We start from the raw sequence: 116,034 nt of genomic DNA, 5'->3' as shown, positions 1-116,034 counted from the left end.
CTGAGAAATGTGTCCGTGAGTAAGGAGTACACCTGTGCTCCTGCTCGGTGACCTGGGAAATGTGTCAGCGAGTAATGAGTACACGTGTGCTCCTGCTCGGTGACCTGGGAAATGTGTCAGCTGGTAAGGAGTACACCTGTGCTTCTGCTGGGTGACCTGAGAAATGTGTCAGTGAGTAATGAGTACACCTGTGTTCCTGCTAGGTGACCTGGGAAATGTGTCAGTGAGTAATGCGTACACCTGTGCTTCTGCTGGGTGACCTTGGAAATGTGTCAGTGAGTAATGAGTACACCTGTGCTGCATGCTGGGTAACCTTGGAAATGTGTCAGTGAGTAATGAGTACACCTGTGCCCCCTGCTGGGTTACCTGGGAAATGTGTCAGTGAGTAATGAGTACACATGTGCCCCCTGCTGGGTGACCTGGGAATGTGTCAGTGAGTAATGAGTACACCTGTGCTCCTGCTGGGTTACCTGGGAAATGTCAGTGAGTAATGAGTACTCCTGTGCTCCTGCTGGGTGACCTGGAAAATGTGTCAGTGAGTAATGAATACACCTGTGCTCCTGCTGGGTGACCTGGGAAATGTCTCAGTGAGTAATGAGTACACCTGTGCACCAGCTGGGTGACTTGGGAATGTGTCAGTGAGTAATGAGTACACCTGTGCACCCGCTGTGTGACCTGGGAAATGTGGCAGCGAGTAATGAGTACACCTGTGCTCCTGCTGGGTGACCTGGGAAATGTGTCAGTGAGTAATGAGTACATCTGTGCACCAGCTGGGTGACCTGGGAATGTGTCAGTGAGTAATGAGTACACCTGTGCACCCACTGTGTGACCTGGGAAATGTGGCAGCGAGTAATGAGTACACCTGTGCTTCTGCTGGGTGACCTGGGAAATGTGTCAGTGAGTAAGGAGGTCACCTGTGCTCATGCTGGGTGACCTGGGAAATGTCTCGGTGAGTAATGACTACACCTGTGCTCCTGCTGGGTGACCTGGGAAATGTGTCAGCGAGTAATGAGTACACCTGCTGGGTGACCTGGAAAATGTCTCAGTGAGTAATGAGTACACGTGTACCTGCTGGGTGACCTGGGAATGTGTCAGTGAGTAATGAATATACCTGTGCATCTGCTGGGTGACCAGGGAAATGTGACCTGGGAAATGTGTTAGTGAGTAATGAGTACACCTGTGCACCTGCTGGGTGACCTGGCAAATGTCAGTGAGTAATGAGTACACCTGTGCTCCTGCAAGGTGACCCTGAAAACATGAACTGTTTGGGGTCCCAGGGACGCAGTTTGAGAGCCAGTGGTTCAGCTTAACTGCAGCTAATAAAGACCCACTTTTGCAGCTCCTTAAAATACTGTAGTGCTTAGCACATAGACTAAAGTACAGATCATTCCTAGTTAACCCAACTCCTGAATGGAGAACAAGTAACTCCACAAGGTGGAAAAAAAGACGAAGGGAGATATATTATTGTCCTTTTACCTTCTTTAGGTACAGGGAGGTGCCCATCACAGATAACCAAATGGAAATGTGGAGGTAAGGAGGGTGGTGCCAAGAGACCCATAAAAACAAAGAATAAGAAAAATAAGAATTTACTTACCCATAATTCTATTTCTCATAGTCCGTAGTGGATGCTGGGGACTCCGTAAGGACCATGGGGAATAGCGGCTCCGCAGGAGACTGGGCACATCTAAAGAAAGCTTTAGGACTAACTGGTGTGCACTGGCTCCTCCCCCTATGACCCTCCTCCAAGCCTCAGTTAGGATACTGTGCCCGGACGAGCGTACACAATAAGGAAGGATTTTGAATCCCGGGTAAGACTCATACCAGCCACACCAATCACACCGTATAACCTGTGATCTGAACCCAGTTAACAGCATGATAACAGAGGAGCCTCTGAAAGATGGCTCACAACAATAATAACCCGATTTTTGTAACAATAACTATGTACAAGTATTGCAGACAATCCGCACTTGGGATGGGCGCCCAGCATCCACTACGGACTATGAGAAATAGAATTATCGGTAAGTAAATTATTATTTTCTCTAACGTCCTAAGTGGATGCTGGGGACTCCGTAAGGACCATGGGGATTATACCAAAGCTCGCAAACGGGCGGGAGAGTGCGGATGACTCTGCAGCACCAAATGAGAGAACTCCAGGTCCTCCTCAGCCAGGATATCAATTTTGTAGAATTTTACAAACGTATTTACTCCTGACCAAGTAGCTGCTCGGCAAAGTTGTAAAGCCGAGACCCCTCGGGCAGCCGCCCAAGATGAGCCCACCTTCCTTGTGGAGTGGGCATTTACAGATTTTTGGCTGTGGCAGGCCTGCCACAAAATGCGCAAGCTGAATTGTACTACAAATCCAACGAGCAATAGTCTGCTTAGAAGCAGGGGCACCCAGCTTGTTGGGTGCACACAGGATAAACAGCGAGTCAGATTTCCTGACTCCAGCCGTCCTGGAAACATATATTTTCAGGGCACTGACAACGTCTAGCAACTTGGAGGCCTCCAAGTCCCTAGTAGCCGCAGGCACCACCAATAGGTTGGTTCAGGTGAGACGCTGAAACCACCTTGGGGAGAAACTGAGGACGAGTCCTCAATTCCGCCCTGTCCGAATGGAAAATCAGATAAGGGCTTTTTCAGGATAAAGCCGCCAATTCTGACACGCGCCTGGCCCAGGCCAGGGCCAACAGCATGACCACTTTCCATGTGAGATATTTTAACTCCACAGATTTAAGTGGTTCAAACCAATGTGACTTTTGGAACCCAAAACTACATTGAGATCCCAAAGTGCCACTGGAGGCACAAAAGGAGGCTGTATATGCAGTACCCCTTTTACAAACGTCTGAACTTCAGGGACTGAAGCTAGTTCGTTTTGGAAGAAAATTGACAGGGCCGAAATTTGAACCTTAATGGACCCCAATTTCAGGCCCATAGACACTTCCTTTGCAGGAAATGTAGGAATCGACCCAGTTGAATTTCCTCCGTCGGGCCTTACTGGCCTCGCACCACGCAACATATTTTCGCCAATTGCGGTGATAATGTTTTTGCGGTTACATCCTTCCTGGCTTTGATCAGGATAGGGATGACTTCATCCGGAATGCCTTTTTTCCTTCAGGATCCGGCGTTCAACCGCCATGCCGTCAAACGCAGCAGCGGTAAGTCTTGGAACAGACAGGGTCCTTGCTGGAGCAGGTCCCTTCTTAGAGGTAGAGGCCACGGATCCTCCGTGAGCATCTCTTGAAGTTCCGGTTACCAAGTCCTTCTTGGCCAATCCGGAGCCACGAATATAGTGCTTTCTCCTCTCCATCTTATCAATCTCAGTACCTTGGGTATGAGAGGCAGAGGAGGGAACACATACACTGACTGGTACACCCACGGTGTTACCAGAGCGTCTACAACTATTGCCTGAGGGTCTCTTGACCTGGCGCAATACCTGTCGAGTTTTTTAATCATGTGGACGACTTCTGGGTGAATTCCCCACTCTCCCGGGTGGAGGTCGTGCTGAGGAAGTCTGCTTCCCAGTTGTCCACTCCCGGAATGAATACTGCTGACAGTGCTATCACATGATTTTCCGCCCAGCGAAGAATCCCTGCAGCTTCTGCCATTGCCCTCCTGCTTCTTGTGCCACCCTGTCTGTTTACGTGGGTGACTGCCATGATGTTGTCCGACTGGATCAATACCGGCTGACCTTGAGCAGAGGTCTTGCTAAGCTTAGAGCATTGTAAATGGCCCTTAGCTTCAGGATATTTATGTGAAGTGATGTATCCAGGCTTGACCCTAAGCCCTGGATATTCCTTCCCTGTGTGACTGCTCCCCAGCCTCGCAGGCTGGCATCCGTGGTCACCAGGACCCAGTCCTGAATGCCGAATCTGCGGCCCTCTAGAAGATGAGCACTCTGCAACCACCACAGGATGGATACCCTTGTCCTTGGTGACAGGGTTATCCGCTGATGCATCTGAAAATGCGACCCGGACCATTTGTCCAGTAGGTTCCACTGGAAAGTTCTTGCGTGGAATCTAACGAATGGGATTGCTTCGTAGGAAGCCACCATTTTTACCCAGAACCCTTGTGCATTGATGCACTGAGACTTGGTTCGATTTTAGGAGGTTCCTGACTAGCTCGGATAACTCCCTGGCTTTCTCTTCCGGGAGAAACACCTTTTTTCTGGACTGTGTCCAGGAACATCCCTAGGAAACAGAAGACAAGTCGTCGGAACCAGCTGCGATTTTGGAATATTGAGAATCCAATCGTGCTGCCGCAACACTACCTGAGATAGTGCTACACCGACTTCCAACTGTTCCCTGGATCTTACCCTTATCAGGGAATCGTCCAAGTAAGGGATAACTAAAATTCCCTTCCTTCGAAGGGATATCATTTCGGCCATTACCTTGGTAAAGACCCGGGGTGTCGTGGACCATCCCTACGGCAGCGTCTGAACTGATAGTGACAGTTCTGTACCATAACCTGAGGTACCCTTGGTGAGAAGGGTAAATTTTGACATGAAGGTAAGCATCCTTGATGTCCCGAGACATCATGTAGTACCCTTCTTCCAGGTTCGCAATCACTGCTCTGAGTGACTCAATCTTGAATTTGAACCTCTGTATGTAAGTGTTCAAAGATTTTAGATTTTAAATTTAGAATCGGTCTCACCGAGCCGTCTGGCTTCGGTACCACAATAGTGTGGAATAATACCCCGTTCCCTGTTGCAGGAGGGGTACCTTAATTATCACCTGCTGGGAATACAGCTTGTGAATGGCTTCCAAAACTGCCTCCCTGTCAGAGGGAGACGTCGGTAAAGCCGACTTTTGGAAACGGCGAGGGGGAGACGTCTCGAATTTCAATATGTACCCTTGAGATATTACCTGAAGGATCCAGGGGTCTACTTGCGAGTGAGCCCACTGCGCACTGAAATTCATTGAGAACGGGCCCCCACCGTGCCTGAGCTTGTAAGGCCCTAGCGTCATACTGAGGGCTTTGCAGAGGCGGGAAAGGATTTCTGTTCCTGGGAACTGGGTAATCTCTTCAGCCTTTTTCCTCTCCCTCTGTCACGAGCAGAAAAGAGGAACCTTTTGTCCGCTTGCCAACAAAGGACTGCGCCTGATAATACGGCGTCTTATTTTGAGAGGCGACCTGGGGTACAAACGTGGATTTCCCAGTTGTTGCCGTGGCCACCAGGTCTAAAAGACCGACCCCAAATGTCCCCTTTCAAAGGCAATACTTCCAAATGCCGTTTGGAATTCGCATCACCTGACCATTTTACTGGTAGAATTGGACAACGCACTTATACTTGATGCCAGTCGGCAATTATTCTGCTGTGCATCCTGCATATATAGAAATGCATCTTTTAAATGCTCTATAGGCAATAATATACTATCCTTATCTAGGATATCAATATTTCCAGTCAGGGAATCCGACCATGCCAACCCAGCACTGCACCTCCAGGCTGAGGCGATTGCTGGTCGCAGTATAACACCAGTATGTGTGTGAATACATTTTTTGGATACCCTCCTGCTTTCTATCAGCAGGATCCTTAAGGGCGGCCATCTCATGAGAGGGTAGAGCCCTTGTTCTTACAAGCGTGTGAGCGCCTTATCCCCCCTAGGGGGTGTTTCCCAACGCACCCTAACCTCTGGCGGGAAAGGGTATACAGCCAATACTTTTTAAGAAATTATCAATTGTTATCGGGGGGAAACCCACGCATCATCACACACCTCATTTTATTTCTCAGATTCAGGAAAACTACAGGTAGTTTTTCCCTCACCGAACATAATACCCCTTTTTGGTGGTACTCGTATTATCAGAAATGTATAAAACATTTTCCATTGTCTCAATCATGTAACGTGTGGCCCTACTGGAAATCACGGTTGTCTCTTCACCGTCGACACAGGAGTCAGTATCCGTGTCGGCGTCTGTATCTGCCATCTGAGGTAACGGGCGCTTTAGAGCCCCTGACGGCCTATGAGACGTCTGGACAGGCACAAGCTGAGTAGCCGGCTGTCTCATGTCAACCACTGTTTTTTTATACAGAGCTGACACTGTCACGTAATTTTCAACAGTACATCCACTCAGGTGTTGACCCCCTAGGTGGTGACATCACTGTTACAGACACTCTGCTCCGTCTCCACATAATTTTTCTCCTCATACATGTCGACACAAACGTACCGACACACAGCACACACACAGGGAATGCTCTGATAGAGGACAGGACCCCACTAGCCCTTTGGGGAGACAGAGGGAGAGTATGCCAGCACACACCAAAGCGCTATATATATATATATATACAGGGATAACCTTATATAAGTGTTTTTCCCCTTATAGCTGCTGTATGTTCTAATACTGCGCCTAATTAGTGCCCCCCTCTCTTTTTTTAACCCTTTCTGTAGTGTAGTGACTGCAGGGAAGAGCCAGGGAGCTTCCCTCCAACTGAGCTGTGAGGGAAAATGGCGCCAGTGTGCTGAGGAGATAGGCTCCGCCCCCTTTTCGGCGGCCTTATCACCCGTTTTTCTGTATATTCTGGCAGGGGTTAAATGCATCCATATAGCCCAGGAGCTATATGTGATGTATTTTTTGCCATGTAAGGTATTTTTATCATGTTTTTATTGCGTCTCAGGGCGCCCCCCCCAGCGCCCTGCACCCTCAGTGACCGGAGTATGAAGTGTGCTGAGAGCAATGGCGCACAGCTGCAGTGCTGTGCGCTACCTTATTGAAGACAGGAACGTCTTCTGCCGCCGATTTTTCCGGACCTCTTCGCTCTTCTGGCTCTGTAAGGGGGCCGGCGGCGCGGCTCCGGGACCCATCCAGGCTGGGCCTGTGATCGTCCCTCTGGAGCTAATGTCCAGTAGCCAAGAAGCCCAATCCACTCTGCACGCAGGTGAGTTCGCTTCTTCTCCCCTTAGTCCCTCGATGCAGTGAGCCTGTTGCCAGCAGGTCTCACTGAAAATAATAAACCTAAACTAAAACTTTCACTAAGAAGCTCAGGAGAGCCCCTAGTGTGCACCCTTCTCGTCGGGCACAGAAATCTAACTGAGGCTTGGAGGAGGGTCATAGGGGGAGGAGCCAGTGCACACCAGATAGTCCTAAAGCTTTCTTTAGATGTGCCCAGTCTCCTGCGGAGCCGCTATTCCCCATGGTCCTTACGGAGTCCCCAGCATCCACTTAGGACGTTAGAGAAACATTGATGATTATGGAGAAGGAGAAACTATTTTTCATTTAAGCTCAGAAATGCTTTTAAATTAAGAAACTTCTCTATTGGAAAAGCGTCAGAATTGTTCTCCGGGTTCTTACAGCTTCAGAAATGTAAGCAAAGAATTCTGGAACATGCGGACATCATCAGAAACCCCGTCTCTGACACAGTGAAGATGAAGACGTTACCATTTGACACGTGACACTACCGTGCCCACCACGGCGGCAACTGTCCTAAATTATTGAGAGATGTTGGCATCAAAATGGTCCATCTAGGAATTCTAGATGAAGACCTGAGATAAGAACTACTATGCAGAGAGAGCAAATGGACGTACAAGATGGGAGGGGGCCGAGTCCGATAGGAAAGAATAGATATATACATTGTGGACTATTTCTGTACTACTTTGTGTCCCGTCACAATGGGATATTTTTCCTAATGTTATTAATGGTAAAGCACGTATACATAGGTTATCTGAATACATTTTATCTTTTCACTGTTACTATGGTATTTTTGTGTTGTTATTGGATTTATCAGATCCTCTAGACAATATTTTGTAATAATAATTCCCATTTTATTCCTGATAATTGTTAGAATAAGGATGGGGAACTACAGTACCCAGAACGGCACAATACCAAAGGTATCGCTCGATATAAAAGACAGTATATTGAGGGTAATTCCAAGTTGATCGCAGCAGGAATTCTGTTAGCAATTCGGCAAAACCATGTGCACTGCAGGGGAGGCAGATATAACATGTGCAGAGAGAGTTAGATTTGGGTGTGGTGTGTTCAATCTGCAATCTAATTTGCAGTGTAAAAATAAAGCAGCCAGTATTTACCCTGCACAGAAATAAAATAACCCACCCAAATCTAACTCTCTCTGCAAATGTTATATCTGCCTCCCCTGCAGTGCACATGGTTTTGTCCAACTGCTAAAAAATTTCCTGCTGCGATCAACTTGGAATTACCCCCATTGTTAGAAGAGCACAGTGATCACTTCTGCATCTTGTACCTGCTGATCACTGATACTCCCAGTTATAGCTCACTGTACCTATATAAGGGAGGTACTGACAGATCACCTTATAATGCTTTTATGTAATAAGATATTAATATATGTGCCCCCCCCTCCTCACCATACATACATATCAGCAGGGAAATAGTTCTGTATATAAATACCCACATTATAGCTGCCCCCACATTTACTTTATGCCCCACACTCTGTAACCTGTCACTGTAGCGGTGTGTCCTTCTCACGTACATTATTATTATGAGTATAGTATTTCTCTTACGTCCTAGAGAATGCTGGGGTCCACATTAGTACCATGGGATATAGACGGGTCCACTAGGAGCCATTGGCACTTTAAGAGTTTAATAGTGTGGGCTGGCTCCTCCCTCTATGCCCCTCCTACCAGACTCAGTTTAGAAAATGCGCCCGGAGGAGCCGGTCACAGCTAGGGGAGCTCCATAGGAGTTTTTCTAGTTTTCTTATTTAAATTAGAGTCAGGCACAAGCAGGCTGCTGGCAACAGCCTCCCTGCTTCGTGGGTCTCGGGGGGGGGGGGGGGGGGGGAGTAGTGTCCGCCCTGAGAGTTTAATGGCCACTATCTCCGCTGACAGGACACTGAGCTCCTGAGGGTGATGATCGTTATCCGCCCCAGGCGACCGCTCACTCCCGCAGCATGCCGCCACCCCCTAACAGAGCCAGAAGATTCCGGTGGCGAGTGAGTCACCGGCGCCGCAGGGAGCCGGTGTGAAGATGGTGGCAACAAGGTGGGAGCGCAGTACTGACTGCGTTCCGGAGGATCAGCTGTACACAGTGCGGCGCTATGAGGGGCGCCCTGAGCCAGCACCTATACCCTACACTGGTCACTCAGGCTGTCAGGGACCTCGGTAACGCTGCTAGCACCATACCTCAGGCCAGTATAAAGATGTAAAAGCGGTTAGCAGCGCCATGTTTCAGGGGGCGGAGCTTCTCAGAGCGGACCCAGCAGCGTTCAGCGCCATTTTCCTCCCTGCAGATCCAGCCACAGAGACGCTGACAGGGAGAGCTGACCCTCCACACGACTCCAGCTATCCTGTGCGGTACCAAGGGGTTGTAGAAAAGGGGGGGGGGGGGCTGTAAATTCCTGTGTAGTCTACTAAGAGTACACAGCGCCAGGTATTTTGTTATATCTCCCTTATTAAGCGCTGTGTGTGTGCTGGCTCCAAGCTCTGTTTCTCTGAAAGTTTTTGAGGAAGTAACTGTGTCTGACATTTTCCTGTGTGAGTGTGGTGTATGTTTCTCACATAACCATGTCCAGGGACTCTGTGTCTTATGCTGCAGGGGATATTTCTTCCCCAGAAGAATCCATTCCATATACCCAGGAATGTAATGCATTGTCTCAGATTCCTATTAATGAGCCAGAATGGCTGACTTCTATTAAGGGAATGATCTCTCAGATCTCTGGCTCATACTGAGATGGAAACTCGGGTTTTAAAGAATTCTATGGAAGTTTGGTCAGGTTCTGTTCCTATTCCTTCTCAATCCCCTTGTATATTCCCAAAGAAACGTGCACTTGCCCAGATTATGCAAGATGACACGGATACCGACTCTGACATGGCAGACAGTGATGGGGATGTGCTGAGGGGGGCGGCATCCCTGGCTAAGGGGGTGCAGCTCATGATTGAGGCCATTAGAGATGTGTTAAACATTACTGACACACCACCTCAGCAGGTTGAGGAGGCTTACTTCACAGACAATAAGAAAGCCTTGCTAACCTTCCCTGCGTCTAAAGAATTAAATGCTTTATTTGAAAAATCCTTGGAAACCCCGGAGAAAAAAATTCCAGATCTCCAAGAGGGTTCTAGTTACTTTTCCCTTCCCTGTAGAGTATAGAAAAAGATGGGAAAACCCACCGATAGTTGACGCCTCTGTCTCCAGACTGTCAAAAAAGGTGGTTTTACCTGTCCCTGGATCTACTGCGTTAAAAAAAACGGCTGATCATAAGATTGACACTACGCTCAAATCCATATACACTGCTTCAGGGGTGGCATTAAGGCCTACTATTGCCTGTGCATGGATCTCAAAAGCTATAGTAAAGTGGTCAGGCACGTTACTAGGGGACTTAGATTCTATGGACAGAAGTGACATTGAATTGTTTTTACGTAACATACAGGATTCTGCGGGGTTCATGGTGGAATCCATGAAGGACCTGGGTACGCTGAATGCACGGATATCTTCCATGTCTGTCTCAGTCCTTTCGTTCTGCTAAGACAAAAAAGTCCAAGCCCCCTACCACTTTCTTCAGAGGTGGGCGTGCAAATTCCAAAATGCCTGCACCTGTAGGCTCCCAGGACCAGAAGCCAGCTTCTGGTTCCTCAAAGTCCTCAGCATGACGGTGGACCGCACAGCCTGGAGGACGGTCTGATGGGTGCGAGGCTCAGACGTTTCAGCCACGTCTGGGTGTCGTCCGGCCTGGACCCCTGGATACAGGATATTGTATCCCAGGCGTACAGACCTGAGTTTCAAGAACTCCCGCCTCACCGATTCTTCAAATCAGGCTTATCAGCGTTACTGCCAGACAGGGCTGTCCTAGAGGAAGCCATTCTAAAATTGGAAAGGTCAGCAGTCATCGTTACAGTTCCGACCACCGCTTATGCAAAACAAGGGTTACTATTCAAATCTTTTCGTGGTACCGAAACTGGATGGTTCGGTCAGACCGATTTTGAACTTGAAATCGTTAAACCCTTATCTGAGGGAGTTCAAGTTCAAAATGGAGTCTCTGAGAGCGGTGATCTCAGGTCTAGAGGAGGGGGCGTTTCTGGTATCCCTGGATATCAGGGATGCGTACCTCCACATTCCATCTGGCCGCCGCCCCAGGCTAATCTCAGGTTAGACAGTCACTATCAGTTTCAGGCACTGCCATTCGGTCTCTTCACGGCACCGAGGGTGTTCACCAAGGGTGATGGCAGAGATGATGGTTCTCCTCCGCAGACAGGGAGTAAACATAATTCCGTATCTGGACGATCTGCTGATACAGGCGTCGACCAGAGAGACCTTGCTGCAGTCCATTGCTCTCACAACTTGTCTGCTATGGGAACATGTTGGATCCTGAACCTTCCAAAGTCTCATTTGGAGCCGACAAGGAGATTGTCTTTCCTGGGGATGATCCTCAACACGGAAGTGCAGAGGGTGTTTCTACCAGAGGAGAAAGCGTTGGTGATTCAAACAATGGTCCGGGATGTCCTGAAGCCAGCCCAGGTATTGGTTCATCAGTGCATTCGCCTTCTGGGGAAGATGGTTGCCTCCTACGAGGCTCTACAGTACGGAAGATTTCATGCTCGATCCTTCCAACTGGATCTCCTAGACAAGTGGTCGGGATCTCATCTACATATGCACCTGAGGATACATCTGTCACTGAAAGAAAGGATTTCAGTCCTCTGGTGGCTGCAAATGTCTCACCTTCTGGAGGGCTGCAGGTTCGGGATTCAGGACTGGATCCTTCTAACCACGGATGCAAGTCTCCGGTGCTGGGGCACAGTCACTCAAGGGGAAACCTCCAAGGAAGGTGGTCAAGTCTGGATGCCGGCCTACCGATAAACATTCTGGAACTGAGAGCCATCTACAACGGTCTTCTCCAAGCGTCCCATCTTCTGAGAAACTGGGCCATTCAAGTGCAGTTGGACAATGTGACGACAGTGGCTTAAGAGCAGAGCTGCAATGTCAGAGGTAACAAGAATCATCCTCTGGGCAGAAAAACACGTGTTGGCGCTGTCAGCAATTTTCATTCCGGGAGTGGACAACTGGGAAGTGGACTTCCTCAGCAGACAGGATCTCCATCCAGGAGAGTGGGGCCTCCATCCAGAGGTGTTCACGGAAGTGACACATCTTTGGGGGGTTCCTCAGATAGACATGATGGCCTCCCGCCTCAACAATAAGCTTCGGAGGTATTGTTCCAGGTCGAGAGACCTGCAAGCAGTGACGGTGGACGCTCTGGTGTCTCCGTGGGTGTTCCAGACGGTGAACGTGTTTCCTCCACTTCCACTCATTCCGATTCTAAAGCTCATAAGGAGAACAGGAGTTCAGGCAATCCCATTGCTCTGGACTAGCCAAGTAGGGCTTGGTACGCAAATCTTCTGGGTCTACTGCTGGAAGATCCGAGGCGTCTTCCTCTTCGGGAGGACCTGTCACAACAGGGGCCTTTTGCTTATCAAGACTTACCGCGGCTACGTTTATCGGCATGGAGATTGAACGCCAGATATTAGCTCCAAAAGGCATTCCGAACAAGTTTATTCCTACCCTGATACAGGTTAGGAAAGGTGTAACGTCTAAACATTACCATCGCATTTGGAAAAAGTATGTATCTTGGTGTGAATCCAAGAAGTTGCCTACGGTGGAGTTTCAACTGGGACGGTTTCTCCTCTTCCTGCAAGTAGGTGTGGATATGGGCCTGAGCTTGGGATCCGTAAAGGTCCAGGTTTCGGCCTTATACATTTTCTTCCAGAAACAGCTAGCTTCCCTCCCTGAGGTTCAGACTTTTTTGAAAGGGGTTTTGCACAGCCAGCCTCCCTTTGTGTCGCCTACGGCATCCTGGGATCTTAACGTGGTGTTACAGTTTCTCCAAACGGATTGGTTCGAGCCTCTACAAGAGGTTGAAGTCAAGTTTCACATGGAAGGCTGTCACTTTGTTGGCCTTAGCTTCTGCTCAACGTGTGTTGGAGTTGGGGGCTTGGTCTTGTAAAAGCCCCTATTTGATATTCCATGAAGATAGAGCTGAGCTCCGGACACGTCAGCAGTTCCTTCCAAAGGTTGTGTCAGCTTTTCACATCAACCAACCTATTGTGCCAGTTGCTACTGACTCCTCAATTCCGTCAAAGTCTTGGATGTTGTGGGGGCTTTGATTATCTATGTGAAGAGGACTGCTCGTCACAGAAAATCGGACTCTCTGTTTGTCCTGTATAATCCCAAGAAAAATGGGTGTCCTGCTTCTAAGCAGACGATCTCTCGCTGGATCAGGGTCACTATCCAGCATGCATATTCTACGGCAGAATTGCCGTGTCCAAAATCTTTTAAGGCCCACTCTACTCGTAAGGTGGGTTCTTCCTGGGCGGCTGCACAGGGGGGTCTCGGCTTTACAACTTTGCCAAGCAGCTACTTGGTCGGGGTCGAACACATTTGCTAAGTTCTACAAGTTTGATACTTTGGCCTCTAAGGACATAAGTTTGGTCAATCAGTTCTGCAGGAGCCTGCACGCTCTCCCGCCCGTTCTGGGTGCTATGGTACATCCCCATGGTACTAACGTGGACCCCAGCATCCTCTAGGACGTAAGAGAAAATAGGATTTTAATTACCTACCGGTAAATCCTTTTCTCGTAGTCCGTAGAGGATGCTGGGCACCCGCCCAGCGCTTCATTATCCTGCAGTGGTTACTTGGTTCTGTACTGATTGTTTCTTAGTTAAGTACTGCGTTCTTACTTGATTCAGTAATGTTTCAGCTGTTGATGATTTTTCAAGCTGGTTAGCTTGGTTTGCCTTGTTTGTGTGAGCTGGTGTGAGTCTCGTCACTATCTGTGTAATTCCTTCTCTCGAAGTATGTCGTCTCCTCGGGCACAGTTTCTAGACTGAGTCTGGTAGGAGGGGCATAGAGGGAGGAGCCAGCCCACACTATTACACTCTTAAAGTGCCTGTGGCTCCTAGTAGACCCATCTATACCCCTATGGTACTAATGTGGACCCCAGCATCCTCTACGGAGTACGAGAAAAGGATTTACTGGTAGATAATTAAAATCCTATTATTATGCTGTGAAAAACCAGATATGACAATATATATAAATTACGATAATACACATACTACTCAATCGAGTCCACTGATCTATTCCATTATTATAACACACTACTATACTATGAGCAATCCCCACCAAAATACTAACCTCTTTACTGACCACTACGCTGACAGGTGTCCTCTATTCATATACAGAAATCCTGGACTTTTCCTTATTAGTCAAAATTGCTGTCCATCAAATGTGAATAGACTTTCCTCCAATGAAAATGCTAACAGCACTTCCAGTTGGTGTATACCAACCTCAGTCAGTCCCGATTTGCTGGTGTTACTGTCCTTCAAACAATCTGGCTAGCGATTTGCCAGTTACTCCTTTAATACAGAGCTTGCAACGTCTGTATTATAGTAATACAACACCACAGGCTGCTTCCCCTGCATTATAGTAATGTGACACCACAGGCTGCTTCCCCTGCATTATAGAAACGTGACACCACAAGCTGCTTCCCCTGCATTATAGTAACGTGACACCACAGGCTGCTTCCCCTGCATTGTAATAATGTGACACCACAGCCGCTCCCCCTGCATTATAGTAACGTGACACCACAGGCTGCTTCCCCTGCATTATGGTAAGGTGACACCACAGGCCGCTTCCCCTGCGGCACGGTAAGGTGACACCGCAGGCCGCTCCCCCTGAGGTACAGTGAGGTGACACCATAGGCCGCTCCCCCTGTGGAACAGTGAGGTGAAACCACAGGCCCCTCCCCCTGCGGTACAGTAAGGTGACACCACAGGCCGCTCCCCCTGCGGTACAGTGAGGTGACACCACAGCCTGATCCCCCTGCGGTACAGTAAGGTGACACCACAGGCCACTCCCCCTACAGTACAGTAAATGACACCACAGGCTGCTTCTCCTGCGGTACAGTAAGGTGACACCACAGGCTGATCCCCCTGCAGTACAGTAAGGTGACCCCACAGGCCGCTCCCCCTGCGGTACAGTAAGGTGACACCACAGGCCGCTCCCCCTACGGTACAGTAAGGTGACACCACAGGCTGCTCCCCCTGTGGTACAATGAGGTGACACCACAGGCCGCTCCCCCTGCGGTACAGTGAGGTGACACCACAGGCCACTTCTCCTGCAGTACAGTGAGGAGACACCACAGGCCGCTCCCCCTGCGGTACAGCATACCTCCCAACATGACCCTCTCCAGGAGGGACACAATGCTCTGCTCCTGCACTTCCCTCTTAATCTATGCTTGCCATCGCCTGTGCTGAAACACCTTTCTTATCCATTAATCTGTTCAACACAGGAGCCGGCAGTCATACATTAAGAGGGAAGTCCAGAAACAGAGCATTCTGTCCCTCCTGGAGAGGGTCATGTTGGGAGGTATGGTACATTGAGGTGACACCACAGGCTGCTCCCCCTGCGGTACAGTGAGGTGACACCACAGGCTGCAGTATAAGCCATAGCTGATATATAATAACACAGGACACTGCCCGGGGGGGGGGACATATTGGGGACAGAGCAGCACATTAGTACCTGTTACTAATACAGTCAGGACATTATTATATATCCCTCATTAGTCACATGACAGCCAGTGTTACTATGGGGAGGGGCGGGGCCTCCTCAGCGTCTCTGTAGCCATGGTTACTGTCCCTGCTGCTCTGCTGCAGGGACACGCCCACCCCGCAGCTGTCCCCTCCCGCTCACCGCACATCAGCCAATCGAATCTCACAGCTGTCTCACCGGCTCCTCCCACCCACTCTCACTATGTCCACAGTTACCGCCCCATCCCGTTCTGTGCTGTGATTGAGCAGCCAATCAGACGGCAGAAAATTCTCTGGACGTCATGTAGATAGCGGCAGTTGCATCACACAGGTCATCACTAGAGTAACCAACTGTACCTATACTTTGTCAGTGTCCTCATATGTGCGGCGGCCATTTTCCTTTAGTCTATAATACATGAGCTGTTGTCATGTCCTCTAGGAGTGACACGACGTGGGGGGGGGGGGGGGTGGAGTTAGGGAGTCCTCAGCCGTCATTTTGGAGATCATCATTAATACAAGAGGTAACTTATTCTATATGATGATATTATTATTATATTTTTATATGGTAGAGGGGACCGTACAGTGATATATGAGGGGAATAACACAGCCCCCGGCACACACTGATATGTGGTATTATTATATAGGGGAGAGGGGACCGTACAGTGATATATGAGGGGGAATAACACAGCCCCCGGCACACACTGATATGTGGTATTATTATTATATAGGGGAGAGGGGACCGTACAGTGATATATGAGGGGAGGTAACACAGCCCCCGGCACACACTGATATGTGGTATTATTATATAGGGGAGAGGGGACCGTACAGTGATATATGAGGGGGAATAACACAGCCTCCGGCACACACTGATATGTGGTATTATTATATAGGGGAGAGGGGACCGTACAGTGATATATGAGGGGGAATAACACAGCCCCCGGCACACACTGATATGTGGTATTATTATATAGGGGAGAGGGGACTGTACAGTGATATATGAGGGGGAATAACACAGCCCCCGGCACACACTGATATGTGGTATTATTATTATATAGGGGAGAGGGGGCCGTACAGTGATATATGAGGGGAATAACACAGCCCCCGGCACACACTGATATGTGGTATTATTATATAGGGGAGAGGGGACCGTACAGTGATATATGAGGGGGAATAACACAGCCCCCGGCACACACTGATATGTGGTATTATTATATAGGGGAGAGGGGACTGTACAGTGATATATGAGGGGGAATAACACAGCCCCCGGCACACACTGATATGTGGTATTATTATTATATAGGGGAGAGGGGGCCGTACAGTGATATATGAGGGGAATAACACAGCCCCCGGCACACACTGATATGTGGTATTATTATATAGGGGAGAGGGGACCGTACAGTGATATATGAGGGGGAATAACACAGCCCCCGGCACACACTGATATGTGGTATTATTATTATATAGGGGAGAGGGGACCGTACAGTGATATATGAGGGGAATAACACAGCTCCCGGCACACACTGATATGTGGTATTATTATATAGGGGAGAGGGGACCGTACAGTGATATATGAGGGGGAATAACACAGCCCCCGGCACACACTGATATGTGGTATTATTATTATATAGGGGAGAGGGGGCCGTACAGTGATATATGAGGGGAATAACACAGCCCCCGGCACACACTGATATGTGGTATTATTATATAGGGGAGAGGGGACCGTACAGTGATATATGAGGGGGAATAACACAGCCCCCGGCACACACTGATATGTGGTATTATTATTATATAGGGGAGAGGGGACCGTACAGTGATATATGAGGGGAATAACACAGCTCCCGGCACACACTGATATGTGGTATTATTATATAGGGGAGAGGGGACCGTACAGTGATATATGAGGAGGAATAACACAGGTCCCGGCACACAGTGATATGTGGTATTATTATTATATAGGGGAGAGGGGGCCGTACAGTGATATATGAGGGGAATAACACAGCTCCCGGCACACAATGATATGTGGTATTATTATACAGGGGAGAGGGGACCGTACAGTGATATATGAGGGGGAATAACACAGCCCCCGGCACACACTATGTGGTATTATTATATAGGTGAGAGGGGACTGTACAGTGATATTTGAGGGGGAATAACACAGCCCCCGGCACACACTGATATGTGGTATTATTATTATATAAGGGAGAGGGGACCGTACAGTGATATATGAGGGGAATAACACAGCTCCCTGCACACACTGATATGTGGTATTATTATTATATAAGGGAGAGGGGACCGTACAGTGATATATGAGGGGAATAACACAGCTCCCTGCACACACTGATATGTGGTATTATTATAATTATTATATAAGGGAGAGGGGACGGTACAGTGATATATGAGGGGGAATAACACAGCTCCCGGCACACACTGATATGTGGTATTATTATTATATAGGGGAGAAGAGACCGTACAGTGATATATGAGGGGGAATAACACAGCTCCCGGCACACACTGATATGTGGTATTATTATATAGGGGAGAGGGGACCGTACAGTGATATATGAGGGGGAATAACACAGTCCCCGGCACACACTGATATGTGGTATTATTATATAGGGGAGAGGGGACCGTATAGTCATACATATAGGGTAATAACACAGCACTCTGCACACTGATTTGTGGTATTGTTATTATAAAGGAGAGGGGGACTATACAGTGATATATGTGGGGAATAACACAACTCCAGGCACACAGTGATATATAGTATTATTATTTTTATTATTATATAGGGGAGAGGGGACAATGATGATATATGTAGTTAAATAACACAGCTCCCGGCACACACTATGTGATGGTATTATTATTTTTAGGGGGAAGGTGACCGTATAGGGGAATAACATAGCCCCTGGCACACGCTGATATGAGATATTATTATTAAATGGGTGGCAGTGGAACGTACAGTGACACATGAAGGGAATAACAGGGGTTGTACAATGATATCTGGAGGAAATAACGGCCCAAGCACATACCTACTGTATAAGTGTTAGTATTGATAAAGCTAACTATTTATCTTATTACATTCACTATAAAATGGGTAAGAGACTCAGTACGCAATTGGCGTATGGGGTACCGTAAGGGTACGCACTTAGCGTAGCAGACGCTTAGCCGTGGTCGAGACGCACATGCGACACGCTCGCTCACAACTTAACGCGTGGTGTCGAGCACGCTATAGGCGGCCGACTACCGTAATGCTACGCTACTAGCGTAGCGTACGCTCGTGACCACGAGGAGAACACGAGCGGCGCAGACGCTCACGGGATGACACTCAGTAAACCTTGTATGCAACACAGTGAAAGATTGAGTTTGTACTGTAAACCTTGGTTTTGTAATGTGAGCACAATGCAATGCTAATTAACCTCTATTGTATGAAAGCCTCTTGAGCGATTGAGACACTCTGAATACTCTCAGCAATGTAATAAACACACAATACCTTGCTAAGGTTCCAACACCTTTACTAACAATATCTAGCTATGTAAAAGTTAAAACAGTTAACAGTTCATACACTACAGGCTAACATCAATATCTAAGCAGGCTAACTACACATAAATATACAATATCGTCACAATCTTATACAATAACAGAGAGAGAGAATATGGCAAATACAAAGAGATTTAGAATGGTCACAGAGAATAACTTACACACACTGGGGAATGATCGCTGCGCAGCTTCTGGTACCAGCTCCAAGTTAGTCAAGATGAAAACCGTTGTGTGGAGAGAGAGAGAATAAGCTGGCCAGGCTGGCTGTCCTTATATACACTGCATACAGTACACTACAAAGGGACCTATAATCTCATTGTTCATTGGACACAGGAATCTGTCTTCATATTACAACAAAAGGTCATAGGTTTGTTTGAACAGGTGGGCTGTGACTACCCCAGACTGCTCAGGTGGGAGGGAAACTCAGGATTTCCAACACATGGACAATGAATAAATGTCCAGAAACTACTAATAGACATAACTATATGCAGGAGCGATTAATCTTTACCTAACCAGCACCGGATTGTTTCTAATAAAATGTTCTTTAGTTAGGTACCAAACACCACTGCTCAAATCCTATCCGACCCTTCATATCATGCAAAGAGGAATACCTCTGTCCAGGGACCAGTCACAATAAACAAACTTACAGTTATTATTAAGGGGAACATTATCTATAAAACATACTATTTTGATTTACTATGTAACGATTGAGTCGCCCGCTAGACGCACACAAACTCTACCGTAAGTGCGCATACCACGCGCCAATGCGCACGGCCGTGGAGGTGCCGTCACGCAGCTGCGAATATGCGCACGCACGGGAGAGAATGTGCACGTGCAGCGGGCAAGCGTAGGAGGTGAATATATGGCAACGTGTAGCATGATATTTTTCCGACTTTGACAGTCCACCCTTTGGCAGTCAACAATAACTGCCACTTCCTAAAACAATTCAAAAAGAAAAATATATGTCATAATGTAAATACAATTTTATGATTGGGTAAAGGGAGGAGAGGAGCAGGTGGGAAAAAGGTATGACCTAGTGAGATAGTAGAAGCATGTGTGTATGAATCCATGTTTGAGGGGTCATGTATCATCGTGCCGTACGTGTTTTAAATCAAGCTTCGAGGTATTGCGAAGTATACATTTGAATTCCTTCTTATCCCGTATTACTGGTCTGTGGATGGGCTGTCAAACTTTACCGAGCTCTTTTCGGCTTTTGGTTGCAACAAATGGGGAAGCACATTTAGTTGATGATACATGAATGGGGGGATATGTGAGTGCTGATATCTGTATCTATATTCACTATCGACTATGTGTGTCATTACCTGAAGGTTGTAGAGGTGAAGATAAGAAGCAATTTTCTCTGACGTCCTAGTGGATGCTGGGAACTCCGTAAGGACCATGGGGTATAGCGGCTCCGCAGGAGACTGGGCACAAAAGTAAAGCTTTAGGACTACCTGGTGTGCACTGGCTCCTCCCCCTATGACCCTCCTCCAAGCCTCAGTTAGATTTTTGCGCCCGGCCGAGAAGGGTGCACACTAGGGGCTCTCCTGAGCTTCTTAGTGAAAGTTTAGTTTTAGGTTTTTTATTTTCAGTGAGACCTGCTGGCAACAGGCTCACTGCATCGAGGGACTAAGGGGAGAAGAAGCGAACCTACCTAAGTGGTGGTAGCTTGGGCTTCTTAGGCTACTGGACACCATTAGCTCCAGAGGGACCGAACACAGGCCCAGCCTCGGAGCTCGGTCCCAGAGCCGCGCCGCCGGCCCCCTTACAGAGCCAGAAGCAAGAAGAGGTCCGGAAAAATCGGCGGCAGAAGACATCAGTCTTCAACAAGGTAGCGCACAGCACTGCAGCTGTGCGCCATTGTTACTCAGGCACACTTCACACTTCGGTCACTGAGGGTGCAGGGCGCTAGGGGGGGGCGCCCTGAGCAGCAATGTAAACACCTTGGCTGGCATAAATACACCACATATAACCCCCAGGGCTATATGGATGTATTTTAACCCCTGCCAGAACTCACCAAAAAGCGGGAGAAAAGGCCGCCGAGAAGGGGGCGGAGCCTACCTCCTCAGCACACGGGCGCCATTTTCCATCACAGCTCCGCTGGAAGGACGTCTCCCTAACTCTTCCTGCAGTCCTGCACTACAGAAAAGGGTAAAAAAGAGAGGGGGGCACTAATTTGGCGCAGTTTTAATACTAACAGCAGCTATAAAGGGAAAAGCACATTTTATAGTGGTATTCCTGTCTATATATAGCGCTCTGGTGTGTGCTGGCATACTCTCCCTCTGTCTCCCCAAAGGGCTAGTGGGGTCCTGTCCTCTATCAGAGCATTCCCTGTGTGTGTGCGGTGTGTCGGTACGATTGTGTCGACATGTTTGAGGAGGAAATTGCCTATTATAGAGTTGTCACCCCCTAGGGAGTCGACACCTGAGTGGATGAGCTTATGGAAGGAATTGCGTGACAGTGTCAGCTCTTTACGACAGACAGTTGACGACATGAGACAGCCGGCTACTCAGCTTGTGCCTGTCCAGGGGTCTCAAACGCCATCAGGGGCTTTAAAACGCCCGTTACCTCAAATGGTAGACACAGACACGGATACTGACTCCAGTGTCGATGATGAGGAGACAAACGTGACTTCCACTAGGGCCACACGTTACATGATTGAAGCAATGAAAAATGTATTGCATATCTCTGATAATACAAGTACCACTAAAAAGGGTATTATGTTTGGTGAGAAAAAACTGCCTGTAGTTTTTCCTGTATCCGAGGAATTAAATGAAGTGTGTGATGAGGCGTGGGTTTCCCCCGATAAAAAACTGATAATTCCTAAAAGGTTATTGGCATCGTACCCTTTCCCGCCAGAGGATAGGGCACGTTGGGTAACACCCCCTAGGGTGGATAAAGCGCTCACACGCTTGTCTAAACAGGTAGCACTACCCTCTCCTGATACGGCCGCCCTAAAGGAACCTGCCGATAGAAAGCTGGAGAGTATCCTAAAATGTATATACACTCACACGGGTGTTATACTGCGACCAGCAATCGCCTCAGCCTGGATGTGCAGTGCGGGCCTGGCGTGGTCGGATTCCCTGACTGAAAATATTGATACCCTAGATAGGGACAGTATATTACTGACTATAGAGCATTTGAAGGATGCATTTCTATATATATGTGATGCACAGAGGGATATTTGCCGACTGGCATCAAGAGTTAGCGCGCTGTCCATTTCTGCAAGAAGAGGTTTATGGACGCGGCAGTGGTCAGGTGATGCGGATTCTAAAAGGCACATGGAAGTATTGCCTTATAAGGGGGAGGAGTTATTTGGGGTAGGTCTATCAGACCTGGTAGCCACGGCAACTGCTGGAAAATCCACATTTTTACTCCAGGTAGCTTCTCAACCTAAGAAGACGCCGTATTATCAGGCGCAGTCCTTTCGGCCCCATAAGGGCAAGCGGGCAAAAGGCGCCTCATTTATTCCCCGTGGCAGAGGGAGAGGAAAAAGGCTGCAACAAACAGCCAGTTCCCAGGAACAAAAGCCCTCTCCCGCCTCCGCAAAGTCCTCAGCATGACGCTGGGGCTTTACAAGCGGACTCAGGCACGGTGGGGGCCCGTCTCAAGAAGTTCAGTGCGCAGTGGGCCCACTCGCAAGTGGACCCCTGGATCCTTCAGGTGGTATCTCAGGGGTACAAATTGGAATTCGAGACGTCTCCCCCTCGCCGTTTTCTAAAGTCTGCTTTACCGACGTCTCCCTCAGACAGGGAGGCAGTATTGGGAGCCATTCACAAGCTATATTCCCAGCAGGTGATAATCAAGGTACCCCTCCTCCAACAGGGAAAGGGGTACTATTCCACACTATTTGTGGTACCGAAGCCGGACGGCTCGGTGAGACCAATTTTAAACCTAAAATCCTTGAACACTTACATACAAAGGTTCAAATTCAAGATGGAGTCACTCAGAGCAGTGATTGCAAACCTGGAAGAAGGGGACTATATGGTGTCTCTGGACATCAAAGATGCTTACCTACATGTCCCAATTTACCCTTCTCACCAAGGGTACCTCAGGTTTGTGGTACAGAACTGTCACTATCAGTTTCAGACGCTGCCGTTTGGATTGTCCACGGCACCCCGGGTCTTTACCAAGGTAATGGCCGAAATGATGATACTCCTTCGAAGGAAGGGAGTTTTAGTTATCCCTTACTTGGACGATCTCCTGATAAGGGCAAGATCCAGGGAACAGTTGGAAGTCGGAGTAGCACTATCTCAGATAGTGCTGCGCCAGCACGGTTGGATTCTCAATATTCCAAAATCGCAGCTGATCCCGACGACACGACTTCTATTCCTAGGGATGATCCTGGACACAGTCCAGAAAAAGGTGTTTCTCCCGGAGGAGAAAGCCAGGGAGTTATCCGAACTAGTCAGAAATCTCCTAAAACCAGGCCAAGTCTCAGTGCATCAATGCACAAGAGTCCTGGGAAAGATGGTGGCTTCTTACGAAGCAATCCCATTCGGCAGATTCCACGCAAGAACCTTCCAGTGGGATCTGCTAGACAAATGGTCCGGGTCGCATCTTCAGATGCATCAGTGGATAATCTTGTCACCAAGGACAAGGGTGTCTCTCCTGTGGTGGTTGCAGAGTGCTCATCTTCTAGAGGGCCGCAGATTCGGCATTCAGGACTGGGTCCTGGTGACCACGGATGCCAGCCTGAGAGGCTGGGGAGCAGTCACACAGGGAAGAAATTTCCAGGGCTTGTGGTCAAGCCTAGAGACATCACTTCACATAAATATCCTGGAGCTAAGGGCCATCTACAATGCTCTAAGCCGAGCAAGACCTCTGCTTCAAGGTCAGCCGGTGCTGATCCAGTCAGACAACATCACGTCAGTCGCCCACGTAAACAGACAGGGCAGCACAAGAAGCAGGAGGGCAATGGCAGAAGTTGCAAGGATTCTTCGCTGGGCGGAAAATCATGTGATAGCACTGTCAGCAGTGTTCATTCCGGGAGTGGACAACTGGGAAGCAGACTTCCTCAGCAGACACGACCTCCACCCGGGAGAGTGGGGACTTCACCCAGAAGTCTTCCACATGATTGTGAACCGTTGGGAAAAACCAAAGGTGGACATGATGGCGTCCCGCCTCAACAAGAAACTAGACAGGTATTGCGCCAGGTCAAGGGACCCTCAGGCAATAGCTGTGGACGCTCTGGTAACGCCGTGGGTGTACCAGTCAGTGTATGTGTTCCCTCCTCTGCCTCTCATACCCAAGGTACTGAGAATCATAAGAAGGAGAGGAGTAAGGACTATACTCGTGGCTCCGGATTGGCCAAGAAGGACTTGGTACCCGGAACTTCAAGAGATGCTCACAGAGGACCCGTGGCCTCTACCTCTAAGAAAGGACCTGCTCCAGCAGGGACCCTGTCTGTTCCAAGACTTACCGCGGCTGCGTTTGACGGCATGGCGGTTGAACGCCGGATCCTGAAGGAAAAAGGCATTCCGGATGAAGTCATCCCTACCCTGATCAAAGCCAGGAAGGATGTAACCGTACAGCATTATCACCGTATTTGGCGTAAATATGTTGCGTGGTGCGAGGCCAGGAAGGCCCCTACAGAGGAATTTCAACTGGGTCGTTTCCTGCATTTCCTGCAAACAGGACTGTCTATGGGCCTAAAATTAGGGTCCATTAAGGTTCAAATTTCGGCCCTGTCGATTTTCTTCCAGAAAGAACTGGCTTCAGTTCCTGAAGTTCAGACGTTTGTCAAGGGGGTACTGCATATACAGCCTCCTTTTGTGCCTCCATTGGCACCTTGGGATCTCAATGTAGTTTTGGGGTTCCTAAAATCACATTGGTTTGAACCACTCACCACTGTGGACTTAAAATATCTCACATGGAAAGTGGTAATGCTGTTGGCCCTGGCTTCAGCCAGGCGTGTCTCAGAATTAGCGGCTTTATCCTATAAAAGCCCTTACCTAATTTTTCATACGGACAGGGCAGAATTGAGGACGAGTCCTCAATTTCTCCCTAAGGTGGTTTCAGCGTTTCACTTGAACCAGCCTATTGTGGTACCTGCGGCTACTAGGGACTTGGAGGACTCCAAGTTGCTGGACGTAGTCAGGGCCCTGAAAATATATGTTTCCAGGACGGCTGGAGTCAGAAAATCTGACTCGCTGTTTATCCTGTATGCACCCAACAAGCTGGGTGCTCCTGCTTCTAAGCAGACTATTGCTCGTTGGATTTGTAGTACAATTCAGCTTGCACATTCTGTGGCAGGCCTGCCACAGCCAAAATCTGTAAAAGCCCATTCCACAAGGAAGGTGGGCTCATCTTGGGCGGCTGCCCGAGGGGTCTCGGCTTTACAACTTTGCCGAGCAGCTACTTGGTCAGGGGCAAACACGTTTGCTAAATTCTACAAATTTGATACCCTGGCTGAGGAGGACCTGGAGTTCTCTCATTCGGTGCTGCAGAGTCATCCGCACTCTCCCGCCCGTTTGGGAGCTTTGGTATAATCCCCATGGTCCTTACGGAGTTCCCAGCATCCACTAGGACGTCAGAGAAAATAAGAATTTACTTACCGATAATTCTATTTCTCGTAGTCCGTAGTGGATGCTGGGCGCCCATCCCAAGTGCGGATTGTCTGCAATACTTGTACATAGTTATTGTTACAAAAATCGGGTTATTATTGTTGTGAGCCATCTTTTCAGAGGCTCCTCTGTTATCATGCTGTTAACTGGGTTCAGATCACAGGTTGTACGGTGTGATTGGTGTGGCTGGTATGAGTCTTACCCGGGATTCAAAATCCTTCCTTATTGTGTACGCTCGTCCGGGCACAGTATCCTAACTGAGGCTTGGAGGAGGGTCATAGGGGGAGGAGCCAGTGCACACCAGGTAGTCCTAAAGCTTTACTTTTGTGCCCAGTCTCCTGCGGAGCCGCTATACCCCATGGTCCTTACGGAGTTCCCAGCATCCACTACGGACTACGAGAAATAGAATAATCGGTAAGTAAATTCTTATTATTATACATGCATTCGTAAACTATGTGAGTTTAATATGCATTTGCCAATTGAAGTCTTGTCTGATGTCTTGTCTTGATGTACATGTTGTCTGATGTCTCTCGGTGCTTTTGCTATAAATAACGAGCAAAAGTTGTTCCATTGTCCATAAAGTTACAGTCACTAAAATATTTGGGCTATCGTAAAAATTTAAAGTCACTAGGGATATTGGGGGTCTGTGGTATAGTCCATCAATGGTCTGTATAAAAGAGGTTGTCAAATTCTTCTTCCAAGCGGATGTCTTTGTACCTTGGAGGAAAACAAAGGAGAAACGGGTGAAAGAAACGGACCGTGGAATCGCATTTTCATCACAACATTGTCTCTATCGTTGGGTCATAAATCAAATTTGTTGTTGTTATTATAGTGTCTTCGCTCCTTAAACTCATCACTCTGGTACTACCTTTACACTTCGTTAAAATCCGAACGCATCTAAATATCAGGCCAACAAATATGACGGCACCCAGAATACACAAGAGAAATTTCCCTACATCCATGATAATACCTTGGGCCCATTCTCCTAAGCCCGAGAACCAATTTCGTGGGTTCAACCATGACACCCAACCGGTCAGCTCATTGTCCACAGCGGCGAGAGTGAGATTATGTCTCCTTTGGAACTCCCACTTCAATTGCAAAATGTCATCCATCTTTTGGTCTATGACCTCGACTGGATCCTCTGTGCTGTTTGTAATGTACGTGCAGCACTTTATTCCATATTGAGTTGCTAGGGTAACACAATACCCGCCTGTCACAGCTGTGAGGTACTTGAGAATCATCCTATGCTGAACCAGTTCTGTTTTGTAGGCTTGTAACTCCCTCCCTGTATACCTGAATGTGTCGTCATACATTTCGGTGATATTGTCTAATAAATTTGCAAGCGCAGATATATATCTATAATTTAACACTCCTCTGGCGGTACGAGTGACATCTAACGCGAGTAGGACTTGAATCCCGGTAGATTCATGGATCAGGTCAGAGGCCGGATGCTCTGTTCTTTCTACAAGGTGCCGTTTAACGATGTGCTCGTAATGAGTGTGAGTATAAGGAGCTTGGGCACTGCGGTGAATATCTTTCATTTTGTTATGGGATACAGTCATTACCTCAGGCAGTACTTTTCCAATATAACATAATCCCTCTGGGTTTGGGGCAAGCCACTTATACGCCTTCCTCCCGCATATGAAAGATGCATCATTGGGGAGAACATATGGGACGGAGTATGACATTACCATGTTACAAATTTTCCATGTGAAATCTCCTAACCCTAATTCTCCCATCTGTTTAGTACACGTATCTGTTTGTACGATATGTGCACAGTATCCTGGTGATACTTCTCCAACTCGCATGGTCCTACTTCCTAAAGTGTACCTATACCGGAAAAATTTCCTATGGTCGGCTATCTGGCGTATAAGTTCTGTGTCTATGGGCATTCTGTCGGCTCTGTGTGAAAATGTCATGGTTTGGTTACTCCATGAAACTTCCCAATTTCCCGGCTTTCGGGGATTGGAAATGTTAAAGCACACTAAGGATCTATCCACATGATATTGGTGGAGCTTCAAACTAGGAGGACTAGAGATATTAAACTTCCTGTCCACCGGCCTCCCACCACTTAGCTCAAGTACCTCTCCTACAGTTAAAGGGAATGGTACTAGTCCTGATTTGCTATGGCCTTGAGGTACTTGAGAGCATACCCAACAGTCTGTCTGATTTAACACTTTACCCACTAAGGAGTGATAGTCACTCAATGGATGCCGGTCCATATGGATATTAAAACTGGATTGACATTTCTTGATGCACCCATCCTCAACTATACTGTCACAGTGTCTACAGATGCAGTTCTCTTCTGCTAACAATCCTTCACAATTCCTTCTATTGTCAATGCTATCAGATCGTTTTCTGATACTCGCCTTTACTCTGTGATTATGTTGCTATTGGAAATTTACGCCTCCGTCTCAGTCATCAGAAACCCATTCCGGATCCTTTCTCGACCTCACTGGTACTCTCACCGAAACAGACTGCTCTGGTCAACATCATGGTCAACAGGAAAACACGGACTGCAGTCTCTTGGGGCGAGTCCATCTTACAGGAGGAGAAAGAGAAATTTGTAATGGGGGCACAAAAAAATACTTTGAGGGGAAAGAAAAAATGTTATGATGCTTTTGTCCTCTAGTCGTGTTGTTCTTCTTGCTCTGCTGTCATCTCAAAGGTGCTGTCTCTCAGTCTTCCAAACGAATCATTCTGGTGATACAATATTCCTTCCAAATCTGCGATCTTTCTGTAAGGAGCAAAAATCTTGCATTACCATTTGTCTAACTGATGTGTGACATACCATCTTTAAAGCATGAGAACATGAGAGAGAAGAGGAAAAAAACAAACGAGAGAGAGAACAATTCATATATATGTTACATAAAACAACAAACAAAAAAAAACATTGTCAGATCTTCCGTTCACCATCAGGCTGTCACACCAACACATCCATTGGTATCTTTGAGCAGTCTCCCCCACCAGTATTTCCACACTCCACCCTTTTTGTGCCTGGCCAGGACACACCGATGTCGGTAGGTCACACTGGGGTTAGGTAGACTTCTGCAAAGACCAAGTAGCTATGTGATGTTTGAGTTCTGCCGATGAAGGTCAGAGATGGGGAAAAAAACATTTACAAATCAATTACAACGTTTACCCGGCCGTTCCTGTGTCTACAAGGAACTGACCTCCCAATTTCATTAACTGTAACCTCAGGCTTACTATGAGTCCTAATGATCACCTTTCCCGACTACATATTACAGGTGCGGCCCAAACTTCTTCCTATATGATCCCTGATTACAATTTCGTGTGTCATAACTCTGCTCGTGTTCTTGTCTAGGGGGTCTGACTTTATGTGGGCTGTTACAGTTGCTGGCATAATGCCCTTCTCTTTTACAAAGATAACAAACCCTTGGCTTCCTCCATGTGCCAGTGGCCTGGGGTTTCGGTCGATTTGATGCCTCCTCTAGTGCTTGGATGCTCATCACCATCAACCGCTCTCCCTGTGCTTCCCTGGTTCTTTGGATATTACGGTCATGCTCGATAGCGGACTCTCTTAATGCAGCCACCGAGATACCTCTCCAGTGAGGTAGAGAGGTTTGTACCCTGATTCTTAGTGTGTCTTTTAAGCCGTCCATTAATACGGACACAGCTACTTCTCTATGATTCACATTTGTTTTAATGTCTTCTATCCCTGTATACCTAGCCATGTCCTGCAATGCCCGATGGAAATAATCAGCAGCTGTTTCTCCCTCTTTTTGTTTGATGGAGAAAATTTTGTTCCATTTGACAACAGCAGGAAAATACACTCCCAACAGCAGATTGATTCTTTTTACATTATCTTGATTGTACTCATCCGTAAGGGGTACCTCTTCATCTAGTTTACAGTCAGCGATAAATTTCACTGAGTCGACATTGGGGGGTAAACATGCCCTCAGCAATACCCGCTAATCTTTGTTATTGGGCTCCACAGTATTTCCTAGCTCTCTAATGTACTTCTGGCTTGCAACTAGATCTTTCCTAGGATCAGGGAATTCAGACACCATTGATCTTAATTCCGTTCGAAAAAGGGGCAGTGCATGGCGATGTTTCTGACAGGAGTGACTCCTGAAGTGTCAGTTTTCCCATTTGGTACTGCAATTACCCTGACAGGATTAAGTCCAATAACGTCATTCTGAGTTGGTTCTACAATATGAGGTACATTTGTTTGTGCGTGATATATAACACCATACGTACCTGTGGACACGACCTCACCTGACCCTCCGTTAGGGGGTTTGATTACTGCCTTTACCGATTTGGTCGCGTCCACCTGGATGTCTTGTATGATGGCTGCTGGGAAAGGTGCCGACATCGTGCTGGGCTCACTTTCTTGTTTGTGATCCTGAGGGAAGTTTAACATGGGGTGCAACTTGCACGGGTTAACAGTGGTACATTTAACAGTTTTACTTTTATCATTGTTACATTTGTTACTTTTATCATTGTTACATTTATTACAATTATTCTTCTCATCAATAATACAGTTGCTAAGTGCATGTTTATCAAACACCAGTGTGCCACTCTCTGTAACCACCTTCTCTCCTGTTGCCATATTTTTCTTACCACAGTGAGAGTCAGCTGTGTAAGCTAATCCTCCTTGTATTTCACCTTCCTGTTGCCATATCTCTAAACAATCATAATGTCTAATTCGTTGCTTCCCGGATTTTATGAGACAGATCCTTCGCCTTAAATTATGCAATACCTCTGAGTCAAAACTACCTATCCCAGGAAATGGTGCTTTATCCCCCACAGTCATTCGTGTCCATTCGTCACAAAAGGTCTAAGTGTGGGGACCATACTTCCCCCACATTACTAACCGAGCAGACCCTCGGGGTCTGCAAGCCTCTTCAGTCTGAACCCTGACTGCTAAACGTCCCTGTGTTGTGCACTTGGCTTCCATTGTGGACCTTTTTAACACAGAAAAACTTCCTAAAATGCACCAAACACAGAAGTCTACGGTGGAAGTTTTCCAAGCTCTTCCACCAGCTTCTTCTGCTCCGAGTACAACGAATCCGCCCCTTTTAGCAGACCCACGTAATCGTTGCAGGCCCTACCAGCGAAAATTCCTTACCTTTATATTTTTTTTACACAAATCACGCTTGCATGTGCTCCCTACAACACGCATGAGGACAATTTAAATATACGACCTCATATCACGTTGCGTTATTGGTCACACATACAACCGTGCGGTCCAATCGTACCACTTATAGACACTTGTTGCCTATAAATGGTAGGATCGTTGGAGTCTCCCTACTGTGCTCCAAAACAGCCAGAGCGTAATACCACGAAAACTTTATCACACTCCGTCGCACGTTTTCACCTAGACAGTGCTCATCACGTATTCACCTAGACCGTGATTCACCAAGACTTACTTCACCAAGATTTACTTCACCAAGATTTACTTCACCAAGATTTCACCAAGACTTCACCAAGAGGAGTTCAATACACTCATACCGTTTTCAACCCACTATCATTCTATAGTTTTCTGATCAGAAAAATCATTTCCCGTAATCTGATAGCTCTCCCCAGAGGCATTACAGTAAAGTAAGGTATTTAAACTAAATTTTGGAAACTGAAATCAATTTGTGCTATTATGGCGTTGCTTCCTTATTGCTTACTTAAAACAATACTATCGTGTGATTTGTATCATGTGGGCGTACCCAGACGCTCCGTTGCGTAATATACGCTCCGTGCGTCGGCCCTTGCGTCGCGTACGCTAGTCTCACCCTTTTGTTAGAGACACGCGTACGCCGGCCAGATATGTCCACAGAAATACAATTAACACGTTTATATCAATGTAAATGATCTTTAACTGTAATCATCTACCGAGCACCACACAGGTCTTTCCTTGTATCTTTAGGCAAAGCTGTGTGCGTGTTTTACAAATTACTCCTTAACGTATTATTTTTACTTTTAACTTCCTATAGCAACAAATCTTTCTCAGCACGTTATCAATTATGAAATGGCAACCAGGAGAATGAAAATGTGAAAATACACAAATGAAAATGCAATTCTAAATTTATCTAATAACATACATTGATGTAAGCACGCACATATAGGCCCTCATTCCGAGTTGATCGGTCGGTATTTTTCATCGCATCGCAATGAAAATCCGCTTAGTACGCATGCGCAATATTCGCACTGCGACTGCGCCAAGTAATTTAACAATGAAGATAGTATTTTTACTCACGGCTTTTTCATCGCTCCGGCGATCGTAATGTGATTGACAGGAAATGGGTGTTACTGGGCGGAAACACGGCGTTTTATGGGCGTGTGGTTGAAAACGCTACCGTTTCCGGAAAAAACGCAGGAGTGGCTGGAGAAACGGAGGAGTGGCTGGGCGAACGCTGGGTGTGTTTGTGACGTCAAACCAGGAACGACAAGCACTGAACTGATCGCACAGGCAGAGTAAGGTTGAAGTTACTCAGAAACTGCTAAGTAGTTTGTAATCGCAATATTGCGAATACATCGGTCGCAATTTTAAGAAGCTAAGATACACTCCCAGTAGGCGTAGGCTTAGCGTGTGTAACTCTGCTAAATTCGCCTTGCGACCGATCAACTCGGAATGAGGGCCATAGATATTACATATATGTACTAATCACTATTACATATATGAGACCCTATTCAGTGCTTCTAATTTGCATATGAATGTGCTTTTTAACTCTCTGAAGGCGATTTCTTTCACTGCTGGGAGAGAGAAAAAAAAAAACCAAAACCCAATTATACAGGTTAATTTGCATTTCAATGGCCCATCTTACAAGTAGCAGAGTTAAACAGGCTCTTGAATGGAGACAGTGACAAAAAAACAAAACAAAAAAAAACACTACTTTGTTTTATTTGTGTATTTCCTAAATCAAATATTTATTTTATTATTAACTTTTATTAAACTCTATCTGAACCACTCATGATTGACCATGACATGGACTAAACAAATGCATTAAAAAAACTCATTAAATGATGATTTCTTTTTGACAATGGATGGCTGATTATTTCCTGAGTCAACTGAAAATCAGCCGCTTAGGGAAAAAATTGTTTTGACCTTCCCAAAATGGCCGCTGCTCCTCCCCCTTCCACTTCCATGAGGGTTACACAAAATGGGGGACAGACCATGCGGCTCCTTTTGTCACAAAGAAAATCATCATGCCAGCCCCTGAAGTTATTTTTAAGCCTGGGTAAAAACTATCACGCTATGCAGAGCGATTAAAAATACTTTTAAACCTATTTAAACAGACAAGCCATCCAATCTGCGTGTGCAGTTGGCACCAAATAGAAATAAAAACCAGATTTACAAAGACAATAGCTTAATGTTCCTACCTTCCTCGGATTCCACCAGCATCCCTACAAGCCAAAAGAATCAGACGCAGACTCTCATCTGATCAGCACTACAAGATACTACCTTTGCTCCCTTTGCTGATCGATAAAGTCTGCGCATTTTCGCCTGACTGAGGATATGAGATGGACCGGACTTGCCCCCAATTGATAAAGCTAACTATTTATCTTATTACATTCACTATAAAATGGGTAAGAGACTCAGTACGCAATTGGCGTATGGGGTACCGTAAGGGTACGCACTTAGTGTAGCAGACGCTTAGCCGTGGTCGAGACGCACATGCGACACGCTCGCTCACAACTTAACGCGTGGTGTCGAGCACGCTATAGGCGGCCGACTACCGTAATGCTACGCTACTAGCGTAGCGTACGCTCATGACCACGAGGAGAACACGAGCGGCGCAGACGCTCACGGGATGACACTCAGTAAACTTTGTATGCAACACAGTGAAAGATTGAGTTTGTACTGTAAACCTTGGTTTTGTAATGTGAGCACAATGCAATGCTAATTAACCTCTATTGTATGAAAGCCTCTTGAGCGATTGAGACACTCTGAATACTCTCAGCAATGTAATAAACACACAATACCTTGCTAAGGTTCCAACACCTTTACTAACAATATCTAGCTATGTAAAAGTTAAAACAGTTAACAGTTCATACACTACAGGCTAACATCAATATCTAAGCAGGCTAACTACACATAAATATACAATATCGTCACAATCTTATACAATAACAGAGAGAGAGAATATGGCAAATACAAAGAGATTTAGAATGGTCACAGAGAATAACTTACACACACTGGGGAATGATCGCTGCGCAGCTTCTGGTACCAGCTCCAAGTTAGTAAAGATGAAAACCGTTGTGTGGAGAGAGAGAGAATAAGCTGGCTAGGCTGGCTGTCCTTATATACACTGCATACAGTACACTACAAAGGGACCTATAATCTCATTGTTCATTGGACACAGGAATCTGTCTTCATATTACAACAAAAGGTCATAGGTTTGTTTGAACAGGTGGGCTGTGACTACCCCAGACTGCTCAGGTGGGAGGGAAACTCAGGATTTCCAACACATGGACAATGAATAAATGTCCAGAAACTACTAATAGACATAACTATATGCAGGAGCGATTAATCTTTACCTAACCAGCACCGGATTGTTTCTAATAAAATGTTCTTTAGTTAGGTACCAAACACCACTGCTCAAATCCTATCTGACCCTTCATATCATGCAAAGAGGAATACCTCTGTCCAGGGACCAGTCACAATAAACAAACTTACAGTTATTATTAAGGGGAACATTATCTATAAAACATACTATTTGGATTTACTATGTAACGATTGAGTCGCCCGCTAGACGCACACAAACTCTACCGTAAGTGCGCATTCCACGCGCCAATGCGCACGGCCGTGGAGGCGCCGTCACGCAGCTGCGAATATGCGCACGCACGGGAGAGAATGTGCAGCGGGCAAGCGCAGGAGGTGAATATATGGCAACGTGTAGCATGATATTTTTCAGACTTTGACAGTATTCATGGATAGGAGAATTTGCAGCGATATATGAGGAATAATGCATTATTATAATGGGGCAGCAGCCTGTGTTGTCATGTTAATATTTTTATACAGGGAAAGTAAAGTTATTAGGCTTTTATATGATTTATTATCCATTTTTCAATAAAACAAATTTTTTACTGCTCATGAGTCCTCTTTCATCTGAATATATGTAGGTAGACAAAACATATTAAAACATACAAAGTACACGCAGAGACCTCTCATTAGGTCTGAAGGTTGTAATTCAAATAAAAGTGAAGGAAATTAAACTATGAGGTGTTTCTAGGTATGTTGCCTCTTTAATGTGTTGGAGTTAACCTTTTAAGATTGAGAATGTTAGTTGTGGTTTTCTCCTGCCTTAAATGATTGTTAGGAGAGGAGTATGTGAAGGCTTAGCTGATGCTAGGCAGATTTAGTACCTCTCTGATCTGGTTCACCCTTCCTCTGTCTCTGTTGTGTGTGTGAATTTTACTGCATTGGTTCTGCTCCTGTTACAATTGTGGTGGAGATGACTGTTTTCTTGTTATAACAATTGCCGAAAGAAATGTAACTATTATAATGAGCTGCCAGTGAAACGGATAACGGACAATAGCAAATGGCGGTCAAATATTGTCTCTCTATGATGAAATATGGAGGAGCTGGGATAGGACGTGTATGAAGGATACATACAGATCATGTAACAAAGGGCTGCACTACATGAGCATAGTCTGATTACATCCTGTATTGGTTATTCTTTCTTTCATTCTCTTTTCTTTCCTCTCTCTGTTTGACCTCTTCCATCCTGTATACTTTCCAAATCCCCCCCCCCCTCCCATTCCCAAGTTTATACAACACAGTACAGGGAGTAAATAATAACGCTGCTCATATTAATCATGAAATTAGAGCATAAAGAGTGTAATAATAAATGTGTAGTTGCGCACATAATGGGGGCTACCTGTTGCCCGGAACATTTCTTAAGTGACATTATAGAGACCACATACAGCTGCCTATTCCAGCAATGCGATTGGTGCTGCTGCTCTTCGTACTTTGATTTTGGAACATCTATCATCTCCCTTTTGACTGGCTCCTCCCACATTCTCTCACCACATACTGACTCCTGGCATAGCCGATCAGAATATAGCACTGGGAGCCCCGGATGGAGAGAGGGGACACGGCAATGAGTGATGCATGAAGGGAGCTCCTCAGAAATGTTTCAGCCCATATACAGCCATGGTCAAAAGTTTTGAGAATGACACAAATATTTAATTTCTCATACGTCCTAGAGGATGCTGGGGACACTTCATAGACCATGGGGTATAGATGGGATCCGCAGGAGGCATGGGCACTCTAAGACTTTTACTGGGTGTGAACTGGCTCCTCCCTCTATGCCCCTCCTCCAGACCTCAGTTAGATTCTGTGCCCAGAGAGACTGGACACTAACAGGGGAGCTCTCCTGAGTTTCTCTGAAAAAGACTTAGTTAGGTTTTTTATTTTCAGGGAGCACTGCTGGCAACAGGCTCCCTGCTTCGTGGGATAAGGGGAGAGAAGCAGACCTACTTCTATTGAGTTCAAAGGCTCTGCTTCTTAGGCTCCTGGACACCATTAGCTCCAGAGGGTCTGATCGCTAGCTGTGCTAGATGCTCGTTCCCGGAGCCGCGCCGTCAACCCCCTTTCAGAGCCAGAAGAAAGAAGCCGGGTGAGTATATAGAAGTGAAGAAGACTTCAGAGACGGCAGACGCTGACTGAGGTAACGCGCGGTGGTCGCGCTGTGGGCCATGCTCTCACACACACAGCGGCACTGTTGGGTGCAGGGGGGCGCCCTGGGCAGCAGGAAACCTCAGATCTGGCACTGGCAAATACATATGGGTGCCTGGGCACATATTATACCCCCACCAGTATAAATATATTTTCAAAGGAAGCGGGACTGAAGCGCGCCATTAAGGGGGCATGGCTTAGCCCTCATAGGTCTAACCAGCGCCATTTTCTCTCCACAGAGCTGCAGAGACGCTGAGCCTTCCTCTCCACTGTAACAAGTAACAGGGGCAGAACTGGGGGGGCACAGTTTATTTGGTGCTTATTATTTCTGATAAGAAAAGCGCTGACATCTCTGGGGCTGTGTATTGCACACTTCAGAACAAAGTTAGACGCTGGGGTGTGAGCTGGCAAACTCCTTTTGTGTCTCCCTGACAGGCTTAGTGTGGGTCTGTTCCCTATAGCCCAGTGTGTTTGGTGGTGTCGGTGCACGTGTGTCGGCATGTCTGAGGCTGAATGCTCTTCCCAGGAGGAAGTAGGTGTGGAGACAGTACAGGCTGTGGGAGTGACCCCGTCGGCACCGCCGACTCCTGATTGGGTGAATATGTAGAGTGTTTTGAATGCTAATGTGGCTTTGTTAAATAAGAGGTTTGATAAATCTGAGTCCCAGCACCGAGCATGGAGAAGGTCCATGGAGGATGCATTGTCACAAACCCCTTCGGGGTCACACAAACGTTCATTTGTCCAGTTAGTGGACACGGATACTGATTCCTGTGTCGACTATAATGATACCAGATTGAATCCTAAACTGGCTAAGAATATTCAGTACATGATTGTGCGATAAAGGACGTGTTGACTATCACGGAGGACCCTGAGGTTCCTGATACGAGGGTCTGCATGTATAAGGGTAAGAAACCTGAGGTAACGTTCCCTCCCTCTCATGAACTGAATACTCTTTTTGAAAAGGCTTGGGAAAATCCTGACAAAAAGTTTTTAATTCCCAAGAGAATTCTGTTGACATATCCATTTCCCTCGGGGGACAGGAAAATGTGGGAGTCAACCCCCTCTGTGGACAAGGCCTTATCCCGACTGTCCAAAAAGGTGGCTCTTCCGAGTCCGGACACGGCAGCCCTGAAGGATCCTGCGGATCGTCGACAGGAAAGCACATTGAAATCGATCTATGTCGCTACGGGTACGCTGCTCAGACCTACCGTGGCGTCGGCATGGGTGAGTAGCGCTATTGAAAAGTGGGCGGATAATTTATCCGCTGAAATTGATACCCTGGACAGGGATAGCATTCTCGTAACTTTAAGTTACATAAGGGACGCTGCAGGGTATCTGAAAGACGCTGCAAGGGATATTGGCATTTTGGGATCAAAGGCTAATGCCATCGAAGTCTCGGCTAGGAGGGCATTGTGGATCCGTCAATGGAATGCTGATGCTGATTCAAAGAAAAATATGGAGACTCTACTGTATAAAGGTGGTGTCTTGTTTGGTGATGGCCTCGCGGACCTGGTATCTACGGCTACTGCGGGTAAGTCATCATTTCTACCTTATGTCCCTGCACAGCAGAAGAAAATGCCTCACTATCAGATGCAGTCCTTTCGGCCCAATAAGTACAAAAGAGGGTGAGGGGGCTCCTTCCTTGCTACTAGAGGCAGGGGAAGGGGAAAAAGATCACCTGCGGTGGAAGGTTCCCAAGAGCAGAAGCCCTCCACGGCTGCTGCAAAATCCTCCGCATGATGCTGGGGCTCCTCTACAGGAGTCCGCTCCAGTGGGGGCACGTCTCAAACTCTTCAGTCAGGTCTGGGTTCGCTTGGGCCTGGATCCTTGGGTATTAGACATTGTAACCCAAGGTTACAGGCTGGAGTTTCAAGACGTGCCCCCTCAACGATTTTTCAAGTCGGCCTTGCCAGTTTCTCTCCCGGAAAGGGAGGTGGTATGCACGGCCATACAAAAGCTGTGTCTACATCAGGTCATTGTCACAGTACCACCGTCACAACAAGGAAACGGCTTTTATTCAAGCCTGTTCGTGGTACCGAAACCGGATGGCTCGGTCAGACCGATTCTGAACTTAAAATCTCTCAATCTCTATCTGAAGAGATTCAAATTCAAAATGGAATTTCTTCGGGCAGTGATCTCCAGTCTGGAGGGAGGAGATTATATGGTGTCAGTAAACATAAAGGACGTGTACTTACACGTCCCCATTTACCCTCCGCATCAGGTGTACTTGAAGTTTGCGGTTCAGGATTGTCATTACCAATTTCAGACGTTGCCGTTTGGGCTTTCCACAGCTCCAAGGATCTTCACAAAGGTGATGGCGGAAATGATGGTCCTCTTGCGCAAGCAAGGAGTCACAATTATCCCGTACTTGGGCAAACTCCTGATAAAGGCGAGATCAAGGGAGAAATTACTAGAACACGTCATGCTCTCCCTGAAGATTCTACAGCAACATGGTTGGCTCCTAATTTTGCCAAAATCACAGTTGGTTCCGATAACGCGGCTGTCGTTCCTGGCCATGATTCTGGACACAGAGTTACAGAGTTTTTTTGCCGGTGGAAAAAACTCTGGAAATCCAGAACATGGTAAAAGGGATTCTGAAACCGGCGAGGGTGTCGATTCATCAGTGCACTCGGTTGCTGGGAAAGATGGTGGCGGCCTACGAGGCCGTTCCGTTTGGCAGGTTTCATGCCAGGGTGTTTCAGTGGGACCTGCTGGACAAGTGGTCCGGGTCTCACCTGCTCATGCACCGGAAAATAGTCCTGTCTTCCAGGACCAGAATCTCTCTCCTGTGGTGGCTGCACAGTCCTCACCTTCTCGAGGGACGCAGGTTCGGGATCCAGGATTGGGTCCTGGTAACCACGGATGCAAGCCTCCGGGGATGGGGAGCAGTCACACAGGGGGAAAATTTCCAGGGAAAATGGTCAAGTCAGGAGGCTTGTCTGCACATAAACATTCTGGAATTAAGGGCCATTTACAACGGCCTTCGACAAGCGGAAAATCTTCTTCAAGATCTGCCCGTCTTGATTCAGTTGGACAACATAACAGCAGTGGTGTACATAAGCCGCCATGGCGGAACAAAAACCAGAGCGGCAATGGCAGAGACCACAAAAGTTCTCCGCTGGGCGGAAAGACATGTAAGCGCTCTGGCGGCGGTCTTCATTCCTGGAGTGGACAACTGGGAAGCAGACTTCCTCAGCAGACACGATCTCCATCCAGGGGAGTGGGGTCTTCATCAAGAGGTCTTGCAGACGTGACAAGTCACTGAGGAATTCCTCATGTAGACATGATGACGTCTCGCCTCAACAAGAAACTTCGGAGGTATTGTTCCAGGTCAAGGGACCCTCAAGAAATTGCGGTGGACGCCCTGGTGACACTGTGGGTGTTTCCGTCGCTTCCACTCATCCCGAAGGTGATAAGGATCGTAAGAAGAACAAGAGTTCCGGCGATACTCATTGTCCCAGACTGGCCGAAGAGGGCCTGGTATCCGGATCTTCAGGAGTTGCTCATAGGAGATCCATGGCCTCTTCCTCTATGAGAGGACCTGTTATAGCAAGGTCCGTGCTTGTTCCAGGACTTACCGCGGCTGCGTTTGACGGCATGGCGGTTGAACGCCGTATTCTAGCCCGGAAGGGGATTCCCAGTGAAGTTATCCCCACTCTACTTCAGGCTAGAAAAGAAGTAACGGCAAAGCATTACCACCGTATTTGGAGAAAATATGTGTCTTGGTGTGAATCCAAGAAGGCCCCTACGGAGGAATTTCAGCTGGGGCGTTTTCTCCATTTTCTACAAGCTGGTGTGGATGCGGGCCTTAAGCTAGGCTCCATTAAGGTACAAATTTCGGCCTTATTGATATTCTTTCAAAAGGAATTGGCTTCCCTCCCTGAGGTTCAGACTTTCGTGAAGGGGGTGCCTTGGATCTGTAATACGATTCAACAGGCTCATTCTACGGCTGGATTGCCGTTACCGGAATCGGTTAAGGCCCATTCTACCAGGAAGGTGGGCTCATCTTGGGCGTCTGCCCGTGGGGTCTCGGCATTACAGCTTTGCCGAGCGCCTACTTGGTCGGGTTCAAACACTTTTGCAAAGTTCTACAAGTTTGATACCCTGGCTGATGAGGACCTCTTGTTTGGTCAATCGGTGCTGCAGAGTCATCCGCACTCTCCCGCCCGATCTGAAGCTTTGGTATAAACCCCATGGTCTATGAAGTGTCCCCAGCATCCTCTAGGACGTATGAGAAAATAGGATTTTAATACCTACCGGTAAATCCTTTTCTCTTAGTCCGTAGAGGATGCTGGGCGCTTGTCCCTGTGCGGACTCTGTCTGCAGTAGTGGTTGTAGATTTTGGTTGTGTTACACAATGGTTGTGTTTAGTTATAATCAGCCTGTTGCTGGTTTTTTGTTCATGCTGTTGACTGGGTTTGCTTACAAATGCCATGTTGTATGGCGTGTTTGTGGTGTGAGCTGGTGTGTATCTCACCCTTAGTTTTAAAATAATATAAATCCTTTTCCTCGAAATGTCCGTCTCCCTGGGCACAGTTCCTATAACTGAGGTCTGGAGGAGGGATATAGAGGGAGGAGCCAGTTCACACCCAGTAAAAGTCTTAGAGTGCCCATGTCTCCTGCGGATCCCGTCTATACTCCATGGTCTATGAAGTGTCCCCAGCATCCTCTACGGACTAAGAGAAAAGGATTTACCGGTAGGTATTAAAATCCTATTTTTCACAAAGTCTGCTGCCTCAGTTTTTATGATTCTCCAGAATGTCATGAAGTGTGACCAGATGAATTGCAATTAATTGCAAAGTCCCTCTTTGCCATGACAATGAACGTAATCCCAAAAACAACACTTCCACTGCATTTCAGCCCTGCCACAAAAAGGACCAGCTGACCTCATGTCAGTGATTCTCTCGTTAACACAGGTGAGAGTGTTGACGAGGACAAGGCTGGAGATCACTCTGTCATGCTGATTGCGTTAGAATAACAGACTGGAAGCTTTAAAAGGAGGGTGGTGCTTGAAATCTTAGGTCTTCCTCTGTTAACCATGGTCACCTACATGGAAACGCGTGCAGTCATCATTGCTTTGCACAAAAGGGGCAAGGATATTGCTGCTAGTAAGATTGCACCTAACTCAACCATTTGTCAGATCATCAAGAACTTTAAGGAGAGAGGTTCAGTAGTTGTGAAGAAGGCTTCAGGGCACCCAAGAACGTCCAGCAAACACCAGGACTATCTCCAAAAGGTGATTCAGCTGCTGGATGGGGGCACCACCAGTGCAGAGCTTGCTCAGGAATGGCAGCAGGCAGGTGTGAGTGCATCTGCACGCACTGTGAGGGGAAGACTTTTGGAGAATGGCCTGGTGTTAAGGACAGCAAAGAAGCCACTTCTCTTCAGGAAAAACATCAGGGACAGACTGATATTCTGTAAAAAAATGACAGGGATTGGACTGCTGAGGACTGGGTTAAAGTCATTTTCTCTGATGAATCCTCTTTCAGATTGTTTGGGGAACCTGGAAAAACGCTTGTCTGGAGAATGAAAGGTGAGCGCTACCATCAGTCCTGTGTCTTGCCAACAGTAAAGCATCCTGAGACCAATCATTTGTGGGACTGCTTCTCAGCCAAGGGAGTGGGCTCAATCACATTTTTTCCTAAGAACACAGCCATGAATAAAGAATGGAACCAAAACATCCTCCAAGAGCAACTTCTCCCAACCAACCAAGGTCAGTTTGGTGAGGAACAATGCCTTCTCCAGCATGATGGAACACCTGTCCATAAGGCAAAAGTGATAACTAAGTGGCTCGGGGAACAAAACATTGAAATTGTGGGTCCATGGCCAGGAAACTCCCCAGACCTTAATCCCATTGAGAACTTGTGGTCAATCCTCAAGAGGTGGATGTACAAACAAAAACCCACAAATTCTGACATGTCCAAGCATCGATCAGGCAAGAATGGGCAGCCATCAGTCAGTATGTAGCCCAGACGTTGATTGACAGCACGCCAGGGCGAATTGCAGAGGTCAAATATTCACTCTTTGCAAAACTTAATGTAATTGTCAAGAAAAGCCTTTGACACTTATGAAATGCTTGTAATGTAACTTCAGCATACCATAGTAACATCTGACAAAAAGGTCTAAAAGCACTGAAGCAGCAAACTTTGTGAAAACCAAAACTTGTGTCATTCTCAAAACTTTTGGCCACTGCTGTAGATAGTTACTTGGAGGGAGATTTATCAGAGCACAGTACAGCTGACCTTACATTACTATAGAGATGTCATCTCCGCCAGACAGACCCTACGTCCGTATGTCATTAAAGTGAGAAGGTGTATACTTAAAATATATATTATTTCTGCTAGGACAGAAGTGACCCAGTGTTGGTGATGTGTATACGTCCACTGTAGTGCTTTCACTTACACAGTGTGAGAGGCTGCAACTTTGTATATAATGTTATATACCAGGCTTTGGTTCCTTGTACTAATATAAATGGTCACATGTGATGTTATGTTAATTAATTTAAATAGATTTATTCCTATATAATTACAGGGTGGATCCAGAGTCTGTTTTTAGACATTACGTGATTGTGAAACACCTGTATAAACCACTGAGTCACTGAGGATGGAGAAAGACAGGAGTCACACGACAGAGAGGATACTAAATCTCACCCTGGAGATCATCTACCTGCTGACTGGGGAGGTGAGGGGGTCTTGCAGTGTCACAGTGACATCACACATATCTATAGTAATAATACAGGGACATGACTGGGGAGGTGAGGGGATCTGGGAGCGTCACAGTGACATCACTTATATCTATAGTAATAATACAGGGAAAAGACGGGTGGTGAGGGGATCTGGGAGCGTCACAGTGACATTACTTATATCTATAGTAATAATACAGGGACATGACTGGGGAGGTGAGAGGATCTGGAAGCGTCACGGTGACATCACATATATCTATAGCAATAATACAGGGACATGACTGGGGAGGTGAGAGGATCTGGAAGCGTCACAGTGACATCACATATATCTATAGTAATAATACAGAGACATGACTGGGGAGGTAAGGGGATCTGGGAGCATCACAGTGACGCCACTTATATCTATAGTAATAATACAGGGACATGACTGGGGAGGTGAGGGGATCTGGAAGCGTCACAGTAACATCACTTATATCTATATTAATAATACAGGGACATGACTGGGGAGGTGAGAGGATCTGTGAGATGGCATCCCTTATATCTATAGTTATAATACAGGGACATGACTGGGGAAGTGAGGGGATCTGGGAGTGTCACAGTGACATCACATATCTATAGTAATAATACAGGGACATGACTGGGGAGGTGAGGGAATCTGGAAGTGCCACAGTGACATCACATATGCTGTACCTATAGTAATACTACAGGGACTTGACTTGGGAGGTGAGAGGATCTGGGAGTGTCACAGTGACATCACTTATATCCATAGTAATAATACAGGGACATGACTGGGGAGGTGAGGTGATCTGGGAGCGCCACAGTGACGTCACTTATATCTATAGTAATATTACAGAGACATGACTGGGGAGGTGAGGAGATCTGGGAGTATCACAGTGACATCACTTATATCTATAGTAATATTACAGAGACATGACTGGGGAGGTGAGGGGATCTGGGAGGCTTCATCCATTTAGACATATTCGGGATAATCCATAAGAGGTTTGTGTGTTAGTAATGTACATGTGGATATAGCTGGTAATATGAGGTGTGACCAGCAGCCTCTGTGGATCCTTTACAGAAACAATAGTACCACAGTGTTACAGCCTACCTCTACTGCGGCTCCACTATCCTCAGTGGGCGGTTGTTCTCTGTCCTCTGGTTTTCCTCTAGCTCCCACTACATCATCATCTTACTGTCTGCACTACTCTGTCCAAGGCAGGCGATTCATCTGTGGGTGCCGACCATATACAGTGGACACTAAGTGCTGGACCCACTGAGGATGGTGGGAGACGTGCTATATACACTCCACTATCCTGTATACTATCTTGTATCATGTAAGATTGGGGTTGTCCTCATAAATTACACTGTTTTTCTCATACGTCCTAGAGGATGCTGGGGACTCCAAAAGGACCATGGGGTATAGACGGATCCGCAGGAGTTTGGGCACACTATAAAGACTTAAACTGGGTGTGAACTGGCTCCTCCCTCTATGCCCCTCCTCCAGACCCCAGTTAGACTTTGTGCCCAGGAGTGATGGGTCACACACTAGGGGAGCTCTCCTGAGTTTCTCTGAAAGACTTTATTGTTAGGTTTTTTATTTTCAGGAAGACGTGCTGGCTACAGGCTCCCTGCATCGTGGGAGTGAGGGGGGAGAAGCAGGACCTACTTCTGTGAGTTTCAAGGCTCTGCTTCTTAGGCTACTGGACACCATTAGCTCCAGAGGGTTCGATCACTTGGTGCGCCTAGCTGCTTGTTCCCGGAGCCACGCCGTCACCCCCCTCACAGAAGCCAGAAGAAAGAAGCCGGGAGAGTATGTGAAGAACAGAAGACTTCAGTGACGGCAGAAGACTTCAGTAACGGAGGTAACAGATCGTGCTACACTCCACACACCAACGCACTCTCAGGGTGCTGGGGGGGAGCGCCCTGGGCAGCAGGTTACTGGGTTTTCCTTAGGGACTGACATAAAAGTGGATCGGTGCCTGGACACTGTAGATCCTAACCCTGTCAGCATATAGCACATCCCCCCCCCCCCCCCCCCCGCAGCCAGCTTCCCCGGGTTCGGGGCGCCCTGGCCAGCTTATTACTGTGGCCATTTTATCTTATAACTGGTGCTGCCGGGGCTCCGGGTCCCGGTCCCCCGGCAGCTCATTGTGGCGCATTGCGCGCCGTTTCCTTGCGCGCCGCCGGCTCTCCCGGGTGCAGGGCACTGGGGAGGGGAGCGCCCTGGGCAACTTATTTTACAGTAAAACGTCCGGCGGGGCCGAGGCGCTGTGCCCCGGACCCCGCCAGCATGTTCCCGCGCGCTACGCCCCAGCTTCCTCCGACGCCGGCTCCAGGGGTGCAGGGCGCCAAGACGGAGGGGAGCGCCTTGGGCTGCAGACTAGTCCCCGGCGCCGCGCGCGATACTGCTAGGCATAAAGGCGGTCGTGCGCCGCATCGGTGCTCCCACACACCAATGGTTTACTTGGGTGCAGGGTGCAAGGGGGCGCCCTGAGCGTGAATGTTTAAGGATATATAGATATATATATTTCTCTGACGTCCTAAGTGGATGCTGGGGACTCCGTCAGGACCATGGGGAATAGCGGCTCCGCAGGAGACAGGGCACAAAAGTAAAAGCTTTAGGATCAGGTGGTGTGCACTGGCTCCTCCCCCTATGACCCTCCTCCAAGCCTCAGTTAGGTTTTTGTGCCCGGCCGAGAAGGGTGCAATCTAGGTGGCTCTCCTAAAGAGCTGCTTAGAGTAAAAGTTTTGTTAGGTTTTTTATTTTCAGTGAGTCCTGCTGGCAACAGGCTCACTGCAACGAGGGACTTAGGGGAGAAGAAGTGAACTCACCTGCGTGCAGGATGGATTGGCTTCTTAGGCTACTGGACACTAGCTCCAGAGGGACGATCACAGGTACAGCCTGGATGGGTCACCGGAGCCGCGCCGCCGACCCCCTTGCAGATGCTGAAGAGAGAAGAGGTCCAGAAATCGGCGGCTGAAGACTTCCCAGTCTTCTTAAGGTAGCGCACAGCACGGCAGCTGTGCGCCATTGCTCTCAGCACACTTCACACCAACGGTCACTGAGGGTGCAGGGCGCTGGGGGGGGCGCCCTGGGCAGCAATGAAAGTACCTATGCTGGCTAAAAATACATCACATATAGCCTCTGGGGCTATATGGATGTATTTAACCCCTGCCAGGTTGTCAGAAAAACGGGAGAAGAAGCCCGCCGAAAAGGGGGCGGGGCCTATTCTCCTCAGCACACAGCGCCATTTTCCTACACAGCTCCGCTGCTAGGAAGGCTCCCAGGCTCTCCCCTGCACTGCACTACAGAAACAGGGTTAAAACAGAGAGGGGGGGCACTTATTTGGCGATATTATTATATATTAAGATGCTATAAGGGAAAACACTTATATAAGGTTGTCCCTGTATAATTATAGCGTTTTGGTGTGTGCTGGCAAACTCTCCCTCTGTCTCCCCAAAGGGCTAGTGGGGTCCTGTCCTCTATCAGAGCATTCCCTGTGTGTGTGCTGTGTGTCGGTACGTGTGTGTCGACATGTATGAGGACGATGTTGGTGAGGAGGCGGAGCAATTGCCTGTAATGGTGATGTCACTCTCTAGGGAGTCGACACCGGAATGGATGGCTTATTTAGGGAATTACGTGATAATGTCAACACGCTGCAAGGTCGGTTGACGACATGAGACGGCCGGCAAACCAATTAGTACCTGTCCAGGCGTCTCAAACACCGTCAGGGGCTTTAAAACGCCCATTTACCTCAGTCGGTCGACACAGACACGGACACTGACTCCAGTGTCGACGGTGAAGAAACAAACGTATTTTCCATTAGGGCCACACGTTACATGTTAAGGGCAATGAAGGAGGTGTTACATATTTCTGATACTACAAGTACCACAAAAAAGGGTATTATGTGGGGTGTGAAAAAACTACCTGTAGTTTTTCCTGAATCAGATAAATTAAATGAAGTGTGTGATGATGCGTGGGTTTCCCCCGATAGAAAATTATTGGCGTTATACCCTTTCCCGCCAGAAGTTAGGGCGCGTTGGGAAACACCCCTTAGGGTGGATAAGGCGCTCACACGCTTATCAAAACAAGTGGCGTTACCGTCTCCAGATACGGCCGCCCTCAAGGAGCCAGCTGATAGGAGGCTGGAAAATATCCTAAAAAGTATATACACACATACTGGTGTTATACTGCGACCAGCGATCGCCTCAGCCTGGATGTGCAGCGCTGGGGTGGCTTGGTCGGATTCCCTGACTGAAAATATTGATACCCTTGACAGGGACAGTATTTTATTGACTATAGAGCATTTAAAGGATGCATTTCTATATATGCGAGATGCACAGAGGGATATTTGCACTCTGGCATCAAGAGTAAGTGCGATGTCCATATCTGCCAGAAGATGTTTATGGACACGACAGTGGTCAGGTGATGCAGATTCCAAACGGCACATGGAAGTATTGCCGTATAAAGGGGAGGAGTTATTTGGGGTCGGTCCATCGGACCTGGTGGCCACGGCAACAGCTGGAAAATCCACCTTTTTTACCCCAAGTCACATCTCAGCAGAAAAAGACACCGTCTTTTCAGCCTCAGTCCTTTCGTCCCCATAAGGGCAAGCGGGCAAAAGGCCAGTCATATCTGCCCAGGGGTAGAGGAAAGGGAAGAAGACTGCAGCAGGCAGCCCCTTCCCAGGAACAGAAGCCCTCCACCGCTTCTGCCAAGTCCTCAGCATGACGCTGGGGCCGTACAAGCGGACTCAGGTGCGGTGGGGGGTCGTCTCAAGAGTTTCAGCGCGCAGTGGGCTCACTCGCAAGTGGACCCCTGGATCCTACAAGTAGTATCCCAGGGGTACAGATTGGAAATTCGAGACGTCTCCCCCTCGCAGGTTCCTGAAGTCTGCTTTACCATCGTCTCCCTCCGACAGGGAGGCAGTATTGGAAACAATTCACAAGCTGTATTCCCAGCAGGTGATAATCAAAGTACCCCTCCTACAACAAGGAAAGGGGTATTATTCCACACTATATTGTGGTACTGAAGCCAGACGGCTCGGTGAGACCTATTCTAAATCTGAAATCTTTGAACACTTACATACAAAGGTTCAAATCAAGATGGAGTCACTCAGAGCAGTGATAGCGAACCAGGAAGAAGGGGACTATATGGTGTCCCTGGACATCAAGGATGCTTACCTCCATGTCCCAATTTGCCCTTCTCACCAAGGGTACCTCAGGTTCGTGGTACAGAACTGTCACTATCAGTTTCAGACGCTGCCGTTTGGATTGTCCACGGCACCCCGGGTCTTTACCAAGGTAATGGCCGAAATGATGATTCTTCTTCAAAGAAAAGGCGTCTTAATTATCCCTTACTTGGACGATCTCCTGATAAGGGCAAGGTCCAGAGAACAGTTGGAGGTCGGAGTAGCACTATCTCAAGTAGTTCTACGACAGCACGGGTGGATTCTAAATATTCCAAAATCGCAGCTGTTTCCGACGACACGTCTGCTGTTCCTAGGGATGATTCTGGACACAGTCCAGAAAAAGGTGTTTCTCCCGGAGGAGAAAGCCAGGGAGTTATCCGAGCTAGTCAGAAACCTCCTAAAACCAGGCCAAGTGTCAGTGCATCAATGCACAAGAGTCCTGGGAAAAATGGTGGCTTCTTACGAAGCGATTCCATTCGGCAGATTTCACGCAAGAATTTTTCAGTGGGATCTGCTGGACAAATGGTCCGGATCGCATCTTCAGATGCATCAGCGGATAATCCTGTCTCCAAGGACAAGGGTGTCTCTTCTGTGGTGGCTGCAGAGTGCTCCTCTACTAGAGGGCAGCACATTCGGCATTCAGGACTGGGTTCTGGTGACCACGGATGCCAGCCTGAGAGGCTGGGGAGCAGTCACACAGGAAAGAAATTTCCAAGGAGTGTGGTCAAGACTGGAGACTTCTCTTCACATAAATATACTGGAGCTAAGGGCAATTTACAATGCTCTGAGCCTAGGAAGACCTCTGCTTCAAAGTCAACCGGTGCTGATCCAGTCGGACAACATCACGGCAGTCGCCCACGTAAACAGACAGGGCGGCACAAGAAGCAGGAGGGCAATGGCAGCAAGGATTCTTCGCTGGGCGAAAAATCATGTGATAACACTGTCAGCGGTGTTCATTCCGGGAGTGGACAACTGGGAAGCAGACTTCCTCAGCAGGAACGACCTCCACCCGGGAGAGTGGGGACTTCATCTGGAAGTCTTCCACATGATTGTGAACCGTTGGGAAAGACCAAAGGTGGACATGATGGCGTCCCGTCTGAACACGTACCAGTCGGTGTATGTGTTCCCTCCTCTGCCTCTCATACCCAAGGTACTGAGAATTATAAGACGGAGAGGAGTAAGAACTATACTCGTGGCTCCGGATTGGCCAAGAAGGACTTGGTACCCGGAACTTCAAGAGATACTAAGAAGGGACTTGCTTCAGCAAGGATCATGTCTGTTCCAAGACTTACCGCGGCTGCGTTTGACGGCATGGCGGTTGAACGCCGGATCCTAAGGGAAAAAGGCATTCCGGAAGAGGTCATCCCTACCCTGGTCAGAGCCAGGAAGGAGGTGACCGCACAACATTATCACCGCATTTGGCGAAAATATGTTGCATGGTGTGAGGCCAGGAAGGCCCCCACGGAGGAATTTCAACTCGGTCGATTCCTGCATTTCCTACAAACAGGAGTGTCTATGGGCCTCAAATTGGGGTCCATTAAGGTTCAAATTTCGGCCCTGTCGATTTTCTTCCAGAAAGAATTGGCTTCAGTTCCTGAAGTCCAGAAGTTTGTCAAGGGAGTACTGCATATACAACCCCCTTTTGTGCCTCCAGTGGCACTGTGGGATCTCAACGTAGTTCTGGGATTCCTCAAATCACATTGGTTTAAACCGCTCAAATCTGTGGATTTGAAATATCTCACATGGAAAGTGACCATGCTGTTGGCCCTGGCCACGGCCAGGCGAGTGTCAGAATTGGCGGCTTTGTCTCACAAAAGCCCATATCTGATTGTCCATTCGGACAGGGCAGAGCTGCGGACTCGTCCCCAGTTTCTCCCTAAGGTGGTGTCAGCGTTTCACCTGAACCAGCTTATTGTGGTACTTGCGGCTACTAGGGACTTGGAGGACTCCAAGTTGCTAGATGTTGTCAGGGCCCTGAAAATATAGGTTTCCAGGACGGCTGGAGTCAGGAAAACTGACTTGCTGTTATCCTGTATGCACCCAACAAACTGGGTGCTCTTGCTTCTAAGCAGACGATTGCTAGTTGGATGTGTAGTACAATTCAGCTTGCACATTCTGTGACAGGCCTGCCACAGCCAAAATATGTAAATGCCCATTCCACAAGGAAGGTGGGCTCATCTTGGGCGGCTGCCCGAGGGGTCTCGGCTTTACAACTTTGCCGAGCTGCTACTTGGTCAGGGGCAAACACGTTTGAAAAATTCTACAAATTTGATACCCTGGCTGAGGAGGACCTGGAGTTCTCTCATTCGGTGCTGCAGAGTCATCCGCACTCTCCCGCCCGTTTGGGAGCTTTGGTATAATCCCCATGGTCCTGACGGAGTCCCCAGCGTCAACTTAGGATGTCAGAGAAAATAAGAATTTACTTACCGATAATTCTATTTCTCGTAGTCCGTAGTGGATGCTGGGCGCCCATCCCAAGTGCGGATTGTCTGCAATACTTGTACATAGTTATTGTTACAAAAATCGGGTTATTATTGTTGTGAGCCATCTTTTCAGAGGCTCCGCTGTTATCATGCTGTTAACTGGGTTCAGATCACAGGTTGTACAGTGTGATTGGTGTGGCTGGTATGAGTCTTACCCGGGATTCAAAATCCTTCCTTATTGTGTACGCTCGTCCGGGCACAGTATCCTAACTGAGGCTTGGAGGAGGGTCATAGGGGGAGGAGCCAGTGCACACCACCTGATCCTAAAGCTTTTACTTTTGTGCCCTGTCTCCTGCGGAGCCGCTATTCCCCATGGTCCTGACGGAGTCCCCAGCATCCACTACGGACTACGAGAAATAGAATTATCGGTAAGTAAATTCTTATTATGTATAATTATAGTGAATGTACACTATATAAGGACCCAGTATATGATGGTTTCACTTATGGGGTGAAAAAACGCTGGGAGGTGGTGGAGCTTAGTCCTCGGAACGAGTCAGCGCCATTTTCCTCACATTCCCCCCAGTACTTACTGTGTAGTAAGATGGAGGGGGGGGGGGGCACAGTGGTTATACTGCTATATGGTTGTCATATAGCATGATGTTGGATATGGGTTGCATAATCCTGGTTGCACTACATACATTCACTGTTCCTGTTAGTCTACCCACTATTGGTTAGTCGACATATGTCGACGGTGTGGGGGTTTAGCTACGAGCGGTTGTGAAAAAATCTGGTGGCTGCGCCGGCACATGGTGGTGCTTGATTCGGTGAATTAAGTGTTACCAAGTTGGTTTTTTGTGTGCTTAAAACAGTGAACACAGGAGGGAAGTCACAATGGTTTGTGATGCCCTGTCGGCATCAACGGTATTTCCTGGGTGAAAGAATTAGCAGGCTGTTATTGCCTTGTACCTATATATATTTATGAATATATGTATTCGGGTGTTGGGGGGGGGGGGGGGGAGTCTTATCAAAATTGTATTTTATGATTCCCTCAGACCTCTCGGGGTTCCCAGTTATTATTATTATTATTATTATTATTATTAATAATTTTTGCCCGCTTACTATCCCTTGCTGTCGACATTTACTAAGTTTCTGTCGACCATAACGTTACAGGTAATTCCACATCGGGTACATGTCAGTACATGGTCATACACATTCCCAACACATTACTGTCTCTAGGGACCTGGCTGGTCGGGACAATCTACTTGCATATAGGTGACGTCTACATGTTTATATAGGTAGATATGGGTTTATATATGCATGTTTTGGATATATGTGTTATATCGTGTGTGGCAGGATGTTTATCAATGAATGCTGAAATAACGGTATTCTTATCCTGTCCTGACCGCTCTGTTGATTAAGCTCTAGATTGGCCGTGACGAGTTGGTTTTCGATCCTCTCGAGGAGTCCGAATATTATTCTCTTCACAACGCGGAGAGAAAATTATTACCGTCAACTCCTGGTCGACGCAGAGCCCGGTCGCAAAAGATCATACACAGGCAGCTAAGTGAAATTTTATTTCTATTTTTGTCCTTATTTGCACTGTATACTTTTGAGAAAGTGTGGTAATCGGGTGGGCATCAGACAATATTGCCCTACCCAGAGTGGGTAACCTTGCCTATGTTTGTTCTAAATTATAACATTACAGCAGGCTGCCAGGTGACAGCAGGAGGTGTGACCGGTAAATTGCGGAGGATGTACCAGGGAAAGCTGGATGGAGGTGTACAGCTGTGGGTGTGGCCTCTGTTCGGTAATTCTCGGCGGATTCCTCTGGTAAGCCTAATTTCGTGAATTAGCCTACTTCACGACGGTTGGTGATGCATTCTTTTATGCGGTGCAGTCATTGGTAACAGGTTCGATACCATTCTTGTTTTTCCTTTTCTGTGCAGACAGTGAAAGGCGAAAAGGTAAGTGTTCTGCAGCCTTGTTAGGTTCGCAGAAGTGGAGGTTGTTTTCTTTTTTTTTCTACTACTTCAACCACTGGTCGCTGAGTCGATATTGGGTGTTCCCACTCCGGTGACCACTTGTCTGATGAGTTTCAGTTGGTCCAGAATTAGACTAGGACCTGTGAGTTAGCCATAGAATATAAAGGAGGACATTCTGGGTTCCAGTTGTTTTTCCTTACTGTTTTTCTAATAGTTTTGCCGCTCCCCTCTGGGAGGGGAGGTAATACGCGACGCCATGCAGTGGTGCATCAGGTTCAGGACAGTCTCTGGCTGTCCCTGTATTAAGGTGCAAATCATTGGGTCTCTCTGACTGTTTTTGACACAGGGATTGGCTGTTGTTCCCAATGACGCAGATGTTGAAATTGGGGTTCAGAGTAGGTGCTGACCGGTTTTGGTTCAGTGTTTTTTCCTGTGGAAAGAGGTCTGAGGATCCAGAGTCGGATCGGTTTTGGGGTGACACCTCATCAATTTCTTCCGTCATAAAGCAGTTGGCTGCGGCCTAAGAGGTTTTTTCCGGTGAGCAGATCTATTACCAGATGGGTTTTTAGCGGACCAGTTGGGAACGTGGTCAGGAGTTTATCTGCGAATGCTCAGGAATATAATCCTAACCGCCAGGACATCGCTCCTGTGGTGTCTGGCCGGTTCTCTTCTTCTAAAGGAATGAAGGTTCGGGGTCCAGCTTTAGACCCTGGTAGCCGTGCATGCAGCTCCCCGATGCTGGGGAGCAGTCCTTTGCAAGGGACGAATTTCCAGAGCCTATAGTCAAGTTAAAAAGCTGGTCTGCTGTAAGCTTTCTGGAATTGAGAGCTATTTTTCGACGAACGTTTTCTTCGAGGGCTGCCCGTGTTAGTTCTGCCGTACGACTTGTCAGCAGCGGCGTAGGTAGGCCGCTAGGGCGGAACATGGGGCAAGTGGTATTGGCAGAAGTTGCACAGTTTGCGGTTGAAGGGGAGGTCTGGAAAACGCTATATTAGCAGCCTTCGTTCCGGAGGTAATGACAGGGAAATAGAGTTCCTCTGCCGACGTGATATCCAGCCGGTGAAGATTCGGTCATCATCAAGAAGCATTCCCAGACGTGTCGAGTCTTTGAGGAGTATTGCAATTGGATATGTTGGCGATTCGCTTCAACGAGAGGCCTCAAGGAGATATTTCCAGGTCAAGGGACGCTCAAGATATAGTAGTGGACATCCTCATAACACCGTGGGTGTCTTTAGTCGGTCTATGTGGTTTCTCCGCTTTCACTTTTCTCGTGGTGGTGTGCGGAAGATGTTGGAAGGTTCCGGTGATCCTCTTGAATCCGATCTAGAAGTGAGGGTTGGCTATCCAGTTTCATGATTTACTCATAGAAGTTTACGGCCCTCTTCCTCTACGTGAGGTAATGTTACAACAAGATCAGGGAGTGTAGCATGACTTACCGCGGCTGTGTCTGACGGCGAGGCGGTTGAATGCCATGTCCTAAGCCGAACGAGTATTCATGGTGTAGTCGTTTCCTCAATTCTTCAGGCTACGAAAGAACTAACGACAAAGGGTTACCAACGTAGTTGGAGTACCTAGATGTCTCGGTGCCTTCCACAAAGATTTTTATGGAAGTTTTTCAGCTTTGTCTGGCTTATCCATACTTTACAAGCCGGTGTGGAGGCAAGCATAATAACTTTCTTTACAAAATTTCTCTTTCGGAAGGTGGTCATGCTATTGACTTTAACATCCGCAAGGCGGTGTCGAAAGTGGTGTTTTTTGTCTCACAAAAGCCTGGTTTGATTTTTCAGGTGGATAGTGAGGAATTGGGTACTAGGTTGATAGTTCTACCTAGAGTGGTTTCTCCTTCATCCACTAGGGGCCACTGGAGCGTAGTTACAATGGGGAATAGTAGGCAGTAATTGGGAGCTGGCACTTTAAAAAAAACTCTAACCCTGTGGCTAGCTCCTCCCCTACTATCTCCCCTCCAAGCCAGTCTTAGTTTAGTGCCCAAGGGCGCTGGTTCACTTGGGTTTAGCTGAAGAATTTTTTATTTTTTCTTTATTATTTTATTTTTTCTTTCACACACGCACAGACTGGCAGCTCTGCCACTGCCAGTCTGCACCGCGGGAGCTGCCGGCGGGGTCCCATCGCAACTGCGTGCGGCTCGGGATGGGCCCCGGCTGAGGGAGACACTGAGCTCTCCTGAGCTGGTGGACACCGCTGCGTGCGGCGCGTGTCGGGGCCACTCCATCCAGCAGAAGATTCCGGCAGCACGGCAGCGGTGAGTATCTGCGGCCGGACACCGCTGCGTGCGGCGTGTGTCGGGGCCACCCTCCACCACTGAAAGGTGAGTGTGTATTTCCCCCTCTTCCCCCCAGAGTGTTGGGATGAAGGGGTGACGGGGGTTTTGAAGAGAATTAATTTTATTAATGGTGACTGACTGATAGGGGGACAGTGACAGAACACCCCTCCAGCATCCAATCCCCCCCCCCTTCGGATTATTATTTATTTAACAAAAAAAAACAAAAAAAAGAAGAAACAGCAGCGCAGTGCCGCGCTCCCGCCCGCCCGCCCTCCTCCCTGCTCGGATCCCCGCCAGCGCGGCTCACAGAGCCGCTACGGGGATCTGGCATAAGGAGACACAGCAGCTTTGAATTTGGCGCCGTCGAGGAGGGGGGCGGGCCTTAGTCCCGCTCTGCGCGCCCGGAAGTAGCGCGCGCTGGGGACCCGTCCTTTTCCCTTCAGCAGCAGCGCGGGACGGAGGCCACGCGACCACAGTGAGCGGTTACAGTGGGGAAGGGGGACACTCGGGGGCACTGCAAGGCACACATATATATATATATATATATATTTAGCTTGCTTCAGCCTGTCACTGCACACAGTATCGTGCAGGACAGATCGGGCTGCTGTGGCTGCATTCTTTTCCCTGCTTCCCTCCCCTCCCTCCCATTCTGCCTATAGCTGTTTTCCTGTGGGGGAAGGGTATCAAGTTTAGGTGCTGCCATGGCCAGCAAAGGCTCCAAGGCAACACAAAAGCAGGGTCAGGTTTCAGGTGAGGAGTCACAGCCATCGGCTCAGCCCTCCTCAGAACCCCAGAGCGCCCCGACATGGACGACACAACTCACAGAGGTGATGTCCTTGCTGACTGGGGAACTTAAAGCCTCTCGGGAAGATAGGGAGGCGGCCCGGTTCCGACAGCTTGTCCCGGTACCGGCGCCAGAACCTGCATGGGCAGTCTCATTGGCAAAGTCAGTGGAAGGGCTTTCCAGGGCTGTAATCCCTTCCCAAGCCCCGTCCTTTAGCCCCCCTCAACAGGCAGCAAAAAAGAGATTGCTAGCCTCTGTGTTACAGGACTTTGACGATGATATGCCTCAATTAGATGAGGCGGGGTTAGATGTACAGGATATACAGGATGTGGATATCCAGGATACTGAGGACGATCAGGTATATGGGGACTCTGAACCAGTAGCTCAGGGTATAGAGGCTCTTATTACTGCTATTCGCTCAGTATTACAGGTGGAGGAGACGGAAGACACCTTACGCCCTTCAAGGTTTGGCACCGACCAATACCTGCCGGTGACCTTTCCAGTTTCGGAGGAGCTGGATGCGCTCATAACGGCAGCCTGGAAGCATCCAGACGCGAAATTTCAGGTATCAAGAAAACTGTTGTCTTCCTATCCTTTTCCCGCAGATAGCAGAACGCGCTATGAGACCTCTCCGATTGTGGATCCTTCAGTGTCTCATCTGTCCAAAAAGACGGTCCTGCCTGTTCCGGGGGTAACTTCACTTAAGGAGGCGTCAGATAGGAAGTTGGAATCTACCTTAAAGAATATTTACTCTGCGGCAGGGGTTTTACATCGCCCGGCGCAGGTAGGTTGTTGGGCCAACAAGGCGATCGAAGCTTGGGCAGAACAATTGTCCTCTGGAATTCGTGACGAATTACCGGCGGATCAATTGATAGAGTTGGCAGAACACATCCGTGAATCAGCCCTTTATCTTTGCGAAGCGTCCAAGGACATAGGTGTTCTCGGAGCTAGAATTTCCGCTTTAGCAATTGCGGCCCGCAGAGCTCTATGGCTCCGGCATTGGCATGCGGATACGGAATCCAAAAGGGCGGCAGAGGCGTTGCCCTTTACGGGTGAGTTTCTGTTTGGTAAGGATCTGGATGCCTGGATCTCTACGGCCACCGGGGGTAGGTCGGCTTATCTTCCTTCTGCTGCTCCAGCCGCTCGCAGACCATATAGGGGTCCCTCTTTTCGATCCTTTCGTGCCCCTTCCAGGTTTCGAGGACAGGCCAGGGGTGGAGCTTCTACCTTCCGTGGCCATAGAGGTAGAGGCGGCGGCAGGGGCAGAGGTTCCGCAGCCTCAGCCCAGTCAGACGTTAAGTCTTCTACCACTGCCACCGCATGACGGGCCTCCCTCCCACCTGGGAGATCACAGGGTGGGAGCTCGTTTGTGGGATTTCAAGGAGGTCTGGATACAGTCCTGCCCAGATGCTTGGGTCCGGGATCTCATCACTTGCGGTTACAAGCTCGTTTTTCAGGAACAACCGCCCCAGCGGTTCTTTACCACGGGTTTGCCAGTTTCCGACAACCGGGGAGTTGCCTTACAAGCCGCCGTCCAGAAGCTTCTATCTGCAAGGGTTGTGATCCCTGTTCCCTCGCATCATCGGAAACAGGGCTATTACTCAAGCCTGTTTCTAGTACCGAAGCCGGACGGCTCAGTCAGACCAATCCTGAACTTGAATGATCTCAATCCGTATTTGAAGGTATTCAAGTTCAAGATGGAGTCCCTCCAGTCTGTTATTGCGGGGTTGGAAAAAGACGAGTTTCTGGCATCCTTAGACATCAAGGACGCATACTTACATGTTCCCATTTGGCCTCCTCATCAGGCTTTTCTCCGGTTCGCAATACAGGACGCTCATTTACAGTTCCAGGCCCTTCCTTTCGGTCTCTCTTCTGCTCCCAGAGTGTTCACAAAGGTCATGGCGGTCATGATGGCCCTACTTCGGAAGCAGGGTGTGACAATTGTTCCCTATCTGGACGATCTGCTAATAAAAGCAAGCTCAGCAGAACGGTTACTTCAGAATATCCGGATGACACAGGACCTTCTGATTCGACACGGGTGGATCCTGAATTTCCCGAAGTCTCACTTATGCCCCTCACAACGGCTGTTGTTTCTGGGAATGATTCTCGACACAGTCCATCAGAGGGTTTTCCTTCCGCAGGACAAGATACTGTCTCTGCAGACACTGGTAAGATTGGTCCTTCAACACCGTCGGGTGTCAGTGTATCTGTGCATTCGCCTGCTGGGAAAGATGGTAGCAGCGTTCGAAGCTCTTCCGTACGGTCGCTTCCACTCTCGACCGTTTCAGCTGTGTCTTCTAAATCAGTGGTCAGGATCTCATCTGTTCCTTCATCAGCGGGTGACACTATCTCCAAAGGCACGGTCGTCGCTGCTCTGGTGGCTCCAGTCGACCAATCTGTTGGAAGGAAGACGGTTCGGCATATGGGATTGGACTCTCCTCACCACGGACGCCAGTCTGCGAGGCTGGGGGGCAGTGACCCTGGGACATCAGTTTCAGGGGCGCTGGTCAATCCACGAATCCGCTCTCCCCATAAACATTCTCGAACTAAGGGCGGTGTACAACGCCCTGCTTCAGGCACATCACCTCCTGCGCGGTCGAGCGGTCAGAGTTCAGTCCGACAACGCCACGACGGTAGCGTACATCAACCGTCAGGGCGGCACTCGCAGCCGCGCGGCGATGATGGAGGTCACCAACATCCTTCTCTGGGCGGAGAAGTATGCTCTGTCCTTCTCGGCAATATTCATTCCGGGAGTGGACAATTGGGAAGCCGACTATCTAAGCCGACAGGACATGCACCCGGGAGAGTGGTCGCTACATCCCCAGGTGTTTTGGCAACTGGTACGTCGGTGGGGAAAACCACAGATCGACCTCATGGCATCCCGCCTGAACCATCAGTTGCCTCTTTATTACTCTCGGACAAAGGACCCGGCGGCGGCGGCCGTGGATGCCCTCACGGCTCCTTGGAATTTCCGGTTCGTTTACCTCTTTCCTCCTTTCCCGCTGTTGCCGAAGGTTCTGCAACGCATCAAGAGGGAAGACGCTCTGGTTCTCCTAGTGGCTCCGGATTGGCCATGCAGGGTTTGGTACTCCACTCTACATCTGTTGTCGGTGGCCGAGCCTTGGACCCTGCCACTACGAGACGACCTTCTACAACAGGGTCCTTTTCTTTATCCAGACTTACGCAGGCTACGTTTGACGGCGTGGCTGTTGAGAAAGCCATCTTGACAAGGAAGGGGATTCCTCGTACAGTTATACCTACTATGCTTCGAGCTAGAAAGTCAGTTACATCTTCTCGCTACTACCGCATTTGGAAGGCTTATGTAGCATGGTGTGAACGTCGAGAATTTTCTCCTTCCGTGTATAGCTTAGCCCGTCTTCTCCGTTTTTTGCAGGCGGGTTTTTCAGCAGGCCTTAGACTGGGCTCGCTAAAAGTGCAGGTCTCTGCTCTTTCGGTTTTCTTCCAGAAAAGGTTAGCCTTGCTGCCTGAGGTTCAGACCTTCTTTCAAGGGGTTCTTCGAATACAGCCTCCCTTCCGTCCTCCGACAGCGCCATGGGACCTCAGTCTGGTCCTGTCTTTTCTGCAGTCTTCATTGTTTGAGCCCCTGGAATCAGTAGAGATAAAATATCTCACCTGGAAGGTGGTTCTTCTCCTGGCGCTGGCTTCAGCTAGACGGGTGTCGGAACTGGGGGCTCTCTCTTGCAGGTCTCCTTACCTGGTGTTTCATGCGGATAGGGCCGAGCTTCGTACTCGTATGTCCTTTCTACCTAAGGTGGTGTCGGATTTTCACATCAATCAGCCGCTTGTCGTCCCGGCCCTCTTGGGGGACTCTCCGGATACGAGATCATTGGACGTTGTAAGAGCGCTCAAGATCTATGTGGATAGGACTTCAGCTATTCGGAAGTCAGATTCCTTATTTGTTCTGTACGACGCTGCCCGCCGTGGTTGGCCGGCCTCTAAGCAAACCTTGTCTCGATGGATTCGACTGACCATCAGACAAGCTTATTTGGCAGCTTCTCGGGAACCTCCATCTTCCATTTCAGCACACTCCACACGCTCTGTGGGACCTTCGTGGGCGGCTGCCCGGGGGGTCTCTATGACTACTTTATGTCGGGCGGCCACTTGGTCCGGCCGTCATACGTTTGTCAAATTCTACAAGTTTGACACTTTTGCGGCCTCTGCATCTCAGTTTGGCCGAGCGGTTTTACAGGACTCTCAGCGCTCTCCCACCCGTTCTGGGAGCTCTGGGACGTCCCCATTGTAACTACGCTCCAGTGGCCCCTAGTGGATGAAGGAGAAATCAGGATTTTGGTACTTACCGATAAATCCCTTTCTCCGATTCCACAGGGGCCACTGGACGCCCGCCCAGCGCTGTTCCTCCTTGTTTTTTGCTTAACGGTTTGCGGTTCAATAAATGACCGCTTGTTGAGTTCAGGTTAGCCTGTTTGTTGTTAGGTTTTATTCCAGGTTTAGTTTGGGTTATCCTGGTTGACTGGACGTCATTAACCTCCTCTACCTTAAGGTTTTCAATATTACAGCTCTCCTTGGGCACAGTTTTACGTAGACTGGCTTGGAGGGGAGATAGTAGGGGAGGAGCTAGCCACAGGGTTAGAGTTTTTTTTAAAGTGCCAGCTCCCAATTACTGCCTACTATTCCCCATTGTAACTACGCTCCAGTGGCCCCTGTGGAATCGGAGAAAGGGATTTATCGGTAAGTACCAAAATCCTGATTTCTGGATTTGACAGAAATACATCTTTTTTTGTTGCTGGTAATTTTTAGGCATTAGCCGTTTCAAATTTCCTTGATCTAGCTGGGGATTTGAGTATGTGGGTCGCCAATTGGGCTCAGTGTGGAGTAACAGGAGCTCTGTTCTATGGCATGTTTCCCAGCGGGGTTTAGAAGACTGTGTTATGCAGTCTGTTACAGGCTGAATCTGTGATGCGGTTTGGCGTGTTTATTATACGGCTGGATTGCCGTCACCGAAGTAGGTGGAGGTCTATCCTTCTGGGAAGGTGGGCTTACTCTTGGGCGGATGCCCGGGGAGTCTCGGCAGGTCAACTTTGCCGAGAAGATTCTTGGTCGGGTTCAAACGCTTTTGCTTTGCTCTACAAGTTTGATTTCCTGATTGTTGGGGACCGTTTTGTTGGCTCATGCGGTGCTGCAGAGTCGTCCGCACTCTCCCGCCCGGTTTGGAGCTTTGGTATAATCCCCATGGTCCTTTTGGAGTCCCCAGCATCCTCTAGGACGTATGAGAAAATAGGATTTTGGTACTTACCGGTAAATCCTTTTCTCTTAGTACGTAGAGGATGCTGGGCGCCCGTCCCAGTGCGTACTGTGTCTGCAGTTATTGATTTGGATTACACCCTGGTGATGGGTTTTTTCTCTGTCAGGCGTTTGATACCGTTGTTCATGCCATGGCATGCGGGGTCTTATTGTTGCTTATGTGGACACACGGTTTGTGTTGCATATTCTCTCAGCATGTGTCTGTGTTTTGTTCATGCTGTGGGCTGGTATTATACTGAATGCCACGTTCTATGGTGTGTTTGAGGTGTGAGCTGGTAGGACACTCACCGTGCTATAACAATAAATTCTTTCCTCGAAATGTCCATCTCTCCTGGGCACAGTTTTCTAACTGAGGTCTGGAGGAGGGGCATAGAGGGAGGAGCCAGTTCACACCCAGTTTCTCCTGCGGATCCGTCTATACCCCATGGTCCTATTGGAGTCCCCAGCATCCTCTACGGACTAAGAGAAAAGGATTTACCGGTAAGTACCAAAATCCTATTTTTGCACAATTATTCCCTAAAAAGACTAACTCCAAATTGGCAAACTTTTAATTAACTTTTTTAATGTTCTTTCTCTCAATACACAGGATTATACCATAGTAAAGAAGACATATGATACTTATCTGACAGCCATAAGCTTTTCCTCCATCCTGGTGCCTCCACCTCACTCACTGATACATGAGAGACACAGTGACCAGAAGATCCTGGAACTCACCAACAAGATCATTCAGCTGCTGACTGGAGAGGTGACTGCTGGGAATGGGGCATTATACAGTAACACCAGGGGATGTGTCTGGGTGATGACTGGAGAGGTGACTGCTGGGAATGGGACATTATACAGTAACACCAGGGGATGTGTCTGGGTGATGACTAGAGAGGTGACTGCTGGGAATGGGGCATTATACAGTAACACCAGGGGACGTGTCTGGGTGATGACTGGAGAGGTGACTGCTGGGAATGGGACATTATACAGTAACACCAGGGGACGTGTCTGGGTGATGACTGGAGAGGTGACTGTCGGGAATGGGACATTATACAGTAACACCAGGGGATGTGTCTGGGTGATGACTGGAGAGGTGACTGCTGGGAATGGGGCATTATAGAGTAACACCAGGGGGTGTGTCTGGGTGATGACTGGAGAGGTGACTGCTGGGAATGGGACATTATACAGTAACACCAGGGGATGTGTCTGGGTGATGACTGGAGAGGTGACTGCTGGGAATGGGGCATTATACAGTAACACCAGGGGATGTGTCTGGGTGATGACTGGAGAGGTGACTGCTGGGAATGGGACATTATACAGTAACACCCGGGGACGTGTCTGGGTGATGACTGGAGAGGTGACTGCTGGGAATGGGACATTGTACAGTAACACCAGGGGACGTGTCTGGGTGATGACTGGAGAGGTGACTGCTGGGAATGGGACATTATACAGTAACACCAGGGGACGTGTCTGGGTGATGACTGGAGAGGTGACTGCTGGGAATGGGACATTATACAGTAACACCAGGGGAAGTGTCTGGGTGATGACTGGAGAGGTGACTGCTGGGAATGGGACATTGTACAGTAACACCAGGGGATGTGTCTGGGTGGTGACTGGAGAGGTGAGTGCTGGGAATGGGGCATTATAGTGTTACACCAGGGGATGTGTCTGGGTGATGACTGGAGAGGTGACTGCTGGGAATGGGGCATTATACAGTAACACCAGGGGATGTGTCTGGGTGATGACTGGAGAGGTGACTGCTGGGAATGGGGCATTATACAGTAACACCAGGGGATGTGTCTGGGTGATGACTGGAGAGGTGACTGCTGGGAATCGGGCATTATACAGTAACACCAGGGGATGTGTCTGGGTGATGACTGGAGAGGTGACTGCTGAGAATGAGGCATTATACAGTAACACCAGGGGATGTGTCTGGGTGATGACTGGAGAGGTGACTGCTGGGAATGGGACATTATACAGTAACACCAGGGGATGTGTCTGGGTGATGACTGGAGAGGTGACTGCTGGGAATGGGGCATTATACAGTAACACCAGGGGATGTGTCTGGGTGATGACTGGAGAGGTGACTGTTGGGAATGGGACATTATACAGTAACACCAGGGGATATGTCTGGGTGATGACTGGAGAGGTGACTGCTGGGAATAGGACATTATACAGTAACACCAGGGGATGTGTCTGGGTGATGACTGTATCATTGTGTGTGTCAGGTTTCTATAATGTGTCAGGATGTCACTGTCTATCTCTCCATGTAGGAGGGGGAGTATATAGAGGAACACAGGGGTCTGTACAAAGACGTGATGATGGAGAATCACCGGCCCCTCACATCACTGGGTAAGAGGAGACTGTCATATATTGTACAGGGGAGAGCAGGTATGGGGGCCCCTATATACACACATCTGATAATCACATATATACACTGTACTCAGTTACTGTGTGTTTCCTACAGATGGACCCAGTAACAGAGATACCCCAGAGAGATGTCCCCGTCCTCTGTATTCCCAGGATTGTACAGAGGAGAATCACAGGACCCCACAGGAGTATCAGGTAGGTGGGACTTAGGTTATCCCAATATACCAAAGTGACTTTTCACTGTATGATCTGTATTGAAACGGTGTCTCATACACTGATATTCTACTGTTGAACCTCAAGTAATGACATCAGACATTATTAAAGAGGTTTTCTTTAGGGTTTTTTGTTGGTTATTTAGGGTGAAGATTTGTTCGATAATGCAGACGATACAGAGGAAGAAAAAGAGATGCATGTGACTGATATGAAGGCAGAAGATACAGAAGGAGAAGAAGAGACGTATGTGACTGATAATATGGCAAAACATACAGAAGAAGAAGAGACGTATGTGAGAGGTGATCAGCAGTGTAAGGAGGAGGAAATCCCTACAGTTATCAGCACAGGTAATAAACAGTCACCGAAGCAATCTCTTATCCCACACTGTCCTCTGTCAGTACAAACTAATGCGGGAATGTATCTGCCCAGTGGGGTATTTATGAGCCATCAGCCCCTATTATACTCCTGCTCCCCACCTCACATCATGTCACTGTGTGTGTAACCAGCCCAGAGATCTGACCAATCTCCTCCCCACACTCTCTGGTGTATCTCATACATCAGGAGCCATCAGCCCCTATTATACTCCTGCTCTCCCCCTCACATCATGTCACTGTGTTACCAGCCCAGAGATCTGACCAGTCTCCTCCCCACACTCTCTGGTGTATCTCATACATCAGGAGCCGTCACTCCCTATTATACTCCTGCTCCCCCCCTCACATCATGTCACTGTGTGTGTAACCAGCCCAGAGATCTGACCAATCTCCTCCCCTCACTCTCTGGTGTATCTCATACATCAGGAGCCATCAGCCCCTATTATACTCCTGCTCTCCTCCTCACATCATGTCACTGTGTGTTACCAGCCCAGAGATCTGACCAATCTCCTCCCCACACTCTCTGGTGTATCTCGTACATCAGGAGCCATCAGCCCCTATTATACTCCTGCTCCCCACCTCACATCATGTCACTGTGTGTTGCCAGCCCAGAGATCTGACCAGTCTCCTCCCCACACTCTCTGGTGTATCTCATACATCAGGAGCCATCAGCCCCTATTATACTTGTGAGAATACTGGGTTCAAAATCACTCAGTCACGGTGGTAGATGAAAAACCAACAGTGGTTTATTGAACAGAATGGGTTATAAACAGCTCAGCACACTTCTGTGATCCAATCTACAATCTGGAACTCCTGACAGAACATTACTTCTTAGTCAGTCTCCTGCCACTCTCTCAACTTCTCTCTCCGATCTCTCTCACCTCCCCTCTTTGCTATTCTCAAACCTTTGTCTTTCCTACAATCAGGCGACACCCCCAGACAGTTTCAGAGCAAACCTACTTTCACATGTCCAGGCATGTCCCCTAGGCCACAATAGATGTTAACTAAAGTAACCTTACTTAATCTGATTGTGTGGCCTGGAATCCATTGTGTGGGGAAGAATGAGGGGGGGTTGTATGGCCTGACATCTGATACTGGCTGTATCTACCCAACAGCAAACACACAGGTTATCTGCGCAGTCATATGGGGGGGAACATTATTTTACAAGCTATAACACAATAACCAATACATTCATATATATACATTGAAAACATAACTGTACCCTTGTAACAATAACATCATACAATATAATACAATATTGCCTAACATATAACTAATAACATATTGGCAATTGGTGAAGTCCATGTGTAGGACCAGGGCTGGGAAAGTAACCACGTGTCTTTTACCACTGAGCGACACGACGCGCCAGCTGTGTCATCACATGTCGTCACATTACCTTCCCCTACTTTCTCACCCTGTGTCCTAAGTTTCTTAAGCTTGCTGAGCGCAGTGATGCTCTTCTACATCAGACAGTCTGTGCCCCATCATAACAATGACTGGCTGGTTTCTCTTGTGGGTCTGGTGGTTTTTGTGAATAGCATTTTACAGTTTGTACGGAGCCCACCAGCGTCCCAGGTCCAAAGTCTCTGGTAATTGTCATGAGGCTTGTGTGGGAATTTCTTTCCCCGGTCTGGTGGGTGCGTGGCCCACAGTACATAAATCAATACAGTCTTACCAGGGTCCGGTGGAAACGTGATCAGCAGTCCATAGTTCTTGTATTTCCCCCCGGTGTCCCATCCAAATACATTAATCAAAGTCCCCTTTGTAGACAGCCGCTGGGTTGGGGTAACAGCATGTGCAACAGTGTAATTCAGTAAGTCCAATAACTGCACCTGGGGACTTAATAATTCCCCTACACCCAACTGGGTAACCTCACATTTCAGATAGTCACAATTTTCCTCCATAAACAAAATCTGATCTCTGGGGCCCTCACTCTCCCTTCCCAACAATGTATTCCCTTGGAACCCCACTTCCATCACCTCTGGTGCATCAGGACAGTGGCTTCCCTCCCCCAAACATGAACCACGGGTCTGGTAATTGTCAGGGCACAATGGGGATTCCTTCATGCCAGAAGTTTCTTCTGTGCTATCCTGGGTAAATGCTTCCTCCAGCCTAGCTGGCTGGGTAACTTGTGGGATCCTACTCTGAGTCTTGTATGCTTTGGCCTGGAGTACAATCTGCTCAGCTTCCTTGTGTGTTCCCACCAACTCGACCATCGTTGTACTGGAACATGGATGTAGGTTCACCGGGACAGTGGCATTACCTTCTCCATTCACTGCTACATGTCCTGGCTGACCACCATTGTCCTGGTTAGAGTCAGTCATTTCACCTTGCACACAATGCCAGTCCAAAACACATTCAGGTGCCCTAGAGTAGAGCAACATGTTCCCTTCCAGTTCCTGAGCTGATGCTATTTTCACCAGGTCTGATACCTGGATTTTCTCTGAGTCATAGGAAAGATTCTGGCATTCAGACTGCAGCTCCTTACCATCAAGTTCACTGAATGGGAACAGACCTCCAGAATCTTCTGGGAGAGATACAATAGCTGGGGATACACTGGGCCCTTCCTGAACATCCTTTTCTGATAAAATAACTGGGGCAGCCATGAACATAGCTTCACAATAGGCCTCCCTCAGCCGAATATGCTGATCAGCCTGAAGTGAGACCCTGTCTGCACTAGCCATGCTTATAGTTGGGACATTACCACCTACTGCTGCCCTCGCAGAGATCTCCTCTTCTACCTCTGCCAATGGGAAGGCATAGTGCATCTTCTCCTGGGGTGTTTGGATGACAGACCCCACTTCCTTCTCATTTTCAGTAGCCTCCCCCAAACACAACACTGTAAATGGCTCAGTAGCCAGGACTGCTTGGTGCTCACCTGAAGGATTCCCTTGGAGGCTCTGTTGCTCAAGTGGTGGTCGGGTGATAGTGGCAACTTCTTCCTCAATATCTCGCTGGCACTCTGGGATGGTTTCTATATCCTCCAAGCCTGCAAATGGCCAGTTGTAACACAGCTCAGGCCGGTCACTGAGTGTTTCACTGTGACATTCCCCCAGGGAGAAGAGAACGGGTTGCAGACAGTGCTTCCTTGCATCCTCCTGGTCAAGGTCATCCTTTTCCAGTGTAACATACTGGGCAGACGGTTCTTGACACTCTCTCACTAAGTCCTCATCCTCCATCTCAGCAAAAGGGAAGTTGTAGTGCAGTTCCTCCTGGGGTGCCTGGATTGTGCTCACTGCTGTCTTCACTTCATGTGCTTCCTTCTGTATGGACCACTGGGCAACTTCTTCCCTTGGGTATGGGAGAAGCTGTTGCAGGTGGTGCCTTTCCGCATCCACCCTGTAACACTGGTCTCGCCATGCTGGGGTATCCAGGGGCCCCCGATCCAATGCCACTTCCTTTGGCTCTGTCCGGGAAGGCAATTTACTCTGCACTTGCCCTTCCGTCTCTGTATATTGTATCCTTTGTGTCATTTGGGCCACTGTGGAGATCACTTCCTCCCTGAATTCCTCAAACTCTGGCTCCCCCAGCAGATTCCATGTGGCTGCTTCACTTCTGCAGTGCATGAACGCATTCCCCAGATGACACAACTTGTCCTGTATGCTGGATACTCTCCACCTGCTGATTTCCCACTGAGCTTCATTCCAGTACTCCCAAATGTACTTCATTTTGGTAACTATAAATAACAGATCCGGCTTCCCAGCCTGCCGATATGCTGACAAACTTCCAACCACAAGCTCCACTGCCCTGGTTCCATTACTGGTCTCCTCCGCTGAGGCCTGGACCATATCTTCTTCTTCCTCCTTATCACAAGGGTGCTCAACGTCCCATTGAGCCAGTTTTCCAATTAGGGATTCCTTGGTATCCACTGTGTTGATTACAATTTTTCTTCCATGACACAGTCCTTGCAGGACTCCCTTCTTGATGTCTTTGTAATATTGTGCTGCTGCCTCCAATCTGCTGTAATATCTTGCATCCATGCTTGTAACCTGAGTGATCCCTCTGCTTGCCATCAAATGTGAGAATACTGGGTTCAAAATCACTCAGTCACGGTGGTAGATGAAAAACCAACAGTGGTTTATTGAACAGAATGGGTTATAAACAGCTCAGCACACTTCTGTGATCCAATTCTACACGACAATTCCCTCCTGGAACTCCTGACAGAACATTACTTCTTAGTCAGTCTCCTGCCACTCTCTCAACTTCTCTCTCCGATCTCTCTCACCTCCCCTCTTTGCTATTCTCAAACCTTTGTCTTTCCTACAATCAGGCGACACCCCCAGACAGTTTCAGAGCAAACCTACTTTCACATGTCCAGGCATGTCCCCTAGGCCACAATAGATGTTAACTAAAGTAACCTTACTTAATCTGATTGTGTGGCCTGGAATCCATTGTGTGGGGAAGAATGAGGGGGGGTTGTATGGCCTGACATCTGATACTGGCTGTATCTACCCAACAGCAAACACACAGGTTATCTGCGCAGTCATATGGGGGGGAACATTATTTTACAAGCTATAACACAATAACCAATACATTCATATATATATACATTGAAAACATAACTGTACCCTTGTAACAATAACATCATACAATATAATACAATATTGCCTAACATATAACTAATAACATATTGGCAATTGGTTAAGTCCATGTGTAGGACCAGGGCTGGGAAAGTAACCACGTGTCTTTTACCACTGAGCGAAACGACGCGCCAGCTGTGTCATCACATGTCGTCACAATACTCCTGCTCCTTACCTCACATCATGTCACTGTGTGTTACCAGCCCAGAGATCTGACCAATCTCCTCCCCACACTCAGGGACGTTACCATAATGATTCCATCACTGAGCAATTATATGAGTCCTCATGTGACATTACCTATAATCCTTTCTGCTCTCTACCATATTCTTTATATTTCTTGTGTATTGATGTCTGAATATATGGCTCTCAATGTTTTTTTTCTAGTGCTGAAATACCACATGTGCCACTTTGAGTAACTCTGGGTCATTTGGTTGCTTCTCGCTTGCATTTAACTTTCCGCTGAATGGGAGTTAGAGCGTGCCAACTGTGTTGTATCTGGTTGTGATAGACACAGTTGCGAGCTATTTATTAGGGTCCACAGTGATCCACAGGATCTACCTTGGGATATAATGAAGTAACAGCTGATTGGGCACCAAACATTTAAGCTTTTCAGACTCCCATGATGAATCGGGTCAGCCCCCTATATCCCCGCATCCCGGCTCATGCAATTCAGTTTTTTGTTTGGTGCGGCAGGAGCCGGCCACGTTGAATAGTTGGGCTGGTAGATATTTGCAGCCACAAGCTTTGTTATGTTCTAGTATTTTTCTTTTTATGAGTGATCTTTCCATGCATCTTAAACATATAACGGTAAAGACGCTCCAACAACTCTCCGCCGGTTCGCGACAACTGTTCCCTCCGAGTACAGTGCTGTTTCGGCGGGAGTCAGACTGTATGTACCAGCAAGTCCGTACTGATGATCCCAAGCTGCGGCCGGAGAACTGGGAGAAGGTAAGGCGTCTCTTTACCGATAGTGATTTAAGACGCATGTGACGCAGCATTATTGTTCTGGGGGGAGACTACTGGACAGTGGTTGACACTGCTGCCACCTCGGGTACACCAGTACTAGGCCACAGAGATCATAGTTTCTGGGTATCAGTTGAGGCCGCGATCCCTGAGGTTGATGTCAGCAATGGGGAAGACGCTCCCCTGGTCGTCCCTCCCCCCATGTCCAGTTTCCACCGAGTCTTCGGCCATGAACTTCTATTTCCGCTTCCGTCTGAAATGCATGATATATTATACCGGTCACAGGCGCATGTGCGGCTGGGTATACTGGGGCATCTGAGTCTATCAGCCGTTTGTTTGTGCCATGGTCACACATGGAAGCGGGGTTTAAGTGTCCCTGTATCCCACACTCCTGAGGCAAGTGATACAGCAGTGAGTTTCTACCTACCCTGGCGGTACAAATAGCGAATAGAAGCATGATGCTAATGAGCGTTGTGAACATTTACGGCTGTATTATTCGCTGTGCGTCTGAATACGTTCAGTTCCGGTATAAGGTAATGCAGTATTGTTCTACCTACCTACTTATATGTATTATGTAGTTGAAATGTGCTCATCTTGCAATGTATACTAACGCATTCTTTTTTTTGTGACCGATTGCTAGTGTGATTGCTGACTCTAACTCTGTTATATGTTCGCTGTCCCTTGTGTTGTGCTGTTCAGATCCTCAATGCTGGTGCGAGGCGCGGGGGGGAGAATCTGATTGTTTTCAACTTTAGAGTATTAAAGTAAATACGGTCACATTTATGCATATATGTACACTGATTGGTGTGGTTAATATTGTTGCTACAGTATGTTCTCGAAAGGCAAAAGTGACGAGGTACCTACATTAATATCATGTTTGTCCTGCAAATCTGGGTTAACAACCCAGGATCTGGTACAAGATGACTCGTGTGCAAATTGCTATATATTCCATAAAAACCTATTGAATAGACCGGCCGCTAGCCAGGTAACTGTTCATTCACAGGAACCTCCCTGGGCAGCTTTTGCAGAGACGTCTAATTTAGGAAACCGCATGACACCTGCTACAGTACCAGGGATAGGGTTCCCACTTAACCTTTACATGCAACATCCCACATGGGTTATGCCACATCCAGTGTTTGAGTTAACTAATTTCTCAGCTGCCTTTCAAAAAAATTTAGCTGATAGTCCCAAGAAGGGGAAGTCATATAGACAGGGGGCTTCATTCTCAATATCTACTCGATTTTCAGAATCAGATGATACTTCAGGCGATGAAGCTGTATCGTCCCTTTCTGAATCTGCTTCTAGAGAGGAGGACCACTCCTCATCAGTGGATATACCTGATTTAATTCAGGCCGATAAATCCATTCTGTCAATTGAAGAGGCAGCTGAGCCTGTGTTGAAAACTAAGGCACCTGTATTTAAACGTCCAAAGACCGTTAAAGCAGTGTTTCCTAATTCATACTGGCTGAAGGAAATCATGCAGGAGGCTTGGGTAACACCCAGTAAGAAATTTAAGATTCCCAAAAAAATGTTTTTAAAAAAATCCTTTTCCTACTGTATAATGTTTAAAAATGGAGGTTCCTCCCAAAGTAGATGCACATGTAGTTCGACTTGTGCGCAAATCTACATTACCTCTGCCATCAACATTGTTAAACAATGGGACTGACAGAAAGATTGACGGGTTTTTAAAGACTGTTTTTTTCCTTAGCAGGGGCAGTGACTAGCCCAGCTATGGCCACAGCCTGGGTGGCTAAGGCAGTAGCAGGCTGGGCAGAAGCTTTTGGAAGATCTTTCATCAGTTACAAGTTATCCCATATTGCATGTATAAAGCAGGGAGCTGCTATTATGGAAGAAGCTGCCCTTGATATGGGTACAGTATTAGGTAGTAGCTTCCTCAGTAGCAGCTCGCAGAGCTATTTGGCTATGTGCATGGAAGGCTGACTTAGAATCCAAGAAGGATTATAAAAGATAATATTCTTGTGGCTGAAGTAGACTCCAGAAAGGTGAAGTTTTCCATTACATATAAGACTATACATATAAGACGGCTTTCCGGTCCTTTCGGGTCCAGGATCAAGGTAAAGGAAAGGCTTACTGCAAACAGTCTCAGCCTTACAAATCTGGTTATACTAGGAACAGGAATGGACAAGGAAAACAGACATGGTCAACCAGATGCCCAGCTTCCAAACCAGAAGACAAGCCGTCAGTTTGATGGCGCAGGCCTCCACCTTGGGGACCCCAGGGTGGGATGCCGACATCTTCCATTTGCACAAGTTTGGAAAAATTCCACCACAGATACCTTGGTGCAAGAAGCAGTGTCTCATGGTTACGCTTTTTCCTTCAGGAAGAATCTTCCTCAGAGATTTTTTTGTACCAGCCAGTCTTCAAGGGAATCGAAGGCCCTGCCTCTACAAGAGGCAGTGCAAAAATTACTGCTGTCAGGAGTGATAATGCCAGTTCCCACTGCACAGAGGGGACGAGGTTTCTATTCCAACCTGTTTCTAGTTCAGAAACCAAATGGATCCTACCGACCAATTCTCAATCTCAAGAACAAATATATCTGGGTGCCTCAGTAACGTATGAAAACCCTACGGTCTATTATCCTGGCAATGGAGCCGGGAGACTTCATGGTGCCCCTGGATATCCACGATGCTTACTTCAGGTACCTATAGCACCTTCCCATCAGTGCTATCTCCGGCTTGCTATGCTACAACAGCATTTCCAGGTTCAGGCCGTACCATTTGGACTGGCTACAACTCCAAGGTTATTTACCAAGATTATGGTGGTGATGGCAGCTCACCTTCGTCATCAGGGAATAAGGATTTTCCCATATTTGGATGACTTGCTGATCCTGGCTTAGTCTCAGGAAGCTCTGTTATGCCATCTCCAAGTGATAATAGCCTGTTTGCAGGCTCACGGCTGGCTCATAAATTGGGCAAAGTCGTCCTTAGTCCCGTTGCAACGGATGTCACATCTAGGAGCTGTGTTGGATACCAGTCTTCAGAGAATCTTTCTACCTCTGAACAAAATAACCTCACTACGGATGAGGGTTCAGAAATTGCTACACAGTCAGAGAGTATCCATCCATGGAGCAATGCGAGTTCTTGGATCAGTGGTCTCGACTTTCGACATGGTGGAATATGCTCAATTCCATTTGAGACCCCTTTAACATCTGATTCTCTCAAAATGGAATGGACAACATCAGACGATAAAAACCAGACAATAGTCTTTCCTCAGGAAGTGCGTTGGTCCCCAACCTGGTGGTTACAGATGTCTCATCTGGACAAAGGTCGTCCCTTTTGGATCACAGATTGGGAAATTTTGCCCACAGATGCGAGTTTTCAGGGCTGGGGAGCAATGACCGGTCACTAATCGTTCCAGGGACGGTGGCCTAGGGAAGAAAGTTGTCTGTTAATCAACATTCTGGAACTTAGGGCCATATACATGGCACTCACCCAGGCTAAAGGAATACTCCACGGCAAGCTGATTCAGATTCGTTCGGACAATGCCACGGCAGTAGTGGACCTCAATTATTAGGGAGGTAGTCGAAGGGTAATGAAGGAGGTAAGCTGCACAATAGAATGGGTGGAGCTTTATCATCCAACCGTGTCAGCAGTGTTCATACCAGGAGTCCTAAATTAGGAAGTGGATGATATTCTTGCAAGCGAATGGGTCTTTGCACCCAGAAGTCTTCCAGGTGCTGGTGAACAAATGGGGTTGGCCGGAAATAGATCTGATGGCCTCTCGTCAGAACAACAAGGTACCTGTGTACAGGTCGAGAACAAAAGATCCCGAAGCGAGCTTCATGGATGCTGTATAAGTGAGATGGAATTTTCGTCTGGCTTACGTGTTTCCACCAATCTCTCTGGTACCCAGAGTGATTTGAAAATTAAAACAGGAAGGGGCGCCGTGATATTAATAGCTCCAGCATGACCCCGAAAGAAAAAAGGTGAACAGATCAGCAGAGGCTGTTCACTGATGCTCCGTTCCTTTTGCCTCAATGTCCAGATCTGCTGATTCAGGGTCCCAATCTCTACAAACATCTGGTTTGACTGTCTTTGACGGCGTGGCTCTTGAAACATCCGTATTAAAGGCGAAAGGGTTTTTTTCAAGAGGTAATCCAGACAATGCTTAAAGCAAGAAAGCCTTCTGCGAGCATCTAATATATGATATTACATGCTTATTTTCAGTGGTGCGCTGCCAAAAATTTGGATTGTAGGTCCTTATGAGTATCTATAATTCTAGCCTTTCTTCAAGCGGGAATGGACAGGGGTCTCCTCGTAGCTTCCTTGAAGGTACAAGTTTCCGCATTATCTGTATGGCTTCAAAAGAAAATTGCAGACTTCCAGGATGTTCGGACATTCTTCCAGGGATTGCTTCACATTCAACCTCCTTTTGTTTCTCTGACAGCTCCCTCGGATCTAGGCTTAGGTTTCAGGGCTCTTCAGGGTTGCTCCATTTTAACCACTGTCTTGGGTGGATTTCAAATGGTTAACAGCCAAGGTGCTGTTTCTTCTGGCAATGTCTTCTGCTAGAAGAGTATCAGATTTAGGAACACTGATCTGTTGTCCTCCTTATCTGGTATTTCATACAGATAGAGCAGTTCTTAGAGCCAAATCTGGATATCTTCCTATGGTGGTCTCTAAGTTCCATCTTAATGAAGAAATAGTAGTTCTGGCTTTTCAGGGACCGGACCTCTCTGTGGGAGATGCATTATTGGACGTGGTTCATGCTCTAAGGATCTACATGGATCGTACCAGTGCCATCAGAAGGAAAGACACTCTCTTTGTCCTGTATGGATTCCACAAGAGAGGATGGCCTGCCAATAAGCAAACACTGGCAAGATGGCTTCGATGACTATTCAGAAACATACTCCTAAGCTGATCTCCCGATTCCGGATAATGTCTCTGCCCACTCTACCCATAAGGTAGGTCCTTCTTGGGCAGCCTATCAAGGTGCCTCAGCTGAACAAATCTGTAAGGCAGCCACATAGTCATCCATTAACACATTCATTAAACATTATGTCTTTGACACTTTTGCCTCTCAGGATGCTGCATTTGGGTGAAGGATTCTCCTGTCCAATGAGGAATGTCCCCTCCCTTAGTACCGCTTTAGGAAGTCCCAAGGTAGAGCCTGTAGATCACCGTGGAACCTGATAGAGAAAGCGTAGTTTATAGTAGACTTACTTAGATAACCTTATTTCTCTGAAGTCCACAGTGCCCTCACCCTGACACACCTAATTTGAGAATCTGTACACTTACTAACTTCTTCCTATCCTTTGGTATGGAAGTGTGTGTATGTTTCTCGCCTGAATAGGTCTCCCTCTTGATTAAAACTGCTCCTGCCTTGAGCTTTGGAATGAACTGAATTACCTGAGCCGGGAGGCGGGGATATATAGGGCTGGCCCATTGCATCCTGGGAGTCTGAAAAGCTTAACTGTTTTGGTGCCCAATCAGCTGTTGCTTCAGAATATCCCAAGGTAGATCCTGTGGACACTGTGGACTTCAGCGAAAGAAGGTTATCTAGATAAATCTACCATAAGCTACGCTTTTCAGTATTGTGTGTGCCCATTCCCTGCCATTTTCATTTGGATGTGTTCTACCTAGCATGGGGTAGGTGTGAGTGCCATTACTAGTGGTGGTGGTCGCTTTAGCCAGTGTTGGGCACAGAGCATTTGTAAGACGTATCTGACTCAGAATGCTGGCTGGTGTCCTCCATTCATAGTAGGCAGCTGGAATTGCGGCTGCATAGTGTGTTTTTCTGAATGAGTCCCTACGTGTCCATCTGTAGAGCTTCTCTGTGCTAGGACATTTTGCTAATTTAGCTCATGTCTATTCAGTTATCAAGGACCCAGTCTGTGTGTGGGAGCAGTGTCTGGATGGCCATTGTGGTTGGGATCTGACTAATGAGGCTTCCTGTCCTATGATGCCAGCTGGGCAGTGTGTAGGCTCAGGAACTGTTACTCACCAATGTCTGCGTTTGGGTCTATGCACTATGCCTGGTGATGTGATTGTGTTATGTCTTAAGCCAATGTTTTATCTGTTCTACAAGCGTATCATGTATATTAAAAAGGAGTTTATTTCCATATATCTTTCTTACTTTCAGCAGATGGACAGAGGGGCAGGAATACCTTGGTGGGACATCTAACTTCGTTTCCAGATTTGAAATTCGAAGAGAAGAACATCGCACAAGATTCTGCAGGAGAAACCCCCATCACTCCAATTATACATCCAGTGCCTCACAGTGCAGATATATCATCTGATCCCTCTTACCATGAGGAGTGTCCCATTAATTCAGATGTTTCTACACATAGTGCAGCTCCTACAGATGCTACAGTCTTTCCCTCTTTTGAATATGAATGCTTTAGTAATCAGTCAATCTTTATTAGACAGAAGAAGCACACTTGTAAAAAACAATATTCATGCTCTGAGTGTGGGAAATGTTTTACATATAAAGCAAAACTTATTATACATCAGAGAAGTCACACAGGTGAGATTCCATTTTCATGTTCCGAGTGTGGGAAATGTTTTATACATAAATCAGCTCTTGTTACACATCAGAGAAGTCACACAGGTGAGAGACCATTTCCGTGTGCTGAGTGTGGGAAATGTTTTATACAGAAATCAGCTCTTGTTACACATCAGAGACATCACACAGGTGAGAGACCATTTCCATGCTCTGAGTGTGGGAAATGTTTTACATATAAATCAAAACTTATTATACATCAGAGAAGTCACAGTGGTGAGAAGCCATTTACATGCTCTGAGTGTGGGAAATGTTTTACATTTAAATCAAAACTTATTATACATCAGAGATGTCACACAGGTGAGAGACCATTTCCGTGTGCTGAGTGTGGGAAATCTTTTATACAGAAAGCAGCTCTTGTTACACATCAGAGAAGTCACACAGGTGAAAAGCCATTTTCATGTTCTGAATGTGAGAAATGTTTTGCACAGAAGTCAAATCTTGTTACACATTTGAAATATCACATAGATAAGAAACAATTTGCATGTGCTGAGTGTGGGAAATGTTTTACACACAAGTCAGCTCTTGTTACGCATCAGGGAAGTCACACAGGTGAGAGACCATTTCCATGTTCTTAGTGCAGGAAATGTTTTACACTTGTATAAATCAGTTCTTGTCACGCATCAGAGAGGTCACACTGCTGGATTAATCAACATCAGATTGCTGCAGTTTAGGAATAGTAGTTTAGAATACTCATATTACTTTGCAGTCAGCATCCTCTCTTGCTTTAAAATTGTAAGGATGCCTATGGTGTAGAACGGCAAGTTCTGGCTGTTGGCCCGATCGAAAGTTCTGAAGTTGCGGATGTTTATTTGTGACATAAAATGTTGCCTAAAAGCAACAGAGAGAGGAAAGCGATAGTTTCAAAGGAATGTGGTGGGGTTAATATTATAAACCTAAACTGTCTGATAAGGTGTTTATCTGTGAATGCATTTTGTTGTCATTTTTGCATCTCATGTTATGCAGATGCCTCCCCGCCTATTATACTATAATGATTAGAGTACAGCAGTGGTGGATGCTGGGAACTTTTTAGTTACATGGGAAATGATCACAAGTGTTTTTATTTTTTCTTCTCTTAAGAAACTTCGATATTGCCATGAAATTACCTTTAATAGGCTTAGTATTAATTAAATAATAAAAATAATTTATACAGTGTATGTTTGAAGGTAGTCTGCAGCATATTCTAGAAATAATGTTTTGTTATATCACTTTCTGTGTGAACAGTGATTCCTCAGGTGTAAGGTGACGTCTCACGTCCGCACTAAATAAACAAGAACCCGCTGCATTTACTTATGGTTTTGAAATGAATTGTTTCCATGAACAAATGACTCTCCACATTGTTATATGGGATCCTCAGTAATAAATGATTTCGGCAATGGCCTGGGAAAATAATGTGCTGTCATGAAATGTATTTCTCATGTTCTGTGGCTCACCTCAGCATAGCCTGTAACCTGCATCTTCTTCAGCTCAGCATGCAGACTGCAATCCATGTTGCTTACTCTTGATTAGCCACCTGAGTAGGAGTTCCTCTGAGTAATCAGTAATCAGCTGTGAGCAGCATTTAATTCTCCACTGTGCTCAGCTCTCTGGTGTTTGGGCCTAAAAGTCAGCATCCTCTGTTCATTTTTAGGAGTTTTGGCTACAGTGTTTTTCCGGCCTGCTAGGCCTCACTCCACATCAGAGCCTAACCTGGAGTATTGACGTGACAGGGTCTGATCACCTGACATGAGCTATCCAATCCATTGCCAGCCTGAGACTCCCTGAATCACCTGACTCTATTTACCAATCAATTTTCAATTGCCTAGTCTCAGGGGAGCAGCTCCACATGAGGTATGGTAAAACTCCTTCTCCTAAGAATATAATTTCAAATCATTGTGGTTTACTAAAATCAGTGTGTGTTATGACCACATATTTTATATCTTATCACCTGTGCTCAAGTCTCCCTTCCTTCTCCCCTATCCCACCCTTTCCTGACACATTACATCTATTCACCAATCACCAAGGACCAAGAGCTATAAGTAGAGAGACCAGAGTTTCAGAAGCTACCAGTTCCTTGAGTGACGCAGCTCAGTGTGAGCTTAGAAGCTGAGCTCCCTAAGAGGTAGCACCATTACATAGTTTACTAACATAGTTTCTCTATCGTCCTAGTGGATGCTGGGGTTCCTGAAAGGACCATGGGGAATAGCGGCTCCGCAGGAGACAGGGCACAAAAGTAAAGCTTTCCGATCAGGTGGTGTGCACTGGCTCCTCCCCCTATGACCCTCCTCCAAGCCAGTTAGATTTTTGTGCCCGGCCGAGAAGGGTGCAATCTAGGTGGCTCTCCTAAAGAGCTGCTTAGAGAAAGTTTAGCTTAGGTTTTTTATTTTACAGTGAGTCCTGCTGGCAACAGGATCACTGCAACGAGGGACTTAGGGGAGAAGAAGTGAACTCACCTGCGTGCAGGATGGATTGGCTTCTTGGCTACTGGACATCAGCTCCAGAGGGACGATCACAGGTACAGCCTGGATGGTCACCGGAGCCTCGCCGCCGGCCCCCTTGCAGATGCTGAAACATGAAGAGGTCCAGAATCGGCGGCAGAAGACTCCTCAGTCTTCTAAAGGTAGCGCACAGCACTGCAGCTGTGCGCCATTTTCCTCTCAGCACACTTCACACGGCAGTCACTGAGGGTGCAGGGCGCTGGGAGGGGAGCGCCCTGGGAGGCAAATGAAAACCTATTTGGCTAAAAAATACCTCACATATAGCCTCCGGGGCTATATGGAGATATTTAACCCCTGCCAGAATACACTAAAGAGCGGGAGACGAGCCCGCCGGAAAAGGGGCGGGGCCTATCTCCTCAGCACACAGCGCCATTTTCCTTACACAGCTCCGCTGGTCAGGACGGCTCCCAGGTCTCTCCCCTGCACTGCACTACAGAAACAGGGTAAAACAAGAGAGGGGGGGCAAAATAGTGGCAAAAATTGTATTATAAAAGCAGCTATACAGGGAGCACTTATTATAAGGCTATCCCTGTCATATATAGCGCTTTTGGTGTGTGCTGGCAAACTCTCCCTCTGTCTCCCCAAAGGGCTAGTGGGGTCCTGTCTTCGTTAAGAGCATTCCCTGTGTGTCTGCTGTGTGTCGGTACGTGTGTGTCGACATGTATGAGGACGATATTGGTGTGGAGGCGGAGCAATTGCCAAATATGGGGATGTCACCTCCTAGGGGGTCGACACCAGAATGGATGCCTTTATTTATGGAATTACGGGATAGTGTCAACACGCTAAAGCAGTCGTTTGTCGACATGAGACGGCCGGACAATCAGTTAGTGCCTGTCCAGGCGCCTCAAACACCGTCAGGGGCTGTAAAACGCCCTTTGCCTCAGTCGGTCGACACAGACCCAGACACAGGCACTGATTCCAGTGGCGACGGTGACGAATCAACCGTATTTTCCAGTAGGGCCACACGTTATATGATTTTGGCAATGAAGGAGGCGTTACATTTAGCTGATACTACTGGTACCACTAAACAGGGTATTATGTGGGGTGTGAAAAAACTACCTATAGTTTCTCTATCGTCCTAGTGGATGCTGGGGTTCCTGAAAGGACCATGGGGAATAGCGGCTCCGCAGGAGACAGGGCACAAAAAGTAAAGCTTTTTCAGATCAGGTGGTGTGCACTGGCTCCTCCCCCTATGACCCTCCTCCAGACTCCAGTTAGATTTTTGTGCCCGGCCGAGAAGGGTGCAATCTAGGTGGCTCTCCTAAAGAGCTGCTTAGAAAAAGTTTAGCTAGGTTTTTTATTTTACAGTGATTCCTGCTGGCAACAGGATCACTGCAGCGAGGGACTGAGGGGAGAAGGAGTCAACTCACCTGCGTGCAGGATGGATTGGCTTCTTGGCTACTGGACATCAAGCTCCAGAGGGACGATCACAGGTACAGCCTGGATGGTCACCGGAGCCGCGCCGCCGGCCCCCTTGCAGATGCTGAAGTCAGAAGAGGTCCAGAATCGGCGGCTGAAGACTCCTGCAGTCTTCTAAAGGTAGCGCACAGCACTGCAGCTGTGCGCCATTTTCCTCTCCGCACACTTCACACGGCAGTCACTGAGGGTGCAGGGCGCTGGGAGGGGGGCGCCCTGGGAGGCAAATGAATACCTATAAAGGCTAAAAATACCTCACATATAGCCCCTAGAGGCTATATGGAGATATTTAACCCCTGCCTGATTTTTCTAAATAGCGGGAGACGAGCCCGCCAGAAAAGGGGCGGGGCCTATCTCCTCAGCACACGGCGCCATTTCCTCTCACAGCTCCGCTGGTCAGGACGGCTCCCAAGTCTCTCCCCTGCACTGCACTACAGAAACAGGGTAAAACAGAGAGGGGGGGGCAAATTTATGGCGATATTTTGATATAACAAAGCAGCTATAAGGGAGCACTTATTATAAGGCTATCCCTGATATATATATAGCGCTTTTGGTGTGTGCTGGCAAACTCTCCCTCTGTCTCCCCAAAGGGCTAGTGGGTCCTGTCTTCGTTAGGAGCATTCCCTGTGTGTCTGCTGTGTGTCGGTACGTGTGTGTCGACATGTATGAGGACGATATTGGTGTGGAGGCGGTGCAATTGCCAAATATGAGGATGTCACCCCCTAGGGAGTCGACACCAGAATGGATGCCTTTATTTATGGAACTACGGGATAGTGTCAACACGCTAAAGCAGTCGTTTGACGACATGAGGCGGCCGGACAATCAATTAGTGCCTGTCCAGGCGACTCAAACACCGTCAGGGGCTGTGAAACGCCCTTTGCCTCGGTCGGTCGACACAGACCCAGACGCAGGCACTGACTCCAGTGGTGACGGTGACGATTCAACCGTATTTTCCAGTAGGGCCACACGTTATATGATTTTGGCAATGAAGGAGGCGTTACATTTAGCTGATACTACAGGTACCACTAAACAGGGTATTATGCGGGGTGTGAAAAAACTACCTATAGTTTTTCCTGAATCAGAAGAATTAAATGACGTGTGTAATGAAGCGTGGGTTGCCCCTGATAAAAAGCTGATAATTTCAAAGAAATTATTGGCATTATACCCTTTCCCGCCAGAGGTTAGGGAGCGCTGGGAAACACCTCCTAGGGTGGACAAGGCGCTAACACGCTTATCTAAACAAGTGGCGTTACCCTCTCCTGAGACGGCCGCACTTAAAGATCCATCAGATAGGAGGATGGAAAATATCCAAAAAAGTATATACACACATGCAGGTGTTATACTACGACCAGCTGTAGCGACTGCCTGGATGGGCAGTGCTGGGGTAGTTTGGTCAGAGTCCCTGATTGAAAATATTGATACCCTGGACAGGGACAATATTTTACTGTCGTTAGAACAAATAAAGGATGCATTTCTTTATATGCGTGATGCACAGAGGGATATCTGCACACTGGCATCACGGGTAAGTGCTATGTCCATTTCGGCCAGAAGAGCTTTATGGACGCGACAGTGGACAGGCGATGCGGATTCAAAACGGCATATGGAAGTTTTGCCGTATAAAGGGGAGGAGTTATTTGGAGTCGGTCTATCAGATTTGGTGGCCACGGCTACAGCCGGGAAATCCACCTTTCTACCTCAACTCCCCAACAGAAAAAGGCACCGACTTTTCAACCGCAGCCCTTTCGTTCCTTTAAAAATAAGAGAGCAAAGGGCTATTCATATCTGCCACGAGGCAGAGGTCGAGGGAAGAGACAGCAACACGCAGCTCCTTCCCACGAACAGAAGCCCTCCCCGGCTTCTACAAAAGCCTCAGCATGACGCTGGGGCTTCTCAAGCGGACTCGGGGACGGTGGGCGGTCGTCTCAAAAATTACAGCGCGCAGTGGGCTCACTCGCAGGTAGATCCCTGGATCCTGCAGATAATATCTCAAGGGTACAGGTTGGAATTAGAGACAGATCCACCTCGCCGTTTCCTGAAGTCTGCTTTACCAACGTCCCCCTCCGAAAGGGAGACGGTTTTGGAAGCCATTCACAAGCTGTACTCTCAGCAGGTGATAGTCAAGGTACCTCTTCTACAACAAGGGAAGGGGTATTATTCCACTCTTTTTGTGGTACCGAAGCCGGATGGCTCGGTAAGGCCTATTCTAAATCTGAAGTCCTTGAACCTGTACATAAAGAAGTTCAAGTTCAAGATGGAGTCACTCAGAGCAGTGATAGCGAACCTGGAAGAGGGGGACTTTATGGTATCCTTGGACATCAAGGATGCGTATCTCCACGTTCCAATTTACCCCTCACACCAGGGGTACCTCAGGTTCGTTGTACAAAACTGTCACTATCAGTTTCAGACGCTGCCGTTCGGATTGTCCACGGCACCTCGGATCTTTACAAAGGTAATGGCCGAGATGATGATTCTTCTTCGAAGAAAAGGCATATTAATTATCCCATACTTGGACGATCTCCTAATAAGGGCGAGGTCCAGAGAACAGCTAGAGATGGGATTACCACTGTCTCAAGAAGTGCTAAAACAGCACGGGTGGATTCTGAATATTCCAAAATCCCAGTTAATGCCGACAACTCGTCTGCTGTTCCTAGGGATGATTCTGGACACGGTTCAGAAAAAGGTTTTTCTCCCGGAGGAAAAAGCCAAGGAGTTATCCGACCTTGTCAGGAACCTCCTAAAACCAGGAAAGGTGTCTGTACATCAATGCACAAGAGTCCTGGGAAAAATGGTGGCTTCTTACGAAGCAATTCCATTCGGCAGATTCCACGCAAGAATTTTCCAAAGGGATCTGTTGGACAAATGGTCAGGGTCGCATCTTCAGATGCACCTACGGATAACCCTGTCTCCAAGGACAAGGGTGTCTCTTCTGTGGTGGTTGCAGAGTCCTCATCTATTGGAGGGCCGCAGATTCGGCATACAGGATTGGATCCTGGTGACCACGGACGCCAGCCTGAGAGGCGGGGGAGCAGTCACACAAGGAAGAAACTTCCAGGGAGTATGGACGAGCCTGGAAACGTCTCTTCACATAAACATTCTGGAACTAAGAGCAATATACAATGCTCTAAGCCAGGCAGAACCTCTGCTTCAGGGAAAACCGGTATTGATCCAGTCGGACAACATCACGGCAGTCGCCCATGTGAACAGACAGGGCGGCACAAGAAGCAGGAGTGCAATGGCAGAAGCTGCAAGGATTCTTCACTGGGCAGAGAATCATGTGATAGCACTGTCAGCAGTGTTCATCCCGGGAGTGGACAACTGGGAAGCAGACTTCCTCAGCAGACACGATCTTCACCCGGGAGAGTGGGGACTTCATCCAGAAGTCTTCCACATGCTGGTAACCCGTTGGGAAAGACCAATGGTGGACATGATGGCGTCTCGCCTCAACAAAAAACTGGACAGGTATTGCGCCAGGTCAAGAGATCCGCAGGCAATAGCTGTGGACGCGCTGGTAACGCCTTGGGTGTACCAGTCGGTGTATGTGTTTCCTCCTCTGCCTCTCATACCAAAAGTATTGAGAATTATACGGCAAAGAGGCGTAAGAACGATACTAGTGGTTCCGGATTGGCCAAGAAGGACTTGGTACCCGGAACTTCAAGAGATGATCACGGAAGATCCGTGGCCTCTACCTCTAAGGAGGGACTTGCTTCAGCAGGGTCCCTGTCTGTTTCAAGACTTACCGCGGCTGCGTTTGACGGCATGGCGGTTGAACGCCGGATCCTAAAGGAAAAAGGCATGCCGGAAGAAGTCATTCCTACTTTGATTAAAGCAAGGAAGGAAGTAACCGTGCAACATTATCACCGAATTTGGCGAAAATATGTTGCGTGGTGCGAAGATCGGAGTGCTCCGACGGAGGAATTTCAACTGGGTCGATTCCTACATTTCCTGCAATCAGGATTGTCTATGGGTCTCAAATTGGGATCTATTAAGGTTCAAATTTCGGCCCTGTCGATTTTCTTTCAAAAAGAATTGGCTTCAGTCCCTGAAGTCCAGACCTTTGTTAAGGGAGTGCTGCATATACAGCCTCCTGTGGTGCCTCCAGTGGCACCGTGGGATCTCAATGTGGTTTTGGACTTTCTAAAATCTCATTGGTTTGAACCACTAAATAAGGTGGATTTGAAATATCTCACTTGGAAAGTGACCATGCTTCTAGCCCTGGCTTCTGCCAGGAGAGTATCAGAATTGGCAGCTTTATCTTACAAAAGCCCATATCTGATTTTCCATTCGGACAGGGCAGAACTGCGGACTCGTCCGCATTTTCTCCCTAAGGTGGTGTCAGCATTTCATCTGAACCAGCCTATTGTAGTGCCTGCGGCTACAAGTGACTTGGAGGACTCCAAGTTACTGGACGTTGTCAGAGCATTAAAAATATATATTGCAAGGACAGCTGGAGTCAGAAAATCTGACTCGTTGTTTATATTGTATGCACCCAACAAGATGGGTGCTCCTGCGTCTAAGCAGACGATTGCTCGTTGGATCTGTAGCACAATCCAACTTGCACATTCTGTGGCAGGCCTGCCACAGCCTAAATCTGTAAAGGCCCACTCCACAAGGAAGGTGGGCTCATCTTGGGCGGCTGCCCGAGGGGTCTCGGCATTACAACTTTGCCGAGCAGCTACGTGGTCAGGGGAGAACACGTTTGTAAAATTTTACAAATTTGATACTCTGGCTAAGGAGGACCTGGAGTTCTCTCATTCGGTGCTGCAGAGTCATCCGCACTCTCCCGCCCGTTTGGGAGCTTTGGTATAATCCCCATGGTCCTTTCAGGAACCCCAGCATCCACTAGGACGATAGAGAAAATAAGATTTTACTTACCGATAAATCTATTTCTCGGAGTCCGTAGTGGATGCTGGGCGCCCATCCCAAGTGCGGATTATCTGCATAAATTGTACATAGTTATTGTTAACTAATTCGGGTTATTGTTGAAGGAAGCCATCTTTCAGAGGCTCCGCTGTTATCATACTGTTAACTGGGTTTAGATCACAAGTTGTACGGTGTGATTGGTGTGGCTGGTATGAGTCTTACCCGGGATTCAAAATCCTCCCTTATTGTGTACGCTCGTCCGGGCACAGTACCTAACTGGAGTCTGGAGCAGGGTCATAGGGGGAGGAGCCAGTGCACACCACCTGATCTGAAAAAGCTTTACTTTTTGTGCCCTGTCTCCTGCGGAGCCGCTATTCCCCATGGTCCTTTCAGGAACCCCAGCATCCACTACGGACTCCGAGAAATAGATTTATCGGTAAGTAAAATCTTATTTTTTCCTGAATCAGAAGAACTAAATGATGTATGTGATGAAGCGTGGGTTGCCCCCGATAAAAAGATGCTAATTTCAAAGACGTTATTAGCTTTATACCCTTTCCCGTCAGAGGTTAGGGCGCGCTGGGAAACACCTCCTAGGGTGGATAAGGCGCTCACACGCTTATCTAAACAAGTGGCGTTACCCTCTCCTGAGACGGCCGCACTTAAAGATCCAACAGATAGGAGGATGGAAAATATCCAAAAAAGTATATACACACATACAGGTGTTATACTACGACCAGCTATAGCGTCAGCCTGGATGTGCAGTGCTGGAGTAGTTTGGTCAGAGTCCCTGATTGAAAATATTGATACCCTGGATAGGGACAATGTTTTACTGTCTTTAGAGCAAATAAAGGATGCATTTCTTTATATGCGTGATGCACAGAGGGATATCTGCACACTGGCATCACGGGTAAGTGCTATGTCCATTTCGGCCAGAAGAAGTTTATGGACGCGACAGTGGTCAGGCGATGCGGACTCAAAACGGCATATGGAAGTTTTGCCGTATAAAGGGGAGGAGTTATTTGGAGTCGGTCTATCAGATTTGGTGGCCACGGCTACAGCCGGGAAATCCACCTTTTTACCTCAAGCTACTCCCCAACAGAAAAAGACACCGACTTTTCAACCGCAGTCCTTTCGTTCCTTTAAAAACAAGAGAGCAAAGGGATATTCATATCTGCCACGAGGCAGAGGAAGGGGGAAGAGACACCAACAGGCAGCTCCTTCCCAGGAACAGAAGCCCTCCCCCGCTTCTACAAAAGCCTCAGCATGACGCTGGGGCTTCTCAAGCGGACTCGGGGGCGGTGGGCGGTCGTCTCAAGCATTTCAGCGCGCAGTGGGCTCACTCGCAGGTAGATCCCTGGATCCTGCAGATAATATCTCAGGGGTACAGGTTGGAACTAGAGACAGATCCGCCTCGCCGTTTCCTGAAGTCTGCTTTACCAACGTCCCCCTCCGAAAGGGAGACGGTTTTGGAAGCCATTCACAAGCTGTACTCTCAGCAGGTGATAGTCAAGGTACCTCTTCTACAACAGGGAAAGGGGTATTATTCCACTCTATTTGTGGTACCGAAGCCGGACGGCTCGGTAAGACCTATTCTAAATCTGAAGTCCTTGAACCTGTACATAAAGAAGTTCAAGTTCAAAATGGAGTCACTCAGAGCAGTGATAGCGAACCTGGAAGAAGGGGACTTTATGGTGTCCTTGGACATCAAGGATGCGTACCTCCACGTTCCAATTTACCCCTCACACCAGGGGTACCTCAGGTTCGTTGTACAAAACTGTCACTATCAGTTTCAGACGCTGCCGTTCGGATTGTCCACGGCACCTCGGGTCTTTACAAAGGTAATGGCCGAGATGATGATTCTTCTTCGAAGAAAAGGCGTATTAATTATCCCATACTTGGACGATCTCCTAATAAGGGCAAGGTCCAGAGAACAGCTAGAGAGGGGATTAGCACTGTCTCAAGAAGTGCTAAAACAGCACGGCTGGATTCTGAATATTCCAAAATCCCAGTTAATGCCGACAACTCGTCTGCTGTTCCTAGGGATGATTCTGGACACGGTTCAGAAAAAGGTTTTTCTCCCGGAGGAAAAAGCCAAGGAGTTGTCCGAGCTTGTCAGGAACCTCCTAAAACCAGGAAAGGTGTCTGTACATCAATGCACAAGAGTCCTGGGAAAAATGGTGGCTTCTTACGAAGCAATTCCATTCGGCAGATTCCATGCACGAATTTTCCAGAGGGATCTGTTAGACAAATGGTCAGGGTCGCATCTTCAGATGCACCAGCGGATAACCCTGTCTCCAAGGACAAGGGTATCTCTTCTGTGGTGGTTGCAGAGTGCTCATCTATTGGAGGGCCGCAGATTCGGCATACAGGATTGGATCCTGGTGACCACGGACGCCAGCCTGAGAGGCTGGGGAGCAGTCACACAAGGAAGAAACTTCCAGGGAGTGTGGACGAGCCTGAAAACGTCTCTTCACATAAACATTCTGGAACTAAGAGCAATCTACAATGCTCTAAGCCAGGCAGAACCTCTGCTTCAAGGAAAACCGGTGTTGATCCAGTCGGACAACATCACGGCAGTCGCCCATGTGAACAGACAGGGCGGCACAAGAAGCAGGAGTGCAATGGCAGAAGCTGCAAGGATTCTTCGCTGGGCAGAGAATCATGTGATAGCACTGTCAGCAGTGTTCATCCCGGGAGTGGACAACTGGGAAGCAGACTTCCTCAGCAGACACGACCTTCACCCGGGAGAGTGGGGACTTCATCCGGAAGTCTTCCACATGCTGGTAACCCGTTGGGAAAGACCAATGGTGGACATGATGGCGTCTCGCCTCAACAAAAAACTGGACAGGTATTGCGCCAGGTCAAGAGATCCGCAGGCAATAGCTGTGGACGCGCTGGTAACGCCTTGGGTGTACCAGTCGGTGTATGTGTTTCCTCCTCTGCCTCTCATACCAAAAGTATTGAGAATTATACGGCAAAGAGGCGTAAGAACGATACTAGTGGTTCCGGATTGGCCAAGAAGGACTTGGTACCCGGAACTTCAAGAGATGATCACGGAAGATCCGTGGCCTCTACCTCTAAGGAGGGACTTGCTTCAGCAGGGTCCCTGTCTGTTTCAAGACTTACCGCGGCTGCGTTTGACGGCATGGCGGTTGAACACCGGATCCTAAAGGAAAAAGGCATGCCGGAAGAAGTCATTCCTACTTTGATTAAAGCAAGGAAGGAAGTAACCGTGCAACACTATCACCGCATTTGGCGAAGATATGTTGCGTGGTGCGAGGATCGGAGTGCTCCGACGGAGGAATTTCAACTGGGTCGATTCCTACATTTCCTGCAATCAGGATTGTCTATGGGTCTCAAATTGGGATCTATTAAGGTTCAAATTTCGGCCCTGTCGATTTTCTTTCAAAAAGAATTGGCTTCAGTTCCTGAAGTCCAGACTTTTGTTAAGGGAGTGCTGCATATACAGCCTCCTGTGGTGCCTCCAGTGGCACCGTGGGATCTCAATGTGGTTTTGGAATTTCTAAAATCTCATTGGTTTGAACCACTAAAAAAGGTGGATTTAAAATATCTCACATGGAAAGTGACCATGTTACTAGCCCTGGCTTCGGCCAGGAGAGTGTCAGAACTGGCAGCTTTATCTTACAAAAGCCCATATCTGATTTTCCATTCGGACAGGGCAGAACTGCGGACTCGTCCGCATTTTCTCCCTAAGGTGGTGTCAGCATTTCATCTGAACCAGCCTATTGTAGTGCCTGCGGCTACAAGTGACTTGGAGGACTCCAAGTTACTGGACGTTGTCAGAGCATTAAAAATATATATTGCAAGGACAGCTGGAGTCAGAAAATCTGACTCGTTGTTTATATTGTATGCACCCAACAAGATGGGTGCTCCTGCGTCTAAGCAGACGATTGCTCGTTGGATCTGTAGCACAATCCAACTTGCACATTCTGTGGCAGGCCTGCCACAGCCTAAATCTGTAAAGGCCCACTCCACAAGGAAGGTGGGCTCATCTTGGGCGGCTGCCCGAGGGGTCTCGGCATTACAACTTTGCCGAGCAGCTACGTGGTCAGGGGAGAACACGTTTGTAAAATTTTACAAATTTGATACTCTGGCTAAGGAGGACCTGGAGTTCTCTCATTCGGTGCTGCAGAGTCATCCGCACTCTCCCGCCCGTTTGGGAGCTTTGGTATAATCCCCATGGTCCTTTCAGGAACCCCAGCATCCACTAGGACGATAGAGAAAATAAGAATTTACTTACCGATAATTCTATTTCTCGGAGTCCGTAGTGGATGCTGGGCGCCCATCCCAAGTGCGGATTATCTGCAATAATTGTACATAGTTATTGTTAACTAATTCGGGTTATTGTTAGGAAGCCATCTTTCAGAGGCTCCTCTGTTATCATACTGTTAACTGGTTTTGATCACAAGTTGTACGGTGTGATTGGTGTGGCTGGTATGAGTCTTACCCGGGATTCAAAATTCCTCCCTTATTGTGTACGCTCGTCCGGGCACAGTACCTAACTGGCTTGGAGGAGGGTCATAGGGGGAGGAGCCAGTGCACACCACCTGATCGGAAAGCTTTACTTTTGTGCCCTGTCTCCTGCGGAGCCGCTATTCCCCATGGTCCTTTCAGGAACCCCAGCATCCACTACGGACTCCGAGAAATAGAATTATCGGTAAGTAAATTCTTATTTTCTGAGGTTGAAAAAAGACAATTTATCCATCGAGTTCAACCTGTTTGTGGACTCCTACGTTGTATTATTTTTAGGACTAAATCGGTCTGCTGCTAATGTCAGCCGTTGTGTTTATTCCTCATTTTTGTAACTATAGTGCGTGACTGCGCAGCATAACCCTGTATAGCCTTATCCATTAGGAATTTATCTAGCCCATTCTTAAAAGTGTTGACCGAGTCCGCCATTACTACACTCTCGGGTAGGGAATTCCAAACACGTATTGCCCTTACTGTGAAGAAACCTTTACGTCTCAGAGTGCAAAATCTCCTCTCCTCTAACCTAAGTGGGTGTCCACGTGTCCTTTGTGTTGATATTACCAAAAACAGATCCCCCACAGCTCTGTGTATTGTCCCCTTATATATTTGTAAATGTTGATCATGTCCCCTCTTAGTCTCCTCTTTTTCAGTGTAAACATGCCTAGCCTTGCAAGCCTTTCCTCATATTCCAGCGTCTCCATCCCCTTAATTAGTTTGGTCACCCATCTGTGAACCTGTTCTAGTTCCAAGATATCCTTTGTGTAGTATGGTGCCCAGATTTGTGCACAGTATTCAAGATGTGGCCTCACTAGTAGATTTATATAATGGGAGTATAACACTCTCATCCCTTGCATCAATTCCCCACTTTATGCATGCTAATACCTTGTTATCCTTCTATCTCTTAGTTTGCTATATATGTGATCACCTAAGTCTTTTTCCAGTACAGAATCCCCTAAGTTTACCCCATTTGGTATGTAGGAGGTATTTTTGTTATTGCTACAAAAGTGCATTACCTTACACTTGTCTGTATTGAACCTCATTCTCCATTTTGCTGCCTATGGTTCCAGTTTAAGTCGTTCTGAAGAGTCTCAGCATCCCCCTCCATGTTTATAACCTTACACAATTTGGTATTGTCTGCAAAAATTGGCACCATGCTCTCTATAGCTACTGCTACATCGTTAATGAAAATGTTGAACAATAGTGGCACATCACTTAGTACTTCAGTCCAAGTTCCATTTACCACAACTCGCTGCTCCCTGTTATTTAACCAATTTCTTACCCAAGTGCATATTGTGCTCCCTAGCCCTAGTTCTTGTAGCTTGTAGATAAGTCTTATGTGCGGTACAGTGTCAAAAGCTTTAGCAAAGTCTAAAAAGATTACATCCACCTCTTTACCCTGATCAAGGTTCGCACTAACTGTTTCATAAAAGCCTAGTAAGTTAGTTTGACATGATCTTTCCTTCACAAATCCATGTTGCTTCCTACTAATAACCTTATTGGCTTCAAGGAACTTCTGTATACTATCCTTAGAATACCTTCCAGTACTTTACCCACTATAGATGTAAGGGCAACTGGTCTGTAATTACCCGGTTCAGCTTTATTTCCCTTTTTGAATATCGGCACTACTTCCGCTATACGCCAGTCTTTGGGACCCATGCTTGATGTAATTGAGTCATTGAAGATCAACAATAGTGGTCTTGCTAGTTCAGAGTGAAGCTCAATGAGAACCCTTGGGTGAATACCGTCGTGACCAGTTGACTTATTAATCTTACTTTTTTTTAATCGGTCACAGACTACCTCCTCACTTAAATAAGCACTTAATAGTGTGACATTATCTTTGTTGAGATTGTGTGTTAATCCCTGCATTTGGTCCTCTCTTGTAAATGCCTATAAGAAAAACTCATTTAATTTCTGCAGCGGGGTACACTGGTATTCCACAGGGAATAACATCGGGGTGTAGAGTTGGATCTTGATCCGAGGCACCAACAGGCTAAAGTTTTAACTGTTCCCAGGATGCATTGCACTGCCTCCTCTATAACCCCACCTCCGGGCACTAGAGTTCAGTTTGTAAGTTGGTACCTGCAGTGCAGGCAGCTAACTGGTGGGGCTGCGCTAGGCAGCCCTGAAAAGAGCTTTTTAAAGAAGACTTCAAGGGCCGCAGCACTGTTTATGTCATTCTGACATTCTGTGCTGCGGCTCCATCACCTCCCCCAGCAGCGCAGCATACTCCGACAGCAGGGTTCCCAGGTACTTGCAGCAGAGGCGCACCGGTTATCAGACACACCACTGGTGATGCTCTCCAGGATCTTGTGGCTGCAAATCAGGGAGGAGGTAAGAGGGTCCCCCAGGTGGGACCCGCCGGTAAATCGCGGTCCCAGGAGACCAACCGCGCCACTGGCTTGGACACTGTACTGCACAGGGACCCCACTGTATCCACCAGGGCAAGGGAGCACAGGTCGGATTTACTAAAATCCGTTTGGTATAGGCTCCACAGTACCCGGTGGTGAGGACCAGCATTGGGGATAAGGCGCTGACCTGTAGCCCCTCTCCCAGCTCCGGGCACCATCTACTGCTGGTGTTCCCGCTGTGGAGCTCCATTTGACTCTCCCTCACTCCCTGACAGAGATTTTGGCGCCATCTTCACTACTAGCTGGGCTGATCTCCGGGACTGCAGGGCTCTGTCTCCTCTGTAAAGCCGCCTGCCTCATCAGCGCTGTGCATTTACAGGACACTTAAGTATTCTACATGTCATTTTAGACAATGTTAGTTAAGAACAAATGTACTGCTATCTGAGTATTTAGTACAAGTATTCTGTGATATACATTCAGTATTTACTGTGCATACTAGTCCAGTGCAGTTTTATTGTGTCTATGTAATAATTCTGCATTGTACATGTGACTGAGTGTGCCTGCAGCTGTTGTGTGGGATTCCATTCTCCTTTATCACATATTGCTATCACTATATTCTGTACCCTGAGGGGCTAGGTGCATTACGGTCCCATATATATATATATATATATATATATATATATATAGTCACAGGGTTCTTATAAAATAAGAATTCAGGGCGGCACTCCAGTATTTCGTATGAATAAATTTTAGTGCAAATTCATAGAAAAAGTCGTCAACGTTTCAAGGCCTCCCGGCCTTTTCGTCAGGACGCAATTACAAACAGTGTAAAGTGATACAGCATTGTGAACAGATGCATTAATACATACCTTATATAAGATGCAGGTGACTCACAGGTGTTGGCGTCCATCGTCCTTCCGATCAGCCCGCCTGACGTCCTCCTGGATATGACGTCATCTGTGCGCCCGTCCGACTGGATGCCAGAAACTCCATGGCAACCAGACGCGGCTCTCCGAGCCTCCCGGGAGTCCGATGTGCGCCCCCCTGTGGTCACTGCAATAAAGTGAAAAGATTCTTTTAAAACAGTATAAATATAGGTCATATAGACATCGTGAAATCAAGACAAAACAGAAATTGGTGTTATCATGTGACAAAATAAATAAATCTGTGAAAATACACACGTGTTAACATGTCTATATATACTCCTAGATTAAAAGGGTTTAAAAACAATGCTAGAGATGTACTCCGTGTTGTGTTTGTAGCCATCTGCATCATATATATGTGTTTTTTTTTGTGAACCTATTGTGCAAACATGAATATTAGCAAAACAATAATTTTCATATATTTGTCCCTGAGGATATAATCCTTACATTCTCCCTCCCAGGAACCTCTAAACCCACTTTGTTGGGGACTATGCAGCCAGATTTATCTCTGTCATTATAGTTTATAGAGATAATTTATAGGAATATGCCCCAAGAAATCTTCTCATTAAGCCCCCTCGGGGCTATGGTATCAAGAATGTGTATCCATTTGGATTCACACTGACTAAGCCGTCTCTTTCTGTCACCTCCCCTCACATCAAGGGGTACATGATCGATAATTTTGTATTTCAGGGAGGTTAGTGAGTGGTGCGCATTTTTAAAATGGCGTGCCACCGGTTGGTCACAATCTTTGTTCTCTAGTGCGGCCTTGATGGCCGATCGATGTAGGGCCATACGTTCCCTAAAAGTTCTCGTTGTCTGTCCCACATAATAAAGCCCACAGGGGCATATTGTAATGTACACTACGTATTGGGTTGTACATGTCAATATGTGGTTGATCTTATATTTATATCCTGTGTGTGGGTGTTTAAAGTATGGCCCCGGTTCTAGATAGTTGCATGTCGTGCATGATACGCACTTATAGCACCCCATTTTCTTCTTCTGGACTAGAAAAGGTGTTTTACCGGTGTTAGGAGTGTATTCTACTCTGGATTTAACTAGTAAATCTCTTAAATTTTTGCCTCTTTTATAGCAGGGCATCAACTGTTTACCCTTAAAGACAGGTAACTCACTATCACCACTCACTATCGGCCACAATGCTTTCATTGCCCGAGGCATCACTTGGCTAGCTAGGGTGTATTCTGATATCAGTGGAATTTTATCCACTTTCATCTTGGGGGTACCAGGATTCAAAAGTCCTTCCCTAGGGGTACCAAGTACCTTACGTTTAGACTCTTCGAGAAGTGATTTTGGGTATCCTCTCTGTGCGAACTTATCTTGGACCAAATCTAAGACTGGTTCCAATTCGCTAGTTTCACTTGTGATTCTGGCTGCTCTCAACATCTGTGTTCTGGGGAGGGCTTTTTTCAATGGCGGTGGATGACAACTGCTATAGTGTAATAGCGTGTTCCGATCCGTATTTTTATGGAACAGCTCCGTGGTGACCCTCCCATCTACAACCTTTACCTTCACGTCCAGATAGTTAATCACTTCACAACTGTACTGAAATGTAAATTTTACAGGGTGATCAAGAGCGTTAATCTGTGAGATCAATGAGATCAATTCACTCTCTGATCCCGTCCAGATCATGAAGAGATCATCAATGTATCTCGTGTACATCATGATCTTTTTGTGGATGTTCTGATCTGAAAAGAAAAAGTTCCGCTCCTGTTCAAACATGAATATATTGGCGTACGATGGGGAAACATTCGTCCCCATCGCACAGCCGGTGCACTGTAAATAAAATTTACCATTGTGAAGGAAAAAATTCTTTGTTAATATAAACTCCAATAACTGCAAAAATAGTGGGATGTCAAAGTCACTAAACTGATTAGAATATAAGAACCTCCTCATACATTCTAAACCCATGTCATGGGGTATGATTGTATACAGATTCTTTACGTCCAAGGTACACAATAATGCTCCTTCTGGAATCAACCCAACGTTTTCAAGTTTCAACAGAAACTGTGTTGTATCTTTCAAAAAAGTAACCTGTTTCATCACCAACGGCTGTAACAAAAAATCTAAAAATTGTGATATAGATTGTAACAGGGACCCACGGGCCGATATAATAGGTCTGCCTGGGGGATTCTCTGCATCCTTGTGCACCTTGGGAATCGTATACAATATAGGAACTCTGGGATGAGCCTGAGATAAAGCTCCCAATAGTTTATGATCTATCAGTCCATCTTTGCAAGCTGTAGATAGAATTTTGTCAAGGTCTTGTTTGAAGGTCTCCATCGGATTCTGGGCCAATCTCTTGTATGTATGTCCATCTGCCAGTTGTTGATCGATGTCCAGTATGTATTTGGCAGTGTCCAGAATAACAATGGCCCCGCCCTTATCTGCGGGGCGTATGACAATTTCAGGGTTAGATGCCAGACCTTGGATTGCTGCTTTCTGTTGTCTAGATAAATTATGGAAATGTCTCATAGGGGCCGCATCAAACTTTGTTACTGACTCATCTAGTAACCGAGAAAAAGTCTTTAATGAAGGATTGCTAGACGGTGGATCAAACTGGGATTTTGGATATTTCTTATAGAACCCATCAAAAATATTGCTCTTGCCCACTGGTTTATGTTGAAAAAATTCTTTTATTCTTAATGATCGATTGAACTTGTGGAGATCGATCTTCCAATTCAAATCGTTGTGGGGGTTGCTGGGGACATATGATAGTCCTTTGTTCAAAACGGAAATCTCAACATCATTTAACTTATATGCAGATAAGTTAAAGACTAATTCTTGCGTTTTGTTTTGTTTATTGGCGGTTTTTTGTAATCTTTCGAATTGCCCCCCCCGGCGCGTGGGCTTGATCCAGGCTTGTCGTTTTTTGAGCGAGTAAATTTACTAACTGGAGTTTCTTGTGAGCTTTGAGCCTCGTCGGAGTCGTTCACATTGAAGTCACTGTCACTGTTGGACTTATCTCTCCGCTGTTGTCTGTCTCTCCATGATGATCGAGAGCGACCCTGCGGGCGTTCATTCCTAGGCGTTGTACCTGACAGCCACCGATACACTCTTTGGTCCTCGTAGTCCGTCTGGACTATACTCAATTTGTTTTTCTTGAATTTAATTAATTCTTGTTTATATGCCTCACATTGGTTCTCCGGTACAACGCCTAGGAATGAACGCCCGCAGGGATCAAGCCCACGGCAACCCCCACAACGATTTGAATTGGAAGATCGATCTCCACAAGTTCAATCGATCATTAAGAATAAAAGAATTTTTTCAACATAAACCAGTGGGCAAGAGCAATATTTTTGATGGGTTCTATAAGAAATATCCAAAATCCCAGTTTGATCCACCGTCTAGCAATCCTTCATTAAAGACTTTTTCTCGGTTACTAGATGAGTCAGTAACAAAGTTTGATGCGGCCCCTATGAGACATTTCCATAATTTATCTAGACAACAGAAAGCAGCAATCCAAGGTCTGGCATCTAACCCTGAAATTGTCATACGCCCCGCAGATAAGGGCGGGGCCATTGTTATTCTGGACACTGCCAAATACATACTGGACATCGATCAACAACTGGCAGATGGACATACATACAAGAGATTGGCCCAGAATCCGATGGAGACCTTCAAACAAGACCTTGACAAAATTCTATCTACAGCTTGCAAAGATGGACTGATAGATCATAAACTATTGGGAGCTTTATCTCAGGCTCATCCCAGAGTTCCTATATTGTATACGATTCCCAAGGTGCACAAGGATGCAGAGAATCCCCCAGGCAGACCTATTATATCGGCCCGTGGGTCCCTGTTACAATCTATATCACAATTTTTAGATTTTTTGTTACAGCCGTTGGTGATGAAACAGGTTACTTTTTTGAAAGATACAACACAGTTTCTGTTGAAACTTGAAAACGTTGGGTTGATTCCAGAAGGAGCATTATTGTGTACCTTGGACGTAAAGAATCTGTATACAATCATACCCCATGACATGGGTTTAGAATGTATGAGGAGGTTCTTATATTCTAATCAGTTTAGTGACTTTGACATCCCACTATTTTTGCAGTTATTGGAGTTTATATTAACAAAGAATTTTTTCCTTCACAATGGTAAATTTTATTTACAGTGCACCGGCTGTGCGATGGGGACGAATGTTTCCCCATCGTACGCCAATATATTCATGTTTGAACAGGAGCGGAACTTTTTCTTTCCAGATCAGAACATCCACAAAAAGATCATGATGTACACGAGATACATTGATGATCTCTTCATGATCTGGACGGGATCAGAGTGTGAATTGATCTCATTGATCTCACAGATTAACGCTCTTGATCACCCTGTAAAATTTACATTTCAGTACAGTTGTGAAGTGATTAACTATCTGGACGTGAAGGTAAAGGTTGTAGATGGGAGGGTCACCACGGAGCTGTTCCATAAAAATACGGATCGGAACACGCTATTACACTATAGCAGTTGTCATCCACCGCCATTGAAAAAAGCCCTCCCCAGAACACAGATGTTGAGAGCAGCCAGAATCACAAGTGAAACTAGCGAATTGGAACCAGTCTTAGATTTGGTCCAAGATAAGTTCGCACAGAGAGGATACCCAAAATCACTTCTCGAAGAGTCTAAACGTAAGGTACTTGGTACCCCTAGGGAAGGACTTTTGAATCCTGGTACCCCCAAGATGAAAGTGGATAAAATTCCACTGATATCAGAATACACCCTAGCTAGCCAAGTGATGCCTCGGGCAATGAAAGCATTGTGGCCGATAGTGAGTGGTGATAGTGAGTTACCTGTCTTTAAGGGTAAACAGTTGATGCCCTGCTATAAAAGAGGCAAAAATTTAAGAGATTTACTAGTTAAATCCAGAGTAGAATACACTCCTAACACCGGTAAAACACCTTTTCTAGTCCAGAAGAAGAAAATGGGGTGCTATAAGTGCGTATCATGCACGACATGCAACTATCTAGAACCGGGGCCATACTTTAAACACCCACACACAGGATATAAATATAAGATCAACCACATATTGACATGTACAACCCAATACGTAGTGTACATTATAATATGCCCCTGTGGGCTTTATTATGTGGGACAGACAACGAGAACTTTTAGGGAACGTATGGCCCTACATCGATCGGCCATCAAGGCCGCACTAGAGAACAAAGATTGTGACCAACCGGTGGCACGCCATTTTAAAAATGCGCACCACTCACTAACCTCCCTGAAATACAAAATTATCGATCATGTACCCCTTGATGTGAGGGGAGGTGACAGAAAGAGACGGCTTAGTCAGTGTGAATCCAAATGGATACACATTCTTGATACCATAGCCCCGAGGGGGCTTAATGAGAAGATTTCTTGGGGCATATTCCTATAAATTATCTCTATAAACTATAATGACAGAGATAAATCTGGCTGCATAGTCCCCAACAAAGTGGGTTTAGAGGTTCCTGGGAGGGAGAATGTAAGGATTATATCCTCAGGGACAAATATATGAAAATTATTGTTTTGCTAATATTCATGTTTGCACAATAGGTTCACAAAAAAAACACATATATATGATGCAGATGGCTACAAACACAACACGGAGTACATCTCTAGCATTGTTTTTAAACCCTTTTAATCTAGGAGTATATATAGACATGTTAACACGTGTGTATTTTCACAGATTTATTTATTTTGTCACATGATAACACCAATTTCTGTTTTGTCTTGATTTCACGATGTCTATATGACCTATATTTATACTGTTTTAAAAGAATCTTTTCACTTTATTGCAGTGACCACAGGGGGGCGCACATCGGACTCCCGGGAGGCTCGGAGAGCCGCGTCTGGTTGCCATGGAGTTTCTGGCATCCAGTCGGACGGGCGCACAGATGACGTCATATCCAGGAGGACGTCAGGCGGGCTGATCGGAAGGACGATGGACGCCAACACCTGTGAGTCACCTGCATCTTATATAAGGTATGTATTAATGCATCTGTTCACAATGCTGTATCACTTTACACTGTTTGTAATTGCGTCCTGACGAAAAGGCCGGGAGGCCTTGAAACGTTGACGACTTTTTCTATGAATTTGCACTAAAATTTATTCATACGAAATACTGGAGTGCCGCCCTGAATTCTTATTTTATAAGAACCCTGTGACTGTCTATGCATGTGGGGAAGGCACCACCTTATGCTCATGTTATCCGGAGTGCCAAGCTTTTGTTGTAGTATATATATATATATATATATATATATAGTCTATATATATATATATATATATATATATAATTAGTGTCCCACAGAGTATACGGGTGTGGTATGGTTTGCCGGCGGTCGGGGTCCCGGTGACCAGCATACCGGCGCTGGAATCCCGACCGCCGGCATACCGACAGCTGGGCGAGCGCAAATAAGCCCCTTGCGGGCTCGCTGTGCTCGCCACGCTGCGGGCACGGTGGCGCGCTACGCGCATCATGCTATCTATTCTCCCTCCAGGGGGGTCGTTGACCCCCAAGAGGGAGAAAAGATGTCGGTATGCTGGCGGTCGGGATTCCGGCGCCGGTATGGTGGTCGCCGGGAGCTCCGGCCGCCGGCAACGTGCATACCACCTGAATATATGATTTGGTATTTTCCTATGTTTCTCATACGTCCTAGAGGATGCTAGGGTCACCATTAGAACCATAGGGTATAGACAGGATCCGCAGGAGACATGGGCACTTTAAGACTTTGAATGGGTGTGAACTGGCTCCTCCCTCTATGCCCCACCTCCAGACTCCAGTTTAGAATCTGTGCCCAGGCAGACTGGATGCACACTGAGGAGCTCTACAGAGTTTCTCGGGAAAAGACTTTTGTTAGGTTTTTTATTTTCAGGGAGACTGCTGGCAACAGTCTCCTTGCTTCGTGAGACTTAGGGGAGAGAAGTCAGACCTACTTCTAGTGAGTTTAAAGGATCTGCTTGGCTACAGGACACCATTAGCTCCTGAGGGTCTGATCGCTAGGTTCGCCTAGATGCTCATTCCCAGAGCCGGCCGTCACCACCCTTGCAGAGCCAGAAGTCAGAAGACAGGTGAGTAGAAGAAGCAAAGAAGACTTCAGTGACGGCTTCTGAGGTACCGCACAGCGATCGCACGCTGCGTGCCATGCTCCCACTACACAGCAGCACTACAGGGTGCAGGGCGCTGGGGGGGCGCATATAAAGGAGACTGGCTATAGGGGACATAGTGGCCGGGGCACTGTCCTAACCCCCGCCAGTATAACTATTTATTTAAAAATAGCGGGACTGAAGCGCGCCATTACGGGGGCGGAGCTTAGCCCTCAGCTCACAACAGCGCCATTTTCTCTACAACAGGCTGCAGAGACGCTGGTCCTTCCTCACACTGCTGCAAAAGTATCGGTGAAAAACGGAGGGGGGGGGGCACAGTAAATTTGGTGCAATATATCTGTATTATAAAAGCGCTGCAGGTCTGAGGCATTGTTTAGTGTGGTCAGAACCGTTGGTGAAGCGCTGGGTTGTGGGCTGGCAAACTCCCTCTGTGTCTCTCTATCAGACTTTAGGTGGGTCTGTCCCCTATATGCCCAGTGTGTTTGTGAGTGGTGAATACACGTGTGTCGTCATGTCTGAGGCAGAGTGCTCTTCCCAGGAGGAGACTGTATTAGGGACACAAACGGCTGTGGGAGTGACCCTGTCGGCACCGCCGACTCCTGATTGGGTAAATGTGTTGAATGCATTAAATGCAAATGTGGCTCTTATTAATAAGAGATTGGATAAATCTGAGTCTCAGAACCAGACATGGAAGAAATCTGTGGAGGATGTGTTGTTACAAGTCCAGACCCCTTCAGAGTCACAAAAAAGATCGTTTGCTCAGTTGGCAGACACAGATACCGACACGGACTCTGACTCCAGTGTCGACTATAGTGATGCCAGATTAGATCCAAAATTGGCAAAGAGCATTCGGTACATGATTGTGGTGATAAAAGACGTATTACATATCTCGGAGGACCCTACTGTTCCTGACAAAAGGGTCTGTATGTTTAAGGGAAAGAAGCCTGAGATAACGTTTCCTCCCTCTCATGACCTGAACACCCTATTTGATAAGGTTTGGAAAAGTCCTGACAAAAAGTTTCAGATTCCCAAAAGGATTCCGGTGGCGTACCCGTTTACTTCTGGGGATAGGGAAAAGTGGGAGTCACCCCCCATTGTGGACAAGGCTCTATCTCGCCTGTCCAAAAAGGTGGCTCTTCCGTCCCATGACACGGCAGCCCCAGATAGCTTGTCATCTGATATAGATACCCTAGATAGGGATAGCGTTCTCTTAACTCTAGGTCATATCAGGGACGCCGCAGCATATTTAAAGGAAGCTGCAAGGGATTTTGGCCTTTTGGGATCAAAAGGCCAATGTCATGGCTGTCTCAGCAAGGCGTGCGTTCTGGATTCACCAATGGAATGCTGATGCTGACTCCTAGAAAAGTATGGAAGCTTTACCATATAAAGGTAAGGCCTTATTTGGAGACGGCCTTGATGATTTGGTGTCTACGGCTACCGCGGGTAAGTCATCCTTTTTACCTTATGCTCCTCAACAACAACAAAAAACGCACCATTATCAGATGTAGTCCTTTCGGCCCAATAAATTCAGAAAGGGCCGGGGTTCTTCCTTCCTTGCTACTAGAGGAAGGGGAAGAGGTAAAAGATCTCCAGCCTTGTCAGGCTCCAAGGAGCAGAAGTCCTCCCAGGCTTCTGCCACCTCCACCGCATGACGTTGGGACTCCTATGCGGGAGTCCGCACCGGTGGGGGCCCGTCTGAAACTCTTCAGTCAGTTTTGGGTTCGTTCGAACCTAGACCCTTGGATATTACAAATAGTATCCCAAGGGTACAAGCTGGAGTTTCAAGACGCCCCCTTGCCGTTTTTTCAAATCGGCCTTACCCGTTTCTCTTCCCGACAGGGAGGAAGTTTGCGACGCAATACAAAAATTCTGTTTAAATCAGGTTATCATCAAGGTTCCCCAGTCACAACAGGGAGAAGGGTTTTATTCGAGCCTGTTTGTGGTCCTGAAGCCAGACGGCTCGGTCAGACCAATCCTAAACCTGAAATCCCTGAATTTCTACCTAAAGAGGTTAAAATTCAAGATGGAGTCTCTCCAAGCAGTGATCTCCAGTCTGGAGGAAGGGGATTATATGGTGTCGGTGGACATAAAAGATGCCTACTTACATGTTCCCATTTATCCTCCGCATCAGGCTTACCTGAGATTTGCAATTCAGAATTGTCATTACCAATTTCAAACATTGCCGTTTGGTCTTTCCACGGCTCCGAGGATTTTCACCAAAGTGATGGCGGAGATGATGATTCACCTTCGCAAACAATGAGTTACCAATATACCATACTTGGACGATCTCCTGATAAAAGCGAGATCCAGGGACCAGTTGGTCCAAAATGTTGCACTCTCCATGACCGTTCTTCAGCAACATGGTTGGCTCCTAAACTTGCCAAAATCACAGTTGATTCCGACAACGCGGTTGTCATTTTTGGGAATGATATTGGACACAGAACTACAGAGAGTTTTTCTTCCTGTGGAAAAGGCGCTGGAACTTCAGAGTCTGGTAAAACAAATTCTGAAACCAGCAAGAGTGTCAATCCATCAATGCATTCGGTTGCTGGGGAAGATGGTTGCGGCCTACGAGGCCGTTCAGTTTGGCAGGTTCCATGCCAGAGTGTTTCAGTGGGACCTGTTGGACAAGTGGTCCGGGTCACATCTACACATGCACCAGAGAATAATCCTGTCGTCCAAGGCCAGGATATCGCTCCTGTGGTGGCTGCACAGCTCTCACCTCCTAGAGGGGCGCAGGATCGGCATACAGGATTGGATCCTGGTGACCACGGATGCAAGCCTCCGAGGCTGGGGGGCAGTCACACTAGGAGAAAGCTTCCAAGGAAGATGGTCAAGTCAGGAAACTTGTCTCCACATAAATGTTCTGGAGTTAAGGGCCATTTACAACGGCCTCCTACAAGTGTAACATCTTCTTCGAGATCTGCCAGTACTGATCCAGTCGGACAATGTAACAGCAGTAGCGTACATAAACCGTCAGGGCGGAACGAAAAGCAGAGCGGCAATGGCAGAAGCCACAAGGATTTTCCGCTGGGCGGAAAAACATACAAGCGCACTGTCAGCGATATTCATTCCAGGAGTGGACAATTGGGAAGCAGACTTTCTCAGCAGACACGATCTCCATCCAGGAGAGTGGGACCTCCACCAAGAAGTCTTCGCAGAGATAACGCAGAGTCGTTGGGGAGTTCCTCAAATAGATATGATGGCATCTCGCCTCAACAAGAAGCTTCAGAGATATTGTTCCAGGTCAAGGGACCCTCAAGCAATAGCAGTGGATGCACTGGTGACACCGTGTATGTATTCCCTCAACTTCCTCTCATTCCGAAAGTTCTAAAGATCATAAGAAGAACAAAGACCCGGGAGATCGTCATTGTTCCAGACTAGCCAAGGAGGGCTTGGTATCCAGATCTTCAGGAATTACTCATAGGAGATCCCTGGCCTCTTCCTCTGCACGAGGACTTGTTACGTCAGGGGCCGTGCGTTTATCAGGATTTACCGCGGCTGCGTTTGACGGCATGGCGGTTGAACGCAGAATCCTAACCCATAAGGGTATTCCCAGTGAAGTCATTCCCACACTTATTCAGGCCAGAAAAGGGTTAACGGCTAAACATTACCACCGTATTTGGAGAAAATGTATCTCTTGGTGTGAAGCCAAAGGGGTTCCTACGGAAGAGTTTCTCCTGGGGCGTTTTCTCCATTTTCTACAAGCAGGTGTGGATGCGGGCCTAAAATTAGGCTCAATTAAGGTACAGATTTCAGCCTTATCAGTTTTCTTTCAGAAACAATTGGCCTCCCTTCCAGAAGTTCAGACTTTCGTGAAAGGAGTGTTGCACATCCAACCTCCATTTTTGCCTTCGGTGGCACCTTGGGACCTTTAATGTGGTGTTGCAGTTCCTTCAATCACATTGGTTTGAACCTTTGCGGAAGGTGGAGTTGAAATTCCTCACTAGGAAAGTGGTCATCCTGTTGGCCTTGGCATCTGCAAGGCGGGTGTCTGAGTTAGCGGCCTTGTCTCACAAGAGCCCTAATTTGATCTTCCATGAAGATAGAGCTGAATTGAGGACACGTCAGCAATTTTTACCGAAGGTGGTTTCCTCTTTCCACATAAACCAACCTATCGTGGTACCTGTGGCTACTGACGCCTTCGTTGAATCAAAATCTCTGGATGTGGTCAGAGCTTTGAAAATTGATGTCGCCAGAACGGCTCAGATTAGGAAAACAGAGGCTATGTTTGTCCTGTTTGCTCCCAACAAGGTTGGGTGTCCTGCTTCCAAGTAGACCATTGCGCGCTGGATCTGTAACACGATTCAGCAGGCCCATTCCACGGCTGGATTGCTGTTACCGGAATCAGTGAAGGCCCATTCCACTAGAAAGGTGGGTTCGTCCTGGGCGGCTGCCCGGGGGGCCTCGGCATTGCAACTTTGCTGAGCAGCTACTTGGTCGGGGTCAAACACTTTTGCAAAGTTCTACAAGTTTGACACCTTGGCCGATGAAGACCTTAAGTTCGGTCAATCGGTGCTGCAGAGTCATTCGCACTCTCCCGCCCGTTCTAGAACTTTGGTATAACCCCATGGTTCTAATGGTGACCCCAGCATGCTCTAGGACGTATGAGAAAATAGGATTTTAATACCTACCGGTAAATCCTTTTCTCTTAGTCCGTAAAGGATGCTGGGCGCCCGTCCCAGTGCGCACTGTATCTGCAGTTAATAGTTATGGTTACACATAACTAGTGTTACGTTTATTGTCAGCCTGTTGCTGAAATTGTTCATGCCGTTGGCTTGTGTTCTGTTGAATGCCACGTTGTGCGGCATGCTTGAGGTGTGAGCTGGTATGAATCTCACCTTAGTTTAACAATAAATCCTTTCCTCGAAATGTCCGTCTCCCTGGGCACAGTTCCTATAACTGGAGTCTGGAGGAGGGGCATAGAGGAAGGAGCCAGTTCACGCCCATTCAAAGTCTTAAAGTGCCCATGTCTCCTGCGGATCCTGTCTATACCCCATGGTTCTAATGGTGACCCCAGCATCCTCTACGGACTAAGAGAAAAGGATTTACCAGTAGGTATTAAAATCCTATTTTTTCAGTCCTGTATTTACTGTCTCATTACATAGGGGGTTATTTGCAGGTATTGTGTTTGGCTATATTGTACTGTTACGCCCTAAAGCTACATTCCTTGTAATGTCTGCCACACAGGGCGGGAAATCCGCGGATGCTTCTGCATCCTGCAGTACTGGCGCCACGGATTTACCTGAGGGGGAAGTTTTAGCTGCTGGTTCAGGTACTGAGTGCCATACACCCAGTCAACCTGCAGCACCTGTGGCCAATCAGGACCCACCTTGGGCAGCGTTCTCAAGTATGCTAACTACATTTGTGACACGTCTTACACCCCCTGTGGGACCTCCTGTGCCATTGCAGCCACATATTGTCCCTGTAGTTAATCCGCCCTGGGCAGACATTCTGTCTACCCAATTCCAACTATTAAATCAATCTTTAGTTAGACAAAAGTCTGCCCCATGCTCCTCTGGGGCCAAGGGGTCAACTAAACAGGCCATTTCTTCCTCACAATCCACTAATATTTTGGATATTTCTTCCGATGAGGATGGGGAATATACTGATCAGTCAGACACTGATACAGTTGATTCTGATGTGGAATCTACAACCCAGGTTGATGTTCCTGAACTAGTGGAGGCTATTAAGCTAATTCTTCAAATAAATGATGACATTGAGCCTACTACTGCTTCTAAGAAACTTGATAAGTTCAAACGTCAGAAAGTTGCTAAAGTAGTCTTACCACATTCTGACCAGTTAATTGACATACGTCAGGTTGCCTGGTCGTCTCCAGGAAATAAATTTTCCCTGTCTAAAAAGATGCTAGCTCGTTATCCTATGCCTGCGGAGTTGAGTAACAAGTGGGAAACTCCACCGCCAGTGGACTCTCATATTGTCCGTTTAGTGGTGTCATCTACTCTGCCTGTCGCCACTGTCACCTCACTGAAGGAACCAACGGATAAGCATGTGGAGGGATGCCTGAAGTCTATCTACACACTTACCGGTGCTGTACATAGACCCACTATGGCAGCCTCCTGGGCAGCATGGGTTCAGGCAATTGAGGATGAGCTGCCTCAGGATTAATCTGACACTGCCAGACAATATCTGTCTTATATTACCACAGCCTCCCACTATATTCAGGAGGCAGCCTCTGATGCAGGTGTAATGTCGGCCAAGGCATCTACTACGTCTATCCTGGCTCATCGAATTATGTGGTTGAGGTCCTGGAAGGTGGACCTGGACTCCAAAAACACCTTGGAGGTGCTTCCTTTTAAAGGAGACATCCTATTTGGTGGAGGATCTGGACAAGACTGTAACTGACTTGGCTACTGCCAAAACTGCGTGTCTCCCAAATACTAATCCTTCTGCTCCGAAGACTAAGAGTACCACCTTTCATTCCTTTCAACCTCCAGGGAAAGCAAAGGGTTAAGCATATCAGTGACAGGCTTGTGCTTCCAAAACCACTAAGCCTAAATCTAAACAATCCTGGGCAGCCCGTCAGCCTGCTTCCAAACAAGACAAGCCTGCTGCATGACGGGGCAGGCCTCCCCCTGGGGGACCCCAGGGTGGGAGGCCGAATTCTGCAGTTCACCCAGGCCTGGTTAAAGACCACTTCCGATGCCTGGGTGCAGGAAGTTGTCTCTCATGGGTACGCAGTCTCTTTCAAGAGACGTCCCCCTCACCAGTTTTGCACAACGGATCCGTTAAAAGCGCAAGCTCTACACTTGGTTGTACAATCCCTCCTGGATACAGGAGTGGTAGTGCCGGTACCTCAGTCTCAGAGAGACGGGGGATACTATTCGACCCTGTTTCTAGTTCCGAAGCCGAATGGGTCCTTCCGGCCTATACTCAACCTCAAATCACTGAACAAATTTTTGAGAGTATCCAAATTCCGTATGGAAACTCTGCGCTCTATTGTACTGGCCATGGAACCCGAAGATTATATGGTATCCCTGGGCATACAGGAAGCTGACCTGCATATTCCTATCGCTATGTCGCATCAGCAGTATCTGTGGTTTGCTATTGGTAAACAAAATTATTAATTCCAAACCCTACCATTTGGATTGACCACGGCCTCTCGGATATTCACCAAGGTAATGGCCGTGATGACGGCTCATGTCTGTCGTCAGGGAATCGGGATCCTGCCATATCTGGATGACTTGCTGATCCTGACAAACTCCCAAGAGGTTCTCCTCAGTCATCTGGAACTGACGGTTCAATTCCTACTAGCCCACGGGTGGCTCATCAACTGGAAAAAGTCCTCGCTGGTCCCTGCTCGGAGCATGGTGCACCTGGGGGCACTACTGGACACACACAGCCAACAATTGTTTCTGTCTCCAGAGAAGGTCCTGAAACCTCAGGACAGGATTAGATATATCCTCTCTTGCCCAAGAGTGTCGATACACTCGGCGATGCAAGTTCTAGGCCTCGTGGTGTCGGCTATCGACATGGTAGAGTACGCTCAATTTCACTCTCGCTCTCTGCAGAGGTTAATCCTTTCCAAGTGGGATGGCCTGCCTCATCGGATCAGGTCTCAAATGATCTCCTTGACTCTGGAGGTTCGTCTGTCACTAAGCTGGTGGCTACAAGACCAAAAGTTGAGCAGGGGCTGTCCCTTCTGTATCTCCAACTGGGTCCTCCTGACAACGGATGCCAGTCTGCAAGGTTGGGGCGAAGTGTTGGAGCAACACTCTCTCCAGGGTCGTTGGACCAGGCAGGGATCTCTCCTCCTGATAAACATTCTGGAAATGCGTTGACACTGGCCCTGCCTCTAGCACAGAACAGGCCTGTTCAAGTACAAACTAGTGGGTCAGTGGTGGTGTGGTGGAGTAAACGAGGAGGCTGCAGTAAGTTCCTGCACTTGTGTGCAATGATGTTTATTTGGCACACAGAGGTGTAAACAGCAACTTGAGCAAATGGCAATACAGATGGCTTTTTACCAAGGAAGCTGACAGAGGTATAATAACAAGCAGATGTTGAACGCCCCGGTTAATCAAAGATGCGTCTGAATGCAGCAACAAATTCTGTATAGTAGTTTAGAAGAGAATCTGCTCACTCTCATAACGGGGAGACCCAATTCAAGGCAGGACCAGTCAGGAGGGACACAATGTATGCAACCTTTGTTCTAGGTGTCGGGAAGTTGTGCGGCAGCAATTCAAAGTGGACTTCACATTGGTTCAGAAATCCACGACGCATTTTGGGATTGCCATCGAATTTACTCTGCGTAGGAAGATGAAGATGAGACACTGGAACGGTAGCAACTGGAGAACTTGAAGCTGTGGAACTGGGAACTGAAGATGGAGCTGGAGAAACAGAACTTGGAAGGGACTGTTGTAGAGTGTCCAGTCGGGAAGACATCCTTTGCAGAAATGGTATAATCTGCTGTTGTGCAGCCTCTTGACCATCGAGTCGTGACACTAAACTTTGAAGGGTCCCTGCCCCCACACTCTGACCACCGTCCGGGTCCATGGGCCTTGAACAAACTGTCAGGTCTGTAACTGTGTCTGTTCCTGGAGGGGGCACTAGTGGGTCAATGGTTGTGCGGTGCAGGAAACAAGGAGGCTGTAGAAGATTCCTGCGCATGTGCGCAATGATGTTTACTTCGCACACAGTGGTGAAAACAGCAACTGGAGCAAATGGCAATGCAGATGGCTTTTAGTAAGGAAGCTGACAGAGGTATAATAACAGTCACAGGTAATGGGCTGGTCTGGAAACCAGTGTGATTAGCAAACGGCGATGATCGGCATGGAAGCCGATGGCGAACGTCGATGGCCGGCTTGGAAGCCAATGGTAACAGGATCAATATGCAGTTGGTAGGTAATGCAACCGATGGCAGTATATAAAGGCAATAAGTAACTCCGGTAATCGGTCTGGAAACTGACAGCAATAGATTCACACAGTCAGAATATATGCACAAAGGTGGTCATTCCGAGTTGATCGCTAGCTACATTCGTTCGCTGTGCAGCGATGAGGCAAAAAAACAGCACTTCTGCGCATGCATATGCGCCGCAATGCGCACACGCGACGTACTATTACAACGAACTATGTAGTTTCACACAGGGTCTAGCGAAGCATTTCAGTTGCACTGCTTGCCGCAGAGTGATTGACATGAAGTGGGCGTTTCTCTGTGTCAACTGACCGTTTTCAGGGAGTGTTTGGAAAAACACAGGCGTGCTAGAAAAAGCGCAGGCGTGGCTGGGCGAAGGCAGGGCGTATTTGTGATGTCAAATCAGGAACTGAATTGTCTGAAGTAATCGCAACCGCTGAAGCTACTCTGAAACTGCACAAAAAAACTTTGTAGCCGCTCTGCGATCCTTTTGTTCGCACTTCTGCTAAGCTAAGATACACTCCCAGTGGGCAGCGGCATAGCGTTTGCACGGCTGCTAAAAACTGCTAGCGATCAACTCGGAATAACCACCAAAGTCTACAGAGCCAAGCAAGGCAATAGCAGGAAACAGTTGGTAATTACAAGATGGTTGTTTTAAGTGCTGGATGCAGTAACACAGTGCTGTATGCAGATTAACAACACACAGGTGAGAATGGTGAGTCAGCACCTGGAGAGAGTCTCTTACTGCTTGTAGATGTGGAAGCAGACTGTGGAAGGAGTTGTAGTTATGCCTGTAGTTCCACGGAGAAACTGGAGCTAGGAAATCACTGGAGACGGGAGACTGGAGCCAGGAGAAGCTGTGCACTGGATGTGACGCATTGTTCAAGGCCATGAGACTGAGCCGATGTTCTGGATCTATACCCCCTGGTCAGCAGGCATTGGATGCTTGAATCATGTGTGCAGTCACAGCGCAGGATTGGGTGTTACAGATCAGCTGACCGCAATTGTCATGGCGGCACCCATGCTGTACAGATGGTGGGCACACAGCAGGGTACACACTGGATGGACTTCAGGGGTGCACAGTGACAATGGGTAGTACTGTGCAGCGAACTGGGGCCGCGACCTCCAGAGGCCTGCACACCAGAATGCTTGTTAGATACCACTGAACGCTGATTCCTGACAGTTTGCTTGCTGCAAGTACTTTTAGTTCCCCCTTTTTACCTGTAAGGCTTCTAGCATTTACATACATACAGTACAATTAAGATAAGTATTTCCCCTTTTGTTAGGGACATCATTTTCTATATGCAGTAATGATCTTCATTAGTGTTTTGACAATACCTTTTGTAATACCCTTGCCCTTGCGGGCTGATCTTTCCCTCCCCCCTTCTCCACCCCCATTTTGTTCACTAACCCCATCCTCACTATTCTCACTGCATGACCCGTAGTTTCTAGCTAAACCCTTCCCCCAGGCACCAAGTTTAAAAACCCCTCCAACCTTCTAACCATCCTTTCCCTTCAGCACTGCTGCCCCCTTCTCATTCAGGTGCAATCCATTGCGACAAAAAAGATGTCGCCTGACTGAGAAGTCCGCCCAGTGTCTCAGGAACACAAACCCCTCTTTCCTACACCAGTCTCTAAGCCAAACATTTACCTCCCTAATCTCTCTCTGCCTCCCTGGACTAGCGCGTGGCACAGGTAATATTTCGGAGAATATTACCCTAGATGTCCTTGCCTTAAATTTCTTGACTAATTCCCTATAATCTTTCTTAAATACATCCCACCTACCACTAACTTTGTCGTTGGTGCCAATGTGCACCTAGACCACCGGGTCTTTCCCAGCCCCTCCCAACAATCTTTCTACCCGGTCCACGATGTGCCATACCCGAGGACCCGGGAGACAACAGACTGTACGGGGATCACGGTCCCGGTTGCAGATTGCCCTATCTGTCTTTCTGACAATATAATCTCCTACCACCACAATCTGACTAGGTACCTCGCTTTCTTTTATCCCATTTGTGCCGGAGGGACCGCTCCTCCGTTTGCTAGAGGAAGCAGTCTCCTCCTACTCCATCATTTTCTCACTGCCATCCTCCGAATCTTTCGTCCAATCGGGCAAATTTATTGGCATTCGGTAGTTCAGAGATGTCGTGCCTACCCCTCTTACCCCTCTTTTTCTTCCTTCTAACTGTGACCCAGCTGGCTACCTGGTTGTCCTCACCTACCGGTGTCCCCCCCCCCCCCCCCCTCCCTCCTGCAACTCCTCCACCGTTCTATCTAAGCTTTGATCGAGATTGTGAATATCCCTCAGTCTTGTATGACATGCACTTTGTGAGACTCTAAATCACGGCCCCTCCCATTTGCATGACACTCTAACTCCCTATTGCCTTCCGAGAAAACAATACAAACAATATAAACAATTCAAACTATGCAATACAATAATGTACTATGGCCTAGCTGCGAAGAAAAACAGTGGGGGGGTCATTCCGAGTTGATCACTCGCTAGCTACTTTTTGCAGCCGCCCACTGGGGAGTGTATATTTTCTGTGCAAGGGTGCGACGCCTGTGCAGCCGAGCGGTACAAAAATAGTAGCTCAGAACTTACTCAGCCGCTGCAATCACTTCAGCCTGTCCGGGACCGGAACTGACGACAGACACCCGCCCTGCAAACGCTTGGACACGCCTGCGTTTTTCCAAACACTCCCAGGAAACGGTCAGTTGACACCCACAAATGCCTTCTTCCTGTCAATCTCCTTGCGATCGGCTGTGCGAATGGATTCTTTGTTAAATCCATCGCTCAGCAACGATCCGCTTTGTACCTGTACGACGCGCCTGCGCATTGTGGTGCATACGCATGCACAGTAGTGACCGGATCGCTGCGCTGCGAAAAACGGCAGCTATCGATTAGGTCAGAATGACCCTCAATATTCACAACAGAACAGAAATAGCTAATTCAATAAAGGACAAGGGGAGAGAGAAAAGAAGAAAACAATCACTTTTACAATAAAGTAGGAAAGCTAAAACTTATTTAAGTCAGGACTTCCTGTAGCAGCAGCAGCAGCTTCTGCTTCCAGGTCCCAGCCTCCCCCTCAGCGTCTCCGTCCAACCAGCTCCATCCAGCAGCAGCACCTGCTTCCAGGTCCTAGCTTCCCCTTCAGCTCTCTGTCCAGCCAGCACCATCCAGCAGCACCTTGTTTCCCCCTCAGTGTCTCCGCCCAGCCAGCAGCAGCGCCTGATTCCCCTTCAGCGTCTCTATACCACCAGTATCTTCCTGCCCAAGCAGCAGTGCCTGCTTCCCCCTCAGCATCTCTGTACCGCCAGGTCCTCTCAGCCTCTCACCGTCCGGCTCTCCCGTTTCAGGCCTCTGGCTCCCTTTTCCCCCCCTGACACCCCCGTTAGCCACAGCTCCCGGCTTCCTCCTGTGCGTGCATGTCACGCACTCGTCACTTCCGGTTCTGGTCAGCGTGTCCCGGCGTGTCCTCGATGTACTCCACTCCTCTCCAATTACCGTAGTTTCTGTAAACCTCTGGTCTTTTGCTACCCAGCTTGGTTCACAGTGCATTACCAGTTATACTGGTACTCAGACAGGTTCATAGAGCGCTACCAGTCATATCCGGTAACTTGCCCGATTCCGTCATATCCGGTAATCGGCCCGGTTTAGTCATATCTGGTAACCAGCACGGTCCAGTCATAGCCGGTAGCCAGTCCGGTCCAGCAGCATATCACCAGCCGAACTCCATTCATCATGGATTCAATTCATTTTCACCAATACATTCACCATCCTGCTATCAACACCAAGTCCCTGGTGATCCAGTGGTCAGGATACGGCTCCCTCTGCCGAGGCCTGGGTTCGACTCCCGGTCAGGGATTGCTCCTTGCATCTTCAGCACACGGTTTCCCACAGACCAGCCAATATACACATAGTCCTCCAGTTGCCCACACGGACTTCACATAGATGCCGGGTTCACAAAACTACAGTCATGACATGTTCCTTATACTGATACATCATTCCTGTACCTTTTGGGCTTGATTAATGTTTGTAAGTAAAGCAAACAAAAAAAGCAAGTAACTTTGTGTCTGGAACAAACCATTTTGCCATGCAAGAAGAGCAAAAAAAGTCAAAAAAAATTCTGTACTGAGTAAATACTGGCTGCTTTTGCATGTAGCCCACAAACGTTAGGTCTGTTTTTACGCTGCAATTTAGATTTGAGTTTGGACACACCCCTCCCAAATCTAACTCTCTCTGCACATGTTACATCTGCCGCGCCTGCTGTGCACCATGGTTTTGTCCAGTTCTTTGCTTTTTTGCTTTGCTTACATATCGGAATCAGCCCATTAGTTCACAAATAGTGTACTATGTTTTTAATCCAAAGGAATTAGTATAAAGGAGCGGGTCACTGGTATCAGATCTGCCCTGTGTACTTTTCCTCAGCCTTGCTCATTATTCCTTTATTTGCTACTTCTTCCTCACTTTTGCATCTGAGTTCACTTATAATGTACTAGGGCCACTGGCGTGCGCAGCACATTTTATTAGGGGGTGCACCGTCGGAGGGGTGTGTCTAGCACCGCCTTTTGGGCGTGTCTAGCACCATCTATTGATGGTCAACGCATATAAAATTTCCACCTTTGTACCAATCCTAATAAAGCAGATACATTGTCAGATGTTGTGGTGTGCACCAAACAAACACCCCTGATGGCACTCACTGCAATTACAGTGCTCCTCCTCAGCCTGGTCTGGCTCCCCCTCTCTTTCCCCTGCAAGCTGCAGCAGCTTACTTACAAGTCAGTCACTCACTGACAGTCGCAGACTAGTACTGCTGCTGCTGGAAAAACGAGTGACCTGTCAATGCTGCTGCCGGCCGCCAGTATTGAATTTGTCTTCCTAAAAGGAACGCTGGCTGCATGCTGCTCCTCATCAGTGGCTGGCGTTGGCATAGAATAGAAGGATTGAGGTGGGCGTGTAGCGGGTGTGACGGGTGGGCATGTGAGTAGCATGACGTACTCACGTCACATCACGCTGTTTTTGTACATGCTGGTGGAGCTGGGAATTTGAAAGCCGGTGGCAGTGGCACCCTTGATTAACCCAGGTATCCGGTCTGTAATGCAGTCCTGACAGGGTGCAGCACAGAGGGGACAGTAATCAGCCTGCTCGGCGATCCCTGCATCAGGCATGTGAGATCGGGGTGCCAGACATTAGGGGGTGCCTGTGCGCACCAGGCACCCCCCCTGCGCACCCCTATGACTAGGGCCCTCATTCCGAGTTGATCGCACGTAGCAACTTTTTGCTGCTCGTGCGATCAACTTGACGCCGCCTATGGGAGAGTGTATTTTAGCGTAGCAGGGCTACGTCCGCTTGTGCAGCCCTGCTATGCTGAAAAAAGTTTCCTGCAAAACAAGACCAGGGTCAGACTTACTTACCCTGTGTGACGGATCCAGCGACAAAGGTCCCGGGATTGACGTCAGACATCCACCCTCCAAACGCCTGGACACGCCTGCGTTCGCCTCACCACGCCTGGAAAACAGTCAGTTGATGCCCCGAAACGCCTCCCGCCTGTCCGTCTTCTTGCGATCGCTGCTGTGATCACTTTTTCCGCTGGAGGCGCCAATGCTGCCGCCGGGCAACGACACATGTGCGCAATGCGTCTGCCACGCATGCGCAGTTCTGACCCGTTCGCACCGCTGCAACAAACTGCAGCGTGTGAACGGGTCGGAATGACCCCCAAGGTACATAGGATTAGTGTATTGGGGCGGGTAAGTAGCAAAAGTCTGAGTAGCCATAAATAGGGCTATTGGGTGGAATTTGAGGACAGTTGTTTGTGGACACATCTGTCCTCTGTAAAGGTGTGACATGGTTTATATATTTACTGCTGTTATTTCTTACTGTCTCACTGGGTCCATTTATGATGCTGCAGAATTGTCGGCCGCAGAGCAAATGCAATTTTTATGATGCTGTCACACAGGGTTCAGTATGACACTCCGGCAGTCGGGATGCTGCCGGTCACCTGACCAACAGCGGCATCCCCACACTGTAAATCCCAACACTGGAGGGGATAAGTATTTTACCCCTTTGCCCTCCCCTACCCTAACCCTCCGGATGCTACTTGCCTTATAAGGTTAATAAAAATAAAGTAAGAAAAATAACTGGATAAACAGGAGAATGCCCTCTTGCACTTGCTCTATTTATTATTAGCAACAGGGGGCAGCATTGCCTCAAATATGGTAGTTGGCAAAGTATTAAAACTACTGGCATTGACATATATACAAACCTTGGATAACATATATGTCCAAGGTTCCTTGATAAAAGCAGACAAGGGCACCAGTCACAATTACTGAGCAGTCTCCACAGTTTCCAGTGTGTACCAGTGATCTGCCAGCACCAGTCACTATTAATGAGCGCTCTCCAGAGTTTCCTGTGTGTTTCTAATAATATCTACAGTAAATGCTAGAGGACTGCTTCCTCCCCTTCCCTCAGTGGGTGCAGCAGGACTCATCTGCCAATCTCCAATATGTCCTCCTAGAAAGCTACAGGAACTGCTGATGTGACTGTGAGTATCTGCAGGAGATGTCTCTGTTGTCTGCTGAGACCACTTCTTACACTGCGGTCTGACAGGTGTATAATACAGTAAAGTGAAACCACAGGTCGCTCCCCCTGCGGTATGGTAATGTGACACCGCAGGCATACCACTCCCCCTGCGGTACAGGAAGGTGACACCACAGGCCGCTCCCCCTGAGGTACAATAAGGTGACACCACAGGCCGCTCACCCTGCAGTACAGGAAGGTGACACCACAGGCCGTTCCCCCTGCGGTACAGTGAGGTGACAGCACAGGCCGCTCCCGCTGCAGTAAAGGAAGGTGACACCACAGGCCGTTCCCCCTGTGGTACAGTAAGGTGACACCACGGGCTGTTCCCCCTGCGGTACAGTAAGGTGACACCACAGGCCGCTCCCCGAGGTACAGTAAGGTGACACCACAGGCCGCTCCCCGAGGTACAGTAAGGTGACACCACAGGCCGCTCCCCGAGGTACAGGAAGGTGACACCACAGGCCGTTCCCCCTGAGGTACAGTAAGGTGACACCACAGGCCACTCCACCAGCGGGACATTAAGGTGACACCGCAGGCTGCTTCCCCTGCAGTACAGCAAGTACAGTACAGGCTGCTCCAACAACGGTACAGTAAGGTGACACCACAGGCCGCTCCCCCTGCAGTACAGTAAGGTGACACCACAGGCTGCTCCCCCTGCGGTACAGTGAGGTGACACCACAGGCTGCAGTATAAGCCATAGCTGCACAGGCGTGCGCAGAGACTGACTGGCGGGTGCCGCTCCGGACTTCCCCCCCTCCACGGCATTATAGTGTTCTCTCACCTCCCCTGTCCTGGATATAAACTGCTCACCTGGGCGGCCCAGGTGAGCGGACCAGGTGAGCAGTCTATATCCAGGACAGGGGAGGCGAGAGATCACTATAATGCCGTGGAGGGGGGGGGAGTCCGGAGCGGCACCCTCCAGTCAGTCTCTGCGCACGCCTGTGCATAGCTGATATATAATAACACAGGACACTGCCCGGGGGGGGACATATTGGGGATAGAGCAGCACATTAGTACCTGTTACTAATACAGTCAGGAGATTATTATATATATCCCTCATTAGTCACATGATAGCCAGCGTTACTATGGAGAGGGACGGGGCCTCCTCAGCGTCTCTCTGTAG

At 47.7% G+C, this 116,034-nt stretch overlaps 1 protein-coding gene across 2 annotated transcripts; it reads left to right on the top strand.

The window, feature by feature from the left end:
- The first annotated feature begins 15,903 nt into the window (after positions 1–15,903).
- On the top strand, positions 15,904–77,238 carry LOC135054669 (oocyte zinc finger protein XlCOF7.1-like). 2 transcript variants are annotated; one of them, XM_063957913.1, is made up of 7 exons: positions 15,904–16,000; positions 42,750–42,899; positions 61,432–61,590; positions 63,101–63,179; positions 63,295–63,392; positions 63,556–63,757; positions 75,430–77,238. In XM_063957913.1, exons 2-7 carry the CDS (start codon positions 42,822–42,824, stop codon positions 76,422–76,424), a joined length of 1,611 nt encoding a protein of 536 aa, XP_063813983.1. In that variant the 5' UTR covers positions 15,904–16,000; positions 42,750–42,821; the 3' UTR covers positions 76,425–77,238. The 2 variants fall into 2 exon arrangements, with proteins under 2 accessions (XP_063813983.1, XP_063813982.1); XM_063957912.1 differs by having other exon boundaries at positions 75,427–77,238.
- The last annotated feature ends 38,796 nt before the right edge of the window (positions 77,239–116,034 follow it).

This window comes from Pseudophryne corroboree, chromosome 3 (genome assembly GCF_028390025.1).
Source record: "Pseudophryne corroboree isolate aPseCor3 chromosome 3, aPseCor3.hap2, whole genome shotgun sequence".
In the NCBI taxonomy this organism is placed as follows: Eukaryota; Metazoa; Chordata; class Amphibia; order Anura; family Myobatrachidae; genus Pseudophryne; species Pseudophryne corroboree.
This window is presented reverse-complemented; position numbering and strand designations above follow the sequence as displayed.

Excerpts from the sequence above, each read along its gene's own strand:
- LOC135054669 (XM_063957912.1), top strand. The coding sequence starts at position 42,822 with ATGGAGAAAGACAGGAGTCACACGACAGAGAGGATACTAAATCTCACC. Across the intron at positions 63,393-63,555 it reads GGACCCCACAGGAGTATCAG|GGTGAAGATTTGTTCGATAA; the intron begins GTAGGTGGGACT and ends TTGGTTATTTAG. Across the intron at positions 63,758-75,426 it reads CCCTACAGTTATCAGCACAG|CAGATGGACAGAGGGGCAGG; the intron begins GTAATAAACAGT and ends TCTTACTTTCAG.